We start from the raw sequence: 144,179 nt of genomic DNA on the forward strand, positions 1-144,179 counted from the left end.
AATTGTTATTTGAATATTTTATTAGTACAAGTGGGATATCTGAAAAGAAATGCTAATGTCACCTTCTACTACATTGTTTCTTAGAAAGTAGTCATGATAGGTAGGCAAGTTTTGGGAGGATAACATACAAGGAACAAATAGATGAACTTTAGAAGATGTATGTGGCATGTGGCAGTGCATAAGAGGTAATCATAGCAGCTGTTTCTTAGGAAAATATGTAGTAAGAAGAGCATTAAGAGGGGAAATAAAACATATTGCATTTTAGCGAAATGAAGTAAATAAGAGTTGGACATGGAGGTGCATGATTTTAATCCCAGAACTCAAGAGGGAAGCAAATTTCCGTGAACTCTAGGTAAATATGGTCTACACAGAGAGTTCCAATCAGCCAAGGTTGTAAAGAAAGCACATGTCTCAAAAATTAAACTGAATACTTTTTTTTAGAGAAAGAAAAAGTCCTGCGATGTATGTGGTGGTTGGAAAGAAAATGGCCTCCAAAGGAAGCAGCACTATTAGGAGGTGTGGCCTTGTTAGAGTACCTGTGATTTAGTTGGAGGACCTGTGTCACTGTGGAGGAAGGCTTTGAGGTCGCACACATGCTCAAGCCACGCCCAGCGAGGCAGACCACTTCCAGTTGCCTGTGAGTCAAGATGTAAGAAGTCTCAGCACTTTCTCTAGTACATCTGCCTGCATGCTGCCTTGTTTCCCAACGTGACGATAATGAACTAAATTTTAAGCCCTGAAACTGGAAGCCCCACAACAAAATGTTTTCCTTTATAAAATTGCCATGGATATGGTATCTCTTCATAGCAATGGAACCTTGACTAAGACAATGTATATAAGGTAAAGATCTTCTAAAACTGCATTATTAAAATGTTTGGTTTTTCAACAATCATATTACACATTATTTATTGATCTAAATGCTACCAGTGTTTGGAAACAAAGGAATTATGATCATTGAATCATGGACTCAAGCCATGGATGTGTTCTCTTAGCATGAATTTACTTTCACATCTAGTCATTTATACAATAAAACAGTAAAATCACTCATCCGTGTTCACTGGGATCTGCGGAGGAACATTGTGAGGAGAGTCCAAAGGATGACAAAGCACTGACATGGAATTTGACTACAAACACATAGGAAGCAGTAATCCTAACATTGAAAACATTCTTCAAGTTCAAATCGATGTCCTTTTAAATTGGGCTTATTCTAAACTATCTCAAAATCTCCCAGACTGGAATGAGTTCTGCAAGTTTCATCAGTTAATAATAATTCTAATAATAAGCTCAAGATGAGGAAAATATGCCAATTAATATGAAATAATTACTTCTGTAAAATGTAAAAAGAAAATGTGTTAAAAAAATTAGCTCATTCTACAGCTTAGTTTGATTCACACCATATCCTTTTTAGTTTTGTTTTCCCTTGAAGAAAAAATGGTAAAAGTGAAGAAATGCAAGGCTTTGTCATCACAATTCTATGATACAACTTTTACCCCATATCTTTAAAAAAATTTAATATGCCTGATTAGACAACCATATATAATATATTGCTATAATATAATATTATATATCATATATATATAGTTATTTAAGCTTCTGGTATTATAAATTCAAATAAACTCCTAATAACAGCTTGCAACATTTCCCTATAAGGGCATAGCTTATGTACGTACATCATAAAACAAGCTTTAAGACACATGTGACTTAAGAAGTGATCTCAGTCCTCGGGGGAGGCTTTGCCCTGGACGAGGAGGGAATGGGGGGTGGGCTTGAGGGGAAGGGGAGGAGGGCAGGAGGGGGGAGAACAAGGGAATCTGTGGCTGATATGTAGAACTGAATGGTATTGTAAAATAAAATAAAAGGAAAAAATAAATAAATAAATAAAAAGAAGTGTTCAATAAGGTAAGTCGTTTGACATTTTATTGACTTTATAACATATTCACATAATTTTGGAGGCAAAAATTTAGAAAAAGCATAACTACAACTAATATTATAAATAGTATTAACTTTTTTTATATATCATAATGGTCAGCATCAAAAAAGAACATTTTAGGTATTAGATATAACCTGTATAAGAAACATCATTAGAAAACTCATGGATTCCTGTGATAACAAACAATATATCTATGATAAATATATAGGCACTTTATAAATTCTTGGCAAACTGACTCAAGACACCATTGTCTCCAGAATGGAAATAAATGTCTAATTCTTCAAGCGAATGTACATGTTCCTCTTTGTTTCCTCCAAAGTCCTTTGCCCTGCCTCTGTCTTCTGAACTGTGACTTCAGTATCCATGAAGTTACATTTCTTAGTTTTTCCACTGACTTCTACCTCTTTTGTTCTCTTTCTGCTCTGCTTTACAAGTCTGTTGCATACACACAGGCAACTGCCAGATTCCATTCTCCCTGATGCAGCCATCTTCCTACTTTCCACATGCTCACACAATTTGAATTCTTCCTGTTAAATTGAAGACATCACTTACTCATTTATTCTTTCCTTCTAAGTACTGGCAGGTAGTTAATCTACCAGTGTCTACTTCATTCTCCAAAGAAAACTAATTCTATCCTCCCCATTATTTTTTTTTTTTTTTTTTTTTTTTGGTTTTTCGAGACAGGGTTTCTCTGTGTAGCTTTGCGCCTTTCCTGGAGCTCACTTGATAGCCCAGGCTGGCCTCGAACTCACAGAGATCCACCTGGCTCTGCCTCCCGAGTGCTGGGATTAAAGGCGTGCGCCAAAAATTTTAGTTTTCTACCATATACTTATATGATGTATGATTTTAGCCTCTAATTTCTTCACATCAGTTGTGGCTGAATAATGTATCTCCTTAGATGAATTTGCTTTAAAAATTTCCATCCTGGAATAGCCTAAGTCACTTGACTGGAAATGAATGAATATATTGATGTATTACATTGACTATAGTCCTACTTAATGTCACATAGTTACAGCCATTCAAGCTATCATACCAGTAAATTATCGATTTCTTTTGCTTGTACTGACTCATTTAACACAGTCTGCACACAGTTTCCAAAACAAAACCACAGGCTTTATTTTTCTTCACCCACAAAGTCATGGCAACCCACTTGCCACTAGTGATTAACCAAAGCTGTCATGCCTTTGCTCGCATTAACAAATAGTTTTCTATTTTTTCATGTACTTTTTCCCACTTAACTGTCATGACTGTAAGTAGATTGTATCTTCATTTTTGTTCTATTTATTTATATGAAACTCTGTTCTTTTTAAAATTCTAAGATACAATTGAATTTTGGCTTACACTTTTCTGTGACCACCACTTTCCCTCAACTTTTAGTTTCTAAAGTAACAGCATAATGGTGAGCATATATGCTTAGTTATACCCATTTGACAGGCAATGAGTATGGCAAGGGAAGGAGGGAAGGAGGGAGGAAGGAAAGAAAGGAGAGAGGGAAGAGGAGAGAGGAAAGGAAGGGAGAGGGAAAGGTAAAGATGGATATATCTTAAATTTCTTTCTTAACTGGTAATATCTCAGCATCAGATCAATGTAGCTTAAAATGTACCTTTATCTATAGTACTACCCCCACCATGTTCAGTCTTGCCTCTTAATACACTATTACTCTCATGGCAATAATCTTGTGCTTCATTCTTTCCCATTGGAATGACAAATGCCTTTCATCAGATACCACTGCTTTATTCACTCAATTCTGTACTGTAGTCTAGGATCAAGGAATACAGTGCTGATATATCAGGCTTAACATCAGTTACTTCCCATATAAAACACACAAGATACTAGATGTTACTATTTATTAATAATAATCTGATGGTACGTTCCACTTTTTATTCTAACACTATTAATAATGTTACTCAGACACAGAAATCCATAAATTCAGTTATGGGGACTTTGTCAAGGTAAACATTTAGTTGTTTATAATATAATGCAGGTTAAGGAGATATAAACAAATCCTTCCAAAGAAAAATCTACATAAAATATTCAGAGGTGCAGTCAGTTTGTAGCTGAAGTTTTCTCCAGTCCTGCCTGGTCCACGATCAGGACAAATCTCTTTCATCCACCAGTCCCACAGCCGCTCAGACCCAACTGAGTAAACACACAGACTTATATTACTTATAAACTGTATGGCTGTGGTAGGCTTCTTGCTATCTGTTCTTATATCTTAAATTAACCCATTTCTATTAATCTATATCTTGCCACATGGCTCATGACTTACGAATATCTTTCATTATGCTTCTCTTCATGGCGGCTGGCAGCGTCTCTCTGCCTCAGCCTTCCACTTCCCAGAATTTTCTTTTTTGCTTGTCCTGCCTATACTTCCTGCCTGGCTACTGGGCAATCAGCATTTTATTTATACAGAGCGATATCCACAGCATCCATTTTCAGTACTCTTTAACATATACAAAGTTTAAAATGGATGGCATGTTTAACAGTACACATCATAGAAATTCACACACTAGATTCAGAAACAAATAGACACATGTCAGTCAGTAATTGTGGAATAAGAGCTTTTCTTGTGAATAAAAAAGAGGGAGTTCAATGGCTCAAATGTTTCTTAAAAGCTACCTTTCTTAAGCTTGAAAAAGAATTGTGAAAATGTAAGATTACCTACTGGTACTCTTTTTCCCCATCTCCTTGTGTATGTATAGCTTGGAGAGAACAGATCAATCAATATGTATAACAGAAGCGGAGACCACTAAGTCTAGCTAGAGTACTTGGTATAGCTCAGATTGTGGGACTGCAAACCTGCCTGGAAGCTCAATACTTACAACAACTGAGTCATCCATGCTTCACCAGTTTTCATTACACAACAAAAACAATCAGAGTAGTGGACAGTGTTAGAGGAGTCAGTAGAGGAGTGTTAGAGCCGACCATGGCTGTGCTGAATATGACATTTATATAGTCTTAATGTCTCTAACTTTCTTTCATACTTTATTCTGTTGCTGCTGCTGGAAGGGACTTAGCTCAGAAGATATTGCTGATGCTTGTGAGTGTCAGGATAGGTGCAGGAAATGACTGGATTCTTGTCCACTGGTTCCCATCACATCAGTGATTTCCTTTGCATTACCATGCCAGTCATATAGGAAAGAAAGATTCAATCGTGGACAAATAAAAATAAAAATAAAAAAGACTTTATACATTTAGAACCAGTCTCTACCCCAAAACACCTAAAGGCAGGCCCAGGAATTGAGAGTATTTTAGAGACCTGGTATCAAAAAAGCCTTTCCAGGACTGGTCCTGTCTAGATTCCCAGTGACTAACTGAGCTAGAATTTCTCTTTACTGTCTGCCACCTAGCAGTTTCCACAACCCTGAAGTTCCTATATCACATCTCCTCTCTTAGTGGTTCCTGATTCTAGCTAAGCCCACTACTATCAATTTTATGGTTCTTTGGATAGCTTGTAGTGAGGACTTAGTGTGAACACAGTTGTATGAGCTAGTGCCACAGTCAAAGGTCCTTTGAGTAACTGCTTCATTTTTCTTTAAAACCCTGCAGACTCCTCAGTAGTGAACGTTTGTGCTCCTGGTAGACACTGTAGGTATGTTACAGAGAATCGTATGCAGGCAGAGCTACACTCAAGGCATTGTCACCTTGCAGCTGTTGAAAACTGTGTTTTTTTTTTATCCTCTTAAAAATTGGTAGTTTAAAAGCATGATTTGTGTATGATTTTTCACACAAAAATAAATGTTTTGTGTTTGTCAACTGTCTATTATCTGGCCAAAAATACTATTTGTAGAATATTCTAGGAAGTAATGAAAATATTACAAGGACAGTGCTATTTCTGGTGAATTTTGAGTCATGACTAAGAGTATGATGACACACAGAGATTTGAGTAGGGCCATTGAAAGAGGATAAATATATGGATTGGGACTTGGCTGTGACTAACAACTAAATATTAAGAATTTAGGAGTAAATCTGCAAGCCAGAGAAAACATTGAGATCAGACTGACACTCTAGGTCACACACACACACACACACACACACACACACACACACACACACACGTGCACACACAAGCACACTCACATACACACACAGAGTTCGGCAAGGCAGGTTAGGGGGTCCTGAGTTCATTGGAAGGTTGATTGTATTAAACACAAAGGCTAGGTTTAATTAGCCAAGTCTTTGAATCTGCCTCTGTTACAATAGATTATCAGGTTTAAGGGAAATGTACATGAAAGTTCTTAGGGTATATGGGTGAACATTTAGATTTATCACGATCATCATGCTGAAATAACTTTCATAAAAAGTGGTTTAGAACTCTAATGGATGATATTTGCTAGTTTACAGGTGACAGAACTCAACCTTGGTCTGAGTAACTAAGTAGATGAAGACAGCATTTGTTAAGATAGAGAGTATTAAATGAGAGACAAAAGAAGAGTCATGGAAAGTATTTAGAATTAGGTTGGTGACATTCGCCACATACAGGATTTTGAAGTGAAGAGACTAGTTTTGGCTAAAAAAAAAAAATTATCCTTTAGTAAAAGGCAAGAGACTGCTCATGGAGAATGTGCAGTGTGTGGGGATGGGGGAGAGAATGTTTACCCACATTGAATGCCTTGTACAGTGGACTCTGCAGGTACATGCCTCTCCCTAGGTGCAAAATAAAGTTCAGTGAAAGCTGAATAAATGTCTCTAACCTAAAACGTTTTCTGATCCCAAAGATGGACTTCTGTATCTTAAAAAAGAAATGTAAGTTTGATTTTATTTTCCAATTCAGTGTAGTCTGTCCTAGCCTACCAGTGTTATCTGGCAGTAGCTTGGCTCTCTGCTGTGGCCAATGAATAACATTTTCACTCTTTCAATGTGAATTGGGCTATAGGTATAGGGTTAAGTTTCTGGCAATAGATTTCTCTGGGAATGCCCAATCATTGATAATACATAGTATTAAAACTAATAAGCTTATGATTAATTTATTATTTGAAACTTAGAAATAATTGAATAAATAGATCTATAAAAATCTTTTTCAATTTAGACAATTTAGTGAAGACAGAGTAAGAAATATAAGAAGAAATAATTAAGAACCATGTAAACTAGCGGAATATTAAGTTGAATGAGTTGGAAATAGCAAAGTAGATTAGTCCATTTCACTTAAAAAATATTAATCCCTCTCTTTGAAGGTATTCATATTTTAGTGTTTTGATATCATTATTAAAATAAATGTTTCTTTTGAAGAATTCAGTGTCTCATCACACATTGATTTTAATGACAATTCACATTGCCTATATGTTAAATCTTTTTAAGTGTTGGAAAAATATTAGCTTCTGGAGTCTCAGGAAACATATCAGCTATTGGTTGGCCTTTCTAGGGTAGTCATTTCCTGAGCATGGGACTGAATCTTTTTACCTAATTATGTGATAATGATAAAAGCTTTCTGGGGACAGAATCACTCCATCCCTAAGGCATGACTCAGCAGTGTGCTCTCTCATCACCCGTTGAAGCCAGTTTCCTCTCTGAACTCACCAGTTGAAGATACAAGTCTCTGATGCTCTGAGGTTTATGGTTGATGACATTCTGATGCTCACTGCATTTTCATACATGGCAACCTTTCATCATGTTGAAGCTTCACATGAAGGGACTAGATGGAGAGTATGTTGACCTCAACTGCGTTCTCAACAGTGATCAAAGGAGCCCTCACTGTTAGAATCAGGTCTTGAATTTTCTAATCCGATTGAACAGTATTTCAGCTAGCTGCTAGCTACTGTATGCGACACACTTCCCAATTACCTTTAGATTTGCTAAATGCATCTACAGTCGAGAACTAGCAGTAAGAAAAAATGTGGTATATGAAAAGAAGTGTTTTTCACACTGTCTCTTATTATTATGTTATAGAAACCCAGGCTTAAAATAGATTGAAGTAGATTTATCTTTTAATGAAAATCGCCGGGTGTTTGAAGTCAAACGTTCTTATCTTTTCCTCACGTCTCTGGTGCAGAGTTGACCTTGCAGTACCATCCTAGTGAGAACTACCGTGGTTTTTGTGGACTGACTTGGTTCACAAGCTACACTTGAAAGAGAAACTGAAGCCAGCATGACTCCTTTAAGGCTGCATTGTCTGGAGTCGTGTGTGTCGGCTTTTCCAGATGGCAGAGAGCAGAAAAGTTCAGGGGCATTGAGAAGAAAAAAAAAAAGTTCTCAGGACGCTGTTAGGTGATTGGCCTGACATGCTCACAGGTCCATCTGAAGCACTTTCGTGGGTCCTTAGCAGGTATTCTCACCTCCAGGTACTCGCTGAAATCTACAGATTAGGTTGGTGTATGCCCCTGACTTCATTATTCTCACTGCCTAAATATAGCCAAGTAGTGATGCAGCGGAATCCACAGAATGATTCCTCAGCGTGCAAGCCTTGCAGAGACCTTTTTGTTGTTGTTGTTGTTGTCATAGCAGGCTTCACACACCTGAGCTGAACTCTCAGAACCTGGAAATGACACAAGTGAATTCAAAACCAAAACCAGTTCTCAGTTTAGTTTCTTTTTTTTTTTTTTTTAAACACTTGAAAAACCAGTGGGGAAATGATGTTTGCACATTTCTTTTCCTTTGTTTTTGGTTCAGACTTGTATGTATTTCAGAACCTGTGAAAGAGAACAGAGCTGAGGCTGGAATGGAGGAATGTGGTAGCTATAAGCAAAAGCAGAGAAAAGGGAAAACAATTAAGGAAATATTATATGCAGCTAGCATTTTATAAATATACGTTAAAAAAACCACACAGGGAAAATACAGTAATGAGAATTTAATGTCAAAATGATTATAATTTTATGCCTAAATAGACTCAACATGACCAAGAAATATGTTCTCTTAATTAAAAACAGAGAGGCATTTTAGTAGCTTTCTCCAAAATTTCATAGACCCTGGAACTAATTCCTTCCTAAGAACAGTATTTGAATAAGCATGACTACCAAATCAGCACTAATGCTCTTTGAAGCATGGGACTAAGGTTCCCTTGAATCCTTACCTCTCCACACTGGTAGCAAATATAAAATCCAGTAGTCATTGTATATTGCAAGGATATTATACAGTTCTTGCTATAACTAAGTAATATAACTGGCTAAGTAAGTCAATTGTCTTTACTTTAGGTAAGTACTTTTTATGTTTACTCAAGTGAAAGTCTTACTGAAATTGTGAGCTGCCTAGTCTTTTAAAGATTTTGTGAAACAGTGAAGGAAACTGTGGTGGTTTGAATGGGAAATGTCCCCCATAGTCTCAGGCATGTGAACACTCAGTCCCTAGGTAGTGGTGCTGTTCGAGGAGTTGGGGCCTTGTTGAAGAAAGTATGCCACTAGAAGCAGACTTGGAGAGTTTAAAAACTCTGGCCATTTTCAATTCTCTCTCTCTCTGCTCTGTGCTTGCAGCTGAAGATGTGAGCTCTCATCTTCTTGTTGCAGCTACCGTACTGGCCACTTGCTGTTTAATATTGTGGACTCTGACCCTCTGGGACCATAAATCCAAATAAACTCGGAGTGTTTTATCACAGCAACAGAAAAGTGGCTAATACAGAAACAGCCTTATGCAGGACTTGCTTATGGTCGTAAGGGCTTCTCACTATCACTATTTCCTGCATTAGTTTTTTCAGTGATTTACAAAAAAAGTTAGCAGCCGTGGGATTCTGCTGAAGCTACATAGTGCTATAAGTAGATGGACCTCAAAAATATTGTAATAGTCATAGGTACATATAATGTGTTTTGATCAACCCCACTCTGTTCCTTCCCTTTCAGTTGCTAGAATCTTGGGTAGTTTTAACCATAAGAATTCCTCCAATCTACTTGCTTGTTGTGTAGACTTTTCTTTTCAGCTGCATATGATAATTGCCATCTTCAATACAAGCAGCTATAATCATTCACCAGAGATGTCACCATTAATATTCCTCCACACAGGGAGAAGTGTCTTATGAGGCTTATGTGACTCATGGGTCTTTTGAGGCTCACTAAACTCAAGTTTGTCATAAGGCTTTATAAAATCTTTATGAAGCGACTCTGCTCCCCTTTTGCCTACCCATAAAAAATAAATAGAAGATAGACTGGGGATTAGGGCTCTTACGCTGGTATTGTCTAGGGCATCTTAGGAAATGGCGTGGCTTCTCAGTCATACACATGATACTATAAGCAACCTCAATAAGTCCATTATTCGCCATGCAATACTTGAATAGGATGTTTTCTTTGGTCTTTGGGGTGATCTCCCTTTTCAGGGTGAATTGAACTTTGTTTCCTCAGGAAAAGCCACTTTTGTTTATTTGTGCTCTCTTCTGTTTTTGTTGTTATTTTGTTTCCTCTTTTTTTTTTTTTTTTAAGTTTTTGAGACAAAGTCTCACAATAGTCCAAGCTGGTTTCAAATTTGCTTGGTATTAGAGATGGGACTTGAACTCCTGATGCCCCATTTCCTTAAGATTATCAAATTTGGTAGCACATAATATTTTATAGTCACTTATTTTTAGAGTCATTTCTTAAGAATTCTTATCTCTAAAAATATCTGCTGTAGTGTCTACACTGTCATTTACAATTAGAAATATTGATACTATTTCAGTCATTTTTAGTGTGACTAAAATTGTTGATTTTCTTAACTTTCTAAAGGAACTCTATTGATTTTTCAATTTTTTATTGATTTATGTATATTCTGATTCACGTTATTTCCTTTCCTTCTCTTAACTCTGTTTAATTTCTTTTTCTTTCTAGGATTGTGAGACACAGTTAAGGTATCATTGATAAGATCTATTTTATTATAGACATTCATTGCTATGACTTTTCCTTTAGGGAACTGAATTTTTCCACATCTTACAGGTTTTGTTTTTAATGATTTTTAAAATTCATTCTTTGAGAATTTCATACAGTGGAATTTGCTCCTATTTATTCCTCCCTTCCAACTCTTCTTAAACCTGCCTCCACTTCCAACTTTATCTTTGGCCATTCTCCTACAGAAGGATGTGTATTCAGATGTTATTCTAAAGAACATTTTGTATATATGACATCTATTTAGTCTAAAATCAGATTTATTTCTAGAAATTATTCCCTAGTACTCTGCTCGTTTGATGTGTATATTGTTTAAAGGGAGCACTGAAGAGTTCTGTTACTGCATTGTTACATATTTATATTAATTAATATTTACTTTATATGTTTAGATGCTTTGATGTTGGATACATATATATTTCTAAATGATGGATTAAACTTTTATAGAGCAGAGATATTTATCCAAAACAAAATGTTTTGGTACTGATGTTGATGTTATTTTTAATTCAACATTACATTTATAACATATTACCTTGCTGTCTATGATTCATAGACTCATGCATGCCTTTTGATATATAATACATGAATTTTTGTTGATGCAAGTGCAAAGAGGCATTTCCTAAGTTTTCTCTTATTAGTTTCTACAGTGATTGAAAATCCACTTAAAACACACCAGTGAAGAATGCACAGATGAGCAGAAGATTAGATTTCTTTTGATGCTTGCTGAAATTTGTGTTTGCTTTAAAATTTTTTAAATGTATAGTTTTGTTATTTTTAACTATGTGTTTGCATGTGTTGTTTTGTGAGGATCTTTGCAGGTGAGTGAGGGTACCCAAGGAAGCCAGAGGCATTAGATCTCTGAGACTGGGAACCAAACTCAGGTCCTCTGAAAGAGTACTGTGAACTCTTAATCACTGAGTCATATCTTCAGGTTGAGAGTATTTTATCATAAAATAATGATCACATTTGTCTCTCGTGGAAAATTTCCACCTGATACTTATTGTACTTGATGTAAGAATAACATCCTTGCTCTCATCTGCAATTTTCACAGAAAAATGTCATCCACCCCTTTACTTTCAGCCTACAGGTGTCCTTGAGATTGTGCCCGACACATTGTGGACATTCTAAAGTTGGATTTTGTATTTTGTTTCGTATTTCTGCCTAACCACTGTGTATCTTTTCATATGAAAATATAATCAGTTTTTATTAATAGAATTATTGAACAAGATTTACTAGTTTATTGCTTTCTGACTGTTGTTACTTACTACTTATACGTCTTCCTCTTTTTATATCTTTGCAATTACTTTATTTCCTGTAGTGATATTTTGATTCATTGCTCTTTATAATCCGAGTATCATTTACTTTATAGCAAACATGAACTTCACTTGAAAATATATTCCAAAATAAAGGACTTTTAAATGATAACAAACCAACTTAGTTTTAAAAAATCTCTAATCTTCCAGACTCTCCATCATAAATTATATTCTATATATTATTGCATTTTATAGTAAAAATTTCTCTAATACCTTATAACTTTGATGGTTTTTACTTTTTGATATTTTGCTATCATGTTGGGAACATATATGATGTCATAAAAATGTATGTCACACACAGTGTTTGAAATACAAAGTATGATTAAATGAATAATTACGGAGTCTTCTGGATTTGACTGTGTGCTTGGTAGTAAATACCATGTTTCTGAATGCTTTCATGTAAGTAATTATTGTCCTTTTGTTTCTTTTTCAGAATCCCCTTAACATTGCTTGTAACGTGAATTTAGTAGTAATAAATATTGATTATCCAAGACATCATTGTCACTTAAATTCTGGTATATCATGAGATTGTATTTATAACTAGTCCTGTTTGAAATGTTTCATTTTACTCATATTGGTCAAATGGAGTCCTTTCATGATACGTGTTTGAAACCTAAAATGATCAAATTAAAGCTCAAAAATATATCAACCTGCACACACACACACACACACACACGCACACACACACACACACACACACACACACACACACACACACACACGTACATATGCCTGCACTGGTAATTTTGTACCTATACACCTGCAGAATCATATATTATCCTGATCAAATTGAATTTACCTCTGGTCTTCCCCTCAGAAGACCTAGCAAAGGATTCCTTCTATGCTGGGGATGCTGTGAATATGTTGCTCTGATTGATTGATAAATAATATGCTGATTGGCCAGTAGCCAGTCAGGAAGTCTAGCATAGGCAGGATAAGGAGAGAGGAGAATTCTGGGAGGTAGTAGGCTGAAGGAGGGAGACACTGCCAGCCACCATGAGGAAAAGCACAAGCCATGTGGCAAGGTATAGATTCATAGAAATGGATTAATTTAAGATAGAAGAACAGATAGCAAGAAGCCTGCCATGGCTATACAGTTTATAAGTAATATAAGTCTCTATGTGTTTACTTGGGAGATGCAAGTGGGAGAGATTTGTCCCTACTGCCAGCAGGCTGGGACACAGGAAAACTTCAGCTACACTTCTATATGTTATATGTGTAATATTAGGAAAGAAGAGAGAATAGAGATGAATAAATGGCAGAATTGTGACTGATGAGAAGAATATCTTGGAAGCTAGGGTGTTGCAGTGGAATAAAGGATAATATGTGAGTGGCTCAGAGTGGTCTAGGTCTGGCATAGCTTTGGTTAGGACTGACACCGTGTATAAGTGACTTGAGAAATAACCCAATCCATGAATCTGTAGATTTCATTTTATGTCACAGTAGCTCATTGGAGAGATTTACTTTTCAACATGAACTCAAGCAAAGGCAAATCCTGGAACTTCGGTTTACTTATTGAACAGTGAAGAAGAGTATAAAGTTGTATTTTGTCATCAAACTATCTATATTGCTAAAACATGTGCAGCAAATTAAAAAAACACAATGGATTGAAAGCACTGTAGTTGAGTTCTAAATTATTCTAGAATATCTAGATGTGATTTCCATCATGAAACATCTCTCAAGAAGCTTACTGTGCAGAAGGATAATAAATACAATGGAAGTCAGAGTGTGGGAGCCCTATGCCATATCAACAGACCTTTATCTCAGAGACAGGTCTAGAGTTGATTACTGGAGTATTACTCTTTAGGAAAACCTACAGACCATTGGATAAAATGCCCCTTGACAGTAAGAACTCAGAACAAGTAACCCAGTCCTTCCTGTCCACTATGCTTTGCGAGTGTGTATCTCAGGACAATGCACCATGTCTCATTGCTGCTAAAAATAGACTTTGGCTTCAATATAAGTCCATATGTTCTGAATCTTTGTAGGCTAGTAAGATTCCATGTGCATATAAATACATGCATAAATGCACACTAAAAATTAAAGTAGTAGTTTAAAATACACTGTGAAATGGTGTGTTCCTTTCAACATTGCCTGATTATCATGGCCAGAGCCTTATTACTTAGGACAATTCTTTATGGTATTTAGTAATTGAGTCTTTAAGTGAATAAACACATCATAGAGACTTTATTTCAATTATTTTACTATAGCATAGTATTTCCAGCTTTGATTATATGTGAGAGAAAATAATATTTACTGATAAGGTCTCTAGGAAATTGAAAATACAGCTTACTAAAATTAGCTTGATTTCCTGTCTCAAGATGCAAGATTTCCTGGTTATATTTGCTAATAATTCATGTTATCAATCTATTTCTATAACTTTGATTAATTTGATACTATTGGAAGGCAGACTGAATGAAATAGTCATTATTTGTTTCAGAATAAAGATGGGGTAGAGACATTTTCACCAATACTACTTCATGACTAATAATCAATACATTTTCACACTATTATTAAATATAAAATAAAATAGACAATACATAATTCCAAACTTAAAACATTCATTATCATTTACTGTCATTTAAGACTCTCTATCACTTTTAGGCAAAATCAAGAAAAATAAAAAATTCCAATTACTGTGTTATTATCAATGTTAAGCAGCACTCTCATTTCAGAGATGTATAATTGCTAAAATATGTGTGCTTTGGAGTTGATGAATGAAATAATTAATAATTCATTGACATAGTAGTATCAAGCATTCACCTTATTCTACATGTTTTTTAACTGACATTTTAGTAACAAAAAGTTGAACTTATGAAACATAATTTGTATCTCTAAACTATGCACAGAGACAGAAAAATAACTGATAAAAATAGAGTTTGGAAAACATGATGACAGAGGAAAAGAGGTTGCTCCTGGAACTAAGACACGATTGTCATTGTATGTTAGTTAGGTAATGTGCTGGGAGTAGGTATCTGGAAGGGTATTTTAACTTAAAGAAATTAACCAGAGGCAATAAAAAATTGTGACACACTAAAGAATTTAAAATAGTGAACTATGGCCAGTACATAATTCTCAGATGTGATGAAATTCAGAATATGTTACTGTGGAGCACTGAGAAAATATCAGAAGGAAGGTCCCTTACTTTCCCTTGAAACAGATTATAAACCTTTAAGAATGCCGTATATTGTTTCTCTAGAAGCAGGCCATGAGATCCTCATTCAAAGGGATCTTCCCTGTTCTTAGAAGAAAGAAACATCTTATCTTTCAAAATATTATGATGAATAAAATAATCTGAAAAAATAGGCTAGACTAAGTTTCTCCTGGGCTCTCTATAATTACTTGTCAAGGCTTCTCCAGAGCTGATCACTCTCACTGGTCACCAAACCTAAGCATGAAATTCATTTCTTTATTTCTCTGAGTCTGCACTTCTAAAGGCTACTATGTCACATGACACGTATATTAAATATACTTAAGCATTTTCCCTTCTTAACCTGACTTTTGTCGCAAGGTTCTCAGTTATGAACATACTTACTGGTAGCAAAAAGAAATCTATTCCTTTATAGCTCATAAAGTTTAAGCACCAAGAAACACAATTAAAGAGACCCAAGAAGTTTCTGAATTGTGATGGGCACAGAGTAACATAAAACTACATTTAGATCTATAATAGCTATCATTTAATACAGTCTGAGTCCTTGTCACCCTGCATGCATTTTCCCCTTGAGATAGCCAGTTTCCTTTGGAGCAAATAGATTTAAATGCCTGCAGTGAGAAAAATGCTTACATAGAGTTTCAACCTATAATTAACAGAACTTTTTTACTTGAGATGTGCAGGTGTGCATATGGAGCCCATTTTGACCCATGCAGAGAGGCGGGTGTTGCATCTGGAAAACTGGTAGCAAGATGTCACCAGAGAAGCATTCTTTAGTTTGAGTATTCCAACAGAAACATGTTTTGAAAATGTTCATTCATGGACTATAATATCAAATAACAATTTAAAAATTTAAGTGTTTGCAGGAATACCACCCAGAAGTAAAATTATAAGAGAAACATCCAATAGTATATTATGAGTTATAGTTCTGTTTTTTTTCATTGTAAAAAACATGCAAAGTAAACCACATATAATTGAAAAAATACAAATATGCTGTAAATTACCAAGGAAAATTAAGTGCTCTAAATTCTACCATGTTTTAATTACATGTTAATATTTCTATATTCTGTAGGCTTTGAGAAGCTAGCTCTTCTTTACATTTTTATATCTAGTACTCTCAGTGCACTATAAAACTTTTCTCAACAATAATATTATATTTTGTTATTAAATCTTGGCCATGTCAAATATTAGAGTCTGTGATAATATTACAACTTTCTGCAGTTAATGGATGAAGCAGTTTGAGTAAGGAGTTTTCCCCACAGGTTCATGCATTTGAACACTTGGTCTCAATTAGTGCTCTTGCTTATTTGGTCTAGAACCTATATCTCTGAGTCTTGATATTCTATCCTCTATTTGATCCATTTTACTCATGAGACTCATCTTTGAATTTTCTATTTAAGTTGTTGAATATTTAATTCCATCTTCATTTCAATAGCAGTTCCCTTCAATGTTTCTATCTCTTCACCAAATCCCATACTCAAGCCCTGGATTATCTTTGTTATTTCTATCCACCTTAAGTTTGTATTGTTTTGGGCATCACTCAGACAATCATTCTTCTTAAATTCTTTCTTCTTGATTTCATTGAGTTGTTTCTTTGTGTTTTCTTAAAACTCCTTGATTTTTTTATGGAGTTTATGGTTGTTCTTTTCAATTTCTTGTGCTGGGATTCATGTAGTGGATTTTCATTGGCAAACATTTCTATAGGACTGGCATGTTTTGGAAAGAAGATGCTGGTATCATTCATACTGTTTGTATTTTTGACATGAGATGTTAACATGTGGACTTCTTTTATTAGTTCTAAGTGTGATAAGGATGGAGCATGTTGGGGCAGAAAATAGCATGTGCAGGTAATTTGAGAGCAGAATTTGTAAATGGCATGAGTGGAATGAAGTCAGGTAGATAGAAGGAACTGGGCTGATATACAGGGTGTGTTCCTTTGTCCAAGCCTAGAGAATGGGAGTAGATTTGACTGGGTGCAAAGTCTGGAAGTGTCATAAGGTAGGGGACTGTCTGTTGGGTACAGACAGTGCATGTCCTTGTACAAGCTTAGATATTGCTTGCTGGGCAGACAGGTGGCCAGATTAGGTCTAGGCATTGTATATGGTACTGAAGTTACATATGGCCGATGAGGGAGGGGGAGTGGAGGAGAGCTCAGGCAGACTCACCTGGTTTGACCTAAGAGGATGTACAGGATCTGGATGGGCAGAGAGGTTGGATATGGTATGGGAGGGGCTTGTTTGTCTCTTCAGGCATGGTGAGTTCTGGTGGAAGTGTAGAAGTTATTTGCAGAGCAGGTAGGAGTGACTACTAGGCAGAGAACACTGGATGTGGGACCCATGCTGGATCTGGTAAGTTGAGGAAGGTGGATTGGGGGTGGGTGGGGAGGGTCAGGTGAACTCACCAGACTAATTCCTGCAGAGTAAGTACAGAAATTGGCCACATGGGGAGGTTGAGTAGGGCATCACAGGAGCCTATGTATGAAACTTTTTAACAACTCAATTCCAGTTTGTGCCCAGAGATAGTTTCTCTTCCTACTAAGAGCAATGACATCAAGCCTCTTTCCTGCTAGTTAACATTTTTAAAATTTTATTTTTTATCTATCTACAGCACCAAACATAATCTAGAGTCTCTTGAAGCAGGTACTGCCATAGAACTTGATGTCAGTTTGATTAGGCAATGATGCCAATGAACTATAAGGGGAAGAAGAATGACTAGACAGAAAGGAATACCACATTCTAATGGAGTTTCTAGCTAATCTCATGAAGACATATAGGAGCTCAAAATGTGTGGAGTCTATTTTAATTATCTTATACTGACACTGATGTTGTGATTCCATGTTCGTGTCTTAGGTTGTCACTGAGTATGGGAGGTCCCGATATTTGGTAAGACATCTCTTTTCAGGCGAGGCAAGCCTTAAACCACTGACAACTGTATCCGTCCTCTACCATGTCAGTTAAATGGTCCTATTTTCCTCCTAAGGTTCATGCTCACATTTCCAACCGTCATCTTAATTTCATCCTCCCAAAGGCTCACTGCAAAGTTGAATCATCAATCATCATCCATTCACCTCTCTCACAATTACATCAAAATTTCTATCAAAAGCAATTGACGCTAAAGTTCTGAGAATGTGTGTCCAGTATCTACCCCATCTCTCCTCCGTTACCAACAGCACTAACTTCTGTGTCATTATTATGTCTTGACTGGAGTGAGTAAAATAGTTTTCAAGAGTTCTCACTGGTTTCAAATTTGCTCAATATTGCCTGACCTCCTTATTTGTGACGGCTAAATTTGACATGTGTGGAAAGAGGGCACCTCGATTGAAGAATTGCCCTCATCATATTGGCTTTGTAGGCACGAGTGTGTTACATTTTCTTGATTTCTATTTTCTGTAGGAGTTCAAAGTCCATTTTGGGCAGTACTATCCCTAGGTGGATGGACCTGAGCTGTATAACAAAGTAGATGAACATGATTTTGAGAGCAAGCCAGTAAGCAATGTTTCTCTATGATTTCTGCGTTCATATATTGCTTGAGTTCTTGCCTTGGTTTTTCTTGAGGATGAACTGTTACTTGAAAATATGTGGTTAAATAAGCCTTTTCATCTCCAAGCTGCTTTTGATCATGGTGTTTTATCATAGCAGCAGGGCACAGATGATAACAACACAAGGGTCAATTTCATTAATAAGTATATATTAATATTTATATTAATTAAATAATTTATTTGCTTTACAAGAAATTTAAAAAAGGAAGAAAGGAAAGAAGGAAAAAAAGAGACAAATAGGTCTCCCAGTAGAACCTAATTATTTTTATGTCTGATCAGGTAAAATCAACTTTGTCCTGTTGGTCCCACCTACTTGTACTTTTCCTGTCATTCACCCTTCTCTCTCCAGTTATCTGATTGTCAGCTACTCATATTATTGCAGTAACTACTAAGGTCAGGTTGGAACATTTTCACTGATAGTTTTGTTTTCCCAATTAACAGTCTTCCTCTTCCTTTGCTCTGTCTTCATAAAGTATGAACAAAGTTTTCTTGATCTTAATGGAATGAAGTCTTAACTGCTCAGCAGAAGGAGAGGTCATGGTCAAAACCTTATGCATGTTTATAAGGATGTGCTTTTCAGTTTAGGCATTAAACAAATAGCCTCAATATCTAATTTCAGTCCTACAAACACCTTCATAAGAGTATCATTTACTACCTTCTTATTACTTTTGGCAATTCATTTCTGGAAGTTTGTTTCTTGTCTTCATAACTCAAACTCTATTAGATTAGATGTTCTGATTTTTTCAAGGCACACAATAAATATCTCACTGAAGTTAAATCTAAGATCACAGCTTCATTAAGCTGGGTTTCTTCATGACAGCTAGTCATTAGTCAAGGAAAAAGAGTTCTCATTCTGGCAGAGGTAATCGGCACTTCTTGATGGTAACAAGAACGTAGTTTACATTGTGGAATTTATAGAAAGGAGAGTAAGTATGAAACCCAGAAGATTCATTCAGTATCTCTTGTGGATTCATTCCAGAAATAAATCTGAGGTCACAATTGTGGCATTTGATGTCTAGCAAATAAAAATCCAGTAAATGCTCAGACTCTTGAAGAAATGTGAGGTCTCCAATGAGTGAGAAAACAATAATGTGAATAGCAACAAACTTGAATTGGTTTGTAGATAAGGGGGTTATAATATCCAAAGAATCATCTTTGGTATTCTGTTAAATTGACATGCTTGTAACAGATTAGAAAGTTGGTTATTAGATTAGATTTGGTAGAAAGAACAAACCTATTGAAAAACATGCCTTAGATTTATCATTCAGGAACCTGAATACTGTTTCCTTTCCCCTTACTCATCAGAGATTCAGAAACTGTCTTAACAAACATAAAAGAGTAGATGGTACCTCTTAAAATTTGCACTTGCAAAACATCAAGTGAGATATTTAAGGAATTATAAAAGATACCACCCAATGGAGGGTGAGGTCTAACAATTTATTATTTTATTCCTTGAATCAAGATCTTATTACGAAGTTCCTCAAATTATTCAAGTAAGATTGAATCCCAGCATATAGTCTATTTAAAACATGTCTTTATCTCATATCCTGTCAACTTTGCCTGGTGCCTCACTTCATATTCCAAGAAACATTTCCAAATAAGCTATCTTCCTATAAAAACTCTTCATGCTATGTTTTAAGTGGAACCTAGAAATATGAACTTATTTATTTATTTGTACTTTTTTGTACATTTTATCTTGTTTGATTTTACTCTGGGTGTTCTTCACTCTCCTGAACTTTACAAACATTTAGAACTGATAAGATCAGTAAAGGTATACATATAGAAGAAAGGAAAAAAAATAAAGTGAAGTCTTACACACACACATGTTAGAGAACATATGTAAGGAAATCTAAATAAGAGAAAGAAACAGTGGCTACCAAGTCAAAATTAATATTAGCATACGCCTATATTCTGAGAGTTTGTGATGGTAGATTTTCAAGTTATGGATCTTGATAAAATCGCACTAGAATGACTAGAAAATTGTTTAAAATTTTGTTACTTAGAACCAAACAACTTTATTTTATGGTACATTGCTTGAAGTGGGTAACATAAAATATGTACTAAAATGATTATATTGAAATGTGTGTAATGTATAATCAGAAACGTTAATTTCTTTTTATAGTAACTCCTTGTTTTAGATTGAACTTTGATTTTATTTCAATGTAAAATTGAAAAATGAATCTAGGAAACTAATGTGAAAATGGAATATGTAATTTTTATAAGGAGAGACTTAAAGGGATTCCAATTCTCTAGGCTAGCAGCTATTTCTTTCCCATACTCTACCATTTATAATAATGGAAGAGCACCTACTACTTTCCTTTTGTGTTAACAAAATATCTTTTTTCCTAGGTCTAGGATCTTGGTTTCTGCCCTGGCTATCTGAAGCATCAGGGGATGTGCAGTTCATCTTTTCCAGAAACATAGGTCCTGTTCTACTAGTCTTAGATCATTTCTGAAGGTTCATTCTTTTTTGTCCTGTTAAATCAACTGCCATACTATGGATGATCAGCATTCTATGTTTCTTGTCATTCCAACAACTAAAATAAAGTGACACATATAAAACTATTACTATGTTTTTATTGGTGTAATCAGCAGTTAACAAATGCTTGTCAGATTGACTTAATACTCACTGGTTAGGAGATACAGCTAATGCTTAACAGAGTATCTCACAGGATTATTATCTTATACATGCTGAATAAATCTAATCATTTTATAGAATGAAGATTTGCCAATACATACATTGTAACCTAGTTGATAACCTCTTAGAAGAAATATAAGTAGACAGAGTCTGTAGAATAAATTCATGCCCAGAAAATATCTAGCTTTTTGATATTCTAGAAAAAAGCAAAATTTAGAATTATTAATGCAGAGAAGTGTTAGACTATCACAGAAAAACACTAACTTGAATTATACCACTAACATAGAATAATAGAAATTATTTTTTCTTTCAACTAGGATTTATATTTTATTTTTGAAGATATCAGTAGATAAGAATTTAAAGTAAAGATTTATTAAAACAGCATATCAACAAAAGACCTTGACCTCAAGGGACAGCCTTCATACATGTTTCTGCATACTAGTGCCTGACAAATATAAAGTGAATATACCTGCATCAACCCTGTTACTGTTCTAGGCCTAAGAGTCAAAAGATCTATCTGAACAGAATGGACTATGGCAAAGCATGAAGATTAACTATCATAGAAGGCAATGCTGAACAGCTCTGATGGCAGTGATCTTTCCTGGAAAACATCTGCTCCCAGCTGAGTGTGTTTACATCTTGGCAACACTGGCAGATGTGCTTAGATTCAACCCATCTGTGTGGTTTTGGGAGCCTCGGGCTGAGGAAGCAGTGCTGGACAGAAATTGGAGAGTGAGAGTACTGTAAAATACTAACTTGTAGAAAATGCAAATTAACACCTAACAGAAACTTAATCCTTCCCACAATACTGATGCCTTAAGCTATGTGATTTGTGTATAGAAGCTAGCATGAGCAATAGTTGAGCAACACTGCTTAATAGTGAGACTCCTCATAAATGGAGTTGTCAGAATCAGTTGTGGTTTTTTTTTTTTCATTTTTTTCTTTTATTGAAAATAGACTCTTTTCTCATACAATATATCCTGATTACAGTTTCCCTTGCCTCTATTCCTCTCAGTTCTTCCCTAGTTTCCCTACCCTCCAGATCCATGCCCTTTCTGTCTCTCATTAGAAAAGAGCAAACTTCTCAGAGATAACAACCAAACATTGCAAAACAAAATATAGTATGATGAAGCAAAAGAACTATCATATGAAAGTTGGACATGACAATCCAAGGGCAGGAAAAGAGTCCCAAGAGCAGGAACAAGAGTCAGAGACTAACTTGTTCTCTTAGTTGGGAGTCCCATAAAAATACTAAGCTAATAGCTAAACTATATACTCTGAGGACCTGGTGTAGACCCATATAGGACCCATGTTTTCTTTTTCTGTCTCTGAGATCTCACATGCACCTTGCTTAGTTGATTCAGAAGACCTTCTTCTCCTGGTGTCCTCCATCCTCTCTAGCTCTTCCAACCTTTCTGCCTCCTTTTCCATGGGATTCCTTGAGCTCTGAGGGGAGGAATTTGATGGAGACCTCTCACTTATACTATCTTTCTGCAAATATCTGGTTGTGGGTCTCTGTATCTGTTCCCACCTTCTGCCTGAAGAAGCCATTCTGATGATGATTGGATAAGGCACTGATCTATGAGAATAGCAGGATATCCATAGGAGTCATTTTATTGTCTTTATTGTCATTTTATTGATATATATTTTACCAGTAGTTTTTGGTTTACTCTAGATCTCTTGGGCTATCTGGTCTCTGGTTCTTGATTACTCAAGCATTGTTAGTCTTGGGTCATGGATTCCCTCGTGTGCAGTGGTTCTTAAATCAAATCAGACATAGAATGGCTAGTCCCACAAGTTTGATGCCACCCTTGCCCTAGCATACTTTTCAGGCAGGACAGATTCTATGTCAAAGGTTTTGTGTCTTGGTTGTTACCCACAATTCTCTTTCAGTCATCTGCAGAGTACAGGATAAGTTTTTGTTGTTTTGTTTTTTGTCTGTTTGTTTTGTTTTGCTAATGAGAATTGGTCTTAATAAAGTAATTTAGAAAATAAATGAAAACATCATTAAGAAAATGGTTGGTCTTTGAGAAAATAAAACACTAAGTAAAAATAAATTTACTTGTTGCTAGAATGATAGTTTAGAGCATAAAGTGTTTGCTAAAGAAGTATGAGAAATCTGTAATCTGGGAGCAAATGAATAGTTGGCTGTGCTTTTACTGGTATTCAATTCTCACTAAATTTTGCTATTGGAATTTCAGATATTGAATGTTTAACTATTATCTTATTTCTAAAATGTGAAAATAGCCTTGATGTCTACCAACTGATGAATGGAAAATTCAAACTTCATATTTGCAAAATTCAATATTATTGAAGTGATAATAAAAAATAAAATTATGAAGTCCAGAGTCAAAGGGATGGAACTGTAAAAAATGATTCTGAGTCAGGTCACCCAGACCCAGAAAGATGCATAGTTATTTCTCATTTGTTGATGTTAGCTTTGAATCTTCAGATATGTGTTTTTCATTTGAAATACCAATAGATATCAGGGAATTAGTGAGGAATCACGGAAGCAAAGAGTTTTTAAGGAATAGAAGATAGAATATGAATAAAACAAAGGAAGAAGTGAAGAAGGATGGTTCAATTGGGTTCAGGGAAGGAAGGCCAGTTTAGAAGATGAATACAGGGAGAGGCAAATAACACTAAGGATCTTTCCAAAAATCCTGGGCTAATCTACAGCTGTAGAGTTTCCAAATATATTTATCTGAGGGCGGTGTTAGTTCCCTTCATTAAGGGTGACTATGACCCCATGAAATACTCTAAGCTAACAGATAAAAACATCAATGCTCATAAAAGTCTCAGTCCTTGAATGGGTTACCTCTTTGGGGGTTGTTATCCATTGATCCCATAGACTCCAAGCATCATAGATTATAGATATTTGGTCAAGTTATCAGAACTTAACAGTAAGACCATACTGCTAAAACAACTAATATTTGAGTCAAAGAACATGGAAAAACCAACCTTGTACTGATGTGGGTACTTCATGTCAACCCTCTACTTGCCTATCCATAAAACTTAATGTGCTTTTATTCTCAATCATCAAGTCCAGTTTGGCTGTTAATATATTCTTGGAGGCTTTTCACTGGAGCATGCACAACTTATTAGGAACTAGACTTAATAAAGAAAACTTACTCTATCTTACCCAGAAGTTACCAGTCAATAGTTGCTTGTCTAGAAGTGGGACTTCAGGGTGACATTGATTCTGAATACTGACTTTGGTCTAGTTTGAACTTGAATAGGCCTTACATTTGTTGTCACAACTACTAAGAGTTAATATGAGCAACTGCCATGCTGTGTCAGAAGAAACTGTTTTCTTGTAGTCATACACTGCTTTGGGATTTAAGAATCCATCTGCTTCCTCTACTGCCAGGATCCCTATGCTTTCAGATAAAGGACTGTGACACAGATGTACCATTTATGGCTGAACATTCTGTAGCCTCTTCCTCTCAGCACATTGATCAGTTATGGGTCTCTGTATTGATCACCATCTATCGCAGAGACATTTTCCAACATTTCCAAAGGATTTCACTGCTATTCATGAAGAAGCATCACTGAGAAGAGGAGAGGACCAAGAGTCAAAAGATATAGAGTGGATCAAGGATTCGGTGAGTTCAAGTCCTGATTTTCTTACTTTTGAGTCATATGTCCTAGAAAACATCTCATAATTTTTTAAATACTATGTGTCGAATTTGAATATTTGCAGTACCTATGTCTTACATTGTTTATTCAAATTCAGTCAGTTAATATGTATAAACTAGTTGGAACACTATTTGGTCCAAAGAGTGGACAATTAAAGTATTGTTAATATAAGACAGGCGAAACGTGAATTAGCCTAATAAATCTTGAGGTACTATAAGAATTCGTTCAGTTTAAACATAATCTTTTGTAAATTAGTTTAGTTTTTGCTTTAGCTTCCTTGTTCCTCAGAGTCTGTGTCATATTATAATGCTTTATTTTCTCCTGTGTGTATACTCGAACTGTGTAAGTGCATGCTTTAGTCCCTTTCAAAGCATGTTTAATAGCATACTAAATAGAATGATGATAGGAAATCTAATCACAATTTCAGACACCCAAATCTGTTTTAAATTAAAGCACACATTAATATTTGACTGTAAAAGTAGTATTTTCTTCAGTATGAATGTATTATGACCATACTTCAGAACACATAGAATACATAGAATGTACATTATTTAGGGATACTAGAAAAATAAATGTAAGTACACAAGCTTAAAGAACAAATAAAAATGACATCTAAGCTTATCAACCACCTATCATGATTCCTTGATTCCAGCAATGATTTAAAATTGTAGAATGTTAAAAGGGAACTTATAAAACTGCTTTTAAAGTGTTTTCCAGAAAGGAGAGGCTATGTCTAAAAACACAGATTTGTAAGTTATTGAAAGGTGTGGGAAATGATTTGAGTCCAAATCACCCTCAGGAAGGCAAAAAGCAAATGTCAGCGATTTGCAGATGAAATCACAAGTCAACAGGTAGCCCAAAGAACTGTTGTGTGTAAAAAGTCAGCATCACATTAGCCATGGAGATTAAATGACTCAGCTATATTAGTTAGTGGGAGTACAAACTAGAAATAAATTGCAGTGACCTATGTAAGTGAAATGTTCCAGACTCAAAACCACAGACAAAATATTCCATCCCCAAATTGTTAAGGACTTTCTGATTTCCATCTTGGTATTGTAATTACTCATATATCTATGAACACATTTAAAATAAATGTTTAAGCCAAAATTTTCAGTCAGTGAGGCTTAAATGTAGAAGGACCAAACAGTAGTAAACACTTCATAAGAGCACTCACCTAATATTGGCATATGGAGGGAAATAAAAGGCGTAAGTATCAAAGATTAGAGAAAAATTGGAAAAAACGTAATTTAATTTATTTTACAATTATACAAATGATAAATCAAGAATATCTAATTACTATACACAAGTGACAGGGAACAGTGTTGAACAGAATGAACCTACAGAAAAAGCTTCTTTTCCCATTCCACGGATGGTATAAGAAAGACTCAGTAGCAATTATCCTATGCAGCGGAGCTATCTGTAAACTCTTTTTTTTTTCCTTCCTGCTATATACATTTAAAACACTTGTGCTTTTACATACACAAAGAAACAGTATTTTTTAAAAGGTGCTACATAAAGGAGAAACACACGGCCTAGACCCACAATCAGAAAATCGCGATTTAAATACATTGCCAGCTTGAAGATATTTTTTCCCTTTACTTTTGTTTGAAAAGATTTGAACATACTAGTCTCTTACTATTACTCTAGGAAAGAACATATAATTCAGCAATAAAGTAGGTCTTTCTTAAAGCAGAGTAGTAAGTGAAGTCTCAAAAGAACTTCTGTTTTTAAAGTGGTCATGATCTCCAGGGAACTTCACAGTGCAGACCCTGAAGATACCAGTATAACACACATCTAGTTGTGCACATATTACAGACTCAGTGTGTACACACAGATATACATATATAACATGGTATATATGCATCACACATGTCTATTTGTACTATATAGATATATTTATAGCACATATATAAATAAAATATCTATTTCTAGATGGGTTGTATTTGGAGTTTGTTTTTCAAATACAATTACCTTTACCTGTTTTTATTAAAACCTTGGTATATTGGTAACATTTAACGGGGAAACTTTCAAGCTTGTAGAGATAACAGCTAACTATACACAACGTTTCCCATCCCCCTTCCACAACAATAGATAGTTCTTACAATAGTCACATGAAACAACTCTGTGAACCAAATATCACATAATATGTATTATGACTAACTGGCACAACTAGAAATAAATCACTTTGCTCACCCTTCTTGAGTAGTAGCTGAGTAATTTGTTGGTATGTACACTACCCTTAGCACTTCTTAAATAAAGCATTTCTGTAAGCATATATGTAGAGATTTCCATTAACAATCAATATACAGTTCATATGATACACAACACATGAAGACATTCGAATGCCCAGCACCTTCTCCCAGTGAGAAAAACTTCCACAGTAGTTTCATTATTCCTGTGGGCTGAATCATTAGATTTGCCATGAAAATCTGTTACTGATTCACATTTTCTTTCAGCAACTTACTATTAAGTATAGATCATGCTGAGTAACAATGAGAATATTTCCATGGTCTAGTCACATCCACAGCACAGTAGCAACCATGTTACCACAATGACTGGGATATATCACAGTCAGCTGCCTGGGCATTCCCAGGTACATGAGTAAATCATGAAAAAGGAAATAAAACAATAAAGCTGTGAGCATATCATATTAAGGAAAACACAGATACTTCAAGTATATACTTATAATTTGATTTTGTTATGATCCCTTATGCCATCATGTATGTTAAATTATAACTCTTTTCCTCACTCGAACTGCTGGCCTTCATCGCTCTCTACGACTTTTCCCTGTAAGAAGGCCATGATGGGATGAAGTGTGAGGGCAAATGTAAAGGTATATGTTAGAGAATGAAATGGTCTCACACAGTATCTCTTCTTTGAGCACTAAATACCTTGAATTCATTCTTACGTATTGAAAGTTCCCTGAGATGAACAAACATCGTTTTCTTTCAAATCTGAAGCCCTTGTGATGCTGAACATTTTCCTAACTGGGCAAGCATTTAGAGAACACAAAGCGGGGAGTGAAGTGTCAATGTGAAGACGTTAAAAAGGCACTACCCGATGTGTCTAAGAGAAAAACACCAAATGCATGGAACAGAGGATGCCTGAAGTGTGCTTGCTGTGGCCTAAATGCTGTTTAAAAACTTTTTTTTTTCTCTTTTTGAAAATGCAGTCAAAATGATATGTTGCTGCTTTCAAATACATACTTTGAATAAGTGCCAAGATAGTATTTACTTGTTAAAATTTACTCGTGACTTCTGTATTTCTATGGAATTCATGTTAGGTGCTTCGGGAACATTTATATGCACAGAGTTCAAAATAAATTTTATACATTACCCACTTTTCATTTGTAGAGTAAATTAGACTTTCAATTTAACATTCATATCACATGTAGCTAATGCTTTCAAATTTTCAAATAGATGAGGATTTTAATGACAAAAGTATATTGAGATTATTCATGTTAGTTCTGGAACTCCCATGTGCACTCTATTTTGTTTTCTGATAGATACATGATTCTCAGAAAAATGCTCTTTTTATCCTGAGATTCTGCTAACTTTGAAAAACAATGACAACTCCTATTAAAAATATTGGTAACTGCAGTACAGTGGTTATTCTTTTTTCATAATATGAATACATATATTATATATAACATATATGTACACGTTAACCACACTCTTCATTCATTTTCAGTTTGCCTGTCCTAAGAAAAACAAAATAGTCACAGTTTTCATGCTATTTCTGCTTTCTTCAGACTGCTTTCCCCAAGAAACGAGAAGTCATATTAAGTTGCTATGGGCCAAAGCAGAAGTGAGAATTCAGAGCTTCTGCTTTCAAAAGAAACAGAACACCAGCCCACTAGTCAGTTTAGTCACGTATCTAATCATTCTAAGTCACTCTATGAATAACTTCATGTTTCTTTCAAAAAGGAGTAATAATGGAACTGGACTTAACTGCAGAAAAATTCTTGTTAGTTTAATTCTCTTCAAATGCACAATGTTGATATATTATTGTCAAACTGCTTTGAATTAATCATCTGTTTTAAAAACAAGTCTCAATTCATTATGTTATTTTGTAGGGAGAAGTTTTTAAAATGATATTAAGTGGTGCATGTTTATCTTTGCATCTGAATACCCAGGATAATATTATAGAACTAGGAGTTACATCTCAGCTACATCAACCCAGTATTTATTCTACAGGGCAACATGTTCCCACAAAATTATTATGAAATGTCATGGGTATAAATTTAAAACAATGTTTGAGTTTGAAATTTTTAAGATATTTAGATCCAAGTATCATAGTAAAAGCATATTGATGTGTTCATGTTAATAATATATTTTTTAATGAAAGAGAAATGGTTTACTGTGTAGGAACATGATATAATCTTTGGTACCAAGAGCAATTTCACCATTTTTAAAGTATCACTCTTTTACAACAGTTTATTATTACTGAGTGGTATAGTTTGGCTGGTACCTGCTACACCATTGATACATATTCCAGAGATTTAGAGCTGTGCAGAACAAAACAAAAAGAGAAAAGTTTGGTGTGACTGTTGTTTAAAAATTAGAATTTTAGAAAGGACTGCTTGATGTTTATTTTTCTCATTCATATATATTTCCCATTTCTGTACCTCAAATGATATTCTAAGCACTCCCATGCCCAAACCAAAACAAGTTTCAAAAGACAAATGAAACACAAGTAAAACATAAACACGATCATTCTCAGTGTTGTGACTGAAGGCATTTTCTCAAGTTGCTTCATCTCATGGATTTCACCGCTGGAACTCTTATCTTCTTCAGCTCTGCGGATAAGGATGTTTTAATTTCCCAAGAGCCGAGCTGTGCTCCTGGGTTCCTCTTCCAGTGTGCTTGGCATTACAGTGGCTGCCCCACAGTGATGAACATATTTGCTTTGCTAATTAACGATGAGTGCACTGTTGGATCTTGTAAACACTACTGATAATACATTCAAACTGTATTCTTCGTGGAAGTGGCACTTACTAGGACCCTTGAAGTCAGAATGTTTTATAGTTAGAGCACTTAGCAGGTGTTTCATCAGCTGGTGGTGGATTCACACGGACTTCCATTTCAGCTATTCAGTCAATTGGTGGATGCTGAAACCCAGCCTCGTTTTGGATCCTGTTTCTAAATCTCCAGAAGCATCTTTAGAAAAAGTGTGTATCCAGTTTTTATCCTTCAAAATGTGCTTTATTGCTTCATGCACTTTCCTGTGGTCAGTTTTAGAGCTCCTCGATTGTGTAGCACATTCAGTGTTTTGAATTCTAATGGCATTCTGTGAGGACTTGCGTTGGAAAAGTATCTATATTTTAAGTCATCATAGTAATGGTATTTGACAGCTTTTCCATTCAAATCCTTGGGGAATGGCCAGAATCCATACAGGTGAATTTCATCACAGAACCTGGTGGCAAGTGTATACATGAGGAGACCTGTGCTGGGTCTTTTGATAGGAACTTTGTTGGTCAGCCAGTAACTAGGAGAAACAAAAAGAAAAGTAAAACAGAAGAAAATTTATAGTCATATATAGCTCATACTATAGAAACTATACCATGTAGCAAACATAATGCACAATTACAAATAAACTTTTCAGAGGATACTGATAATAGTGTTTATGTACTTAGAAACATTTGTGCTTCCGAGTTTTCTTTGATGTTTATTATCTTACAGATTCTTGAGTCCATAAAAGCATCCAGAAGACTAAAAGCATAGGTTAATTCTGATCTATACTATCTAATTCCAGATTAATTAGGGGCAAACGTTTATGCAATATTCAGAGTGGAATCTTCCCAGAAAGGTGTAAATATCAATGAACATGCACAGCATTAATGACCCCGCTTTGATTGTCAGCAGTCACAAAAGGCCTGGAACGGTGTCATAGACAGACTGATCTGGAACCTCATGGTCACCTTGCCCATCCTAATTGGTGAGCCTCATGGCCCTAGAGTCCAGAGAGAGACTTGTCTCAAGAAAAGAAGGAAGGGAAGGATGGAGAGATGGATAAACACTGATGGACAGATACACACACACACACACACACAGAGAAAGAGAGAGAGAGAGAGAGAGAGAGAGAGAGAGAGAGAGAGAGAGAGAGAGAGAGAGAGAGAGAAATTTTTAAGTAGTAGCTCCCAAAACTGACCTCCAGCCTCAAGCATACACACGAACAGCCTCAAACACACAAAAAGAGCCAAATGAATGCTTAACTTGAATTATGTCGACTGATTTTTTTCAACTCACATCTTAAAACCTTATTTTAATGACAGAAATTTCATTACCTCAGCAAACACAAGAAGCTATAACAAAACAAATAAATCTAATTTTATAATAAATTAAGAGTTCATTCTTTATACAATTTGACATTTAAAAGATTTGTATTGATAAAATAAATGTTCCCTGGCAACTTCATATCCCTCCTGTTTACTCTTACCCCACCCTTTTACCTCCCGCCCCCCACCTCTGTCACCTATTAATCCTCCCAAAGGTCCTTTTCCCACATTCCTATCTTTTTATTTTGTTTTGTAACCTCTTGGTTTTTAACCAGGACCATCTGCGAGGCCCTACGTTCCCTTTTTAAATAGGTAAAATGAATTTTTATGTTGAAAAACATTTCCGAATATTAACTTGTAACAACAATACAATGCTTCAGAATGTTCAGGTCTGTTGTTGTTGTCAACTGGGCTGGCCCGAATAGCAAGCAAATCCATGTTCATCACCACCTTGAGAAGGCAGAGAGTTTCCCGCTCTTCTGGGCACACTCATTTCCCTAAAGAAAATGGTGTCATGTGGAAACAGCTGAAAGGTAAAGAGTGTGAGTTTCCTGTTATTTTAAACTGGTGTTGTTTGAAAACAGAATACTTAATATATGTGTTTTTTAAATGATTATTTTCACTATCATTTCAAACTTCTAGAAACATTCTTGCTTTGCAAATATGAAGTGATAATCTTAGGTACTGTTCATGGCTTCACCAAAAGAAACTGAATGCAAAGAAATTTTACTGCAAAAGCTTATAAACATAATTGTCTTCAAAGATGAACCAAAGCATGCTAAATAGGGAAAGTATAATCAACCTTCTTAGTCTCCAGACTTTCCTACATTTTCCTATCAGTTCCAACTAACGGCGTTTGAAATCTCTGAGGACACTGCTCCAGTCCTTTGTGGTCTGATTGTGAGAATTTCTGGAGGGGGTTTCCTTAATACGGAGGACCCACACCTCAGTTGGTTGGTACTCTGCCATGGGCTAGCAAACCTTGAGAACCAATGGGGAAAGGAAGGAATCAGCAAAGCACAAGCTTTCCCCTTTCTCTGCTACCTGGTGCCTCAAGCCGTGAACTGATTTGCCAAGCCCCCCCTACCATGATGAACCCCTGACTCTGTAAACCAAATGAACATCCCCTTCTTTAACGTGTTAGGTATTTCTGTCATGATGACTGAAAAGCTGATGTACTTAATCTTACACTTGCTGCTATTTCTCTGGTAGTGATAATTAACTCAGAGCCTTACATGTGGCAGGAGTATATTCTAGCACAACACCCAGCCCATAGGCATATATATTTTCTAATTTTCTTTGTCTGATGAATGCCAACTCTAAATATTGAGACATGTAAAAATGTGTTGTACAGCTTATATCATTGCAATTGTGTGTTGCTGTTTTCAAAATATATGATTTATAAGTATTTTTTTAAAGCAGACTATCTGGAGCCTCTTTTGATCAAAAGGTAGATAACCAAGTAGAACTCCTAGGCTATGTGTTGTTAAATTCACCCAGGAAACAGAGTGAATCTCCTTTTAAACTCTAATGTGACACATTTGAGAAGTCTAACTGTCATGAGTCTCTGTGTGTTCTAGTAGAGCTGATGTTTGTAAAATGATATGATTATCACAGGAAAGTTTGTATGGTCTGAGTATAGTCACAGTGGTCAGGAGGTAAGATCAGGATTTTAAAAAGATGCATGTGTTAATCTTTTTGACAACTGTCAAAAGCTAAGCTTAGCAAAGCCAATACAAAGTCCTTCTGAGCAATGACTATTCCCATCAATGGTACTGACTGAAAATATTGGGCAGTAATAAAAGTTATACTGAATTATTTCTAAAATGAGACTCATGTTACCAACAAGAAATAGTGTAGTACTTTTTTGAGAATTCATGTCCTTATCAATAAATATGCTCTATTTTTAATTAATGAGAAATGTCTAGAAATTCTTGTAACTATAATTAGACATAAACATATGGCAACACAACACTTAAAATCCACTCGATTATTATGTACAATGCCAACAAGAAATGCTGACAGAAAATTATTTACCTAATGGTTCTAAATGGGGTCAGAGGTGTAAGAACATCCAAGAATTTTTGGGTCAAAAGTTTCTTAGTGGGATACTACAAAAAAATAATTGACATTGTAACAAAGAGTTCTAAAAATGTGTTCTATTTGGAAGTATAGACTATTGGAAACTTGTAATCCAAATAAATAGATTGATGTAGTTAATAGTACAGACTAAATAATTTAACATTAGCAATGTTTGCAGAGAAGCAACATCATTAGCGAGGTTTGGCTTATATCACTTTAGATTAAAAAAAAAAAACCCTAAGTACCCACTTGTCTAGTCATGTTTATATAAACAATGCAAAAAGAAAGCTTCTTATTTATTTTTAAAAATCACTGAGAATGTAGAAGGTAATAAATGGCATTAAAATGTAAAAGAAGTTTACAAAGAATTTAAACTAAATCAAGCTGTTTTGCCTTCCTTGAAAGCCTCTTACCAAAGTCTAACCTGTGTGGGTATTCTAAATGAAACACACAGATCTAAAGATTCAAAGCTGGAATCCACAAATCAGAGAAAACATATTTATCTTTCTGAGTCCAGGTTATGTTATAGAATGATTGTTTATAGATGCATCCAATCATTTGTGATTTTTATAACTTTATTTTTCTTAACAAGTAAATGGTATTTTATTGTCTAAATATACCATGTTTTCATTGCCCATTCATCACTGATGAAAGTGTAGTTGTTTCCATTTCCTATTAATTATAAATAGAGCAGCAATGAACATGGATGAGCAGGTATTTATAAAGCAGGACATATAATCCTTTGGCTATATGCCCAAAAGTGGTGCAGCAGGATCATGTAGTAGTTCTATTTCTAGGTTCTTGAGCAACCTTCCTACTGGAGTCTATAGTTGCTGTAACAGTTTTCACTGGCATTGAATGACTGTTCCTCTTTCTCCACGTCCATGGCAACTTCTGTCCTCATTTGGGTTTTGTTTCATAAATTTTCATCTTAGTCATTGGTGCAAGATGAATTTTCAAAGTGTTTTTAGTTTGTATTTTTGTGAAGACTAAGGATTTTGAACATTTTTCTTAGCAATTAATATTTCATCTTTTAAAATTCTCTGTTTAGTTCCATGCCCTATTTGTAAATCAATTGTTTCTTTTTTTGATGTTTAGTTCTTTATAGTCCAAATGCTAATCTTCTGTCAGATGCATAAATGGCAATTCTGTAGGCTGCTCTTCACTCAAATGATGGTGTCCAGAGAGAATTAATGGAGCAGGAAGGGTCAAAGTGTGTGTGGAATGGGAGGACAGGGTAGAGAAAGAAATGTGGGATGGATAAACTAACACCAAAGGCTTATTTTAGTGATATGAAAATCTAATGTTACGAAAGCTTCCTATAATGCATACAGAAAAACACAAGGGCAAGGAGCAAGGGGAAATCAGCCTTCAATGTTGCTGGACACAACAGGCTAAGAAGTAAAACGCCCAACTGCAAGGGATGGGTGACATTCTGGAATTGCTGGCTGACGTCCTCCATCGACCCCCAACATTACAGGTTATTGCCATTTTTCTCAATGACCCTCCATAACTTTACAGTAAAACACAATTTCTGAAGACCGCTGATGGAATATGAAGACATAAAGCTGTTGTTACCTTGAAACGTATCTCTGCTGACTAGCTTTCATAGCACTGAAACGTACTCCACTCACTTCCAGAGGAGAAGAGTAATTATCCACATTACTAAGCTGTAAACCCTGTGAGTTACATTAACAACCATCCTGGAAAGGCACGCCCAACAAGGCAATATTGACACAATTGTCGTGAGAGTATCCAATCACTTCTTTCTAATTGGATTTCATGCCTGCTTCACAAGATAAAAATCCATACATGGCACCATTATTGGGGCCCCAAGCCAGTGACTAGGTAAGTCAGAGGCCCTAAGGAGGAACTTACTATTATTATTCTGCTATATAAACACAGTATTAAACTAATTCATAATGACTTATTGCTATACCCATAGATAAGTACACCTCTCAAAAACTGCATGAGAGATTTTGTTGTTGTTTTATTTTCGTGTGTGTTTTTGTTCTTTTATTTATTTTATTTATTTATTTTTACAGTGGATGAAACAAAAAGACCCACAATTAGTCATTGTAGACTAATAGAAACTGTAGAAAGTGCATCCCTAAACAAATTAACTATATCCTATTACCTCATCCCAAGGTTCCGGGTTCATTTGCCAAAGAGGGGGCAAGCAGATTATAAGAGCCAGGTGTGTGTGGTAGATGACTACAAGTAAAGAATGTTTTCCAAACACAGCAGAACAGCTGAACACAGGAACACAGTGATTGTGACCATATGTCTAAGACCTGTGCAGTCTCAAGCCAGATAAAATTCCAGCATAGTGGGAGGGAGGTTGGCAAAAATTCATACACCCAAATGAGAAACTATTGGCAGCTGGTAGCACAAATTGGACTCAATTGTGTTTTTGTTTGTTTGTTTGTTTCTGTTTTGGTTTTTGTTTATGTTTGTTTGTTTTTAAATAAGGGCAAAATGTGGATGGGTATGAAAAAGGGGTGACTAGGCTCAGAATGCAAAGTATGACATTCTCCAAGACTTACTAAAATTTGTTTAATTTTTAAATGCAGAACACACATTTAGATGATACTGGGATACATGCTTGTTAAGAATATGAAAATCAGAAGATTCCCACCAACCAATTACAACAATGGTTTCAGGAATCTTTCAAAACTAACGTTCTTTCTTTTCCCGTCACAAATGTTAGTATGGTGTCTGTCCCTTTAAGACAGTAGTCACTCCTGCTGTACAGATCTAGAAACAGGAAGAAATCAGCCCCTTTCCTCCCCAGCTCTCATTCTGGGCAGAGTTAAATGGCTATTTATGCTGTTGTTTTATATTCCCTAACTTATAGTCCTACTCAGTATCTGGCTCCTCCATGCTTTTGTCACACAGGTGATCCTTTAGGCTAAATCATGTTGTGTGGTGTTTCCCAGTATATTCTAAATAGATTTAAAGGCCATATTTTATTTTGGTGGCTTTTTTAAAGCTCTCCTCTGGACCACTGTAGCCATTCACTCCATGATGGCTGCCTCTCTCACTTTTACAGTTCCCTATCTCTCCTGACAAAGCTTTTCTCCAGGTTTTAAGGGATGTTACTCCAGTCTTTTAAGGCATCATTCATGGCTCTGATGTAAGGGAGTGTGGCTTTCTAATGATCTCCTACCTCAAAGCTGTGTATAGTGCAATATTATCCCCGAAGGGTGATCTTGTGACAGCACCAACATGTTGCTCTGCTGTTTCTTTATTCGGTATGGGAATAGTGGGATCATTTATACTTGCATATGTACTTTGCACTTTGTGTAGAAGAGTGGGCAATGGGCTACTTCCTTTCTGTAATATTTATTCATGTCCTGAAAATGCAATATTCTTGTTTTTTAAAAATTAAAATATTGTTGCTGAAAAGACATATATTTTAAATTGACTATTAATTGAATTTTATTGTTGTGCATTTCTATATAAATATCAACCTTATCAAGCCTATCAAGGACCCCAATACTTGTAGCAATTCTGATTACAAAACTATCAAAATAAATAATGAGGTGTAAGGTAACACAAGTCTGAAATCCAAAAAAAATTAGAATCTTAGATAAATACATCTAGTAAGTACTATAGAGTTCTAATGTAGCCGAAGTTTTCCTGTGTCCTACCTGGCCTGCGCTCAGGACAAATCTCTCTCACCCACTGGTCCTGCAGCCATTCGGACCCATGTAAACACACCGAGGCTTATATTTATTATAACTGCATGGCTATTAGTTCAGGCTTAATATTGACTAGTTCTTACACTTAAACTCAGTCCATTTCTGTTCATCTATATGTCGCCATGTTTTCCATGGCTTTACCTGTGTGCCATTTACATGCTGCTCCCTGAACAGCGGTTGGCATCTCCTAACTCGACCTTCCTCTTCCCAGAATTCTCTTTGTCGGATTATCTTGCCTATACTTCCTACCTGGCTACTGGCCAATCAGCGTTTTACTTATCAACCAATCCGAGCAACACATATTCACAGCATACAGAATATGCCACAGCACTCTAACTGCATGCTTAAAATTGTACAGACCAATCTGAATCACTGTTTTGTTACTTCACCAGAAGTTAATTCTGTTCCAAAAAGAATAATGTGGGATAGTCTTCAGTTCTGCTTGCATAATCAACTAGATAACATCTGTCAACTTTGCAATCCACACTGCAAGGTCAGCTTTTAAAATCACTGCAAGGAGGTGATAGTGCATGGCTTTAATCCCAGCACTCCGGAGGCAGAGACAGGTAGATCTGTCTGAATTCTAGACCAGATCGATCTATAGAGAGAGTTACAGGACAACCAAGGCTACATAGAGAAGCCCTGTGTTGAAAAAAACAAAATGAACAAAGAAAAATAAATAAATAAAATCACCCCTGAATTTATCCACACATACACATGCTGACTTCTAAGAGCAACTTCCTTCCTTCCTTCCTTTTTCTGTCTGTTTCTTCGCTTCCACTTAAATATTACAATGTAAAGCAAATATGCCTTAGTGTTGCTCTCTTCAAAAATTTACTTAGAAAGTTAAGTATAATTTATCTATTATTTCTAAGTAGAAACAACTTACAGGTCCCATATAATCCATATAAATAGGTCCCATCACTGCTCCATACACATCACTTCTACCTCACCCAACAGCTTATTACTCTTCCTCCAATACAGTGCCCACATTCTTCAAGCAACCCAAATCTGAAATGCTATAGAAGGCCATATTTATAATGGTAAAATCCAATTCCATCAATCCAGGAAGAAGCCACTTCACCTGTCTGGAACCCAGTTAATAATATTTAGCATAGCTTAATGTTATGATGATGTAAAGAAATGGTAAGCATGCATGAATACAGCATGGAGATGGACACATAATGAACAATATTTGTTGACTCTCAACTTGTCATGAAGGAAGCTATTCTTCAATTATCCTGTGTACAAAACTTCTTGCTTAGAAATTATGTCTTAGAAATACATATTGACCAAACAATTGTGATGGTGTTGTCTCATTTGAATGCACAAGTTAGTTCATTTGAGGATCATAAACATTTGGTTTTGTGTCTTTGGTTTAATTCCATTGTAGATTAAAATATTTCTTTTCATGAAATTGTGACAAATACTCTAAACATGCTTCCATCTAACCATTCAGTTGTTAGTTACCTTTTTTGAGATATAAACATCACAAGTAAATGTGTATGACTGATGAATTATTTTTATTTTAAAATGAGTACTCTTAGATTTTTATGTGGTAATTATATCAAATAATAATCACCTGATAAATCAAAATATCTGATGACTTCAAAGAACTACAATTTCAAGAAAGAAAACAAAAATACACTGTTCAATTTTACTTTTTAGTACTTGCCTTCAGGAAATTGGCAGGTTATGAGTAACAATTTGATTTTTATATTTAAATAAAGAATTTTAGCATTTTGATGTAATAGAGAAGCACATAAATTTCAGTATCATTTTGAAACTGTTAGTGCTAAGCTCACAGTACCTTTCAGGATTATGAGATGGCTTGAGTTGCCACAAAAAGTACAGTTGATAATAAATCCCTTAAAGAAAAGAAACAAATGTCCCTGCATTGTCCCTATGAGAACAAGGAAGTCTATTGTGGGTTAATCATTCTCTTCACCTATGTAGCAGGAATTCATAGATCCCAAAGCTGCTTCTACTGTGAGGAAACAAGGGGATGGAAAGGGGAATTTCACATGATTTACAAAGCTAAGAAAATATTAGAGGAACCAAAATACTAATCTGCTGAGTGTTTATAAAAGAAGAGAAACTCAGTTACACTCTCCACACAGGAGTTTCTGAAATTCTAAACAGCTTTTATTTCACAGAAGAGGTCACTAGGGTTTAGGGAATAGGGAAGATTAAATAGGCAGTTTAAACTCCTGTAGAATAAACGTGGTAGAAACTGAATTTTCTTTGCATTTACAATGATTTCAATTTCAAATGATAAGGACTTGGATTCCCCAGATTCTCTAGATCATTCAACTTGGAATAGAATTAATGGAGAAAAATGAAATATGGCATTATGGTGATTATCAGGCCAATGTCAGCAGTGCTGTTGTTTATGCATGGGGCTTTTGTAACTTACTTGAATAGTATATAGAGCCCAGCTTTATCACTGTGCACTCTAATGCTAAAAGGTGAGTTTCTGGCTTAAGTATGCTAATATTTTTAACCACACTGAAAATATCAAAAAGACTGGCATTGTACCAGGGCGTAAGAATTTCACAGTGGATCAAATTCTTCTTAAATACTTTCAGATTGTCATTAAAATGACAGTACAAATTTATAATCCCTAGAGATCATGTATTAGTGCAATTTTTCTTGTGTCCTTTCTATTCAAGTTCTTTATTAAGAAGGAGATTTTTTTTAAATGAAATCTTTTTATATAGAAGCCCTTCACATAACATAGAAAAATAATTGATCAAACTTTAGATGATTAATTCATTACAAGTTAGGGCACTCATGGAAGGAGAAAACATGATGATATGCTTGAATCTCAAAAATCTCTATCCAGTCTTCAAGTAGAGTAAAGTAGAATAATGATGCTACAAAACAATGTATCCTATGGAATAATCTCTCTACTGTATTCCATGTGGTCTAAGTATATAATTAGTCTGAATTTAAAAGCAGTGTTAAGAAATTCTAGATCAGATTATACAGTGTTGTGTTTTATATTGTGCCTCGTATTTTATTAATGAACTATTACTCTAACTATTGGAATTTCATTTCATACTCACAGATTCCAACTACTACCTGATATTCATAATATCTCATGGTGAATTCTACTGTATGAAAGACTAACATGAGAGATTAAATTCATGGATCCAGAAGAAAATATATCCTGCCTGATTTGCTCAGTTGACAAGCTGCCTATTTGTATTCTGTTGAAGATCTAGGAGTAGTCATTTGAAAGGGAAGAAGAAGTTATTGCTCTCTTGCATGTTGTCAGAGCCTGTGGTAGAAATATTCTTTGGATTATTTACATCAAGCTAATATCCTGATATCAATGAATATTTAACTGAGAACACATGGTACAATCAGCTCTCAAAACAATACAATCCATTTTCAATATATATTTGCAGTAAAAGAGAGACAAAAAATATTTCTCCATACACACAGTACTATTAAGCTTAAAAACTACATTTCAATATTAATTAAACATTGCATAAAACTTCTAAAAATAAAACTATTTTCCTTACTTCTCAAGAAAGGAAATGGATGAAGAGTATGTTTTATGTTTCTAAAGGAGAACTAACTATTGCTACTTTCCTAAACAAGTATAATTCCTAACTTCATTCTAAATACTTATCCTTATACCCACAATTAGTGTAGCTTTCATCTCTCATATAAGAAGCTTCTTTTCACATCATACAGAGACCATTACAGAAATTCACAACTAGAAAATGCAGAGAACAACTGACTTGGGTGTGCCCAGTCCAAATGTTATACCCACAACACAACAGCTACATCTAATGCTCAGTTAACATCACAGAAGGAGGGTAGTAAAAGTATAAGAGCCAGAGGATCAAGACACTTGCTGTAAAATTATGTCTTCTATAAACGACAGGGAAATCTCAACAACACGGCCTTATAAACAAGACCTGAATGTCGGCACCAGTTTATGTGACAGCATGGGTGGGAGGAATTTCACGGGGCCCCAGCCATAGATGAGTATTTATAGACAATTAACAGCTGGTGTGATGGGGGGAATTAGTCTTCACCAGAAATCAGGAATGAGACCTCTTGGTTATCAATAACCAAATGGTCAGTCCTAAAAACATATGCAGACATGCAACTCTAAACAAACTTAGCAGATTTTATACACACACACATACACACACTCACACACACACAAACATAAATATAATATATATATATATATATTAACAATATATACACACATATATAACAGAGGGCATTGACTTGATAAAGAGTGGTTGGAAGGGAGTGATGAGAGAGGTAATGATATAAAGGTACATATATATGAGACTTTAAACATTAATAACCTAACTTATACAGTAATATCGTGCTGAGAAGCAAAAGAAATTAAACAAAAATATTCAAAAAAATTATCTATGCATCAAAATACTGAAATGAATAAAAATGAACTTATCCAAAGCAACATGAGTGACTCAGATCATTACATCTTGGACAGAAAGAGGTCAATGAAGGAGTTTTTTCATTTTAAAAACCAATCATCTTTAGACAGTTTCTAGTTGTACTTAGAAGCTTTTAGGGCATTTTAAAAATAATATTTAAAATTTGAAACTAGCCAGTGGAATCTATAGCAATATTTAGAAAGATGTCATACCATACCACAAGTTGTGTGATCCTTTTACTTTAACCAAATTTACATCTGGAAAAAATTGAGTACGTAATTGAAACTGTACAATGAGGAAGTACTGACATACAAAAAGTGAAATACTGGTTACAGAAATTGGTCCACCATTTGAACCACGAGGAAAGAGAAAAATGAGGTTATTGCTAAAGTCTCACCTCAATGGCATTTATGGGATCACTTTTGATATATAAAAATCACAAAAGTCTTGCATTTTCCTACCAAGGCTGAAGGAAGTAAAATGCAACAACTTATAGAGACATAAAATGCTAAAAGGAAAGGGATTTGTCAGGAGTTAAGCCACCCAAAGATTTAGTACCATTAGGTTGGGTAGTGGAAAATGGGGGAAAAAAATGCTTATCCATGCAAATGTTTCCTGAACATGAAAGTTTATTCCAAGAAGCAACTCTGAGACCACATTTCCAGCCATCAGAAGTAGACTTTCCCAACAAGAGTCAATTTTACTATGAAAAAAATGTGTAAACAACTATTAATGGCTTGTGGTTTCATTTTGACTGGACTGGACTGTTTATAAATGAGTGAACACTGTAAGTTAGGTGACATTAAGTCAGGTGACATTAACTCCTCTACAGGAGCTAGGCTGAAACTTATTTCAAAGGTAACAAGGGCCAACAAATGTGATCCTTCTTCCTTTCAGGCTTTCGAAGTTCTGAAAGGGCTAAATGTCGGTCAAATTCTCTATTTTTATACTTTCTGCAAAGGATTATAAGATGACAAAAATGCTCACTTAGACAACTGTGCTGTCCTTTGCATTAGTTTGTCATTCAATAAAAGACTATCTATGAATATATAAATGGGGAAAACGGTTCTAGTGGAGAGAAAAATCCCATGAAGGAGTAACGGTGTGGCAATGGCAGGGGTGCAGGCCTTGACATTGATGTACATTTCAAAGATATGTACATCTCTGGGAATGCTACCTCTGCACCTTCTACTCCACAAAATGCATGAAGGTAATCAAGCAACAGTATTTTACAACTGAAATTTTGCTGGATTATAAAACAGCATATAAAAGTTTTTGTTATATCACATGTTAATTGAAGTACTTCTTCATGTCACTTGCAAATCTTCAGTGCTGAGATGCCAGCCTCATGGACTCAACCCTCCCTTCCACATTGCTTTTCACTCTTTTAGGTTGAGTCACTTCATATACAAGCCACATCTACAAAATGGCTCATGAATAGTCAAACCTTACCATATAGAATTTTTAAAACATTGTTCCTGTGAAGAAAAGAAACCATAAGAATTGTAGCTGAAAAGATAATTGCAGTATAGCATATGCTGCTTTTTTGTGAGGGAAAACTACAAAGTAAAAATAGTACTATAAAATCAGGCACTTCTATGATGAACTATTTACTTGACACACTCTCATTGTGAGGTTCATTGTAACAGTTGGCTGGAGCATATTGTTGAAAGGCAAAAGGCGAATGCTTTTACCACTGTATAAAGAAAATTAAATGACTCATAGACTAAAGTTTAAGATTTCAAACACTGAAACATTTCATATTTATTTTTAAATGTTTTATTATGTGTATATTTGTGTGTGTGTGTGTGTGTGTGTGAGAGAGAGAGAGAGAGAGAGAGAGAGAGAGAGAGAGAGAGAGAGAGAGAGAGACAGCAGGTGAGTACAGGTATCAATGGAGGTCATAAAAGACACTTGATCAAGAAAAAAGATAAATTTAAAAACCTCACAAAATGGGGGGGGGAAGCTAAAGCACACATCTGGTGACAGACTTGTATCTAAAATACTAAAATATTATCAACAACTCAATAATGAAATATGACACAAATTAAAAAATGAATAAGGTCCACATAGGTAATTTTCAAAGGGAGATCTACAAATGGCCAATATGTGCATGAAAACGTTTCATATCCTTACTCATCAAGGAGATGCTAGTGGAAACCTAAAGGAGATAGTGTGTCTTAGCAAGTAATCATGATGAAGGCAACCAAGTACTGACGATGATGGAGTGGAACTGAAGCCTTTGTACATCAGTGGTGGAAAAGTAAATTGGCCAAGTTCTTTGGAAAACAGTTTAGAAGTTTCTGAAAAGGTTAAACTGCATTGCTATACTAAGTAACAACTGCACTCCAAAGTATAGGATTACCGAAATTCATTCCTTAACTGTTGCTAGGCTCCCATAAGCCCTCTTCTGACGTAAGTCCTGTTTCAGATTCAGCGTCCATCCTCACAGATTCCAGTTCCAGTACCTATCCCAACAAACCAACATCGTATCCCCTTAGAAATGTTTCATTCTTCAATCTGCTCCTTTGCTATGAATTACCATTTGTTCTTTGCTGTATTCAGAAGTCAGCTTAATTATGTTTGAATTTATTTTTCATCTATTTTAAAACACACTGAAAAAAGTTCTATTTACTGTTATTTTTAATCTTCTCTTGCAAGACTACAAGAACTAAAAAACGATGTGTCCAAAAAAAACGTATACTTTAATGGCCCCAAAACAGAAGCAATTCACATTTCAGGAAAAGTGTAGCATATACCGTAAGAGAACATTATCTGCCATTTAAAATGAAATGCTGATCCATGATGTGACACAAACCAATCTTTGAAAAGTATAGTGAGTGAAAGACGGCAGTTACAACAAAAGTACACAACATATGATTCCATTTAAATGAAATGTACAGGGTGCTGTAGTTCCCTGAAACAAAAAGTAATTACAGATGGCCGCCAACTGGAGTGGGAGGCACAGAGGATTGTGGGAAATGGCTGTGATGCTTGCAGACTTTCTTTCAGATGATGAAAACATCCTAAAATTGATTGTAGTGATGGTGAGGTAATCATCAAAATAAAAACCATCTGATTATATAGTTTAAATGTGTAAGTAAAATAAATCCAGGAAAAGCTGTTATAATAAAAAGGTGCCACTGAGTGGTCATACCTGAAGTTTCTGTATCAAGCATGGTACTTTCTCATACCATCACAAAATGGTCTGCAGTACTCAAGAACTGCATGAGTGGGAAATATATTTCTAAAGATACAGAGCAGTAACATTTTTATAATGGAGGTTGTATACCTACCCATCAGTTGGTCTATGTACTTGTATATAAATTGTAACCACAGTTCTATGAGTCATGTTTTTCAGAGTGAGAGTTAAAAACAAATACTTCAAAAAGCAAGAATGAAGTTTAGTATGGTGGCACATAACTGGCATTCCAGTACTTGGGATGTGAAGGTGAGAGAGGATCTTAAGTTCAAGGCCAGGAAGACATAGGAAGACCTTGTAACTAGTACCTAGGGAGGGGGGAATGGTGAAGAAAAAAATACCCATTTTCTTGAATAAACAGGAAACTTTTGTTTTGTGTTGCTTTACTAGTGGGGTCTCATCATGTATCCCTGGCTAGCTTGGAACTTGAGATCCTCCTCTCTCCCTACTCCTGGTATGAGAAGTCAGATTCACATTCAACTTTGGCAGCTTGGTTGCAATGAAAATCAACCTAAGTCAGCCCTAAAAGTGAGGTCCGTAATACTGGGTTTCAGATTCCTGACTCTATCAGGGGTAAATATCTTACTTCAGAAATGCAGAAGGAACTGAACCCTAAAATACAAATAATAGTCCACTGAATTATGAACTTACAGACAAGTGAAATTCAATTCGCAATATTGCTACAACTACATTGTGAAGGTTCAATCACATTATTAAGTGCATGCACACATGACACCTAACTGTGAGTCTGAGTGGAGCTTATCTCTTGTTTATGTTTAGAATATTTGATGAATTCTTGTCTATATTGTACAACTAGAGCTTGGAATTTATCTGGCAAAACAAAACAAAATAAATGGGCAAACAAAAAAAAAATCTAATGTTTGCTACTTTGAAAATTGGGAAATTTTAAAAAGCCGGAAAAACAGTCATGAGATAGCCACCCATGTTCACTGTGAACTATACAATTCAACTTAATATACCAATCATGAAATTCATGGGAATTTAAAGCACTAAGAAAATCACAATCTTCATAGAATTTGATTCCTTTTAGCTATACAGAGTAAAAATTCAGCAACGAGAGTCACAAACTTCTTTTCAACAGACACTTGGAATAAGAATATAAGCTGATGGAGAAAATTAGTTCAGATTTCATAACAATAAAAACTTGAAAAGGGTGAAACAAAGCTCTCTTCACAAAGACAATGTGATTGAAATGGCTTTTTGTTGTGATTACTCAAGAGGAATATTTCCATGATAAAGCATCTCTAATCCTTTGTTTAAAATTGGTTTTACATGGGGAAAAGAATCTGAAGACAGGCAATATGGAGGTGCTGCCTTACAAAGAATATGTACAGTGTTTTGGACCATCTTTCTCTCTGTTTCAGGGAATATTTGTTTTGTATGCTGTCTCAAATTCCTTGATTAGAATCCCATAATGCACACAATATGTGTCATATACAGAAAACTATAGATGAATCTCAGTTGCAAAAGGACTCAGAAAATGGTATTGACTACCACTTAAATATTAAAGAAGTGAAAAGTTTAAAATATTGATAAGGCACATATTGAAGCTTTAATACTGTTAGTTAACTCTTATATCTGAAATGCTTCAATGGTTATTATAAGATCCATTCACTGATGTAGCAGGAATCTTAAAAGTTCTTATTAATAAAATCAAACCTGAGGCCGTTTATTGGGGTGAATACTGGAAGGTCAGAGAGACAGAACAAGCCACAGCTATCTCACCTTGCCAGTTCCTCAGCTGGTCCTGTTTCCTCAGACTGGAAGCCTCTGAGTCCTCCTCCAGAGTGAATCTCAGCTGAACTGTGTTGCTCCAAAGCCTGAAAGCTTAACCAGCCAAATGCTTAACCAGCCAAATGCCTCTAGTTTCTGGTCCTCACGCCTTATATATCTTTGTGTTTTCTACCACCACTCCCTGGGATTAAAGGCTGGCTTTCTGGGATTAAAGGCGTGTCACCATGCTTGGCTATTTCCAATGTGGCCTTGAACTCACAGAGATCCAGAGGGATTTCTATCTCTGGAATGCTAGGATTAAAGGTGTGAGTGCCACCATTTTCCAGCCTTTGTACCTAGTGGCTGTCTGTTCTCTGACCCCAGATAAATTTATTAGAGTACACAATATTTTGGGGAACACAATACCACCACACACTGACATAAATGATAAATGATTCAGCACTAATGAAAATTCTTAAAAATTTGTGGGAACTCCAAGAGTTATCCAGAGTCCTTCAGTTATGAAGCTATAACAAAAAAAATGGCTCTGGTTAAACTCAGTGGGTCACAGTGTAAATAAATATGATATGAATAAAAGTATAGAGAGGAGACTGGCAGGAAAGAAAGATAGGGAAGAAGGTAAGAGAGGATGGGATAAAGAGTAATCAAAGTCATAATATACATGTACGAAATCTCGAAAAAATAAATGTAATCATTTCAAATGTGTTTTCCATTTCCGTTATAACAACTGTGGATTAGAGCAAACTCAAGAACCCAGCTTGAATTCTACGTTTAAGCTGTATAAATAAACAGAAGCCAAGACATAAAAAAAAACCATGAGATGAACAATCATTTCTTTGTCTGAATTAAATTGGAAAACACACAGAAAGTGTTTCTTTTTTTTTTTTAAGATAAGGAAGGATATTTTTTTAAATTTAATTTTATTTTATTTTACAATATAATTTAATTCTACATATCAACAACGGATTCCCTTGTTCTCCCCCCTCCCGCCCCCCTCCCCTTCTCCCCAGCCAGCCCCTCATTCCCACCTCCTCCAGGGCAAAGCCTCCCCTAAGATTGAGATCAACCTGGTAGACTCAGTCCAGGCAGGTCCAGTCCCCTCCTCCAAGGCTGAGCCCCAGGTTTCAAACAGCCAACTCAAGGACTGAGCACAGGACCCAGTCCCACTGCCTGGGTGCCTCCCAAACAGAACAAGCCAATCAACTGTCTCACCTATTCAGAGGGCCTGATCCAGTTGGGGGCCCTCAGCCATTGGTTCATGGTTCATGTGTTTCCATTCATTTGGCTATTTCTCCCTGTGCTTTATCCAACCTTGGTCTCAACAATTCTTGCTCATATAAACCCTCCTCTTTCTCGCTAATTGGACTCCTGGAGATCCACCTGGGGCCAGGCCATGGATCTCTGCATCCAGTTCCCTCGGTCATTGGATGGGGTTTCTAGCATGACAATTAGGGTGTTTGGCCATCCTGTCACCAGAGTAGGTCAGTTCGGGCTGTCTCTCGACCATTGTCAGCAGTTTATTGTGGGGGTATCTTTGTGGATTTCTGTGGGCCTCTCTAGCACTTTGCTTCTTCCTATTCTCATGTGGTCTTCATTTACCATGGTCTCCTATTCCTTGTTCTCCCTCTCTGTTCTTGATCCAGCTGGGATCTCCCGCTCCCACAAGCTCTCTTTCCCTCGACTGGGCGGTGGTGGCACACGCCTTTAATCCCAGCACTCGGGAGGCGGATCTTTGTGAGTTTGACACCAGCCTGGTCTACAGAGAAAGTGTTTCTTAACATGGCTGTGTTCACAAGAGAGCTGGGGCCTGGGCATGTATTATTGAAGTACAGAGCATGCCCCAACTGTTCAAGACCCTGGGCTCAACCCTTAGGCCCACAAACAAAAGGCACCTAAGTGATCCCATAACATACTATTATTTCTCTGTTACCATGTCATCAAAACTGCTTGTATTTTCAGAACTGTGGTGTATCTGAAGGCATTCTGGCTAGAAAGAAACAAATTTGGAATTTTGGTGGGTTTAGAAATTCTAAAATTTGTATATATGCTTTATATAAACTGAAGAATGTGAGACCACACTGCAACACTACATGATATTCTAGAAACTGGCTGCAGTCTGGCAATCTCCTTTCTTTCTTTCTTTCTTCTTTCTTTCTTTCTTTTTTTTTTTTTTTTTGACTCTGTTATGCATTTAAGAACTGACTATACATCCCAGTGTTGGAAAACATTACTGACCTACAAATAAGAGCTATACATAAGTTTCAATCTCTAGTTGATTCATCAAGACAAAGCTGGTATAGAAAGAGAAAAAATTAGTTGCTTACATCTGTTCAACATAAAATATTATTCATGATTTCCCAAGGTTGACAGCTAAGTCTTCCTCTGGATATGATACAAGTTCAAAGTCAGTCACTGTGCAGTAAAGAAATGGTAGGTGAAGTTCTAAGGTTATTTCAGAGTAGGATGGAAGTTTTCACCTATTTTCGAGATACACAATTCTATACTGATACATACAAGCTATAAATAAGCACTTATCATTGAACAATTGTCCATGGCAAAGTTGAAAATGCTGGTAAATGAATTAACCAATCATTGACTTCAAGAGTTTCAGAGATGAATGTGTAAAATGAATCTTTATAAGCTAACGTAACGGGACATGCCATTCAAATTAATAAAACGAGTAAAGGTAAAATATATATTTTAAGCAGTGTCTTCCAGAGGCAACAGGACTGACGGACATGTGGACTCATAGAGACTGTGACATTGTGCACAGGGCATGCACAGGTTCAAGCCATTTAGGGTTCTAGCACTGAGAAGGGAAGTGGACACAGTTCGCATCTCTAACAAAGGAGGTATTTCAAATTGATAACTGCTCACAAAGTGAAAACCAGCTTCCTCTAATGGAAACTCACTAGAGAGAACTCAGCAGCTAAAAGCACAGGTTGCTCTTCCTGAGGTTCTAAGTATGAATCCCAGCACTCACATGGTGTTTCACAGTCATCCATAACCTTAGTCCCAAAGAATCCAGTACCCTCTCTTGACCTCCATGGGAACTGTATCCACACATAGGATTTTTTTTTAAAGTTTAAAATAGTAAATCCAAACAGTGAAAAGCTCTTTTTCAGACATTCCACTGAAATGCGTCAGAAGTTCTGTAACTATTTTGCGTAGGTTGTTGAAAAAAACCACGTCAACTTCAGAACTTAAATATGCACAACATCCAAAGGTTCCCCCTCCCTCCCAAATGCGGACTAAGACAAATCTGCTTCCACAAAGTGTTTGGCAATCCATGAGCAGAAAAAGCCGAGGGGTCAGCTCCACTCATCTGCATGTCTAATAAACAGCATCCTGTAGGAAAAAAAAATGTCACAGTCCAATTATCTTCCTCCGCGCAGTTGTATTCATGCCACGGTGGAAACGGTTTGAGTGTTTTTCTCTGGAGACTTATGCATCTCTGTGACAGCTGCACTGTCACAATATGCTGAAGAGGCTCAAGTTGACAGGTCACATCCTGGATCTCACATTCTGAATGGCAGCTGGGAGATGCCAGAAGGTTTTCTCACAGTGGGTCTGCTCGGCATCTAGTATACATCTATTATAGCTCTCTTGGCCTTTGAGACAAAATGTGCTTGTCCACAGGACTGTAAGCAGCCCAGGTCATATCCTTATCACTCTAGTTCTGCTCTGAGCAGCAGTGACATTCTAGGAAAGCATAGCTATGGCTCTGCAGGAACAGCACTGTGACTTTGAGGATCACCATGTCCTGTGCTTTTATTGTGACCCCTGTTTACTGATGCCAGATATAGTGTTAGCACTATGAACACAACAGATAGGGTGGATAAATGCTGGTTAGGAGCACGGCTTCAGACAGAAATCTCTATACACAGTTAAGAATGCGTGTTTGTATGTGTGTGTTTGGGTGAGTGCATGGTGCATGTGTGTTTGTGTGTGTATGTAGGTATGTGGGTGCATGTAGGTATGTGTGTGTATATGTGTGTGTGTGTGTACTTATGTGCATTTAAAATTAAGACACTTCAATTTATAGTTCTAAAATACCACAGAGGCTACACCTAAAAATCATGAGCCCATATCCACCAGTAGAAAGTAATTCCCCATCTTGGTCATGTGTCTCCTGTCTAACACCAAATGGGGACACATAAGCCAACCACCTTAAAAACTGTAAATGGCCAATGGGTGATACGTCGGTATGTGCTAACTAATACATGGGCCATTTCTCTCAGCTCTTCAGAGTTACTCCTTTGTGCCAGGCATCCAGCCTTTTAGGCTGTTCACTCAGAACACCTGCAAGAAAAAAACCTCTACTGTTCTTCACTGTCAGTGTGATCTTCGCAGGGTCCATGACCCTGCTTTTCTTTAAATGGGACCTTACAAAACAGTATTTCTTTGATGATATCTCTAAAAGATGTTCAAACCAAATGTTTTGCTGTTAGTTGTAAAAAGATGATAAGTTTAGATTTCCAAGCAGACATTGGGGAAAAAAAAGTTCCCTGAGGCAAGAGGCCTGGATTGGGTCCTAGATTTTATCATTTGCAGGATTCTAGAGATCTGGAGCCATTTCACATGGATAATCATGAACTTGGTCTCTTGAGAATTTAAGTACAAAGGTTACAGAATTCTCCAGGTAGACAACAGATCACAAAATGCATGGCAGATTCTTAAAGAACAGGCATAGATTCAGATCTAAAGAAGTCTGACTGTACTGTTGATGGACAAAAGTGTCATACCAGAGGTACAGCTTCCAGTGAGAATTCATCCTCAGGAAATTGTGAAAACTTTTAATTAACTTAATTGGAATAAGAAAAGAATCAAGCCCTGTTTTAGATCCTAAACCTAACACATTTAACCACAAAGCAGTTGGATAACTTTGAAAACAATTGTAGGCAATTGTAGGTTCAGGGATGCTTCCAAGCTAACATGTGACCAAAATCCTCCACATAGGATGTCCCCTAGGTGCTTAACCTCATTCCATCACTATGTTCTGACCTCTGGCCAATCACTCAAAAGGTGTTGAGTACCAGTAGAGCCAATGAATAACTTCATGAACCAGGAGCTGTTCCTCAGACTTCCTCCTTCTCATTCAAAACACTTCTCTTTGCTCTTGCTAGTCTATTCTTTGCATTGTCCCCCATACAGATTATAAACACAAACTCAATCATTTTCCTATTATAAACACATATATCTTTTTTATCGCTCCTTCCCTTAGCTCCTTCCAACTAAATGCTTTAAGATTTCTGTTTATCAGATACCCCTTTGTTGAATTCGATTTTAGCAGAGTAGTGAAAAGGCAGAAAACCAAAGACTGTTAATAGTGAAACATCTATAATAGAAGAATGGAAAGTTGTAGGTGAATAAGAAAGTAGATATCATTCTTTAAGCCTTAAAGGACTGGACATTTCTAGTGCATCCTTCAGAATGGCCACATTTCTGCCTCGCAGCATGTCCTTCACAGAGATCTGATATGTCTAAAGCATAGTTTGAAAAAATAAAACTATAGAAATTTTTATTTATTTTTCACCTAATATTACTGAGAGTATAGTCATGGCATTTTTGATGGGTTGTTGGTCACAGATATGTATCGATGAAGTTAAAATGTTTATGTGGTCCAGCTTTGAAATTTTTCTACCATTCCTAAAATTATTATAATGAAACCATTCTCAGAGGCAAACAAGTCAAAGGTGTTAGAATTTAGCCTGGCCTACAGTTTTGCAACAGTTATGAGTACTATCAGGTTGATGGGTGGACAGTGCAGACATGTATATTGTGTGAGATTTTACAAGATAACTAAGTTGATCCTTTATTACATTATCATTGTAATTAGAATGATATGTATCTTATAAATTGTTATGGAGATTAAATTTACAATCTGTATAGTGTTTTTAATACTACTTGGAACAGTATGTAGCTGGGTATATTTGCTCATACTTGTAATACCAACGTCAAAGAGCCCGAGGCAAGAGAAAAGGAAGTTTGAAATCAACCTGCACTACATAGTGAGATCCTTGATAAAAGAAACCAAAAATATGGCACAGCAACTTAGTATTGCAATATTCAGACAGATGTCCTTAAAATGTCTGTGTTCCATGTGTCTCTAGTATACAAGGATATGCATAAATACTCAGACAGAGAAGACACATCCATAGGCAGGCATAAAATAAATAACTTGAAAAGAACTAATCAGATTATTTCTACAGAAAATTCAACACATTATCATACCTAAATTTGCTGAATTTTACATTTTCTATGGCAAATATTGTTGATTTTGTTACTGAGGTCATAACTATATGAAGTGTTTTAAAAACAGCTTGTAAAAGTTAGGTCTGATGATAGTTTATGCCTTAAAACTTAAATTTCTAATTTTCAAAATAAATCTATGTATAGATGTTTGACTTGTATTTAATATCCACTGATAATTTTCACTGTAAGCATTCATTAAAATTAAGATTGCTGAATTAGCCCTGATAAGGTACTCAGTAGTTAAAGGTGCTTTCTCACGAGCCTGTCAACCTGAGTTCATGGATCAGAGCCCATGTTAAGATGAAAGGAGAGACACCTAGTTGTCCTCTGACCTCTACATGTGTGCTATGGACATACATACAACAATAATAAATATATTTCTTTGTTTATTTTGAAAAAGATTGCTGATTTACTACAGGACAAGTAATAACAATATCATTTTATTTTATCTATATAAATTTATTTTGGAATTACTTTTATTTTCACTTATATATGGAGCCATCTATGAATCGCTTAGAATTGAGGATCTGTATTTGACAAGTACTCTTCTGCCATGTAAACAAAGAACCGGACAGAGTTCATACCCACTGCTATGTCATCAGTGAGATTTCTGTAACCTGTTGGGCATATACAGAGAAAAGACTGTGTGGAGTGTTTGTATGTGTCAATCACAACACACTCCAGGATGTAGCTAGAAACTTTAGGATTACAGCTTAAGAAATAAAGCACTTTTCCATATTATCCACTTCCTGACTTGCGTTTTCATCTGCTTCCTCCTGATTTCTGGGCCTCAATTCTTCTCCTCTTAATAGGAGACTCTTAATCCCAATGGCTATAACAGTTATATAATATATATAAAAACAAGTGTATGGTCTATGTGACTTGATAGGGTCAAAGCCCTATTGATGCAGTCAGATTACTTCACCATTTCTAATCGTCTTCATCCTATGCCATCATTTATATTTATTTCATTCTCCCCCATGTTTTCTTTCTCCAATCTTTAATGTTCCATTGTGGCTACACTCCAGCCTAGCTCAATTGGCCCTAGAAATTCATGTCTGATTAAGACTCAGGGAATCCAAATAAAAGGTTGTATATAAAGAATTTGCTCCATGCAACTCTTGGTCTAAATTGTCCACCATCACCACCCCGGCCCCCGCTCCCTTTTTTTAAAGCAATTAGAAATGTATGAACAGGTGACAGAAAATTAGGAAGTACAGGGTTGGTAAGGGTGGGAGAAGGATAAAAGAAAAGGTGGAGGTATAAGTGTAACTAGAGTATAATACAATCATGTGTAGAATTATCAAAAATAAATTAATGTAATTAAAATTGCAAAAATATAGACAAGTCATCATTATATCACTTTTAAAGAAAATAAGGTCTGCATTTTTTCCTTAATCATATTTTACATGATTGCCAGTGACAGAGGTCTGCTTGACAAAATGTTGTATAAACTGGACATGCAGGACCCACAGGAGGGGGACCACTGAACTTTGCAAATTGAAATGGTCCTTCAGATTCCTGCTTCACAGAGGAAACTGCCAAATATTCTACAGGACACAGGAAGAAGGAACTAAAAGACTCTAAGCCTAGTGGCTGAAGATGAATGCCCTAATGTTACAGAGGAACTTTGGATGACTATCCAGGCAGACAGCTATCTCTGTCATTCTAGATTTTTGGAAGCTGCTTACAATGCATTTCCTGTTTACTTAGGTAATATATCCTCTGGGGTCTTTGATGTAGTTGAAGCTAGATAGTTATAATTTCCTTAGTCATGATAAAAGATAAATTAGATATGAAACTTTAGACTCACAAACATAGGATGGATAACTGAACATTTTTTAAATTTTGCCAAATATAAATAAACTAGATATTATAACTATAATTCTTGCTTGATAACTGTTTCATTATATGTAATTTTACTATGTTAAAGTTAAAACCTTCCTTTTTGATTAGACAGAAAAAGGGAATGTTGTGGGATAATACACTTTTACACTGGTTTAATAAAATGCTGATTGGCCAGTAGCCAGGCAGGAAGTATGGGTGGGGTGAGCAGATGAGGGGAATTCTGGGAAGAGGAAGGGCTGAGTCAGGAGTTGCTAACCAGACACAGAAGAAGCAAGATGACAAGGCAGAACTGAGAAAAGGTACCAAGCTACATGGCTAAATATAGATACGAAGTATGGATTAAATTACGTGTAAGAGCTAGTCAGTAATAAGCCCAAGCTAATGGCCAACAGTTATAATTAATATAGGCATCTGTAAGCTTACTTGGGGGATGCGATTGGGAGAGATTTGTTCGAACTGCCTGCCAGCAGGGACACAGGAAAACTTCTGACTACACAGGAGCTTTGAGAAAAATCAGTCCACATCTTAGGTTTCATCTATTTTCCCATTAATTCTCTATGAACCAGTCATTCTTTATAGGGGCTGGTAGGACACCACAGTCTTGGCAATTATCACTGAAATATAAAGCAGTGTATCTGGGGCATATGCCTGAGGGAAGCCTTCCCAAAAATGTACAAAAAAAAAAAGATTGAAGATATTTCAGTATCACAGATGCTTCCTATTGAAGATATTTCTGTATCACAGATGTTTCATTTTCAAACATGCTTTAGACAACAGAAACTGAAATAAAAATTAGGAAGATTTCCTGTCTCCATCAATAACACGAAGGAAGGAAATTGTTCTTATTTTCAGAGTGATCTTTTTCAGTTTTGTAAGTTTTGCACTAAAATGTGTTCTGAAATTCTAACTACTCCACATACCCTTAACCAAATTCCACTCCCAATCTTTTCCTTGTATTTATGTTTTTGTTGGTCAAATCTAGATCATCAATGAATTGTACAACGTTAAACAAATCACCCAATAAGTATTTTATAGTCTCTGGTTATCCATTAAAATGGGGAATTTTTTAAAAATACAGCTTTGATCTTGTAACTTCTAGCTCAAAATCTCTAATAATTGATTCTCCATATTTTTCAATTTTTACTAATTTTTATTTTATTAGTACATATTTATTGCACCAAATATTGGCTCTCATTATGAGATTTTTAGATATATACATATGTAATTCTCCATTTTTTAAAAGGAATAATGTTCCCTGATTAGTAAGTGGAAATCTTACAGTAGACAAACTTACAGGATGTTCTCATTGTTCTTGTTCCAATCTCTAAATGTTCTGATGTTTTCATTTATCTTCCTCCACATGTCAAGGCTTATTCATACTATCATCCTGTGTTAGGGAATTACAACCTGCTCGCCAGGTTCTTAAGTGTCACTTTTTTAATGAAAAACTATTGATTTGCCCTAATGAAACTAATTCTTCCCTTTATACCATTTTGTGGTATTTACCTATGCACCTCATTCTTAAGCAGGTTTTAGATTTGTACTACAAATTCAAGATGACAGAGATGAAGTCTTTCCTTTCTTATCACATGCATGCATCAAATTGTCTGTTTTCTGTAAGTGTTATTATTATTAGCCATGTACATAGCATTGAGTATAAAATTGGTCAGCAAGTTGAAGGGAGAGTTGAAAGCAATATATCTTTAGATCTTTGGTCTCTAGCACAAAACCTTGTATACAGAAGAAAATGTTGCTAAAGTCAACTAAATTCCTAACTGTGTTTTTGATTTCTGATTCATGATGAATTACATGTAAGATTTTATTTATTTGTTTTTTGATGATTAAATTATTTCATCCATTAAAAGCTCGTATCTATTATAATTTTAATTATTGTATTGAAAACCTGTCATAATGAATTTATTTTGTATTTTAGTGTCTTTCTAGCATGTTCATACTGAAAATTGTGGCAGATAGTAACAAATGGCTGTAATCCAGTATTATGTTACAAAATTATCTCAGGTGTCCTATGTCTCATTTTTCCCTGCCTAGACATATAAAGTTCACAGTTACTAATTATAACATGCTAATAAGTTCATATATATTAGTAGACAGAATTTTATAAATGGTAAAAACATTATTTTTCCTTAGATTATCATGTGTTGTTAGCCACTTGCTCATAGAACTATGAGGTATTATCACAGTCAAATACCATTAGATATTTATTTTGGAAAAGCAATTGTCATTTTTTTCAAACATAAATAAATCACGTTATACTTATATAAATATAGTCCAATGAGCAGGAATACGCACCAGAAAAGCTATTACTATTTTAATATTCAAATGAATATGGTCATTTATTTGAAATTTAAAAACATTCAATTCTGTAAAAGATAAATATTGAGGAACCAGGTTTTTGTAGTATAGTGTTATTAGTGGAAGTTTAGATTAGATTTTCTCTAATTCACTTTAAATTATGGCAAATCTCATCCAAAATTGTGTCTATCACTCATGAAAAATGTTTAAGTTGAATTTCAAGATGGAATTAAGCCATAATTGATACAGTGATTGACAATTAGTATTTCAGAAATAACCTATGGAGAGGCAGTCATGGCTCATCAACACATCATGTAGTCATTGCATCTGCCAAATTTAAAATGGATGCATTCCTTTGGGAAATATATTAGGCCAATTTATCTATTATTAACATTAACCAGAGGTGAAAGATAAACATCAATTGCATGTATTCAGACCAAATTGAGAGAGATACAAAAGTAAAATGGAAAACAAACACAGACATCCACATTTCTTTCTTAAATCAAGGCAGCACAAAAGGTATGCTCACTAGGTCTTTCAATCAGAATTCTTTATATTTATTTCAAGACACTTTGCTAGAAATAAACAATGAATGTACTGAATCTACTTCAATGGCATTTTAATTTCTGCCAAGGGTTTTTTTTTTTTTTTTTAGCAGTCATTATATCCTACAAATTCTTCCAAGTAACTTTATATATACCTCGGATGCTGATCTCTGCAAGCCCTTTGCTATAGGGATTCTTAATAACTACATATTAGAAATCTGAAGAATAACAAAAATAAGTAACAGGCTTTCAGTCATAGAACTGCTAAAATGTGAACTGAAAATTACAGTCTGTGCCCTAAACAACTGTAGAGCTGGATCTTTCTGCATTAATATTAATATAACCACATTGTTTTCCGTGCATTATATTATTTCAAAATCAAATATTCAATTCTTAAAATGTAAGGTGTAATGAATTCTAATTGCAGCATTTTGGTGTATTCTGAGATTACTTATGAAATACATTGTCCTTACTGATAAAATAAAGATAGGAGTAGATATGCTTCTAAACCTAAAGCAATAAAGTAGTTTCAAAACCAAATGTAGTAAAGGTTAAGTAAATAGTTTTTCTTACTAAGTGTAGCCTGGACTTTATTAAATTTCACATTTCTGTGATAAGTGTCAAATCTGATATTTACATACTAAAATTGCAAAATCAAAGATCTTATTTTGAATCTTCAAGAGGAACAACTAATACTTAGAAATAAAAATAATTTAACCTATTGATTTAAAATATGTATAATTAGAAAAACATTTAAGAAAGTGACATCATTCCAGTGTAGATTTTTACTTAGTTTTGACAGAGTATGCATCTACTCTGAAACGAATAAAATCCATCAGAGAAAATTGCTACTGTTTCATGCTGACATTACAGGGAAAGCTTTTGAGACTCACTTTACAGTTTAGAGCTAAAAATACTCCCATGTCACTAGTTATCAATATTGACTTTACTTATAGAAGTTCTAAAGAAAATCTTGGGAATTTTCTTATTAGTAATCACACACACACACACACACACACACACACACACACACACACACACACACACCTTTCATTTTGCAAGTATTTTCATTGACAATGTGTAAAATAAATCGAGATTCTACTATGAGTCTTTTTAACAGTGGCAAACTCTTACTATCGTTTGCATATCTGTCAACAAGCCTTACCTTTTATTACTTCTCCTAAATCAAATGATGTATTTTGAAATTCAACATGGCTTATTTTCTACAGACAGTGGATTAATGGAACAAATGATGGATATCATCTATCTGCAACATCTAAGATTTCAGCAACAGAAGGTAAATCTTCTAATTAAAGGGTGATATACTTTAGATGTAAGAGTGTGGTGGACCAGTATTACACAAATGTGAGGATGAGTTTAATAGATTTCAGGTGAAACAGCCAACATTATTATTAGCACAGTCCTGGAAAATCATATTTTGGACAAAACCAACTGATCACATTTTTTATTTTAAGATTCGTACTAACAAATTAATAAAGGGTGGGGGACACCACTGCAGGAGTTATAGGACTGAGAGAGGAGAGAAGAAATTAAGTGATACAGTGTATTAATGAACTAAATCCCCACAAAATATTAAATTGAACAGATGAGAAAGTAGGGATAATGATGAAAGAAAATAGAGTTATGGTGAGCTATGTTTGATTTTAAATATTAAAGAAAACAATATGGTCCTAGTTCACCACCTTTGTGAATAATTTCATTGTGGAATGAGGAAAAATGCTACTTAACACACAACTTAAAGGATCCCTGAGCATATGAGAGCTGAAATTAAACACCACAGTGAAGCTATTAACTATTTTCTCCTAAAATTGTTTAGCATCTGTATTGGACACAAATATCACTTCCTTCTGGAAATGAATTTTATTATAAAATTATCATTAGAGTTCTTGAATTAGAAATAGTGTTAGAAGTGTATTAACTAACATATATACTAATTATAAATCATAGACATGAAGAAATAGATGTGTGTATTTGTGCAAACTACACTATATATTATGCTGTTGATATCTGGTCATATTAATGTGCATTATTACTAATTGAAACATATTTCCTTGTATGGCATTTTATCACAAGTTATTTTCCTTCCAATATACTTAGGTGCAAGTAAAGAAAGTGATATTTTATTTTCTCTTGTAATCTGGAGCCATATTTACTACTATATTTCATTTTATGCTAAGTCCTGAAGAATTTAAAATTTTCAAATTATGTAAATAAATTTACATATTGTGTAAGTTAATTATGTCACAACAATGATGTTTTGAGAGTAAAATAAAAAACATATTCAAAAAATCATCTAAAATATTTAAAATAGAATATTTATAATCTTAACTCTGTGTTTAAGGATGACTATGTATCATAAGATTTTATACCTTATAAAAGATTTAGTTATAGACAATAGGACTAGAATAAATATCAATTTTTAGCAAACACTGTAAGTTTTGAAAGCTATTCAAAAGCATGTACCTAGGACAAGCTCAGTAGCAGAAAGAACAATTTAAGTACCTTTTCTTTAGCCAATAACACTTAAAGACTCCTCTCTAAGGATTATTATATAAAAATTCCATTATGCATACTTATATTTAATAGTCATAATAAACTAAAAGACAGGCATTAAGTAAAAGTGACTGAATTTCATTCCCAGACATTAGTTGGCCAGTGCTTTTGTGGTAGCCAATCTAAAGTATGATTACGGACATAATAAAAAGAAAATATTCTACTCAATGAAATAGATATTTCCAAAAGAGTGCCCAGGATTAGAAATATTTCATTTAGTAACAAGACACATTAGTGGCTCTCCAATTTGGCTTCTCCAACACCACTCAGACTCTCCTTGACATGGACATCTACTCTGGTCCTGCTGCTTGCCCTCAATTGTTCACAAAGCAGCTGTCAAATTTTCTAGAAATTTGGAAACTGTTTAGTATTTTGTAGTTAATGTGCAATCAGACATGCTGGGAGCATTTGAAGTATGAAGATGAGCAAATTTATAAATCTAAATATTTCTCTTTCCCCAGAGAGCTCATTGTTAAGCAATCACTGTCATATATCGCTTGAAAGAAAATGCCATTGATAAACTGATGCTGCCTAACTTTCTGTAACCCATCTGACATCGTGCTTCCTGGAGTTGTGTCAAAATAGATATACTGTAGACAAAGCTTCCTCGGTATTTGTATTCTTAAGAAGACACTCACTATCCTAAGGACAACTAGATAGCATTTTTAAAAAACCTAATCACAGTAAGTGCCAAGTCTCCTTTCCTCCTAAGATTGTATGAATCAGATATTATATATATTTATAACTCATTCTACCTCTAAAACACAGAAAGATCGGATGCATGGTTAAAGAACAGAGAAAAGCCAGAAACTTGAATGAATGACTCAGCGGGTATCATGATGGGCCAGGAAGTTGTGTGCACCAACACCTAAAACTCAGGGAAATTTGTCATTTAACTCTGCTCCCCTGGTGTCATGAAAATATTCTGATTTTGTTAGAGTAACGAAAAACTGACATTTCTATTTAAAAGTACAAGATTCACTAATGTTGTCAATAAGTTCATTTTAAAATATCTTTGCTATTAAATATGCCTGTAGATTGGAATTAAATTGTTAATGATTAATATGTTACTCTTGTTCTACAAATAGAAAAAGGAACAGAAATGTCAATAGAAAGTTACTATGGAATCAGTCAGGGAGATTATGTCTTAAACTGCTATCAACTAGATATATGAAGAGTAGACATTGAATAATAACATATTTTTAAAGTCTTGATCAGGAATAATACCTACTGGCTTGTTCCTCATGGCTTACTCAGCTTGTTTTCTATAGAACCCAGGACCACCAGCCCAGGGGTATACCCATCTACAGTGGAATAGACCCTCCCCACACTGGTCAGTAATTAAGAACATGTCTCACAGGATGATCTGCTTATGGCCCTATCACAGGATGATCTGCTTATGGCCCTATCATCTGGAACATATTCTCAAATGAGGTCCCCTCCTCTCTGATGACTATAGAGTGTGTCAAGTTGACATAAAGCCAGCCAGCATAACTCCTACATGAAAGTTTATCGAGACCATCTGGTAGAAAGATCTGGGAAACACTGTCAACTTTCCATAGACCCACCATAATGAGCAGAAGACTGAGCACATGAGAGATTAAACTGATCACTCAGGAATCACTGTATCTATTAATGAAACGAGTTCTGCTCTCTCATCTCTTGTATCCTAACAGCATTTAAAAAGCCAAGCAAACTGAGGAGTCAGCACTTTTCTCCTCCATCTGAGAAACAAGGATGCAGGGCAAACTGCTACAGACGGTTGCATTTTACCAGAACCCAGACCTCCTGGCAGAAGCTGCAGGAAATAGAAAGGCCTGAGGAACTAGAGCTGGTTAAGCTTTTAGGCTTTTGAGCAGCACACTTCAGCTGAGATTCATTCTGAATGAGGACTCAGAGGCTTCCAGTCTGAGGAAACATGATCAGATGAGGAACTGGCAAGGTAAGGAAGCTGTGGCTTGTTCTACTTCTCTGATCTTTCAGCGTTCACCACCCCTCCACACACACACAAAAAAAGGAATAATACCTACACCATAATTCAATCATTCAAGTCCAAACACTGCTTTCTTATATAAATGTATTACTGGTGAAAACAAAGTATTCAAATTAAGCACTAAACTAAAAACCACATCACTACAAGTATTTCCTTACAAAAATGAACTTAGTTTAATACAAATTTAATATTCAAATTATAGGTATGTACAATACTTTCTCTATACCATCATGCATATTTGCTTTGGACAGATTACTATATATTTGCAAGAGAAAACAAAATTGCCACTATGCCATTTCAACAAATCAAATAACGGTGATATTTTTCTTACCCTATTGCAGTGGATCAATCCTTCTGAAGACTGTGAATATGTAGTACTATCATTGGTTAATAAAGAACTGACTGGCCTACAGCTGGGCAGAAAGAGATTGGGCAGGAGAGCCAGACTAGGAGAATGTTGGGAAGTAGGAGGGCAGAGTGTGAACTAGCAAGCAGACACAGAGAGAAGCAAGATGGGCATGCCATACTGAGAAAAGGTACCAAGTTATGTGACAACCTTAGGTAAGAAAAATGAGATAATTTGAAATATGAGAGTTAGCTAGTAACAAGCCTGAGCTTTTGCCTGAATACTTATAATTAATCTTAAGCCTCTGTGCGGTATTTGGGAGTGGCTGGTGGGCCAGAAACTTCCATCTACACACTATGTCATAATTATTAAACTTTCTGGAAAAAATCATTCAACAAGAAAATCATCTAAATCATGTTAAGGAGTACCCCACAAACAGAAAATTTTTATATATTCTGATAAATCTTGACTGACTTTACAAAGTATAAGAATTGCTATTTAGTTATTATATAGAATTGGTTTGTTTTCTGGCCAAATACACACTGTAAACTTCCTTACTTTATTTTAAATTTCATTTACAGGAAAATATTTCAAATGTGGATGATGGGTTGAGCTTTGCAAATATCATAAAACACCATCCATCAGTTCTCTAAAAGAGCTTGATTTTGCTCTGCAGACGTCAGCTGAAAGTCTGAGTAGATAAATGAACTTGGATTTAATGAAATGCTTCGGAATGCAGTGATCAAAATTGTGCTATTTCTTTTACAGTTGAAAAAATAACCATTCAAATTCTATTTTAAAATTATTTGAAAGCTTGGGCTTGGAGTTTGGGTTATAAATCCTTTGCGAGGAAGATAGCTCATTTAGTTATTTTTTTCTTGTCTGTAAAAAAAAAATGACTTCTTTGTATCTTTGTCTAAGAAAAAACACAAGCCAGAAACAGATCAAGATGTAGTATAACTCATACAAATAGAGATGCATTCCCTTTTTTAATATTATTTTGCCATGATACAAAGGTTTTTGAATCAATGGTATTATATGTAAAACTTAAAGAGGAATGATATCATCAACAAAGGCTATCATGCTAATATGAAGCAATATTGTTCTTTAAAGGGCTTGGTAGATATAGACCTACTCCTTAAATCAGAAACTTTGGGCATGCCACTAAATAAGGATTTGTTGATGGTCAGTCAGGCTTCAAAATTGGATATTTGAAATAAGAGATTTAATTAGATTAGCTCAGACCTTATTTTTTAAAATTTCCATATACATTTATTAGCTATGCAAATGATATTGATATTCTTATAAAGAAAGTATATATTTTAATATTTTCAACACATCTGTAATTTTACAACTACCCATTTCTATCCTGAACATTTATATTGTTATCATTTTGTATTCATTCTTAGCAATGAATAACTCGTTTAATACCTAAAATAAAATATGGCCTTTGAGTGTGCTCAGATATTTCAAGCAGCTATAAATTTTCTCTCACCTGATTTAATATTTAAAGACATTTTATACATGTTTTGTGGAGAACAGTGCTTACTACAGGGCTCTTATAAAAACTGTGTCTGAAGTAAAGAGCATGATTTTCTGACTACCCACCCACACCCACATATGTGATCAATCCTTGAGTTTTCTTAGGATAAATGATGGGGGAATTCGAAAGGTTACAAAACTAGTTTCAAATGGATGGTTATAATAAATAACAAGCTATGGAAATGTTCCTTAATATCATCAACAGTCAGCTTATACACATGTATATATACAAGTGCATATATGCATACAACACCATTGATGAAAACAGAGGCTATGGCTTTGGAGGAGGGCAGAGAAGGGGATATGGGATGTTTTGAAGTTGGGGAAAGGGAACGGAAACATGATTAAAGTACAATCCTAAAACCAAAGACAGAAGTGTTGTTATAATGACTGACGAACTAGAATTGACTAAACAGACTCTGCTCCAACAAATTCTTAATTATTTTGTGACATTATCACTTTACACCTTTATGCTCTGCAAAAGAGGGAATGGATCTTTGTGTAGATGTCAGCTGTACAGTGATGATGAAGAGCAGTATATCTCTACAGGAGTGTGCTTCAAGCAGCACAGTCTGCTTTCATTATAAAAACAATCTGACCTTGACAATGAAAGCCTATACTGTATGAAACAAAAGCAGTGTACACTTCATAAGAACTGACTAACAAGCGAGGTACAGTCAGCCTAGACCTTACATCATAGTCCATTGGAGTCACCCACATAGTCATTCTGGGACAATTTGGAGAATAGAGGCAGAAGTGTGGCAGAACTCGGGCTTTGTACTTGGCAGTTTAGGTCACTGGCATTTGACTGATACCCTCATCAAAAATAAGATTCTTAACAAGGGAATATAACTAATCAATGCTATGGCTGTGTCGAAACCTCCTGTGAAAACACAATACAGCAAGTGTTTGCTCATTTTCTCAGAACAGAGTGGTGATTTATCACCTATGTGCTCTTGAAACTGAGTCCCACTATGATGCCTTTGACGCAGTTCTGTGAAGGTGGACAGTGTCGGAGTTCTAGTAGGGAGTGGGAAGCTGAAATGCTGGTACCTCCATGTACCGTCAACTTCTTACACCCCAAGTCACACAAACACACCCACATAGCCTTTTCAATTATTTTCCTTTTACTCCAACAACTTAATTACCCTCCTCTAAGGACGATTTATAAGCTATTTACATTTCTCTATATAAAGAACCTGTTTTCCTCTATCGCTCATATATTGGAAGGTTAGGTACTAATTTTATAATTGACACTAAAAGCCTTTCAATTTATATACAAGTAAAATATTTTTGGGGATTGGAAAAATCATTTCATATAAAAAATTCTACCATGTTATACAATATTTATCTACAAATACTCACAAGGTGATATCAGAAGATAAATTTTTATTATTTTTCTTCTCTGTGTTTTAAGATGCCTGTTTGTTTTCTAATATGAAAAAGGAAAGGGTGCGGGTTTGGGTGGGCAGGGAGATTGGGCGGATCTGGAGGGAGTTGGAGGAGTGGAAACCATAATCAGAATATAAGGTATGAAAAATATTTTTTAATGAAAATAATTAAAAATTACCAAAAAATCCACACCAAGACAAAAATCACATAATTATAGTGGAGATCTAGCTCTGTGTCAGAGCACTCACCCACACTTAAGGGCCTGGGTTTGATCCTGTTGAGGTGAGGGTGTGGGTGAGGTTGAAATAATAAAACCAAATGGAATTCTCAAAGGACCATAAGAACATTTTATTGCCAAACCCTAAAGCTTCTTTTCCTACAGCATATTTTCTTGCCTTTGTAACATGATTCTGAGGTAAGATTTTGTAGAGTAGGGGAAGCAAGAAAGATGAATTCTCTGGACATCGCTCACCTTGATCACTCATGCTATGCTCTCAAATGTTCTCAGAAACAAACAGAATCTATCAGAAATCCATTTCCGACATGGCTAATCTCATGGTCAAGAGCCCTCAATTTTTTTTTATTTTTACTATTATTACTGATATTATAGAGCTTGCATTGCCAATAACTGTCTCTGTAATTTTCAATGTATGGCTTGACATTCTGACCATGTGATAAACCACATTAAGGGCTCGGTGAGCTGATTGATTTTGATCAGTCTCCCAGGAAAGCCTCTAAAAACTACTGTTTTTAAACTCATCTACAGGTAATCTACTTTAGAAACAGGACAAACTACAACTTTGTCTTGGTATTAAAGGATAAACCAGGGCCTTGCACATGGGAGGCAAAGACCCCGTCACTGAGACCCCTGCCAAACTGACACTTCTAAAAGACTTATCAGATGTCTGATTCAATAATCTTTTTTAATAAACTTAGGCAGTGTGAACTTATACTCTGTATATAAGCTCATACATTTGCTGTTTGCTTGAAGCCCATAACTGATTATTTAATGTACATTGTGAATGATCCAAATAAACTAAACACTCATTTCTTTATATATAAATTAGACTAGCTTATGCAGATTAATTCAATTTCAATATGCACATTATTGTTCCTCTTTCGTCCTGAAAGTTCAGAGAAGCAAGGGAGTTTCTGGAGATAGTTGCAAACTTGGTACCATCACTAGAAGAGTGGATTTTATAAGTAGAAAGATAGATTTGTTAGCTTTCTAAAGAGAGAGATAAAGAACGAGCTTGGAGTTAGATGAGGAGGATCTGGGAGGAGTAGGGGGATGGGAAATCATGATTGCTACATATTTGATTTTTTTTATTTAAAAAAGAAAAAAAATAAGCAAAAATGCAAAAAGACAGAATAAAAGCCAAAATCATGTAATAAGTATAACTTATAAAAAAAATGCATCCATTTCCTCTAGCTCTTTATATTTATATAAACTCCTGTGATTACTAAATTGCAGCCATGGAATTCAAAAAATTATTAAAATCAAAAGTTTTTCCCCCAAGGCTAAAATGTTTATAGCAATTCTGGAAACTATCACAATCACATAATACCATTCTAAATTATTAAATTAAAAATTAATAGATTAAATAAATTGCTTAAAAATAAACAAATATTGGCAGAAAATATGCAAAATAAACTAAGTTACTAAATTATATTGCTCTGTTGCTTTTCTCAGACCATAAGGCAAATTTGTAATTGTTAGTCTTGATATCCCAATTAATATAATACAATTACTATTTTTAAAATATATCTATTAGTTTTTGAAACTACAATATAATTACATTTTTCCACTTTCTTTACTACCTTTAAACTCTTGCTTCTATGCCTCTTGCTCTCTTGCAAATTCATGACCTCTTTTTCTATGATTATTGCTGTGTGTGTGTGTGTGTGTGTGTGTGTGTGTGTGTGTGTGTGTGAGTGTGTGTGGTATGTGTGTACAGGTGCATGCATTTGGGCATTCCTCAACACATAAATGCAACGTACTCTATCTGTGATGTTCTGCTTGTATGTATGTTTTCAGGCCTGATTCTTTAGTATTGGATAACCAATCATGCTATTCACTGAGAAAGACTATATTTCCCTCTCTCGCTCTACCTTAGACATCTGTAGTTATTCGTCTAGGATTTAGGACTTAGGATTATTGTGGAGCCGACTCCCACTTGATATGTCCAGTTACTTTTTAATCACGGTTTGCTCTTAAATTTTATCACTCTACTACCATAGAAGGTATGGTAGTATCCATACCTTAGTAGATACCATAGTATCAGCTTTACAACTTAGTAGATACTGGAAATAAACGGATACATATCGGCTTTATTAATTATTTATTGACAAAGGATAGGTCATAAGGCTCTGCTCTCGTTATTTGGATTTAAGCCTTTGAGGGGAAGGTTTACTATTTATAACTCTCCAAAGAGAACATAATTTCTAATTCATAAATAATTCCCTCACTTTTATTATTTTCATTGTTTCCTTAATTGCTTTACAGACAACTCCCAGCCAACTTCAAAGTGCTGCTTGTGTATATATTTGGTCTTTTTCAAGACAGCATCTTCTTCTCTGCTCACATGTGCCAATATCCAACAAAACATGTATAGAGAACTAGTGTTTCCTATTTAATATGTAGAGGTGTGAATACATTGATCCTTGCTCTGATGAAAAGTAGGAACATATTTTAATGACTCACAATAGAGACATGTACAACTTGTGTGAAGATTGTAGAGAAACAAAACTCTTGGAAAAGGAAACAGAGACAGAAATCTGTGTGCAACAGGAACTTTTAAACTGAGATTACGAAAGAAAACAATCCTTCAGGTAAATTTTCCGAAGACAGCCCAGACTGGTGCTGTCTTTTTTATGGAACAGACCCTGTTCCTTAACTGAAATCTTCAACAGATTTTCACTGATTCCGGGAGGACACACAAAATCTTCAAACAGACACTGCCAGTTCACAGACATGGCCAAGGATTTCAACTTCCTTTATAAACAGTACTCGCCTATTTGTAATCATAAGGACTGTCCTCTTGTTCCCAGGAACAGCACAATGGAACTGGTAGGTCTCGCCACAGTATGAAATCACAGGGAAAATGCACATCCAGGAAGTAACCTAGGATATGCTCATGACAAAAATGTACGTTGAAGGTTTCTCTTTCTAAAATAAAATTTATAAATAAATTTCTTTTTCTCCAAATAAAATTTGAAAAACCTATTAGTCCCAATGGGAAATGGCCACAAATTTTAAAAATGTGTCATTAGCATTTTGATCACATTGAATGTCTCTTCAGATATAAGCCATCTACACTGTCATATTTCCTAGTATAATGTCAATAATGGAAGCTGCAAAGGAAATAATATTGTGACTAAAGATTAATTCATTGGGAAAATAATGCTGCCTCAGGTATTCACATCTGAATATTCTCAGAGAAATAGAAATATTCTTTCATAAAAAATTTGCCTTTAGTTTAAAACAATTACTATGCATTGTCTTGCTAATCAAAAAGATTAAACTAGAGCACATGTTTTATGGAGAAATATTACAGCTGCGTTGCACATAGGTCAAAAATGAAGCCATATGGGAATGTTTTAGGGCAAGCTAAAATGAAAACAAATAAGCCATTTTCAGAAATTACTTGCAGTGAATATTTTCCTTTTCCAAGTCTTTTCATTTTGCCTTTTCTTTAGGTGACTTTGAGTTGATTCAAAACTCCAGAACAATTTGCTTGAATGGCTACAACAGACTCCATTTTCTCAAGTGTCCCTAGGAGATATTTCTGCTTATGTTTGATTGGACACTCTGCTGGGATCTGGCCCGACTCGTGCTTCTGAAGACTAGTAATGCACACGCACAATTTCCCCGAGAGAAATGCCTTACATTCACCCAGCATTTTATCTATCTTTGCACATGTTTAAGTGGGCAGATTTCCACATCGGAATGACAAACTCAATGACTGAAATTTGAAATTGGTATCATGTCATTAGTAAAATTGAAAGAAATGGCTGATTCTATAAGGCATGAAGATTTTTTTTATTAAGACCTATAACTGTCGCAGACTCTCACACACTGAGTACTGTATAGTTTTCTTTCCTTTAATTGAAAAATTTCCCTTACAAAGTAATAGTCTGCCACACAAGGATATCTCTTCCAGAGAGGTGGGGGCAGAGTGGTCCTTTTTTAGTTTCTTCTAACTTATTGTCTCTCTCCTACCTTAGTGAGGAATTATGTTCCTGTGAACATAATTTGTAAAGTGTTAATACAGGCACTTTTAAGAGTAGATGACAAGAGACTATTCCAATTACTCAGCAAATTCCTTGAAATTTTAGTTCAAAACTTATCTTCTTCAACATAATTTTATTTGATGAGACATGTAAAACAAGAAACAATGATGCTATCTGCACAATTGTAAATGAGTTAGAATATTATGTTCCATGTGAATGAGAGAAATGATGAAAAATTTAGTCACTTGAAGAAACTAATGCAAAAGAATATGTTTTTGACACAAGATGAAATTACTAGAAATAAGTTCAAGAAAACACATCAAATAACAACATGATTATGAAGAAGGGAAATTTTGTTAGGTATCTGACATTGACAAAATGAATTTCTGGGAACTGCAAAAGATTCCAGGTTGCATTTAAGTCAACAATGTGTCATGACTAAGGGAATTCACTGTATATCGACACTGCCGTTTGTGTGCATATTTGTTTAGGTAGCATCTCATTTTGTATCCAGTACAGCCTTATTGTGTAGCACAATCTTTCCTCAAACTGAAGATCCTTCTACCTCAGCTTTCCCAGTGGTGTGATTACAGGCCATATTAACTCCTGTCACTCTGTTTTACATGCACATAGACACCAAAACAACATGAATGGAGTAATTACTGTTCTGTTATATAAAGTACAATTAGTATATGAAATATTAGCATATTATGTGCCCTTGTTAGCATATGTGCATATAATTACTAGCATACCAAGTAAGCAATGTCAAGAATATATATGTTCTCCACGTATATATATACACACACACTATAATATAAAGTATGTACACATTTATGTTTTTGCCATTTTATCACTTACCTGTACATTCCTTTTGAGATCATTATATTTATTTTAAATGTTATGTGTTTTTCCAAATATAAGATTAGTTTCTGTATTTTCCACAAAAATTAAGGAAAAAATCAAAAGTAATTCTGAAATATATTACTTGGTATAATGTGTTACCAAAGCTATACTAGTATACAAGATCTCCATACAAACATACACACACACATACATATATATAAAGATAAAGGAGTGTATATTTAGTATATATGCATGTCTATTGCAATTTAATATCTATGTAAGCAACAAATAGAATATGGTTCATGATTTTTTCATAAATTTATATTTATTAAAAGATATATGTAGTTTTAAAAAGTTTATTTTTATGGAAGTACACAGAAGGACTCAATTCGGGGGCAACATATCTATCTATCCATCTATTATCTATCTCTATCTATCCATCTATCATCTATCTCTATCTATCTATCTATCTATCTATCTATCTATCTATCTATCTATCTATCTATCTAGATATATCTGTATATATCTATATGTATATTTATCTATATATAGATATATTATGTATCTACCTATCTATTCATCCATCTATCTATATGTTAACCTTTATATGTGTACAAATGTACAACTTTGTATACGTGTGTGTGCATAAATGCATCTCGTTAACTGTGGGGAAGAAACATTTAGCTGAGCAGTAATTATTTTGAAGTGTATAGACATTATTTTTATTTAAAAATATACTTTAAAAGGGAATATTTATGAAAGTTGTGTGTCTGCTTTCATAGTAAACAAAAGAAAAAGCTCAGCCTTTTAAGAGGCTGCAGACAAGGAATACCTGAGAATATTAAAAAAAAAAAAACTTAGCACAGAAGTGAGCATGGCATTACAGTTTTTCAGATCCTGGGTAGACAGGTTAGAGTTTAGAATCAGTAAAATTCAGAGGGCAAAGAAATGCAATTGTTATTAATGTCTTAATGTCAATATTTATAGTTTGATGGTTATAAATCTGAGACTTAAAGCTGAAAATAGTTCTATTCCAAATCAGCAGAGCTACATTGCAAATTCCTTACTAATAAAATTTCTCAAAAATTGTAAAATAGTCCCTAAAGAAGAGGGTCAGAGGAACCAGAGGGAATAGGACCATCATGAGGACAAGGCCCACAGAATCAACTGAATAGGACTCATGGGAGCTCACAGATATCAGGGAACCTGTAGGGGCCCAATCTAGATCCTCGACATGTATGCTGTGGCTAAGTATACAGCTGAGTCTCTTGGTGTTCTTGTGTGATTCCAAACGGTGGAATTAGAGGCTGACTGTGACTCGTTTGCCTGCTTGAGGGATTCTTTTCCTCCTACTGGGCTCCCTTGTTCCAGCCTTTGATATGATGGTGTATGCCTGGTATTATTGCAGCATATTATGCCGTGTACATTGATGTCCCTGGGAGGGCTTGCTCTTTTCTGAGAGGAGACACGTCGGGGGGGGAGGGGGGGCGCTGCGAAGGGAGAGGGGAAGGGGAGTGGACTCGAGGGAGAGGGGAGGTGGACAGGAGAAACTGGTGGTGGGGAATTAGGGGAAATTGTGGTGCAAATGAAATATATGTGGGAAGAATAAAAAAATACAAAATAAAAAATACTGTACAATGACTTTAAACAAATGTTATCTCACTCTTCAGCATGTATATATGAACTTCTATCTATAAAACACTATGTCTCCCAGGTAGTGACAATGAGGGAAAGCAGAAAGGCTGATCAATCCAGCTACCACCAGGCCCAGAACTAGAGTTGGCCAACCCCAACATCCACTGAATGTATGAATTGTTCAAGCATGTGAAAGGGAAGAAGTTACAGATCCAAAACAGCAGGGTGTCCATGACACAGATTATCTAAGAGGAGCCACAGTGAGAGCTCATTATCAGTGGTGTAGCAGAAGCCGGCCACCTCAAGCCAGACCAATGCCTCAAGAACAAGATGAGCTGCAAGAAAAATGAATGGACTAAAGGGTGTGTGCCTCAACAGCTTCGACGACAAGATTCTTCTTTTTTTTTTTTGTTGTTGTTTCTTTATATTTCTTTTAAATTTACTTTTGAATTTTTTGGGGTGGTGGTGGGGGAGGTTGCAAGTGCAGATTTGAAGGGACAGGGAGATAAATGGGATCAGAATGCATGATGTGCAATCCACAAAGGATCTATAAAGTTAGGGTAAAAAGTGAGATAATCATGAAGCATATATTTTGTACTACTTCCTAGGGCTTTCAAAAATTAAAAAAAAAAAACAATGAAAGTTGATAAATGATGATTAAACCTTTAAAATGAAAATTCTGAATTCAGTGAAATGTGAGCAATTATATAGTCAATTTTTCTTATTATTGCTCAGTATTCTGATAGTCATTAGATTTTAATTCCAAAGATTCATTCATCTCTTAGATCACTCTTTCACTTTTTTCAGGACTGCTATAGTTTTCCTCTGATTTCAAAAATGATTGTACATTATAATACAATCTAAGACTATTCTGAGTTTGGTGGATGCTAGCTTCTTTATTAGTGCTAAAAACAAAACTAAAATGAAGAGTTTAAAGTTAGTAGTTTCATTATTCTCAGAGGACAAAGTTAAAATAGTGAAGTCTGCTTATATGATAACTTAAAATTTACTCTTATATTCAGGAACCTTGATTTCCATTACCACCTAAATATTCTATCTTTAATTGCAACACTCAGAAAAACCATCACACGTCAGTCAGCATCATAGTCATGCTCTATCTAAATGATGTGTTCTGGTCCCTTAACCTTTTATCAGTCAGTCAAATCCAGTAATCAATAGAGGACCTGAAACTATTTTCTTAAACTGTTATACCACAGTTTTTCAGATGAATAAGTCAGTAGTACTTACTTCTCTGAAATAAGTAAAACTTAACAGGTCTTTTAGGTTTTAATCTTGTTAATTTCAGATGAACCTTCTTGCTTTATCATTGTTTTTTAATCTTGTTTTACCAGTGTTCACAGTTTATTATTCTATTCAGAATTCTAACTACACAAAACATGTTGAAATGATACATTGCCAGTAATGTTATTTTTATGATTCCATAAATGAATTTGCTTTTTGATACACCATGTATGCCCATTTCCATCTCATTTGAAAGGTGATTGGGTACCCCAAAACTATTTTATGTTTATGCCATTGTTCAGGATTCCATCTCTTTACCTTACAGGAAGGTATGCAGTTACATGAGTAAGAACAAAGTGTCACACCTTCTAGAAAAGTCAAGAATCACTCTGGTCAAAACTACATAAAACATGGTAACCACGATTTTACACATCGTACATTGTGGCTATAAGATTTATCATAAAGCATTTTGGATTACAGCACTTACTAGTTATTGAAATAGTTTTCAAAAATATGTGAGAAAAGTAAATAAGATGAAACATAAAATATTGATCACTGAAGTAAAAGTAATTGATATTTTAACATGTAAACATTTGTGCAAGGTGAAATAAATATGCCTATTGACTTAGTTACTAGAAAGGCAAGGCAGGAGTTTCGCTTGGTTGACCCAGGAGTTAGTAGCCACCCTGGGAGGTAGCAGATGGTTTCAAGAACAAAAAGAAAAACAAAGTAAGTAACACATAAAAACACCCATAAATACTTCCATTAATATTTTGTTAAGTACAAGTGTTTCCAACTGTGACTACAGTTGAATTTTCGATTTCACAATCTGCTTTTGGTATCGAATTGAGAAATATTAGCCAGAATCTAGGGCCATATTTTAGTTGACACAATAAGTTTGCTTTATGTTCTCTCTAATCAGGAGTTGAGTATATGCTTTCTAGCCCTAATCATCTATCACTGGAGAATATGTCTAAAATTAGAAAGAAATCTATTTTTTCAGAATAATATGATACTCAGCACTGATGAGAAATATACTCAGCACAGAAATGAGTTTTAAAATAACACATCTTAATTGTAAACTTTGTTGAGAATATATCAATCTTTTCAGTCAAATTTTAAAATAAAATAGTATTTACTCATTTAGAAATAAATGTTAGTTTAGTTATAATCTAAGTGCACATATATATTACATAATATATATATATATCAAACTTCTCACCATAGTAATGAGTATTGAATATCCAATTATAACAAATTTAATTGTGAACAAGATAGTTCCTTGTAAGAAACTCCAAAGGCTTAAATGGAAAATGGTAAACCTTTTTCAGGGAAATATTTTAATAATAAAACAAAACAAAAAATTGACCATAGTTTCTATTACACAAAGAAATTATTTTAATTCTAGAATTAGATTTTTTTCTTTTAGGGATTCTATCCCTGCATTTATTTGTTCTCCTCAACGTGTCTTTTTGTCCACATCTACCATGTCTAGCCTATATCTTGATTTTCCTATGAGTAAATTAATTAAAATATTTGTTCAATTGCAAGATGCACCATTCCAGATTCAGAAATATCATTGTACTTCAAGCATAATAAAAGGGACTCCCTCCCAGCCAACTCCCAAATTACTTTCCCAGTCTGTGTTTCATTATTCACAATTGCTCTGTGTACACTCAGTTTTCATTTTACTTTCTTAGTGCTTCTCTCTCTCTCTCTCTCTCTCTCTCTCTCTCTCTCTCTCTCTCTCTCTCTCTCTCTCTCTCTCTCTCCTCCCTCCCTCCAAACCCTATTTCTCTCCCCCTCCAAACCCACATTATTTGTCTTTCCACTCTGTCTTTTGTCCACCTTCCCCCATCCCTCCTTTTATTAATCTTTACAATTGTTATTCTGTTTTCAAACCTAGTCAAATAGTAAGTCTACATTTGGAGCTTTGCTAACTTGAGGAAGAAATTATGCACCCCTGCCATTATGCTTTGTGATGTCACTGGAGTGTCATTGAGCCTCTGCATTTGTTAAGGTCTTCTTCCTGTTTGTATTTACAGTATTTGATACTTAAGATACATTCATAAACATACAAAAGTATTTACCATTGATCTATTTACTGAACATACTGTGTGCATGATAACCCCTGACCCTTTTGTCATTACTTATATTTAAGTAATAGATTAGTCCTTCTATAATTTTAGTTATGAACTTGTTTTCTTAAATGGGAAATGGTACCTTAATTTGTAAATGGCAAGTGTCACACTGGTATGAAGCATGAAGGTGCATAATCTCAGCTAGACTCCTGTCTTATTAGTTGGCCTCATAGCTGTAGATCGACCTCAATTGCCCCTTTAACAATTCTAGCATTTATGTGTCCATCAGACGGCCTACTAGACAGTCAGCACTCTGTTGCAGCCTGTCATTTAAAAGTCATCAGTTTTACTGCAAAGTATTATTATCCTCAGTCACAGGAAGAAATTAAAAGCAGTACTTTGTTCACGAGCAGGCATCAATGTCAAATTCAACAATTTGATTTTCCAAGGTGGGTGAGTAAAAAGACTAAGCATGCAAATAAAATACATATTTGAAAACATAGAAAGCATTATAAAATCATGAATATGTGTTTATTTTTGGAGGTTTGACTGATGTTCCTTTGTGTCTAGAGAAAATCTTTAGTTACGTGTTCCATTGTGCCAAGGACAGCCCGGTAGTTTCCAGCCACTTACCCTCTGACAGCATGAATAAGTCTCAGTGATGGATAGGCAGTCCGCACTTTCAGCTTATTCTTAAGGATTAACGCGTTAACCCATTCCACGTGCTTCTCTCCTCCTTTGACCATGAAAGCGGGGATCCAAAGGACACTGTCATTCAGCATGGAAAGTCTATGCACAAATTTTTCTCTGTCACTCTCATTCCGAAAGCCTCCAAACGCTCTTTGCACCACTGATGGGTTCATGGTAATAAAATCTGACTTGGTCCCCACATCCGCAGCAAACTCCACCACAGGAGCTAGATTACACCTAAGGAAAAATTAATAGAAAAAAAGGGAAAAATAAATATGAAAACTTCACTCATAAAATGGTGTGAATGAAAAGAATGAGGAGCCAGCATGTTTTCATCAGTAAGCATAACAAAACAAAACAAAAAAATCTCCCCAAAATAGTCTACCTGGCAAAATTACACATTCGATAAATTGGCAAAATATTAAAAATATTACTTTCAATGAAGATGTTAACTCTCAGTAGGGGTCCAGTTTAGCCAATCTGTTACATGTTTTTTTGTCTTCACAAATCTATATAATAAGATTTCATAATAAATGAATTTATAATGGTAAATCTGCAGGGCTTTGTGGTTACACTGCAGGAAATCTAAACTATATGTTAAGTGAAGAAAACACAATGTACGTGCTGGTCAGATCTGACCTGTTCATCAGGGATGGAGTCTTTTCAACACGTTTATAAATATCACTAAATAAGTTTGACTTTTTAATGCTCTGAGATATGGGAGCCTATACCATTTTGTATAGTACTGTCCATAAACATATTTACAATTGCCTTCTATGGGCCTATATATTGAATAAAGTAATAAAATAAAATTATCTTGTTTGGCCTGACTTTCTGAGATTTGAGTACATAGAAGAAATAACCTCTCTACTTCAGAGGCGATGATGTAGGCTCCTGCATTCCAGGGCCTTCTGTATCCCTGGGTTCATATGGAGGAAAGGCACAGGATATGCATTTCTGATATTTACCATGGAATCGTGATGCTTTAAAAAGAGCCTACACCTAATATTATTTATGCAACATAATTTGATCCTTGTATTGAAAGACAACTTCGGAAAGCACCTGGAATATATGCCCAATGGATTTGTGATGCTGTATTCTTAAGTCAAGGATCCATTAGCCTTAAATACCCTCATTTTAGCTTGTTGGAATGCATGTTTCAATTAGTTTGCAAAAGAACATTTAGATTTGATAAGTGGAAAAAAGGGACACAAGGTTGGAAGGTCCTGAAGGAGGAGGAGTAGATCCAGGAGGAGAGGAGATGGGGGTCTGAATGATCAAACTTCTTGTTCAAAATTCTCAAAGGTCTAATAAATAATAAAAATTAAATTTTTAACCGAAACTTAAAAATCAGAAGAGTTAAAAAAATATTCACCAATTAGAGTTCAGTACTAAATGAGAACATTTTCTACTTTGGAAGCAAAAAGAAGCCTAATAAAGCTTTTGTTTGTTTGTTAGAAAGTAAGATAGAGAAAACAACAACAACATATTTAATGCAACTAAATAAAGTTAAATGTGGACGATGATGACTTATAATATCAAAAATAAAATAAAAAAGAACAACTGGAATGGGGGAATAAATAAAATCACACGTAGTATTTTGACAACTTGAGCATAGCTCAGTCAGGCTTCAAGAAGTATGGTAGTAAATATACCAAAAATAAGAAGACAAAAAAGATACATCATAAAATGTAGCCTATGCTGGCTATAAAAGGCCAATTTGACACTCCTCTGTGAGTGAGTAGCAGGTTTTTTTCCACTGGAAATAAGGACTAGAACAATGTCTACATGTAACTGGCAAATTACTATGTGGATAAATTGGATAGCTAGTCATAGAATTAGCTGAACTGCACATGTTCAAATAAAATATTAAGTAAGCTACCATAATAAAGCAGTGGTGCTTCTCTGCAGCAGTTGAGTCAACTAGCTAACCTCAATGATGTAATCAGTAATATTGCTGATAAAGCATGACTATAACTGATTCTCAATGAAACATTTCAGTCTTTCTTAATATCTTCTTTGAAACTGAAGCATTCAGAATTAAACAGAGTGTGACTCAAAAATTTATGAAGCGCTGTGTTGTTACTCAGTTATTAACATTATAAGACAGAGGTGGCCAATTTCAGAATGACACATTTTTTAAGCCAAACTACTGTGCAGGTGTGAGCAGCTAATAGCCATGAGTTCCTTTGTCTTTAACCAAATCAATTTCTTGTACTTCCAAATTATTCTTGGCAAATAAAAAGGTAAGAAAAATATACACAAACTTGGATGCCTTGGCAAGCTTACTTTTAACTCATAAATTCCCTGTTGGTGCTGATTCTACATTATTGATACAGTATTTGACAGAATAAGGATGGCTCCAACTTCACTCTAAGTATATGAATTTCCTTCTGTGATTCCATACTATAAATGATTGTTTTTCTGTATGCCTCATGTGAAGTGAAAATGCTTCAATTTTTCAAAGCTATATAAGTTACCTTATAATCCATGATCACATATAAGCACATATATCTGCAAGAAAATACATAACAGCAAAATACCAAACTCTTAGAATGGTATTCCTAGAAAGTAAGCAACACCTAAAATATTCTTTAATAAAGTTGACTTCCTGTGATGCTTGTGTTTTCTAATTCAGGGCTGTCTTTTTCTTCCTGCTTCTACTCTCATGTCTTCTGTTTGTGGAACACTGCTAGAAACCAACTCTGAGTAACTTAGATGAGGAGTTCTTTCTTGAAAGAATGGTAAAATTGCCATAGCTACCTTAAATCTATTAAGTGTCCAGTGGTATCCTCATCCATTCTCTACTGCCAGAGCACTCCTAGACATTTGGGAATCTCACTGTCTTCAAGACTTCCTCTCATTGTTTAAGGGTAGGAATAGGAATTTCTCTTTGGTTCACTTTTGATCCCATTGCCCCTCCCTTCCTGCCAAGCATACAATTAAAGTAACTGCTTTGTTTTTGTTTTGCAGTTGAAAACAGGCCCTTGACTATGTGAGTGGAATTATCCCAGATAACAAGACTGGTAAGTCAGACTTGAAGGAGTTCCAGAGAGCAACAAATGTCCAATTTCTCACTTAGCATCAATTTGCAGCTGCTGCCATTTTCTAGAGATTCAGTACCAGGCATCCTCATTGTCAGCAGTATATGTCTTGCTGCTTGTGTGAGCTGAATGATGAGTCCTAGCCCTTCAATTAGCACAGTGAGAAAAATCTCCACCCATGATGATCCCTTCTGACATGAGCTCCAGTCAGCGACTGAACTCTTCTTGTGATGTCTCTGAACCCTTTCTGGTAAGCAGGTACACAGGAAAACACTGTCCGTGGAGTCCTCTAAGCTCTTCTGAGTTATTTCCTGTTTCCTAACACTGCAGCTGTCACCTCTGATGCCCCCACAATAGGAACATCTGAGAGACTTCTTGAACTCCTCCCCCTTTTTACTCCCTTTGCCTCTGATGATGCTCTCTACCTCACATTCTTCCATACCCTTCCTTTTTACTCAACACTGTTCCACCTCAGCTACATGTTGCCTAGGCTTTTTCCATAACTCTAGTGAGTTTGTAATGTCTAATCTCATATTCCTCTAATCTGTTATTAACATATGCTACTTGTGAGCATTCTTGTTCACAAGTCCTCAAATAAGTGAGACTTAAGTCCGTATATTCTAGAATTTATCTCAGATTTCTTTATAAATGACAAACTGATTAGGTAAGATTGAGCATTCATTGACAAGAGTGGATTTTAGAAGTAAGTCTCAAATCCTAGATTAAGTAAATTATCAAACTTTGACCAGGAGCTGTCTTGCTTTCATTTGAGAAAATGGTTACAGCCTCCCTCTCCCTCTCTCTCTCTCTCTCTCTCTCTCTCTCTCTCTCTCTCTCTCTCTCTCTCTCTCTCTCTATCATTGTTATCTCCCTGTGTACTATGTCAGTGTTAGCATTAGATTGTGCATTCCTCATGCCATAGCTAATTTGATCTTTGTGTCACTCATGCCTACCAGGTCAAAGTCCAACACATACTAGTAATGAGGTAAATAATTTGCTAAAAAGGATGGGTAGTTCAACTACTTGCCTTGGAAGTGTGAGAGTCTGAGTTTCATTCCGAAACTCACATAAAAATACAAAGTGTAATAGTACACATATATCACTGCAGGATATAAAGACAGAAATGTAGGATCTCTGGGACTTGCAAGCCACCCAATCTAGCCAATTCAATGTGTCTAAGACCAACGAAAAAAAACCTGTCTTAAAAAAAAGTGATGGGGCCGGGCAGTGGTGGCACATGCCTTTGATCCCAGCACTCAGAGGCAGAGCCAGGCGGATCTCTGTGAGTTCGAGGCCAGCCTGGTCTACAGAGCGACATCCAGGACAGGCACCAAAACTACATGGAGAAACTCTATCTCAAAGAGCCAAAAAAAAAAAAAATGTGATGGTATTTTTGAGGATGACATCTCAAATGTTTGTGCTCTGATATTCATACACATATGCACACACACATACACACACAAATGTGCACACATTTACACATACTCATATAAGCATATTTGTCTAAACAGATGGAAATATTTTGTATTCATGGATACTAAAAAATCATTGTATACACACAAAAATAAGAACACACATTCACAAAACTATAAACATTAATTTTCTCATCAACTCAATGAAGTGCTGAAGTAGCATGGTCATTAACACACTTCACTGGTGAATAACCTGAGGCACACAGGGAGTTTGAGTGGCCCTCCATTATATATCTTAAAGCCAGAGCAACAGAGCTGTCTAACTACAGAATCGATGCTGAAATATGTTTAAAATTTGAAATAAATAATTAATTAAATACATATATTGAAAATATACATTTCAGTTTTAATATTCAGTTTTATACTCCTCCTTATCATTGTAGAAATCTACCTTTATGCTAATTAACTGTCACACGTGTTCAATATGACCTTTATATTCTACCATTTGTCATAGAGCTCTAAAATCTGACATGACTAACTTTTGTTTTTCAAAAATGTGAACACAGATTATATATATATATATATATATATATATATATATATATATATTATATATAATGTATATATATATATACCTAAAGCCAGCTTTTACTTGAATCATTGTAAATATCATGTTCTCTGAAATTGCATACAGTCTTAAAACCATGTATATCTGCTAAACTCATCCTATTTAATTAAAATGATCATTGTGTTTGTTTCATGAAGAGTGTTAGAGAAAATTCTATTAGTTCACTGTCTTTGCCTTAAAAAGTCATAGTTAGTATAGAGTAGAACATTGCACATGGACTTCTCAAACTCTGGGACCCCTGCAGGTATGTAAGCTAAACAACTAAAGGTCACCTCAACTCCCCCACACTGAGATGTCTTTAAAATGGCATGAATGCATGGCTTTCTTCCATATTTCATTCAGCCCTCTCCTTACATGTTATCATATCCTATCTATACATTCATTTTACACAGATATTTACACATATGTAAAATATATATTTATTTAAAAAATAAACAGCTAGGGTATTCATGAGTGGTGTACAACTGTAACTCTTTTTACCTGATAAAGAACAAACTTATAACAGTTTGGATCTTTTGAAGTTGTGGTTGCTGTATTTCACACTTGGGAACTAGCTAGGATTTCTCAGAAAATGATACTTGCATTATGGCCATTATTATCTGGGAACTGTAGTCCTCCACTGATCATGGCTGCTGGAAGGTTACTACTCTTTCATAGAAGGGAGGTCTGGTTAAGCATGGAATTTATGCCATTAGAAAATATGTTCTATACTAAACGGAGAAAAAGAGTGTTCATGAAATATTTCATTTGCTATTCTAATCACCCATGCTAGAAAACCCATAATTTTTCCTTTTGCAATTTAGTGTTAATAAACTATGTCCCATGAGGTCAATAGAGGGCTTTTAGAAGGTGTATCTCTGAGTTCTCTGCTTTTAGTAAATATAAAATAAAACTGGTCACAATCACACTACTTTGACATTTAAGTTACTTAGTTAAGAAAACTTTAAAATTGAAAACTCTTTTGATCTGTCATTTTTAAAAACATACCTTTCCATCTGTGTGTGTGAGCATTTGCAACTGTGTGTCTTTCTGTATGTACGTGTGTGTGTGTGTGTGTGTGTGTGTGTGTGTGTGTGTGTGTGTGTGTGTGTGTTGGAAAATGTGTTCTGACATGCCATATATATATATATGATTTCTTTAACACTGAGTCCTGGAAAGGCAGTATAATTCTCAGAAGATTCAGACATTCTCATACTATCTAAGCTTCCAGGACACTCTCAGGTCATTGGTGTGTAAGCACAGACATTTCAGTTTCTAATGTCACCAGCAGGACACAACCACTTCAGATCCATTACATCATTTTTATTCCAATAGCAGGTGGTGTAGGCATTGTAAACAGTCACACGTTAACATGGCTGAAAGGCCTTTATCCCTCCCTATATTGTTCTTACTTGCCCTATCTCATTCCTTTCAAACTTCTGGAAATTCCTTGCAACAAATTTCCCTGAATACATTCTGTCTTCCCTAGTCCTACCGGCATTTTCTTGGGTGAGGTACTACCACACTTCTTTGAACTATTATTGCAATTAGTTTCTAATTAATTTTGTTAAATTAACTAGATCCATTGGTGGGTCATGAATTAATTTGGGGTCACGAATGAGCAAGTTTGGAAAATTGAAGAATACAGTCAATTAGAATAGAAAATGACAGTATTCCCTTCACATACTTTGTGAAAATTTGGTGTAATCATTTTAATTACTGTACGTGTGTCCAGACACAGTAATCACGGTAGTGGGGATGACAGCTGGGGTAGATAACGATGTAAAATACATTATTTATTATTCACCGTTTTCAAAAAATATTCAAAGTCGTTTCTCTCAAGGACTTCCTGCCTTATGTATTCTGTTTTCAGCAGTGACATTCTGCTGGTAAAATGCACATTTTTATCATGTTGTTCTCATAACTCAAAATTGTCAGTGGCTGCAGACAAGATTAATGATGTCTTTCATTACAGACCTCATATTTTCCAGAGTTTTCTTTTATATGCACTTTCCATATGTGATATTCCAATAGCATTAGCCTGATCCATGTGCTATACACTTTGTATCACCCTATGTATGTCAATACCTGTGTTATCCATTTCATGTTAACATTAAAATGCCCTGTATTTTTCAAAATAAGGGTTAATATCTGTTTTATTGATTGTGATGCTTTAGAGAAACCTGATAGCATTAACTTATTGGCCTACACTAAAGTATTTATTTATACCTTTATTTCTATATGAAAATAATCAATATAGTAAATTATTTACAAGAAATATATTTAATGAATTAAGAAAATGATGACCATCATCCAATTTGTTTTGTATATGGCTATGTTCATTGATGGCTATGTTCATTGAACAACTCACAAACACTCCTCTAGAATTTTCAGAGGCACTATCTATGTTCAAAGCCATATCTGGCCTCATGTTGAGACTCACCAAAGGAAAAGAATGCTAACATCTTGTTGGGCTTCCTAGAATTTCATTTTACAAACCCTGAAGCAGATCTTCTCACTGGACCCAAAATCGCATCACATTTTAAAGATGATTTTTATTATTTTAAATTACATGTAGGTGTATATTTTTGCATGTGGTTATAGGCAAATGAGTGCCGGGGTCCGCAGAGATCCGGCAGCTCAGAGTTCCTGGATCCACAGCTAGGATGGCAGTGAGCAACTTGATGTGGGTGCTGTTATATGAACTCAGATCCACCAGAAGAGAAGCAACTGCTGTTCAGCACAAAGCCATCTCTCAAGCCTGTGCTTCAGGCTTCATTTTGTTTCCAGTGTGTATTTCTGTTGTGCAGTTGGAGCCAAGGAAAGCACAAAGTGATGAGCAGACCGCTTTACTCTGAGGAGTAGCTCTTAATGGTCTCAGAAGTAGTGTTAAAATAGACCAACATGCTTTTAAAAGAACCTTGCAGCTGGAAATGTTTAATGTAAAACAAGAAATACAGTCTGGCACGCCACTGTGCTTATTTTAAGTAACTGGTTGTTTCCATAGGTATGTGCAAGATCATTTAAAGCAAGTTGGGGAACTGGACAGATACTGAGGGTAAATGAAGGCTTTCCCTCAAACCAAAACCAAAACCCAAACAAAACAAAAACAAAAACAAAGTAAAACAAAATAGAAACTCTACATCAAAATTCAGTTGTAAGAAAAGTTGGCCTCCAGTATTACTAAACACTGTCTAGGTGTGATGATAAGTAGAAAATAAATTGTAGTGTTTAAAGTAAGTCTAATTTTCAGGATTCCCATTTAATTAAATTGTAACAGTTAAAATTTGTTCTTTTTAAATGTGAAAGTGCAAGTTCTAACTTACTCAATAAAGCCCTGTGCTGTGTCAAAGACCACAGGTAATCTTGAGATATTGTAAAAAGTCTATTATATAGAAATTGCTCAAGACAGAAATCTTCTTGGCATATAATTAAAGAGGTGAGAAACAGCTTCAAAATAAAGGCCACCAAATTAAGCACTCCAAATAGGGACAGTTTTCCTAAGTTGCATATAAAGAATTGTAACTGAAGGGTCTAAGAAAAGAAAGAGATCAAAGCATGTATTTGCAAAGTTAAAACTGCAACAGTTTTGTGATGTTAATGATTTTAATAATCAAGACTGAAAACATTAAAAACTGTATGTACTTGTGCATTACTTCATCAACATGGCATGTATGAAGCACAGCAAGCAAGAGAAACTGTTAGCTTGTAAAATTAATGTCATTAATTAAAAAATAAAAGCAAGGAGATTGTGAATTATAAGATTTTGTGTAAATGCCATTTATTTTTCCCTTTTCTATCAGAATCACCATCAGATCCCGAACTCTCATTTTTATAATGGATTCCTCTGTCTCATTTCCAATAATCTTCTATTCCTATTTCAATTACTTCTGTCATGGTATTCTTTTGTTATTCCTCTATACATATCTGATTTCTCCTTTAAACTTTAACCTCCAAATACAACACACCTTTGTCTTTGTATCTGTAATACTTGTAAAGTGCTCTAGAACTGGATACCTAGAAGATGTTAGGTAATAGTTGATTGAATTTGCATAAAACACTAGCTGAATAAATGTAACAAATTAATGAAATAATTGCTTATATTTAAAACTCAAGTATTTTAATATGATAGCAATACTGAAAAATAGTTATGAAATTCAAATTTTGTATTTTTATTGAATCATTTGTGAATCTTTGTACAAAATTTAACTTCTGTCATTTATAAAATACCCATGTTTTTTACTCAGCCCTTCATTGCTTAGTACGAATACTTGTGGAAATCACCAAACATAAGAGCATTAGCTACTACCTCATACCAGATGGCAAATGTGTGAATTATCCAGGTCTTAAAATCACAAATACAATGAAGAATTCATAGACACGTGTTACTAATGAGAAAAGGTGTCCCATTGATTTTCAAATCTTAGAAACTGGCTTAAGATATGTACAGAATCAAAAGCATTGAAGCCAATACTTATCTCACAACTACAATTTTCAATGGTTTTCAGTACTTTAATAATATATTCTACTTCACAAAACAAAAACAATCAATGCAGTATCCACAGAAGTGCTACAACTCAAAGATGAATACATAAAATTATAGTTCATGAAATCTCAAAAGTTCAATATTTAATTAAAAAGAAGTTTTTTGGGCTGGATAGATGGCTCAGCAATTAAGAACTTTGCTATTATTGGCAAGGTCCCAAGTTCAGTTTCAAGCACCCATGCTAGGTGGCTCTATATGCTAGGTGGCACCTATAACTCTAACTCCAGGAGGACCCAATGCTTCTGACCTCTGCTGGCATCCCCCTCCACACACACATATCCCCCACTCTCACATAAAGACACATTTAAATTTAAAAATAACTCTTAGAAAAAAAACTCAATCTCTCTGTGTAAAAGTGCAAATATAATCTCATTTCTCCTTACTCTTCATATATGTACAGTGTGCCTATGCACACTGTTCATATTTTTAATTGAACCTTTCAATTAAAACTAGTATGGTACAATTTTTTAAATGAAGCCATATTCACTGCATGGAGGTCTATGTATTAATTTTACATACATGTACACACACACACACACACACACACACACACACACACACACAAACACACACACACACACACAAACACGTACACATAAGGCCATGAAAACATTGAAATCATTCTACCCAAACAGAAGGAAATGTTTTCAAAAATATAATTCTTGTAAGTCCTCTTAAAAATAATTACTGATAATATTTGGCATCATGCTGACTATTAATTCATACTTTTATGTTTCTAGTAACAGATGAGTTGATTGGTATTTCAATATTTCGTTCTGTAATTCCAGGAATTTTGATGGTTGCCAGTAAAGTGGCAGATACAGGAACTAGGTTCTATCCTCAGAAATGTGTCAAGGTCTTTTCCCTAGAGCCATCCTGAGTGATGATGATGTAGAACTACTTCTCTTTCTTTGAGTAATTCTACCAGTTATTTCGTTCTTCTTTACACCTTTCCTATAATCTATGAAATCCCGAGACCCTGATCTCATCACACTTACAGTCCTCTCAGTGAGTCATTGAATGTCACACTTGTTTTTCTTCAGCTAAACAGACTTGCTCATCTCTTGATTTTACATCTTAGCCAGCTGACCGGCATTTATCAGAAGGAATGCAACAATTCTGAACCAAATGAAATGAAAACCAGACCAGAGAGCACAGCAATATGTGTTAGTACCACAACTTCACTGATGAAATTTTGTGGTGATATATTATATACCCTAATAAACTTGCCTGAGGATCAGAGGACAGAGCTAGCCACAAGATTAGACATAAAGCCAGGCAGTGGTGGCATACAACTTTAATCCCAGCACTTGAGATCTCATGCCTTTGCTTGGGAATCACACAAGCCTTATATACCTTTCTTGCCCTGCCATATTACTTCCTGGTATTGCTGTGGGATATCTGTATGCTGTGAATATGTGTTGCTCTGATTGGTTGATAAATAAAGCTGCATTGGTCCATGGAAGACTTCTTGCTAGCTAGCTCTTTCATCTTAAATTAACCCATTTTCATTAATCTATGTATTGCCACGCATTCTTTGGCTTCACCTGTGTCCCATTACATGTTGCTCCTTGGATGGCAGTCTGTCATCTCCCCCCGCTCTCCTTTCTCCTCTCACTATCTCTCTTGGGTTTTCCTGCCTGGCTCCATCCTCCCCTGCCATAGGCCAATGCAGCTTTATTTATCAACCAGTCAGAGCAACACATTCACAGTGTACAGAAAGATATCTCACAGCAGAATTCCATCTATAAACTATGGTAACTAGAAGATAAAAATTCCAAACAATGTCAGCCACTCACTGGCCTTGTTCCAAAGACATCCTGTGAATCATAGGGAAAACAGTCACAACGTATGAGAGTCAGAAAGGCGTGCAAGAGACCATTGAGTTCAATTTCTTCGTTAGGCAAATCAGCTGGAGAAAATGGACCCCAAGGTGTATTGTTTCATTTGCTTGAAGTTACACTGCATTTAACTGCTATGTCAGCAGTGGAATCCAGAGTTGCTTATTGTCAAATGACTGTCCTTTCAACTGTTATTTCCTGAGAGTGGGCATCTGAGACAGCCCAAAGGAACACTTAACTACAAATGCTGACATTTTCTGTGTGCATAAGCCATAGTTAGGATGGTCACAATACAAATGTACTACTTATCAATCCTGAATCATTGGAAGGATATTAAATATCTATTGTATAACTGTGCTTAATAGACACTTTGTGCTATATTTGTACTAGAAATCTTTGTTTTGCTTCTAAATACAGACAAGAGTTATTAGACACTAATTATTTCTTCAAAGTATTTGAAAACGTCTGTGGTTTGGTTTGAATACATGTTAAAGAGGTAGTACATAAATACTTGATTTAAAATTTTGTATAATTTTGATTAAGATGCTAAGGCTTTTAAGTAGAAGCTCATGGGTTTCCTGGTTACCTGCCTTAAAGATATTCAAACGTATCTTTTGTTCATGGTAAGAACTTAATGGAAAGAAGTTCTTATGTTATAGACCGTAGACTATAACAAAAAAAACTATTGAATCATACAAATTTCAGCTTGGTGGTTTTTACTTTGGATTGTATTGATTAAAAAAAAACATATTTTATAGTCTTAGTCTACACTTTGAGAACTCCTGGTGCCGTTGGAAAATATCAAACATTAAAATGGGATTCTCCCTTCTGTCCTTCAGAGTGTCCCTGAAAGTTAGAATACAATTTAGAGTCCTTAGTTTCACAGTAAATATTCAGTTAATGCTTGTCAACCTGGAACAACCCTGTCTTATCTTTACCAATGAAAGTTTTAAGTGCTTTTATTCTGCATAAGAAATATTGTTGGAATTTGAGTTGGAAAGAAAGCTGTGTCGTTGTTTTGTCCACTGGCTGAGTATCTGCAAGGAAGCCCTAAGCTTCTTGTTCTCTGAAGAAATGTACAAGATGGATGTATGTATGAAGCACCTTAGTGAGAATGAATTTGAATTCTCCAAGGTTGAGTTTAATATACCATAAAAAACATCTAACCTTTTCTTAGAGTTGTATACTCATCTTTCCATTTGTATTTTTCTCATTATGTAAATTCACAGTATTGCTGCATTACTGATTTTTTTTTTTTGCTTGTCCTCAATTTCTCATTCCCACATCTGTCTCTCAGTTCTTCTCTCATTTTGGTAAGTTTCAGAGTGTGTTCAGCATTACAGTTTGAACATCCCTCATGTGAAAATACAAAGCCAAAGTGCTCTCATATCTGGAAGCTTTTTGACATTATCATGATGTTGCAAATGATGAGTCATTGTCAAAATGCCATGCTCTATTAATTCACTGAAAATACCTTCAGGCAACACCTAAAAAGTGTATGTGAGACATAAGTGTCTATCTCAGACAAGGATTCAACCCCAAAAACATCTCATTGTATATGCTCAAATATCCTCATATTTGAGAAAAAACTGAATGCAATTTTTTGCAATCTCAGTCTTAATCATTATTGTATAATAATTCATACTCATCCTGAATCAATTTTATTTCATTTGCATTACTCTATTGGCTGAAACATCTTAATGAGCCTCACATTTTATCCTACAACTCCTTTGTTGAATGTCTTCCCAGAACATGTGCAAAATTAATTTCAATCTTCTTAGGCCCTTTCAATTTGTGTGTCTCATCTCCCTATTCAGTCTTTCTTGCACTCATTAATCAATGCATTCTTGCATTAACACACACTAAAACTGTTCTCCATGAGCATTGAAAAAGACCACAGCATTATGCTTGTTCCACTTCTGTATTTACCTGCTGCCTCTCTACAGTTACTCAGACATACCCAACTTTGATAGACTTTTCCCAGCTGGACAGTTACACCTCTTCTACTTCCCATCACTGTTGTGTTCTGTGAGTGCCCTTTTAGACAGCAACCCGCACACTGTGACTTCATGAGTTTATACCCTGCCCTACACTCTGGAAACTTCAAAAGTAGAGCTTTCTGCTCTGAACTACTTCAGCATAACTCTTCATACCTAGGTGACTAATGGAAAGAAAATTATTTTTAAAAAATCCTAAGCCGGGCGGTGGTGGCGCACGCCTTTAATCCCAGCACTCGGGAGGCAGAGCCAGGCGGATCGCTGTGAGTTCGAGGCCAGCCTGGGCTACCAAGTGAGCTCCAGGAAAGGCGCAAAACTACGCAGAGAAACCCTGTCTCGAAAAACCAAAAAAAAAAAAAGAATCCAAAGCTGTTATGTACTGAAAATTTTGTGTTTGACTTTGGATCAAAAAAATTAAATATAGCATCCATGTACAAAGGCTTAAAAGGTAAATCTTTAACTTTAAATAAAAACTGAAACTATATTTTAAATCTATGGAAAAACTAATAAACTGGGCATTTTGTAGCACTTTATGTCAGAGGAGAAACTCTGTGCCATGTTGAATCATGCCGCCCCAGTACAATATTTTCTCTTCTTTTCTACTCTGATCTCAAATTCAGACTTGCTTCCTCTAGACACCCATATTGGGAGGCTGTTTTTTCCATAACCACTTTTTATAGTGTTTTCATTCCATTTATAGACACATATCTCTAGAATTCTGAATCTATTCCATTTTGTTTATAGCAATTGCAAATCAAATAAAATTAAATAAACCAAAACTCCAAAGAACTATAAGGCTATTTCTTGAGATATTCAAAATGTCATGAAAATAATCAATATCACATGATTATTCTTAATATCTACTTCCAAATTTGGCTTTTCTTTTCCATGTATTTTCATTGTGAACCCAAAATGAAAGCAACCCCAAATTCATATGTTATCTTACAGCCCTGGAAACACTTGTGTTTTGTAATTTTGGGTTCTTCTACCTCATACTTTTGTCTCCACCTGGAGAATTTTCACTCATATAAATGTCCAGTGATTTCTTAGTTGTTTTCTGTGCACTGTAACAATGCTTTCGTGGTTGAGCAATTGCTTCCACTTGACAGAATTTCTACAACTGAAAAATGACATGTATATGGATATAAATATTTTAAGGCTCTTACAGGACATCATGAACTTGATTTTGGGGGAAGTTCTATGCATTTACATATCTGACTGTGTTTCACTGAGATATGGATATCAGTGAAGATTTTCACTACATACTAATTTTTAACATCACCATATTTATATATAAATATATATATAATCTTTATTTTTAGGAATTAGAAAATATGCTTTAAATTAATTTTAGTATTATTGTTTCCATTTTCATTACTATTTCTTATTAACATGTCCTTTTGTCTTAGGACCAACATAATTACAAAAACTAATCATTGCATAGCATGCAGCAATTCCCAATAACCTTCCTATTTAACATTGTTAATTTTTAAAATGATTAATCAAAATAAAATTAAATCATGAGTTGTACTTAAAACATGGGTTTTATAATTAAACTCAGTAGACAAAACATGCAAAGACAATTATTTTAAAGCTGTAAAATTCTATTAAGCAAAAATTATGAAAATGTATTAAGGAAAATTGTAAAATAGAATGGCAAAAGTTATTCAAGACGTGGTCCTTTCTCTGAAACACAAATTTTTCTTTGAATTCACACAAATATGAAGCATCCTCTTCATTCTCTGGAGCTGTCTTTCTGTCAAAAACTTCTCTTTACTATTTGCCATTAAGAAACATGTGTGCATGTGTGAAAGGATTAAAGGTATGCTTTGCAATTATAAGCAAATGTTGCTTTGTTTCTGCTAACCAATAGTCTGTTAGTTAAATTTTATTTTTATAAATGGTAGCATGCAGTGAATGTCATCTTGTGATTTAAAGTTTGTCATAAACTACACATCACTGAAGAATCTATATGGTTTTATTCTCTAAGGTATCTGATTCTTCCATTCTCCACCCCTTTCTTTGGTGAAACATCCCTCTTCTTAGAAAGATGGGCCATCTTTGCCACATTACTTCATATTCCCCAGGACATAGATACCTTCATTACAATCTATTTTTACATATTCACATTCTATAGATACTTCTGTCTTCTGAATTGGTGTTCCTTTGCTCCCTTAGATCAGATTCTCTCACAGCTTACTCAGTTTTGCTTAGATTCTGTTATCCAGTGTCAACTTTATACATACCTGATAAATTTGGATAAAGCATGTGTCATTTATATTGGACAATAGTAATAAAAACAGCTTGGGATTGGCATAAAAACCTACTTGTACACCAATGAAATCTAATCGAAAACCCTGACATTAACCCACACACCTATGAACACCAGATTTTTGACAAAGAAGCCAAAACTTTACAATGGAAAAAAGAAAGTATCTTCAACAAATGGTGCTGGCATAACTGGATGTCAACATGTAGAAGATTGCAAATAGATCCATATCTATCACCATGCACAAAACTCAAGTCCAAGTGGATCAAAGACCTCGATATAAAACCAGTTACACTGAACCTGATAGGAGAGAAAGTAGGAAATAGTCTGAAACACATTGGCACAGAAAACCATTTCCTAAATATCCAGGAGCACAGACACTGAGAGCAACAATTAATAAATGGGACCTCATGAAACTGAGAAACTTCTGTAAGGCAAAGGACACAGTAAATAAGTCAAAACAACTGGCTACAGAATGGGAAAAGATCTTCACCAACCCCACATCTGACAGAAGGCTGATCTCCAAAGTATATAAAGAACTCAAGAAACTAGACATCAAAATAACAAACAACCCAATTAAAAAAGGGCTATAGAGATAAACAGAGAATTTTCAAAGGAAGAATTTCAAATGGATGAAAGACATTTAAGGAATTTCTCAACACCCTTACTTATCAGGGAGATGCAAATCAAAAGGACTCTGAGACACCATCTTATGCCTGTCAGAATAGCTAAGATCAAAAATACTGATGACAGCTTATGTTGGAGAAGATGTGGAGGAAGGGGAACACTCATCCACTGTTGATGGAAGTGCAAACTAATATAGCCACTTTGGAGAAACTCAGAAAATTGGGAATCAATCTACCTCAAGACCCAAAGAATGTTCAAAGGACATATGCTCAACTATGTTCATAGCAGCATTATTCATAATAGTCAGAACCTAGAAACAACCTAGATGCCCCTCAACTAAAGAATGGATAAAGAAAATGTGGTGCATATACACAATGGAGTACTACTCAGCAGAGAAAAACAATGACATCCTGAAATTTGCAGGCAAATGTATGGAACTAGAAATAATCATTCTGAGTGAGGTAACCCAGACTCAGAAGGACAAACATGGTATGTACCCACTCATAAGTGGATACGAGATATAAAGCAAAGGATAACCAGACAAAAACCCACAACTCCAGAGAAGTTAGCTAACAAGGAAGACCCAAAGAGGGATGCATGGATTGTCCTGGGGAAGGGAAAATAGATGAATAAACTGGGAATGAGGGGTAGGCAATGGAGGGTAGTGAATAGGGAGTGAGAACATAAGAATGAGATGGTTGAGCTGGAACAGGGATGGAGTGGGAAAGCAATAAAATAGATACCATGATAGAGGGAGATATGATGGGGATAGAGAGTAACCTGGTGCTAGGGACGTTGCCAGGAATCCCCAAGGATGACCCCAACTTGGACTACTATAAATAGTGGAGAGGTTGCCTGAACTGAACTGGCTTACCCCAGTGATCAGACTGGTGAATACCCTAACTGTCATCACAGAGCTTTTCTCCAGTGACTGATGGAAAGCAGATGCAGCGATCCACAGCCAGTCACCAGACAGAGCTCCAGGAGTCCAGTCAAAGAAAGAAAGGAGGGATTCTATGAGTAAGTGCATCAGGATTATGATGGAGAAACATGCAGAGAGCGCCAAACCAACTCATGAAAGTTGAATCAATGACTGTGGAGCCTTCACAGGACTAGACTAGGCCCTCTGCATGGCGAGACAGTTGTGTAGTTTGATCTGCTTTGGGGGCCCCCTGGGGGGTAGGATCAGAATCCATCCTTGGTATATGAGTGAACTTTTTAGAGCCCACTACCTACGATGAATGGGACACCGTGTGCAGCCTTGAGGCAGTGGGAAGTGCTTGGACTTGCCTCTCCTGGATGTACCTCCCCATGGGAAGCCCTTGCCTTCTTGTGGGGGAGAGTGGGGGGTAGGTTGGGAGGGGAGGCTGGGGGTACTGGAGGAGGGAAGAAGGGGATATTTGATTGGTGTATAAAATAAATGAAAAAATGTTCTTAATAGAAAAAAAGGAGTGCTAAACAAAAAAAAGAGTTTGTATTTCTAGTCATTGAGCTTCCATGTTGGGCAAGGTAACTGCAACTTCATTTTATATAAATTTATACTATATATATATATATATATATATATATATATATATATATATCAGGCTAGAGAGATAAGAGCATTACTCAGAGAATAAGAGCATTACTGGGTGCTCTTCCAGGGGACCCATGTTTGATCCTCAGCACTCACATAGCAGCTCACAGAAAACTGTAACCCAGTTCTAGGTTATCTGAAGCCCTGTTCTGACCTTGAGTTGCACCAAGTACAAACGATATACAGATATATATATATATATATATATATATATATATATATATGCAGGCAAAACACACATAGACGTAAAAAATAATAACATACTAAAAATTATGTATATATATGTTACTTTCCTATTCATCATTTTTACTTGACTTTAGAACTCATGATTCTTTTACTAAATATTATATATAATAATATAGAAAGGCACTCTTACTAATTTTGAAACTCAATATTGCAAAAATTGTACATAAACAGATTTTTTAAAGTTAAATTTGATCACATTTATATTTTTTAATTACTGATCTATTTAGTCATGTAAACAATGTATAATTCAATGGACCATTCTTGTTACTGGACCCTAAACGCACAGGCCAGAGAAGTTAGATAGGATGTTTAGCTCCAGCTTTCCTACAGCATACTGAGAGTCAATCTCCAACCCCCCTGAACATGTAATAATACACACATTCTGACTCAGCAGGCCTGGCTCAAGTTCTGCGATTTCATATTTGTAACGAGCCTCAAGTTGGCACTGGAATCCTGAACTGCAATCTAAGATCAAATATCTTGTTGCATCTCTGAGTCTTCCTTCTTTTTCAAAGTAAACTGTTCCTGACAACGCAATTCAAAGCCTGTGGTGAGGGCAGGGATGACCAAAGGGAGAATGAGTACGTACAGAGAAAACGATGAAGACAAAAGAAAGAAAAAAAAGGTAGGATGGATAAAAGGAAGATTAGTAAGGAAGACATTAACAACGTCAAACAAAAATCCACACTAATTACACAGAAGCCATAGAAAGTGTGTTTCCGCATGAAGCTAACGATTTCTTCTGGTCTCGCACTGGGGACACCACATTGGTAGCATTTTTATATTACAATCCACTTTTGTGGCTTTACATAAAGTGGTAAAGTACCTAACTTTAACTTTAGAAAAATTCAAATCACTTTAAAGACTTTGATTTTTTTTTAATGAAAACCCCAAGATAACTTTCACCACTTAATCTGCTTGAATGTATGAAGAACGTGGTTAGGAAGTTGGGGAGGGGGAATTGAAATGGTACTATAAACATATGGCAAGAGTTCATGTCTAACCCTTTTTTACATACAGTGAAAAAATAAGTGGACTTTTCTGCTACACATTAAATTGAAAAAATTTCATAGAATTTATTTACGTACATAAGTATTCAGAGTGACGTAAACAGCATTTTTGTTAGGGTTGGGGAGGGAGAGATAATTCTATGATTCTCTAATCCCTATGCCTAGTAGAGGTGCAGCATTCTCCATAGACAGAAGGAATCTCGGGCTCTGAAGTAGGAAACTGAGGTCCATGAAGGCTGAAAACTGGTCTGAGTGTATTACCAGCATCTATAATCCCAACACTTAGGCCCTGGAGGAAGGGGGATCAGATCAATGATTTCCTCAGCTGCAGAATATGCCTGAGGCCAGCCTAGCTATACCAGATCTTGTTTCCCGAAGACAAAAACTAGAAATGAATGATTAGGTACTTTATTCAGTATCACCGAGAATAAACTTTGATTGCACTCTAGGATTCATTATATGTACCTATAATATCTTAAAAATTAGATAACACTAATATTAAAATAGCTTTATGTTTTAACTTAATGAAGGCTTCTGTTACCATTAGTTGTGTGTGTGGTGCCAAAAGTACATTCATTTGAATTAGATTTGACTCTGAAACACTAAATCTACATCAAAATTTATAGAGAGGGGATAAAAGTATGCTCCCCTGTTATACTTTGACCATAGCCGAAACTACGCTATTTGGATTTAGTTAAATAGTGTACATCACTTTGCAAAGGTGAATGTTTCCTAGTAGTGTGACTAATTCTGTTCAGTGTATGCTGGTTAGTTTGACCTAGGTCAGTTCATGGCACTCTGGTAATACTGAACATTATCAGTGATTATCAAAAGTACATGATTAGGATATCTAATGTCTGTTCATCTATCTAGCCTTCAAAACCTATCCTGTAGTACCTAGTAGACTAGGTAAAATTCTGAGGTTGAATAACTGTATTCAATAATAGAATCACACCTATTTACCTAGAACATTTTATAAGCCTTTCTCCATTCTTTGACATAATAGAGATAGACATGGAAAAATACTTCAAATTTGCCATGTATCTTCAAAGATTTTATTTCAGTGACTATTCCTGACCTATGCAGCCTCTGTCTCCTGCAAAAAGGATTCATAGATACTCAGTTCTGTAATCAGATCTGCTTTTGACTGGGCCCTGGTATCACATATCAAGTATTATTTTGTGATTATGTAATACATGATTTATTAGTATTTTGCTAAAGTAAACTAATGTTTTCCTATTTAACAGATTATTTTGAATAGCTACAAGAATAATATAAAATTGATTTGTTCTAGTCAACATAATTTTAAGTAATGGGAGGAATGGTTTAACTCAAATTTTATAAAATTATTTCTAACTGCCAAGTGCGGTGGCACACACATTTGGGAGGAGCTCACATTTATGAGTTCAAGGCTAGCTTAGCCTACAGTGAAATTTCCAGTACAGCTAGGACTGTTACACAGAGAAATCCTGTCTTGTAAAACCCAAAAAAAGTTATTTCTAGCCATGTTAAATATATTGATATGGCAAATATTAACAGAAAGAAATATTTCAGTATTTTGCAATTTTAATTTTACATATTCCTTCTTTCTGTTTGCAGACAGTGCTACTATTGAATCTAACACTGTAGGTAGCCTCAGAAAAGTCAATATTTGTGATGTTTCTTTTTATTAGTTAATTAAAAAGGCCTCAAATTAAACCTTGCTGTACTTAACAATATCAGAGACACAAATGCTTCTTGAACAATAGAAGTACTTATCCTCAAGAGGAAAAGAAAATATTGGATGTGAAGTCATACCTAGAGCTGAATTCTTTTGTATAGATCATGGTCTGTGCCTACAACACCAGTACAGAATCCGATAGACAGAAATCATAGCTTCCTGTAGTTTTAATACAGTACATCTGAAGTAAGGAAAATTTCTATGAATTTTTCAAGAATTATATCAGAAATATAGCTGAAATAATATTTCATCTTACGCTTTTACTGCTCATATCATCAAGCAGGTAGGAGGAGGATTCAGTCCATAACTGGCATATGAGTGCCAGATTAAAATCATCAGTTTTTTCCTCCTGCCCAACATGACAGAGGAGTTGATGTCAAAGGGCCCTCACAATTTCATCAGCCATCTCTCTACCAGAGGAGATGGCAGGCCAAGATATTTTCTTTATTATTATTATTATTATTATTATTATTATTAAGAGATTTTCTATTCATTTAACATATCAACCACAGATTCCCCTGTCCTCCCTCCTCCTGCCCCCCTAGCCTTCCCCCACAACCCCCCCCCATTCCCAGCTCCTCTAAGGTAAGGTCTCCCATGGGGAGTCAGCGGAGCCTGGGACATTCAGCTGAGGTAGGTCTAAGCCCCTCCTCCCTGTACCAAGGCTGCGCAAAGTGTCTCACCATAGGCAGTAGGCTCCAAAAAGCCAGCTCATGCACTAGGGACAGGTCCCGATCCCACTGCCTGGGGGCCCCCTAAACAGTTCAAGCTAAACAACTGTCTTGCCTATCCAGAGGGCCTAGCCCAGCTTCATGGGGGCTCCTCAGCTATTGGTCTACAGTTCATGCATTTCCACTAGTTTGGCTAGTTGTCTCTGTACTTTTTCCCATCTTGGCCTCGATGTCCCTTGCTCATAGAATTCCTCCTCTCTTTCATCGATTGGGCTCCTGGAGCTCGGCCTGGCACCTTCAATTTGAAGCAGAGACTCACTTTTTTTGTCTTAAGATTTCTTTGATGAAACTTAAGATATATTTACTTAGTAATCATGGGCCAGGTATCAGGAGGTATGTGCATTAAGAAACATTAATCATAGTTTGCCTGACTGTATTGTTTGATTTATGGTTTTAGAAATGCTTATTAAATATTTTCTCTTTCCTTTTTATGTAAATACATATAGTATGAAACTTTTAGTATAGAAATTGATGAATATTTAGTCACTCAATGAGAATAAAACAATTATATTGGGTTAAGAATCTCTTGCTAGACATGTTGCAAGCACTAAGAGTACCACAAATATTATGCTACTAAATATAGTATTAAACTGAATCCTAATGAATTATTGTACTCATAGATCCATAGATCCACACATCTCTCAACTCTCATCTGAGACATTTCTACTTGCAGTAGACAGTGATTAATACAGTTACCTACAACTGGACTAGGTGCTAAGAGTGAGAGACTAGAATGCTCAGTCCCAAAGGGAACATATGTAACACCCCACGCCACCAAGACTTGGGAATCATTGTGGACGAGGAAGTATAAAGACTGTAAAAGCCAGAGTGGTGAAGGAATCCAGTGAAACATTGTCTTCTGTATACATCAGGGAAGCTGTACATATGAATTCACTGTGGTTGTGGAAGCATGCAAAAGACTGGTTTAAGTCCAAGCTAGAAAAATTCCAGGATGGAAAGGAAAGTTGGACTCATAATTCCACCCCTACCTGTAAAGCTATTGGCAATGATTAGATGCTAGGAGAGGGAGAGGCAGTTTTCTCTAAGAGTGTAGTCTCTGTTAAGTCAATGTGCTGATAGAAGGGCACACATCCAAGAATATTTGAGCAGGACAAATTAGTCCTAAAGGAATTTTAAAAAGGCACAAAAGTTTGGTGGGTCAGAGAAGAGGTAGGGAGTTTGAATATGGATGGTCAAAACTTAAAGGACACTCTCAATAGGTTTTCCTACTCTTATGTTTTAATTTTTGTTTTTATACCTCAAGCATCATGTATTGATACGATCCTATTTGCCTTTGTCCAATATCTACCTGATACAATAATACAATTGATTGATTAATTGTACAAATCCATACAGAGTGTCCTTTTCAGAATAAAATATCATGTTTCAATGTGTTCTATGCTTATAAAATGAGTTGGTCATTTTCTTGTGCGTATCTTAAAATTTATGGGAATATTAAGATTCGTAGTCCTCATAAGTAAGCAGCAAAGACAAGACACATATACCATTTACATTTCCCCATCCCCTCTCCCAGAAGGAAGCTACTTGGAGCAAAATATAGTATTAAACTATATTAAATGACAAAAGATTGTCATTTGTGTGCACAATAGTGCATAGCTAAGATGTAGGTCAACTTATTTCTTAATATAACAGTACAAAAATAATAAAAATGTCATTGATGCTGAATAAAGATCCATCTTTAAAAAGTTTTGTTGTCTTTAAAGTCAAAGGTCAAGTTAAGCATAATACTTAGACAAATTCAATCTTGAGAGTTCACTAAACTAATTAATGCCCTATGAAAGTCGACCAGACACAATTCATCTCCCTCAACAAAGCCATTATCCACTAGGGCAGGTGGGAAACAAACTCACTGGAAACATAGGTGACTCAAGAAACCATTCAAACACCTCTTTGTACATCTTTGCAGGTGCACAATGAATCTCCAAGTGGGTCAGATATCTGAAACGTTCTGTATGTCCTACCCAGCTCAAAATAAATAGGGAAGTATTCCAAAGAAGAATGGAATTTTCAATAAACTCTGAACAAACATTTTTCTGGACCTTTAATAGAAAGAATGTAACTATTGCACAAAGATACAATAACAGAAGTTCACAGGTATTTGTGAAAGAAAAAGCAGATTGTGCACCTAAAGAAGATTTTAAGGAGCGGGGCTGGAGAGAAGGCTCAGTGGTTAAGAACACTGACTGCTCTTTCAGTGGTCCTGAGTTCAATTCCCAGCAACCACGTGGTGGCTTATAACCACCTGTAATGAGATCTGGTGCTCTCTTCTGGCCTGCAAGAATACATGCAGACAGAACATTGTATGTATAATAAATAAATAAATCTTTAAAAAAATATTTTAAGGAGAATAAGAACTTTGGGGCAGTATTCCAGAGATTAGTACACATTGTTATCAAGTGATTTGTTGGAATTCAAGAATCAAATTAGAATTAAATTTTCCAATGATTTTTACCAGCATCAGGACATCTAAAAGTTACCAAAATATGACTTGAAAAAGAAAGTAAATATACTAGGTGAAAGATAGAAATGCAAAAAATAAATATGTGTATTTATAAATAAAAAGGCTGAACTCTTTCAAAAGTGTAGAGTAGTTCCTTTTATTACTAAAATTGTCATCCATCTTTGGCCTGTGTACCATGCTGTGTATTTAAAGTACTCGGGTCCACATCTTTAACCTATCTACCACAAATTGGTATCTTTGGGGTTATTTCAAATTATTTTCATCTTCCAGGGGGCAAAATGGTTACATTTGGTCACTTTACTTCTGACATTGTTCCTTATTTTCATTTCCGTAGGTATTTTGAAATAATCAACAAAGAACTAGTGTAGAAACCAGGAGAACCCACTTCTTCATCCAGAAGACCAGACACAACAGAAATGCATGAGTTCAAATGATATTGCACGCATAAGAGTTCTTCTCATTTATAATATTCAAGACTTAGCATCATATACCCGTTGGGGCAGTCTTTCTTCACAGGTGACAACGATTTTTTTCTTCTCATATATTGTTGTTACTTGCTTTTCTCTTCTTTGTGCAGTTTTCTTTTATTTTTATCAGGTTCAAAATTTTGGATTTTAACTGATAAGTGAACTTTGGCAAAACCAAGTGTATTTAATAGTAAAAAAAAAAAAGACTAATGTCTTGTTCATTGTTTCATTCAGTAAATGATAATTTTCTTTCCCTGAGTATTTAAAACAAGTTCCATATATGTCCATTCAAATATGCTGTACAGTAGTAAATGGTTACCCCACAAATGGCTAATAAATTAACAACCAAAGGAATAAACTGAGCTGGTATTAAATAAAATGCCTCCCTTCAATTACAGCAGATACATCCTAAAATGGACATATTTAAATTGCACCTTGAAAAATAAGGTGTTTTATTTTCTCCTGGGAAAACAGAAAATCCTGACAACATTTTCATACTATACACTGAATTAAAGCACATCAACTTCTAGTTTTTTAAAATAAAGAAAATGTGCAAAAAGGGAGGAAATGGTCATTAACATGTTTCTTTCACTTCCTTTTTAAATGTGTCTTGTTTCCTACATATCACAAATAAAAGCTTTTATAGCTTATCATTGTTAAATTCTTATTAAGCACTAAATAACAATAGCTCAAAAAAGTATAGAGAGGCTTCTAAAGTTCTAGAGCTAAGGGCCTTGACCAACTTCAAATGCCCAAGGAGCAGTCAATTACTGCTATGTTAAAAGCTTGTTTAAAACCTTTGTTCAACGTTAACCTAATATATAGCTGACTTGTACATCCCAGTAGATTTGGCCCAGTTTTATTACCATCTTTAAAAAATTTGTGACCTTGAGGGAATAATATATCAGAGATGAGAGCAACTTAAAAAAATAAATTAGCTATGAAAAGACTCCAAATATTCACATACACATAGCCTCTTGCCTCTAGACTTGCTCTAGGCTGGAGAACACTAAATTTATGTAAATTCAACTTTACAAAAATTGATTCAAATGTCACATTTTATAAATTTTGAATGAGTAATTATTTTGTTATAAATTTAAAAATGTTATGAAGAGAAGGAAGAGTCAGTCAACAGAGATTTTCATGTATTTCTTTGTGAATAAGCAAGTTGATATGGCAAGAGATAAAAGTTCTATGATCTTTTACCCTAGAAAGATATAATTTATATAGACAGATGTTCTCTCTTGAATGTGGAATATAAAGCAATGAATAAAGGGGTAAATTTGCTTGATAGTGGGGTTTTTTGGGGTGGTGGTCTATGGCTCTTATAGGGACTATTGATAGAGCTTCATTTAAGTTTATATTCATATTTCTATGTATACATCCACACACACACACACATACACACACACACACACACCTTGTCTTTGGATTGTCTCTCAGTGGTTGAAGGAACCTACTGCTCTTGACACCCCAGACTTAGGACATGAGACTCAGAAGATTTGGCTGGATATAACCTGAATGCCTCCTTCCTGCAGTCCAGCTTTCTTAGTACTAAATAGTGCTATGCAAGTTTTCAAGGAAGGCAAACAATGGATAGACCTACCCATATGAATCAAAATCATGATCATCATGACAAGACATCCCTAAAAGTGCGGTAGTGATACTCATATGTTGGTGATAACCAACAGCTGTCTGATCATGCCTGAAATTAGAAACTTAGCCAGTAACCTGGGGCTAGTGAATTCATGGATCTCAAAAGAAAACCTATAGCATCACCTTGTCAGACCAGCAGAATTTCTTACTGCAGTATAAAATATATCTTTATACCCATATAAAATTGTAGCTCTCATCCCTCATAAAACAAGACCATTACAGAAAACCACAACTGATTTTTTTATATCACAGATAAAAATCTCTGATATCACAAAGATCAGTGGGTTGTGGGGAGCCCAGCTCCAATGGATACATCTACAGCATGGGGACAGAAAGAATGTGAGAGTCAGAGGACTAAAAGGCTATTGTTATTTTGTCTACTAAAAATGACAGGGATGCTACACCTGTGGCTAATTACATAAGACCTGAACATTGACAATATTAATCAACATGCTAACATAAAAAAGAGAAATCCTACTGGGTCCCATCCCTAGAAAAAGACTAATGGCTACTGGAGGAGAGAATTAGCCTTTTCCAAGTATGAGCTTCATAACTGGTTATCCAAAACAAACTGGTCAACCCTAAAAACACATGCACACAAGCAAAAAAATAGACTCTGCTGGTGGTATTTATATATTTATGCTTATATGAGTAACAATAATAGCAAGAGGCCATCAATTTCAGAGAGAGTGGGGAGGCATGGAAAGAGATGGAAAGAGACGACATTGTAGAGCTTAGAGGAGGGAAGTGGACTGTAGAAGTGATGTAATTATATTTAATTAAAAAATTAAAAAGCTGAGCATAACAACACACATGCCTTTAATCCCAGAACTTGGTAGGTAAAAGCAGGCAGATCTCTGAGTTTGAAGCTAGCAGGGCTTACAGAATGAGTTCCAGGAGAACAAGGGCTACACAGAGAAATCCTGTCTTGAAAAACAGACAAACAAAGATGCGAACAAAAATCGAAACAACAACAAAAATTAAAATTTAAAAAGAATAAATAAGTAACATAAAATGTAAAGTTAACAAAAAAGACATAAATATATATACAAATATACATTTAAATTGGTTTTAAAGTTGAATGAAAAGATACAAAGACTGATTAGAATAGCAATATTGTTTCAGACGCTGCAGTTAAGGTGGGGTCTAACAAAGAAGACAGCATGCAACTAGGGAAACCAGTTAAGGACTAAGTTCTAATCAAGAGAGGATGTTTGTGGGGAGACAATGCCAAATCTTTCAATTTGAAGATATTATTTAGGGAAATTGCTGATATGCTGACAGTTTAGTCCACAGGACAGTGAAGGAACAGGCTACTTTATGATAACTATAATTTTTCCCATGTACATTTGCCATGAAAGGGAATTTAATGCTTGCTTTGTGTGTGTGTGTGTGTGTGTGTGTGTGTGTGTGTGTGTGTGTGTGTGTGTAAAACATATAATTGATACTACAGTAACTTTCTGTGGTACATATTTACATATAGTAATTTGTAATTAGTCCATCTAGGTCCTTTCTTTGGGAGAGAAAGCAACTGGAAACCTCCAGGAAGAGAAGCCATTAGTTGGTGAATCAATTCAACCTCATTCTCAACATTTTCAAAGTAGTTTTCTATACTAATTATTATTGTTAGCTACTGAAGTAATGAATGTTGCCTTTTAACCTTTTAGGTGAAGCCAGAACATTTGTGAATTCATAAAATAGACAGAACACGGAGTCATCTGTTGTAGATACAATGTTTCAGGATTAAATATAAGTGGAGTCAAATGGATTCCGACTTAGAAAGTGTAACCATATTCCTCTTAATATTTTTTCTTTCAGGTGAGAGACAACCCTGTCCTAGAACATAAAATGGGTCCTCAAATACACCTGCCAATCACTAGTAAAGCAGATCAAAGATATTGGAGACACAGGCTGCAGGGTTCAAATATGAAAACATTATACTGGATGTTACCAGAATTTGCTTTCCTTAGAAATGATCACAATGTATTTAATGATTACACTGGCAGGTTAGTGATCTGAAACAGAATATATGAATTGTAAGTCTAACCGTTATACACAAAATTAAATACCCAAGTCATTAAAGGGAGAGAAAAGACAACACTGGTCAAACCCCCAGTTCCTCAGCATTTAGCTGGAGGTTAGGCAGGGCAGCAACATGACCTAACTCTACTTCTCCATAGTAGGCCAGTGTGGTTCCTGATAGACTAAGGAAAGAGAATTTTGTCTTTATATAACACAGGCGTTAAAATTCATAGACTGAGAATTGCAATCATTAATGGATCAGATGCTAGGGGTCTGCAAACGTGCAGGCTGTTGCAAGAGAATGGGACCAGAACAACGGTGGACAGTTTCCAGGAAATGAATGCAAGAAAAATGAAAATGAAAGGCTGTGGTTTGTAGCAACGGCAGTTACCAAATGATGAAAGAAGGTAGGGATCTGCTTATTGAAGGAATAACACAGTGTAAGATACCAGTATTTTAATTAGGATAATAATCAAATTTTAAACATAACAGTCAGTATAAGTGGGTAACAAAGCCAGGAAAGAAAGTGACACCAACGAACTGATATAAATGTGCTCAATACTGATGGCATCCTGTGTCACATTGAAAACAATATTCTCATCAGTATCCAAAATAGGGCTGAATCTATCAGCTTAGTCAGCCTGCAATGTTTATGTCCTAAGAAAGGGGATCAAGAAGTGAGTCCTGTTTGGAGCAACTACCTTCAGGATTAACCACATTTTGAAATCTACTTCTTCATGTCACAATCCTTTCTAACACACGCTGATACTTGCACTGCCTTATTTCACCTGCCCCGTGAATGTATGAGTGTAGTAGAGTTGAGAAACCTTACATATTCTTCACAACAGTGCTTCACCTAGACAGCAGTGTTTAAAGCCCACTCTAGACATTCTTTGCCTTCACAATGTGTATATATTTTCCACACATTGGCACATCTGTTTCATTCATTCAGCATGTTTCCTAAGGATCTAACACATAACAAAAACTGTACAGACACTAGAATGGAACTTTAAAAATTGCTTAATATTCTCAGTTATGATCCATTTCTTACTTCTTCAAGTTAATAAAAAGTTAACCAAAGACATGCTTTGTCAGATATGTTGGTCACTAATGAACAGCAAATGAGAATGTTCAATTATGTGAGGAAACTAAACTTATAAACATATAATTCCAATAGCACAAATACAGAATAATAAAGGCAATTTTACCCAATATAGTAGATACAAACTCACTAACTTAGATTTTTGTTTCTACAGCTCCTAGGTAATTAGTAATAAAACAGTAAAATTAATTTATGTATGAGATGGCACTACATAATAATCTTCATTGTACAAATTAAGTTATATGAAAACAATGACTAAAAGACGAGGTCTAAGAAACTATTGTTTGTCCCCGTATGTACTAATATAATTAACATAGTCATTTCCCCATCTTTAAAATCTGTTGTGAAATGCAACTACAAGGAAATCAACTTTTCTTCCAATGATATAGTAATTAAATTTCTAATCCAAAATAAAAGGTTGTTTGTATACAGCCTTGCAAAGGATACCACACAAAAATGGTAGAGTTATCAATAATTCCTAAAGTTAATATGAATCTCAAACATTTCTTACAATATTCTAAGTAAAGTGTTGTTGACATATTCACAGTCTCAAAAAGGCAAAAGCAAAAGGATGCTCACCTTATTACAAAATTGTGACTGTCAATCTCCTTGCCACACTCACTGTCTAGCAGAATGCCGGAATTTCCAACAACGGCACAGGTCTTAAACCTGCGGTTTTTCATTGGTGAAACCTCAGGCAGAAGGCTATGCAGATCATGTGAAATATTTAGTGTTCGGCGTCTGTCCAGCACATAGTGTATGACATCACCAGGCTTAAAACTGCTCTTGACCACAGAGACATCACGTTCCGCATCTAAGAAACGGAGAATGTTCTTCCTGTATTTGGAATGCAAGCAAAGTTTTATATTAAGAACCACATATCTAAGAACTGATGGGGTCATTTATACATGGCATGCACAATATAAACTAGTAACTACTACTCTTAAAATTTCAGATGGTATTTAAATCAAGTAAATGTTATATGAAATCATATTTTAAAATCCTGTGTAAGGGGCTTAGAATAATTTTGTAAGTAGATATAGTATTTACATATATATCATTTAAAGTAAGGAAATCACTCCATTGGTCAAAATATACTTAAATATAATTTCTTAGATAAGTACAGTTGATACAGATCAGCTTTGTACTAGTAGATACTTAGTTAGTGTTTGTAATTTTCTAGAGCCATTGCTTTTATTTAATATTGTCCAGTGAGATGAATAGTAATAATTTGAAGTTATTTTGAATTAGACCATAGGAAGAAATACTAAATTATTGAGAATTCCCCTAAAATACATTTACTCAAATGATACATTAAATCTGTCTGTAAGTTTCTATTTACACTTAAGAGTCTAAGAAGTAAGATGGTTTAGAAAGTCCTGTACAGACAGAACATTAATTTTATATGGGAATTGTGTGCGTGTGTGTGTGCGCGCACACGTGCGCACATGTGCACGCGCTGTTGATCTTTTCAAATTGGATGTGAATGCATCTTATGTATGATTGTAGGAAAAAAACATAATTCTAACTCAGCTCATCACTGCATTTTAAAGCCTATATTTTTATTTTTAAAACTTATCCCATTCTAAGCCGGGCGGTGGTGGCGCACGCCTTTAATCCCAGCACTCGAGAGGCAGAGCCAGGCAGATCTCTGTGAGTTCGAGGCCAGCCTGGGCTACCAAGTGAGTTCCAGGAAAAGCGCAAAGCTACACAGAGAAACCCTGTCTCGAAAAACCAAAAAACAAACAAAAAAAAAAAAAACCCACAACTTATCCCATTCTATAGCTATTGTACAAGTTAATCATAAGATATAAGATGATGTGCAAATACAAATATGTGCATATTCTAAATAGATGACAGAAGTTGTGAAAATAGACATAACCAGCGAGAGGGCAGGTGAGATGTGGCCTCCTAAGAGAAAATGCACCTCCACTGTAGACGACTGGCAATGGTAGAGAGAGTGCCCGAGCTGACCTGCTCTGGTGATTAGATGGCCAAACACCCTAACTGTTGTGATAGAACCCTCATCCAGTGACTGATGGAAGCAGATGCAGAGATCCAAAGCCAAACCCCCGATGGAGCTCCAGGAGTCCAAATGGCAAGAGGAAGGATTATATGAGCAAGAGATGTTGAGACCATGATTGGAAAAAGCACAGGGACAAATAACCAAACTAATGGAAACTCATGAACTGTGAACTAATAGCTGAAGAGCCCCCCATGGAACTGAACCAGGCCCTTTGGATAAGTGAGACAGTTGACTAGCTTGAACTGTGTAGGGGGCCCCGAGGAAGTGGGACCGGACCTGTCCTTAGTGCATGAGCTGACTTTTTGGAGCCTGGGGCCTATGCTGAGACACTTTGCTCAGCCTTGGTGTAGGGAGGAGGAGATTGGACTTGCCTCAACTGAATCTATTAGGCTGGGCTGACTCCCCAGGAGAGACCTTGCCTTGGAAGAGGTGGGAATGGGGTGGATTGGGGGTAAGACTAGGGGGTGGAAGGAGGGAGGACAGGGGAATCCTTGGCCGATATGTAAAATTAAATTAATTATAAAATAAAACTTTTTATAAAAAATAAATAAATAAAATTAAAATTAAAAAAAGAAAGAAAATGCACCTGATCAAGTGGTTGCTCTTTCAAACTTCAGAAGCTGAATATTGTACACAATAAATTGATTTCTCATGGGAAACTGGTTTAAAAGTATTCAACTGTTGTTTTTTAAAATGTAAAATAGAAGAATCAGACATGAAATAACCAGGTGGCAAGCAGTGAGGCAAAGGAATCTACATCTAAAAAGTCGTTTTTACTGCACCCTGATCGGTAAGGGATGTGAGTATAAATCATAGCTGTCCACACAAGAGTGGTAAAATTATCTTTCTGTATAAATCTATAGATTTTAATGATCTAAAGAGGTATCTGTGATCAAGTTATAGGATGGAGAGCTAGGTTAGAATAATTTTTAAAGCATAAAAAGGAATCTTTGGAATGAATCATTCATGTTTGTAACTAACATCCAGGAAATATGCCAGGATCTACTAGCCTTGGAAAAAAATTATATTGACAAAAACTTAGGAATGTGGCCTACAAAAATCCAAGATTATTTAATCCCACAGCCACCAATCACAAAGCAGCAAAAACCAATCTGTGAAAACCATAGTAAAAGGCTGAAAAGCAGAAGTTATTTACCAATGTGCTCTTCTTAATGCAAGCTTCTATCTTCACAGGGATAAAAGTCAGTGCCTGGTAGTAATATGTATGATAAAGACATGTATTTTCCTTTTGTGATAATATTGTCACTGCTGTGTGACATTGAGTAAGTTTCATTATTAAGAACAAAACATTATAAGGATCTGGCTATTCTCCACAAAAGATAAACCCCTACTATCCAAAGTGGCACCACAAATACCTTCCATATACACTTACTAACTAGCACTTGATTACCTGGGAAGAGATAGCAAGGACTTGATATCTAGATTTTAACACAGCTTCTCATTAGCTGTGAAGACGACAAGGTTGTCTTGGAAATAAAACTGCACTGCACGGATGTGGTTAAATCACTGAAGTGGGTGATGTTGCCATTTCCCTTTGAAGAGAACTGAAATGGGCCGCTGTAGAGGCATTTGAAGATTGTGCTCAAAAGTAGTACCATGTTTGGCAGCTTCAGAGGAGAAGATCAGGTTATCTGATCTCGCAAGTAAGAAAAGTTTCTGTAGCTTAGAAATCCAAAAGGGAAACTCCCTTTCACACCATCAAAATGTTACACTTACGTGCATATGAAATGACAAGAGGGACTTTCCAAAAGTAGCGCCTTTTCTCGCTAATAGAAAATTAGAAGCAAAATCATTTCAAAATGTGTTATCTGACGCCCAAGTAAGCAGAACACTTGTACTTTAACCACTTTAAGGGGAAAAGTTTAAAAGGAGTTTGAAAAGTTTAACAAAATTTACTGATACATAGCCTGGCAAACTTTCGGGAGAAAATAGTAGTCAATGACATGAATAGATCTTAAGTACAGTAGAATACTGATTAATGTTACGTGTCCTTCTAATGCTGGGTTGTAGGCTTAGCAGTCATATATTTTTATAAAGCAGAAGTATAAAAAAAGCAAAATACCTTTCAAAGCAATAAAAATTCCAAGTCATATAGACTAATGAAACTTAATAATAGAAGAAGCTTTTAGATAAGATTTAAAACATTTTTAAAAGTAGAGTTGCTATTTCAAACTAGAAAGTTAAGAGGAAAAGGATTTGCATGGCTTTAAATGATTTTTGAATGTCTTATTTCATATATTTATTCAAACATTTCATTCCTATCTTAGGGCTAAAATTTATGCATGGAAAGTTATTGGAGATAAGATTGTTGGTAGAAGTGTATAACATGCTGACAATAATTATTATGAATGAATAATATTGACTTAGAAGCACAAAGCTTCTTTGGAACCAGTGAGGAATGATTAGATTCTTCTCACTTTAGAAGGCTAAAAAATATTAGATTAAAGATGTAATGGCTATAAGAAATTCCATGGATTTCCTAAATATTTTTGTCACTTAGACATACATATATAAGGAAGAAAAAATGGCAATTAAATATAATTAGCTGAATGTCACTGAAAACAGGCAATGTGCTTCTTAGAGTAAATTGAAAAACCTTTAAGTTTCATCAGAAAGATATAATCGGTCTGCTTTAGAACATAATATGAATTTAATTTTGTTCAACTGCAGAGTAAGCAAAATTGCTTCAAAAATAAAAGGAAACCCAGCTTAACATCTAAGCTTACACACTCACAAATCAGCAAAAACTTATTTTGTACACAAGCTGTAACTTTGCAAGCTTTCTTGATATGTAGTCAAGCCACCAACAGATATTCAAATTCAAGGACTGTGTCTGACTTCAAAGATTATCCATATCTCTAACTGTCACTTGTTCATTCTAACACAGACCCTCAAACATCTTCAGTTAAGCCAACACCTACTTACAGTGACTGTTTTAATAGTAACTGGAAAAAAACTGAAAACATGTTTCATCTTCAGTGAGACTGAAAATCTTAGTCAGAAAAAAACTCCCCCCCCCCCCCCCCGCCCGAGACAAAGTTGACTTGAACCAAAAGGTTAGTGAACTGTTAAACTGACAGGAAGGACGCTACACAGAAACTTCTCAACTGAAGGTTCAACCAGAACTTCCCTTCCAACACCGCCCATCAGTTGAAACAGCAGCTGCAGTGGTCCAGTGGGTTAATTTACTACATATTGTTTTCACTTGTGAAATGTTAAATATAGCTAACCCACTGTCACATGCCATTCTTTCTTCTCTGTTCTGGGATCAACAATATATGTGTTGTGGCAACTGAAATTCCACTGAAGGTGCATCTGTCCCACCAGAAAGCACTAACACATCTTACAGCAGGAATACGTTAAAAGTTAAAAATGAAATTAGGTTGTGTGTGTGTGTATGTATGTATATATATATATATATATATATATATATATATGAAATTAATTTGAATTTATTACAGTAAATAGAAAAGATAAAGGAGAGAATCAGTGTTTGCAAACTTGGTGTTTAAAACAAAAATCACATTGACTGACAATGACGGTTTACTAAAATGGAAAAGAAAAAACTTTGAAATTGCTGAGTGCATTATTTTGCTTATAAAATGAAAGAAAATCCCTACAGGATTTTTTGTCTGAAAATTTATCTTCTGGAGCATTTTGCCTCAAAGGCCTAAAAGAACAAAGTCTTTTTTTATTACTTAGTATTTCAGGACTGAGGAACATGTTACAGGAAAGAGATTTTAGCATCAAAAAGAAAATACTAAATAATCACACCAAATGAAAACTGAAATTTTTCCAACATATGTGAAGAACACTGTTTTTACAGTTCAGCATTTCACATTTGGCTATAAATTTGGTAAAACTGGATGATAACAACTTATAACTTTTTCACTTTACATCAAATAAATATATATTTTGCATCAAATAAATATCATGCACTCCTTAAAGGGGCCCTCCATATTTAGTACTAAAATATCATCTTCTACAACTTGTTCCATTAAAAGACTGGCTAAACAAAACACTGAATGGGAATGTTGACTCTTTGGCAAAATAAGCTTCTTAGGCCACAATTAACATTATTGTCCCTTGGTAATCACAGTAAATATAAGACAGTGTAGAATTGTATGTTGTGTTTTCTAGAAAATAAATCTATAAATGTAACAACCAATTCTTTTACACAACTAAACAGAAATGTGCACTTATGTTTAGTTAAGCAGTCTTATATGTTTAAGAAAGATGACAGATTGAAACAGTTGACTAATTATTGGCTAGGCTGTTTGGGGAGAGTAGCTGAGTTCACACATTTCCATATCCTTATTTGACATTTGTACTTCTTAGGGTTTTCTTTTTTAATATATGAAAACTGAGAAAAGAAAAAAAAAACAAAATATGGAAAGTAGGTCAAGAGACAGATGCTGGATAGAAACTGACAATATTCACAGACTTATTCACAAGGAAAGTAGCTGACAAGTGCATTTCTGAAGAAAACAATATAAACAAGCTACTGTCAATACAGCATAGCCTCAGAACAAGGCAATCACTTTGTGAATTTACTTGTAAGGTGCATTAACTCGTTAAACCCTGAGTCTTCAGAGCACAATGAACACAAATCTCCTTAGACAATTCTCCATCATACAAGCTTAGCAAGTCAACACCTGATATGTCTATGAAAGCTGCAGGCCAATGGACTGAAGGGCTGAACACTAGAAACAAAATTCACATTGAAAAAAATAAGGAAAGGATCCTATACAACTATTACATATGTCAACGTAAATTAACAAATAATTCATTAGAAATATCATCAGCTCACTATAAATATAATGGTAATTTTAAAAAAAAAACTAGAAAACCTTAAAGTACAATTCAACTATTAAAAAAAATTATAAGTAATGGCCCAATAAAAGCATTCAAAGTATAATTTTTGAAAAACTTGAACAGCATCCAGCCACCCCCTTATAGACATGGTTATTAACAATAGACTTGTAAAACCAAAGCCAAACAACAAGATGTTTTAATATCCTAAATCTTTTTTTACAGGTGCCAAACTGATTAATACTCAGTAGTCATTGCTGCTAGAAGCAATTGTAATTTTTATGAACTGTTTGCACATTGTGCAATAATGAACTTACAAATTATTCTTTTCTTACAAATGACAACTTTGCATGTATTATTCAATATTTGTTCACTCTTGCATTGTTTACCGCTTTTTCTGTCAAGGGGAGCAATATAAACATAGCTAGTACTAACATTTCATTCATATTAACAGCTATTACCTGAAAAAGCGCACCTTCAAAACCACAACTGCAGCCTTCATTAGTTTGTAAAGTTCCAACAGAAGACTCACTTGAGTCAGTTTATATTAAACACCCTTAGACTGGCTACCTTAGTAAAAAGCAAAATTGTAAATTTAAAGTCTCGTGAATATATAGAGTATTCATTTTTGAAAAGATGTCAGGAATGCATGAACTGATGTATAAATTATGGAGGTATATTATTCATTTAATACACTTTTTAGATTTTCACATACATAACACATTTTAAGCATGGCTAGGTATGCTAATTAAACTATTATGATATTGTTTTGTATAACTCTCTACTGCTTTCTTTTGCATCATCCATGCAGCCTCATCTAAACAACTCCTTTCTTGCCAGATCATTTTTTTTCCCGAAGTCAGGATTGTAAATAACTTCTTTTCTTTCTAATCACTTTTTCCACTCTTTTCTCTTTCAGTCAACTTCTGAGATCTAATGCCCCTCTACCACCTCATTCTTAAGAATTAATTCATTGTTAACTTATTTTAGATTCAAATTTGGAACTAGTTATGGGAGACACAGAGGAAGATACTCTATAGGTATCACAAGAGGACAAAAATGTCAAGCTGACAAATAGATGAGACCCTCAACTTTTTAGTCAGTCCGCTACTATTACAAAATTTCAATGTCAATATCTCATGAATGAATAACTAACATTTTGAAAAAAAACACAAAAAAGGCAAGGATTTTATATCTATATGTATAGGATATGTTCTCTCAAACTTCTTGAGTTCTGAATTGCCATCATGTTCTAATTTAGGCATACGAACCAAAGCAATGGTGTAATGAAATAAAAGAAATATGAGATCCTTGCTTCCTCCATGCTTAGGAATGTAGAGCCCACTTTTCTCATTAACTTTAGGACTGAAGTAGAAGAGAGTGTTGTGGTGGATATAAGGAGTCATTGGATTTTACTTCAATAATTCATCCCAGCTTAAAATATCTGTCCAGCAAAGAATAAGCCAGACTTTTAGAAAGTTTATTTTCTGACTTTGTATTCACTTTTTTATATGAGCTTATACAGGCATAACCTGTATGGACTAAATCAAACCAATCTATACTTGAAACAAAAGGAATCAATCAAGGAACCCCTGTTCTATGCACTTAAGTGACAGATCAAAATGAAGTCTCAATAAGGAAGAATTAAGGAAATGACTCCTAAGGTGAATGTTCATCCTGAACAATGGAGTAAAAATATGCTAAAGGTTAGTACTTAGCTCAGTATTTTATTCCACTGATAATAAGATAGTATATTCAAAATTCCATCATCCTTAAATATTTGACTGTGCAATGACTTTATTTCTTGGTTCCACGTTCTTCCAAGAGGAACATCAAATACAGCTGATTCAATTTTTCATTAAGCTTTCACACTTAAGCCATAAATCAAGTGTTTAATAGAAAGTGGCTGAACCCAACACATTTAATAACACGATGTGAAAGTGGGGGGCTTATTAAAGGAACTCACCTTATCTCCAGGACTAAAGAAGAGTTGATTTTCCAGCCTTGTACAGAGTGTTGGAAGATGGTTGAACCAGCTTTCCGGATGATTTTATCAGAGCTGTTGACAAGCGACCTGCTCAAACACAATTCACCATCTCTGTAAGAAAAGAAACAGGCCAGCTTTGTGAAAAGCAGAAGCACTTGGCATAAGTGTCATCATACACAATTATATTTACATTAGTGATTGAAAGTTGGATAGTATTTTCACAAGTTATAAGAAAAGAGAAGCATGATGGGATGCACTCTAGGAGTTAAGTGATGGATATTATCACAACAAACATCTGCATACCTTTTTTAGAACATAATCTTTCCTTCATATAAGACAAACCTCAGGATATTTAAAGAAAAATAACTCTCATCAAAGCTACAATGCCAACTAGTGCTGCCCCCACTGCTTACAGAATAAGCAGTATGATGTTTGGTCAGTTATTCTGTAAGCCTATAACTTTGGCCACCAAGGTTAATTTTGTTTCAGAGAAGGCATATAAAAGTACTGAAAATAATTTTTGCTGAGGTCTACTAAGAAAGTCTTGTGTATAGCAGCTCTGTAGATGTTATCAATTTTATGGTGTGTTTGCTCTCTATTCTTGGGCACTACTTCACTGTGTTCTTACCTTAGCCTTGACAAACAGCAATAACATTATTTAATATGCAATGACTGCGAAGATTATGGGTTTTCTGTATAACAAAGTAATTTTTCAAGCATTGTTGAAGTGCCAGTTTAAAAAGAATTTTTCACTAACATCATTAGAATGAGATTCCCAGGAGACAGAGAAGAAAATTCCTTCAATTCACATGTCCAGTGCTTTTATATTGTTTTAAAAGCAACTACCTCTTTCAATCAATATTCTCTAGTATATAGTATACCATGTAAACTGGTAATTTTAGGGGTTCGGTGGTGTTATCATGGTGATAGACTTTTTTTTTTTTTCATTTAAACCATGAGGACCTGTAGAGCTAAGCAGTTCACTACTGAATAGATGTTTGTCTTTCTGATTTCTGGTAAAAGATTCAGAGAATTAGAAGGCCATTCACTTCTAATAAGGAAGAAAAAGCTTAGCTCTTCCAATATTTGTACTGGTTATTTACATGTAAGCTTTACATTTTTTGCTTCTCAAAAGCATTGCTAAAAAGCAACATGATTGTTCAAAATCACAAAGTCTGAATGTGTGTGTATTACCTAGAAATTTTTTTCTACCAATAAAAACATTGCCTTTTAACAGCTGCTGGAGGATTCTAAAACTGGAGGCTGATTTTTTGGTTCTTGCTTTACACTATTTTTTTAATATGTAGTTTTAATTTGAAGCAGCTCCCTGTGCTGCTTATGAAATCATAGGAAAGCCACCTCCTGCAAAATTTGGAACTCTATGAAAATTAATGTTTTACATGGTTCTACTGATGAAAATGACACATTTGCATGCCTGTGCAAGGCTAATAATAATCATTTTCCAGAGGTCATTTAGGATGTTAGGAAACAGAGTACATTTTGCTAAGCAGTGATCCAGTCATCAATTTTCATATTATACTTTTAATGATAATAATTACATGTGAGTGAAAATGTGGATGTGCACAAAAGTTAACCTTCACATTTTAGTGTGCACCTCCCAGCAGGCATAAATTATCACTATTTTCATGGGAAGAGGCAAGGATCTTTCCAATCTTCACTCCATTAACAGCTGCCAGTATCTTTTCCTTCTACCACAGACTGCAAAGATTAGAATAATAACTTTTACAACCAATATATTTTCATAGGAGCAAAATTATGCATCAGATCGAATTTTTAAAACTTTTATAGTATTGTAGCACTTAATCATGGGTGTAGTTCTACCTGTACAATGGATTTTATAATGATATACTTAGTTCAATTGGAGCCTTATCAGAACCTCTAAAATTAAAATTCAAAAAGTCATTTTTAAAAAGTACAAATCCATTTTTTTGTGAACACTATGCCAACACAGTACTTCACCACCATTTGAACCGCTTCTGTTAAATTGGTGATTGGCCACATGTCAGGCTTTTGTCATTGGAAAGAACTTTAAATGGAAGTGGGTGGGTACAAGTAGTCAGAGTTCTCTTTCACACTCAAAGGAGTCATCTGAGCCTCGAGAGCATGCTTTTTTTTTTCCTGCAAAGTTAAACAGGGATATTTTTGCACATGATCTAGGTTTCACTCTGTCATAACAAAGATTCCCTTCCCATGAACTCAAAGCATGAAGGATATTTCCACCCACCGCTTGTTTCTCATTCTAGTTTGGACTTGACATCTGAACAGCTGCACTGAAAACATTTTTTTTTTGCATAAAGATATCTACAAAACATCAGCATGCAATTTTAAAAGGGAAGAGTCTGAAGACATCAAAGAAATCACTCAGCACTAAAGAATGCAATTTTCCAATATTCCTGCTTATATAGTGCTGTGAAAAATTCAACAAAGATGATAATATAAAACATTCACTGTCAGGGAATATTCTTACTTTTATCACTTAATATCTACAAATCTCTTGTTGGTGTTTTCTCTTTGACATGCGTTTCTAGTCTTTGTGAAAATTTGTTTCATCAGTTCTGATATACATAGCAAAGGTGATTAAATACACTTTTGGATATCAGGTCTCAACAGCCAGGTCTACCCCACTGAAGCTCTGAACGACTAATTAGCTTTAGAATGAAGTTGACCAGATTAAGCTTCCTCATTAACTTAAACTTTTAAAAATCCTATCAACAAAAGAACTTGAAACAAACTGAGTTTGAACCCAAGCAGGGGACAATTCCATATTCTATTCCCAAAGTGTCAAACAAATAAAGATGTGATACAGTGTAGTGTAATTATAAAGATAATCTATGAAGTGGAAACCGCGGAATGCTGTTTTCCAAAACCATCCTCCACCTTTAAACAAATTGAAACTAGCTTGTCCTAGCCATAGTCCAAGCACCAGTGTTTAGCTTTACTGTCAACTTTATGAATGCCAGAACTCATAAGTGTTGGTCATTTAGTAACATAATGTAAGCAGCCTTGAGGGGAGAAAAAAAGACATGTATAAGTCAAGTGTATTTAAGTCTCATTTTAGTCTGCCAAGCTAGTTTCAGGGAATCTAATCAAAACAGACATCGTATACATCATCTTTTTTTGTCACACTTGCAACTTCTTTCCTTGTTAAATAGGCATGTTCATGTATTGTGTGCAGGAATCTTAAAGCCCATTTCCAGTATACTCTCACCAACATAGAAAAAGTGGAAAGGTGGGACAAATGTGAAGCACATGCAAAAAAACAAAAGTCAAAAATGACCCACTTAATACTACCGATCATCGGGGTAAATTTGTTAATAAAGTCATTCTAACAATCAACACCATTTATCAAAGAGAACGTGGCAGTTTCAGGTGGTCACTGATGACTGCTCGAACTGTTGGGAATGGTCCCTTAACTCTCATTGCACACACCGCTGATGCTACTCTGCTAGGAGAAGGTGGATGCTGGACAGGAAAAGTTCCTCCGCTACTGTTTTCCTCTCTGCATAGAACAACTGCTCCTTGCTGAAGAGTGATGGGGGGACTCTGCTAAAGGAAGAAGGGTGGGATAGAGACACCACCGCCTATCTGGTGAGAAATGCTCACGGGAGCGGCAGGGACGTTGACTGTGAACCCAGAAGAATGTAAGAGGAGAGCACTAGGTTGAAACTACCGCCCACCTGCAAGGCTCGCAGTGCCCCCCAAAGGCTATGGACTGCCTCTGTTACTTCACTTTTAAATGAAGCTTGGGTCTGGGCTCCAGAGCCTCTTTCCTCTTTTAGTCGCCTCAAAACAAGGCTTCTCCACATAAGCTCACACGGAGAAGAGATGAGTTAGCTGAGGAGCCAACTGCTCCACCAGAGGCACTAGTGGGGAGTTGAAAGAAAACCATGTGCTCGGGCGACAAGCTTTTCTCCGAAATGTTTCATTCTGGCGGAGGAAAAGGAACGAATGTCCAGAGACAAGAGCTGCCCTGCACTGCTCCTGGCAACGTTGGCTCCACCTTGAGCTGCTGAGTCCGAAGCTCAGGGCAGTCAGAATTCCTCCAGCACGTGTATGGAGACGATCTCCGCAACCAGGTCCCTGTTTTGCCCGAAAGGACTGCAGTTGCGGCTTTTAATTAAAGAGGAGGAGCTTTGAACGCGAATTTATTGTTTGACTGTCAAAATAAAAAGGAGTCATAAAATGTTGACTCCTTTCAGAAACCCTCTACCCCATCTCCTCTTTATCCAGCTCTGGCTGCTCGTTCTCTGAGAGGAAAGGCTAGACACCGGGCATGCCTCTCTTCCTCTTTTGTTAACTCAAGCGACTGCCTCAAGCCTTCTCAAATGAACTGGGACGAAAGAAACTGCCGCTCCGCTGGCAAAGGGTTCAGGCCACAGCTTAGTAGAGCTACCCAGGCACTGCGCGGCTGTTTGCGGTTCCCCACCTCCGTTCCCCACCTCCCAGGGCTGTGCCCACCCTCCAAAGGTTTCCGGAAAAAAAGGCCACAGAAGAAATGTCACTGTGAAACGTGGGGTGTCCTGGATCTGTTATTTCCCCCGTGGCACCAGGGTGCATGCCTCCTCCCTGAAGGCAGTTTACCCAAGCTAGGAAAGGATTCCTTTCCAGTATTTGGAGACCCTGTTCATGGCCACGCCCACTCCTGCTCACCAGGGTCCCAAACCATTGGAGTCCTGTAGAAGCTGGGGCTGCTTTGTCTAGGCTCGGGCTCATCTTCAGAACCCATCAGTTCAGAAGGGAACAAAGAGCCTCTACTCACCAGCCCCAGCCTCCGCCTCTCCCAGGAATTCCCACGCGCGGGTTCACCACCTTCAAGACCCCTTTGTCTGCCTGGCAAAAACAGGTCTGCTGGGGATGCCCACACCCCTCCTAATTTTTTCTTTTCCACCATTGACATGGATTTTCAACCCCCCCCCCACTTCTGTGTAAACGACCTCACATGATTCTTTTATTTATTTATTTTCTTTTCTCTGATAGCGACCTTGAATAGGTTTGTTGAAGCATAAGGACCATTCAGCCCACTCCTTATTAGCTTTCTTTTCTCCTACAGTCCCCTTTGAATGTGGTACTGTTAGGCTAGCTTTGTATAGACTAGCAAGTCCTTCCACGAGGATACACCTGCGTCTTGCTCACTTAAATGCGACTGATTACTCAGAGAGGAGCAGGGATATTAAGAAAAGAGCTGCGTAAAGTTTCACAGTCTGGGTTTTAGCAGCCCCGTGTCCCCGCCCCCATACAAACCTCGCACACAAAAATGGCAAGCATCCTTCTTCGTTTTAAAAATGTCAGAGACAATTTTAAAAACAGAAGGAAATCTCAGCCAGCGCAGTTTCCGACTGCAGAAACCTCCAGGCTTGGAAGGATTTCCGAAACAGGACTTTTAACAGAGTTGACAAGCAGGACCATATCCTCAGGAAAGAAAAAAACAAAAAACAAAAAACAGTTTCCAAGCCTGTCAGAGACACGAAGTTACAAGGAGCTCTGCTCTTGATAGACTTCAAAGGCAGAGAGGCCAGGGAGAGAGGAAGGAAGTGTGGTATTTACAGAACTTAACCGGGCGGAGATTTTGAACCCATCTTGACAAACTCAAGAAAGAGCAATGATATAGTCTGTGAAGGCACAGTTCCCAGGTCCCTTCTAAAACTATTACCATGAAACGCAGGAGTTCTATCCCTGGAGGAGTAAATAAGGAATTGTCCTTATTGGCACTGTAATTTCTAATTGAAAAAAGAAAGAAAGAAAGAAAACAGATCTCACAGGCGCCTCCCACCATCACCAAAATCAAAAACAAACAAACAGGAAAGACTAAAGAAGACCCATTTCCTCCACTGTGAACTTAAACTTCTGCCTTTCGAGAAAGACGCTTGTTAGAGTGTCTATCTAGACTGTCAGGACACAGAAGGAAGGAAAGACAAGGATGTGACGAGTGAAAACATCTCTCGAGTTCTGGTCAAGCATTAAAATGACAAGGGCACACGCTCTTTGTTGACACTTCTGCAGTGACTTTTCTTTGGTGAGCGGCACCCTGTGCCAATACATCTGCTGCTGCTGCCGCCGCCGCCGCTGCCACCACCACCACCACCACCACCACCACCACCACCACCACCACCACCACCGCACAGGGCAAGTTAAACTCATACTGGAAACAGCATGGGAATCCCACACAGACCTCCAAAGAGCCATTGTTATTTAATTCATGGCACTAGCCACCCGCAAGCAAGCTCGAACCAACACACACAGCACTCCAAACGTCACTTATATGCACACTTCACTGTGGCTTGACTTTGTGTCATATCCTGAACATGCATTTACCCGATGAGTTGCGTCTCTTGGTGCTCCTCAGTTCTTGCTATTTCTTTTGTCTTATAAAAGATCAGAAGTAGACTTATAGTGCAGATGGTCCACCGCTTTCTAATGGAGCGCATCTTGGGTGCCCGGGAAAGTCCTGGTTGCCCCAGTTCCGGCACCTTCTCTTGGTATAAAGACTCCGTTTTGGGAAAATAGTCGAGGGGGAGAAATCTGAAAATTGCGATGGGAGCGTGGAGCCGAGATCCCAGAATCAGGTCGCTAGGATGTTCTGCGGTGGAGCTCTCTGGGTTCTCCAGCGCTGCCCGGCGCCCTGCCGCGCAGTTTGCACTCGCCAGGCCAGGGTCGCTCAGTGCCGTCTCCCCGGGGCTCAGGTTTCTTTTCAAATGTGACACCTTGTGCATTGGAGGTGGCGGTCGCTTCTGCAGCTGAGCTCGGGGGCGTCACTGGCCCTTTCCTCGCCGTAGCAGGGAAATGAAAAGCAAGGCCAGCCAATCACCGGGCTGAGGGGGCGGAGGCTGCTGTTGCCTTGCGTTGCTGGCGGCTGCTAGGAGAGTAACGTCGTGGGCACGGTCTGCACTATGCCTGGGGAGGAAGCTCACTGTCGCACGCGCGCGCGTTCTCGCGCACATACTCAAAAAACCAGAGGCACACACAGATACACCCCGACCGTCTCCTAGGACGCCCAAACGTCAAAGCCGCGGATCCGCCAGCGTCCAGACCATCTGACTACATCAATGCAAAGAGTGGATCTGATCTGAGAAAGATGAGAGACTCATCCCACCGTAGGAATGCAGTTGATAGGGTTAGGGGTGGGATGAGAAAGGAACCTGTTATTGAAAGCGTGGTTGCTAAACATGCATGATCGCACTAGCGAATAAACCCGTCCGTTGTAGAGTGACATTCTGCCGGGAAGTGGAAGGAGGACGTTCATTATTCAATGCACAACTCTGTCTGGAAAATACAAATGTTCACAGGAGCCAATGAGCTGGTCTCGGTCAAAATGGGTGGGTAATGAGAATCCCAGCTAGAAGCTTTGCAAGTGAAGTCAGAGGTGGCGTGTGAGGGTTATGGATATTTATGTGACCCTCTCGTTGTCATTTGGAAACTCCTCATGAAGAAGTGAAGTCCACTGCCTTTTAAACTTAACTGCAGAGAGCCAGGATTCTGAGAAAAAGAAGCTACCTCGGGACTGGACTCGGGCACACCCACAAACACACAGTCTAAGGGAAGAAGAAAGCAAGGGTTGAAAACAGAACAGGCAGGCCCTTCTGGAAAATCTCACTCAAGTGATTTTCACCCCTCCTCCAACCTAGCATTCTCCTTACTCCTATTGTGTTGTGCAGCTGGCGCGCTTTCTGAGTTCTGTGTGTGAGCACCTCTCCGTTCTGAGCTTCCGGCATCTCCAAGAGAGCTGACTGCAGGGGCTTATCACACCTAACATCTGGACGCTTCCAGCATGAGACAGAGCCTGGAAGCCAGACTCCTTCCTATCTGCGTGCCTTAGCCCCAAGATCCCTGAGACTCTGACGTCTGCATTCCTGCTCCTTCAGGCTGAGCACTGCCGCTGGAGGTCCATCACTAACCATTTAAGTTCACACTTTCCACATCAGGAAATGATGAGGCCCACCACCAGGACTTGGCCATCCTTGGACTAGAGGAGGAATTCTGAGTAACTCCTGGAACAGCATGAAATGAAAAGACATCACTTTTGCTTAAAACCTGGGCTCCCAGAAGTTCAGGCATAGAGTTTGCCTAGCTGTTGAAATCTCTAAAAATGACACAACAAAGCATAGTGTCCCTTCCTGATGCATGCCAGCCTCTACTCGAGGTTTCCTAAGTTAAAAATCTCCCAAGTTTTGAGAGCCTAATCTCTGCAGCACAGCCAAGCAAAGGGCTGAGTCTAAAATGCACCAAGGAGCAAGTCATTATGATCCTTTATTGACCCTGCAAGTGGCCTGCCGGGAGCCTTTCCAGTTTATTGATGTCTAGGCAAATCCTGCTTGCCTTAATGCATTTTTGTTACACAGACTTCTCAACTAGCAGCAGGGAGAGAATAAAACAGTATCTTATTTGAGTTTAAGGGAAGTGGCATTTGTGGGGGTGTGCCTATGTATCAATACAAAAGAAATACAGTAACTATAAAACAAAAAAATGCTGTTTATTGCAAGGCAAATCATTTTTACATGTAGAATATGTAATTTAATTTTTTCCTACATTAATTCATTTTTCTTCACATAAAGACATATTTAAAATCTATTTTTTTGTTTTTTACATGTTGCCCTTTTGCTGTTTCCATACATAACCAAATATAATGTGCCCAATCAAGAAAGACCTTGACTTTAGTTAGAATGCACAGTCATAAATTTAGTGTAATTTCTCACAAATCGGCAAAAAACTATCATCACTATTCTCAAATCTTCATAATTGTTTGGCTTGGGTAATTTACATTCACATTCTTTTGCATAGATTGCCATGGTTTATGGCCAAGCATGAATGTTTACAATGGATTAACACAAACACTTTCAAGTAAGTAATCTTCAATTTGTAATATCTAATTTGAATGTCCTATGAGAGGTATCTTTGAATGTGTGCTACTCAGAAACACCTCTGTTTTTAAGAGTCATTTTACTTGCTTAAGGTACACATTTTAATTGTCTATATACCTTTGTTTCAGCCTTGGAGATCTGGGGTTCCAGTTCTTATCATTTCTTATTCCACAGCACTTTGAAATAGTAAAACGACACAGGAGCACTACCTCATCCATGCTTTGCTACTCTATTACCTAGGTTTTTCTTTTTTATGTTGCCTTTTGGTGTGTTTCTCTGATCCAACATGATGACTGATCCTGCCTGGTAGGAAGAGAGTGTCAGACCAATTTTCTTCAACCCAACTTTCTTTCTGAATAATGGAAGCTCACTGAGTGATTGTCTGAGTCACTACCACTAAGGAGAATATTATTAATGGTTGTAATTTCTTCATCATGGCTTTTCAGTTTTCTTTCTTGGTTCTGGGCTAGTCTTTTTGTTTCTTCTCTTATGAGCTTTTCCCCTCACGTTTCAGTTTCTGTCAACTGAATGACAGAATTATCTTCTTATATATCTCCTCTCCATATTATTCTCAATACATCATATTAAACTCAAAAGAAGAAATTATAAAATTTCAAGGCCACAAGAACTGTTTGTGTACATCTGTTTCTTTTGAAATCACATATATATTCACACACACATATAATTTGACTGCTTTTAACAATTTGAATATACTGACTCAAAGTATATATCATGTAAAATTACATGTCAGTGTTCTTTATAAGTTAAATTTTGTAAGCAAAAAGACATTTTAAGTGATTTTACAATATTATTTGTATACCCTAAAAAATAATACTATGCTTATTATTGGCTAACATGCTGTTGGTGAATATAGCATGCAAAAGACTTGCTGTGCTGAAAAGTGTGTTGAAATTAAATATATACACTCACACACATGCACACAGACACACATACACACACACATAAGTGCACACATTGCATTCCCAATAATAGTTTTTTCGTCAAAAATATGCTAAGAAAATCAAAAGCCAGACTCAGGCCAGTAAGAAGACTCAGGTGGTAAAGGTGCTCACCACCAGTCCCCAACAGAGGAACTGTATCCTCAGGATCCACACAGTAGAATCACAGGATGAACTTCTGCCGGTAGTCCTCTGACTTCCACAATGGCATGTGCGTGTGTGTGTGTGTGTGTGTGTGTGTGTGTGTGTGCGCGCGTGCGCGCGCGCGAGCGCGCGCACACACACACACACATACACACACACTCACAAAACACAGTTACAATGCAGTGAAACCAGATTCTCCTATTCTTAGAGGGACAATTTTGTGGCATTGAGCAGCAACTGTCTTGCCTCATGTTGTTGTGACTTTGATTAATTACAGAATGTTTATTTCCCACTTTTATCTACTTGAGGATGGATCAGTTAGCATTTAAATGTATAAAGCAAACAATTCTGTTGGAGATAACAGACTTTATGCTTTTCTTGTTACATAAGATTATGAAAGCATCAATTTTTGAAAAGTAAGTAGTTGGACAAATTAAAAATAGCTTTCTTATAAAAGAAGTTTCAATTTCAAGCATATAAATGCCTAATTCATCAATAAGGGAATACTACTGTGGAAGATGGATCAATAGACACTTATTGGAGGGAATATTCCTTTGGGAATAAGAGAAAAATAATGACTCCATTACACATTTGACCTGTAACTCCCCTATATAAAATAAATAATTGATCTTTCCTCTCTATTACCACAATCATAATTCCCTATATCCCACTTGAAAATCTGTCAATACCTATAGATACCATGTGCATCGTGGTTAAGCACATCATTCTCACATCCATCTTATATGCAATTGTGGTGATTTATATTAGCTGCAATTGCAATCCAATTATTAAACAAAAATGGAATCACTATACAAGGAGAATAAAAAAAAATAGCAGGGTTTTTAAGGTCTCTTTTATGACCTAAATGTAGAATTATTTATTTCTTCAAAACATGCTTTAGAATATAGAGTGGATTTATCCACTTTCTATTTTCTTGACAAGAGATTACTTCTACAGTGAATTCTCAGAAAAGGATGCTTACTGTAACATTATATGTAAAATACTATAGAAGTTGCCCCAGAATTGATGATTTCAGAGTGTGAATGCTCAGTGTCATGGAACCTCTGGGTTTGCCCCATGGTGTTTTGCAAATAGGACATTGAAGGTGTGGAAAGGCTGTAGAAATTCCAGAAGGCTGCACAACTGATCATTAGGGAGAGTCAGGACACAAACCATGAGGTTTCACAAGTGGTATGTATTCATCAGGAGAAAACTGGCAATGCTCAGGAAGCAAGGAAATCAGGGGTGAGACCAAAACTTTGGGCTCCAGTTACACAATCATCTAGGACCAAGTGTGCAAACTTACTTAATACATGCTGAAATCTCTTTGAAGATGAAATCAGTGTTAGGAGTATCAGTAAGCTGCTTTCCAGACAATATTATAAGCTAGAATAAACATAGCATTCTGTATAAAAAGGGGATTTGATAAGAAGCAAATTCCTGAGATATTCTTGTAAACCCGAGAAAATAAAATTTAATTAAGACATGTAGCATTACTTTTATCTTTGGAGCCTAATCTTGATTTTAAAAAGAGCTCCCACTATGGGTATATGAACACAGCATTCATTATAACAGGTTGGTATATATACAAAAATAATATATATCCTTGTGATTAAGCAATGTTGATACTACCAGCTAACTTGGAAAAGAGAGTGACTATGTTTCTTAAAGTACAATAAAGCTCTTAATAGTAAACTACCAAGTTAAAGGTAGGAAAATGGAAGAATGAGAACGTGATTCATAAAATTAAAAAGTCAGTGGAGTAAGGCCTCAATTTTAACAGGAGACAAGAAAAATTAAGAGCACAAATGCAACCTGGATCTCAGAGGTGTAAGACCAAATGGGAAGATAAATTGAAGTGAAATCAAATTTGCTACAGGTGAGAAACTAAAGCAGCACGGAGATATTTCAGGCCACCAGAAATGAGGACAGGAGCAGCTGCAGACAGCACAAAGGACAGTTAGTTACCAAGAGTAAATGGGTAAGTAGGCGACACTGGGAGAGGTGGGGGAGGGGAACACCTCTAGTGGCACTGCCATTGAAAACCAAGGATGCTTTTTCTATGCCTAATACACCAGCAAAGTCAGACTTGAGGGCCTGCTGGAGAAGGAAGGAATTCTTCAAATGAATGTTGACAGAACTAGCTGCTTGGTCTTTAATATCACAAAGGGGCAAAGATATTCATTTAATAACCATGGATTGAAGAGTATGGCTTCTTTAACTTGCATCATTAGTAACCTTGGGTTGTAGATTATTGCTTCCTTAACTTGTATTACTGTAAAAATTTAAATTATTTTATGTATTTACTTTTGTGTGTTTATGTAACATAGTCATCACCCAACACCTCAGTTCAAGATTAATTCAAACTTGCCATTTGTCTTTGGTGTTAAAATACTTAATTTTGATTATTTTCTAAGCTAGCAGATGAGCTTCATTTAGTTGGTTTTGATTTCACAGAAAATCCCCCAACCGTGCAGGTAACAACATTTACGAATTTCTTCTTCGTGACCTGTCACCAGCTCTTTTCAGTGGCCCTGCCTTGCTTGTCTTCTCATTCCAGAGTCCAGCCATGAGGAGGAGCACTCTGTCTGCGGCCTCAGCAAAAGTCATCACAGAAGACCTTATGCCGCCCTCAGTTTGGTTTCTCCTCAGATATGTCTGTATGTTATGTTCCCTAGCACAGGGTTACCAAAGTTTGTCATGTGGTCAAGCTCAGCGTCAGTAAGATAATTAAACGGTGGCTCCTTCAGGAGTTTCTTGGCTTACTACATATCAGTAAATGAGTCAGGAAAAAAAGAGGAAAAAAAGGAAGGGGGAAAGAAGAAAAAAGAAAACCCAGATTTAAGCCTGAAAAGTATAATATAATAACTTTGCCACATTAGATAGAAATATAGATTCAAAAATAAAAAGCCACGGTGAAATAAAAGCATGGTAAGTGATATTTGCCAGAGAAGAAGGGTCAAAGACCCAGTCTACAGCATCCATTGAGATACAGCATTTAAGAGGACAAAACTAGTTTGTAAATTCTTTAGAAAATATAAAAAAGCAAACAGAGTGGGAACATCACTGTTGGAAAGGAAGATCAGCTGTTTTGTGTGTTTAACCTCCCCTGTCCAGAACACCAAACAGATAAAAACAATGGCAAATTCTCATAATCTAGTGTCTCATCAGCATATCCATGGACTCAGTTATACCATGTTATCATTATTTACAAGTATTTTACATACCCAAGGAGAAGCTTGCGTTACTTAACACATACAGTGAGTAGCTTTTCTTATTCACCTCAGCATGTGGGTACATATGGAAGGCACATCATCTGCTTGAGAGCTAAGATCCCTTTTCATAAAGAGAGCCTGATGGCGAGCAAACTAAATTGTTCTTTGTTCTAAAGCAGTGGTTTTCAACCTTCCTAATGCTGCTACAGTTTAACACAGTTCCTCATGTGGTAGTGACCACCACCCCTCAACTGTTGATATGTTCGTTGTTACTTCATAATTGTCATTTTACTACTGTTATGAATCATAATGTAAATAAGTGATATGCAGGATATCTGAGATGTGACCCCCAAAAGAGTCATAATCCAAAGACTGAGAATTGATGCTCCAGAGTTTCTGTTTTAATTTTAATCCTTCCTCATTAGTACATTTATTCTTTAGAATGATCTAGGTGTACCGTTTCTTTGTAACTACCTTGACTTGTTCCTATATCTTGGTGTTTTTTGCTCTTATTTCTCAAGTGTTTATTTGAGGAAACAACCATTACTGGCACTGCTTTCTAAATGGAGTGTTTCCTTCCTAGGACTTTCAGAGAACAAAAACAGCACAGAGGCAGTCCTTGAGTCTTTTACTTAGTCACATATCCTCATTAAATTAGTAACATTTTTTTTTGTTTGGGAAATATTCTTCAGAAGTTTTCAGCATCAAACCAAGGACCCCAAATATCTCACTGATCAAATAGAAAAACTTAAACAGAGAGAAATTAGCTGTGAGCCCTCAGGTGTCCAAAAGCCAGAAGAACCAACTTATTCTCACTGTCTACTCAGAAAAGTAACTAATAACTTGTACTTTCATTTATGTAACTAACATTTAGTGGATATTTGCAATACATTCATCTTTAAGTATGTTTGGAGACTTAAATAACATATATAATGTATATTTCCTTGCTGGGAAGAGGTGTGTCACTCTGGGCAGGCTGCGGGGTTATAAGATATTCAAACACGTCTAATGCTCTCTTTCTGTCTCGTGGTTGTAGATCAAGATGTGAGTTCTCAATTAGTCCTTCACTCAGCCCTTGTGAACTCTGTAACCATAAGCCGAATTTAACATTTTCTTTTATAAGATGCCTTGGTCATGGTGATAGTAATTCTAACCACGCCCCCACGACCGAGCATGCCCTGGGGAGACACCTAGTCATTTCTGGGCTGTACATCCTAGTAATCCGTGTGCTGCATGGTCACGTAATTTGGGCTCAGCATGTTCGCTGAATCGATGTGCATGGCTGGTGTAGCCATGTGGGCCCATATGCGCATTCACGGGGAGAATATGTGCATGTGCATGCACAGGGGTAGTCCATAAAACCCACTTTCATAGTGGGTTTTGTTGTGCCTCCTGACTTTTCCTCGCAGCGTAAAAGCATAAAACCAGCACATGGTGTTTTATTTACCACAGCAACAGAAGAGCAACCAACACAGAAGTGTATTTATTTATGTGTATCAGTGTTTTCTTTGTTTGTATGTGCATTACCTGAATGCCTGGTACATGCACGGGACAGCAGAAGGTAACAGAGCTCCTGGAACTACAACAAACACGTACTACTACTACGTGTGCAAACCATACTTGGCAATATTTGGCTGGTTTTTATTTTACGCATATGATTTTGAAAAAAACATTTTTTAAATTTTGTCTTTCCTGAAATATTTGTCAATATTGTTTTGATATTGGACTTAAGTAAAATCATAAAAATAAGTTTCAAAATAACCTCTCTGATTTTAAAGAAAATAATTTAATAAAGGTATTTTTTGTATATATTGAATATCATTCACCATTTTACTCGTAGAAACATTTGAAACTAATCATTTTATGGAGCCACTAATGATAATATGGAGCTACAGCCAAAATTTGTAGATTTTTGAATCTATTTTATTTTGCAAAGAATTTGTTAATTTCATATGTAGAGTCACATTGCCACAAAGTTGTATTTATTATGTTCTTACTACCTACCTGCCTTTTTTGGCATCCTATTTAATTTATTGGCTAATTGTAGAATGTAAGTATCCAAAGCTTTAAATTTCTTTTTATGCATTGCATTGTGCATATGACATGTTTTTATGTGTAATTTTCTTTTGGTTTTACTTAACTTGGTTTATTTTTTAGATAAAATCTTGTTATGTAATCCAAGCTGGATGTATAGATGTTCAATTACAAACATTTATCACAATATCTAGCTGATGTTTTGTTTTGATTCCAGTTTTGCTAGTAATGCAATCATAGGCATACAGTTCTACCTACACTATATTAATCTTTATACATATTATGAGACTTGGATAATGTCAGTGTTTTGTGTGACATGATAAATGTTTAATCATGTACTTGAAAAAGTTGTGCACCATTTAGTTATATGAAACTGTGTATGTTTTTTGTACCATGTAGGTTAAGTAAATAGTTTGCATTGATCTGTTTCTTCTGTTGGTTTTGTTCTACAGTTTCTGACATGGATCTGGAACTGGCCTAGACACCTATAAAGCCAGGACTTAACTGACTGAAGCCAGAGGATTATAATTTGAATGCTGCGTGGGATACATAGTAAGACCTTTTCTAAATCAATCCATCCATCAATAAACCAGCCAATCAATCAAATAGGTTAATGTTAACAGAGACAATCATTACTGCTAACTTGCTACCTGTTCCTCTACACTCTTATGTATTATTTTTTCCTACACATACTTTAAAGTCTAATATAGAAGGCATGAGAATCTTTATTTTTCTGTTCTCATTAGGTATCTCATTATTACTGTGACTTCCTTTCAGCCCTGATAATACCTCCTCCTTTAAAGGTTATTCATTTTTATTTTATGTGTATAAGAGTTTTCCTAGCAGGTATGTGTGTTCAGAAGACAGGAGTGAGTTCCGGATCTGGATCTGGAACAGAAGCTACAGATTTCTTTTAATCCATCATGTAGGTGCTAAGTCTTGAGCTCTCGTCCCCTGGAAGATGGTAAATGCTCTTAACTACGGAGCAACATTTATAGTTCCACCACATCCCCTTCTGTGATGTCTGATCTGTGATAGAGGTTTACAATGCCACGGTTTCAAAATTTTTTCTTCTTTTACTTTCAACTTACCTTGCTTTTATGTTTAAGGTACAATATTTTGACAGCATATTATTGAATCTTGTTTTGTTAAAAATCACTTTTTGTATGTTTTTTCTTTTTGATCATACCATTTAATAAAGCTTACTTTACAAATTTCATTTTTCTTACAAGTTGCATGTTGCTTATTTTCTTTGAGAATAAGACACCAAGAGAGGGTTAGGCACAGAAAAGGTATTAGATGAAATGACAGTGAGAAACAATAATAGGCAACCAGTGGAAGCAGAAGAACCATCTGAGGCCCAAGTCTTACGGCTGTGAATGTCAAGGAAGGCAAGTGTAGAAATTGTAATCTCAACCTTGGGTATAATATCAATGAGTGTTTAAGTCAAGCACACAGAAAATTTTAAAATGAAGTTGCCCATTAGATAGGATAAGTATTCAAGTCATGACCAGTAATAGCTGATAGCATCCCACATGAAGTATGACACAAATGGTACCACGGATTCAGAGAATAACCTTGGGCCTTCCTGTCATGAATACTTTCCACAACAGGCATCTGAGTGGACTGTATCTTGCCCTGGACATTTGTGCCTTTCAGGAAGATCTACACTGTTACATATTCAAAGAAGCAGCTCTTCTAATAGTCTCCTGGTCCTTGATGTATGAGGGGAAACTTAGAGACTAGTTTGTTGATTAAAAAAATATTCTGCCTGTCACATCTTCATTCCTATGAGCTCATATCTTATAGTCATCTTTTTCTCTTTCTTAATTTCATATTATCATATTTATTGGCCTTAGTGGCATACCTTGCACTAGACTCAAATCTTTATTTATGGATTATGACCCCTTAGTAGTCATTCATCTGAGGAGGGTAAATGCATATGTCTCTTTATAAGTAGATTAGAGGAAATGAATAAAAGGAAATGTCCAAATGTGTCACAAGAATGGGCATGTAAACTTCCCCATCTCTAGTATCTTTATTCAAGTGTACCATTATAATTATTATTTTAAAATATTCTTTTCTACTGTATAATATTTAGGAGTTGGACCTTACCTTGACCCAAGGTCCTACATTCTGTTCAGGTACATCCTCTTTGCTGATTTTATATTTAAATATTAGTTCTAAATATTGATCTTGGTATCTTTTAATTTAGGCAAATGTTAGTGCCATTTAAATTACTTCACATTATCTAAAAGGTAGATAGCAAAGCAAGATTAGACCTTAAAATTAGATATTGGAGAAAAGTTTTCGTGACAAAGGCAGAAAGAAAAACAGGCAGGAGAGATGAGAGATCCCTATAATGAATTAAGGAAAGATGGAAGATGTAGAAAAATGGGATTCAGGCGAAGTTGTTCTGATGAGGTTTAATTTATATCTCAAGGACTGTTTGAGTCACTGTTGGCTTCTATGTCTTTTGCCTTACTGTGAATGTCTAGTCATTTCCTGGCAAAAGGTTATCAGGAGGATGGTCTCAGCATGAACTGAGCATTGGACTCTGCCCACAACATCCAGGGCTGTCAATCATTCATAGTCTTGAAGCAAGGTATCTGATGGCTACTGCAGTAATATTTACCTGTTTGTAATGTCTGAATACAATTGTTTGACATGTTTTGTTAAATTTTATTATTATGAATTTGGAATAGGGAGTTTGGTACTTCTTTAGTTATGGCTGGAAATTACAATCTGCAAGTGTTTGTGGGTTTGTTTGGTTTTTTTTTCTCATGACTTTGAATACAAGTGTCCATCATGTCATGTCATGATTTTGAGAACTCATCATTACAATGAACATAGTGGGGAACTAATGTATTTTTGCAGTGAATCACAGACTTACTTTTCTCTCTATCCTTCTAGAATCTGAGCTAGGAATCAAGGTATTTCTTTTTCATAGGAGCCTTAGTGAAGCCAGAAAGGTTGTACATTTCCCTTTGACTAATTTTGCTGTTGTTGTTTTCCTTTTATTATTACTGTTACTTTTATTCCCTCCTGGCCCCTCTTCTTCATCTTCCTTCTTATCCACTGGCCCTCTCTTTTTCTCTCTCCTTTTAGACCCCGTCTCCTTATGCAATTCTGGCTGGCCTGGGACTCACTATGTAAACCAGGATTGCCTGGATCTCACAGAAAGCTATTTGCCTCTGCCTCCCAGGTGCTAGGATTAAAAGTATGTACCATCATAGGCCATTAGTTTTCTTTTAATTGCTGATTTTTTTACTGATACGTATTTTCTGATAATTACTTCATTCATCTAATTATTTTTATTCTTTATTAAGAAATTTTTTTATTCATTTTACATACTAACCACAGATCCCCCTCTTCCTTCCTCCCATTCCTCCTAGCCTTTTTCCCCAACCCATCCCCCCTTCCCTCCTCAGAAAATGTAAGGCATCACATGGGGAGTCAACAGAGCCTGGTACATTCAGCTGAGGCAGGTCCAAGCCCCTCCCCCTGCATCAAGGATGTGCAAAGTGTCCCACAATAGGTATTGGGCTCAAAAAGTCTGCTTATGCACCAGGGAGGGATCCTGATCCCACTGCCAGGGGGCTTCTTAAACAGATCAAACTACACGACTGTCTTACTTATTCAGAGGGCCTAGTCCAGTCCCATGGATTATCTATTGCCATGCATAAAACTCAAGTCCAAGTAGATCAAAGACCTCAACAAAAATCCAGTTACACCGAACCTGATAGAAGAGAAATTAGGAAGTAGCCTTGAATGCATTGGCACAGGAGATCACTTCCTAAATATAATACCAGGAGCACAGAAACTGAGAGCAAAAATGGGACCTCCTGAAACTGAGAAGCTTCTGTAAGGCAAAGGACACAGTTCATAAGACAAAATGACAGCCTACAGAATAGGAAAAGATCTTTACCAACCCCACATCTGACAGGCTGATCTCCAAAATATATAAAAAAAAAAAGCTCAAGGAACTAGACATTAAAATACCAAACAATCCAATTTAAAAATGGGCTACAGAACTAAACAGAGAATTATTAACAGAAGAATCTCAAATGACTGAATGTATTTAAGAAATTACTCAACATCCTTAGTCATCAGGGAAATGCAAATCAAAATGAATCTGAGATATCATCTTATACCTGTCAAAATGAATAAGATCAGAACAGTGATGAAACTTATGTTGGAGAGAATGTGGAGTAAGGGGAACACTCATCCACTGTTGGTGGGAGTGCAAATTTGTACAACCACTTAGGAACTCAGTATGACAGTTATTCAGAAAATTTGGAATCAATCTACTTCAAAACCCAATGATACCATTCAGGCATATACTCAAGGAATGTTCAATCAAGCACAGGGGCACATGCTCAACTATATTCACAGCAGCATTATTCATAATATTCAGAACCTGGAAACAACCTAGATGCCCTCAACTGAAGAATGGATAAATAAAATGTGGTATGTATACACATATACAATAGAGTACTACTCAGCAGTAAAAAACAATGACATCATGAAATTTGCAGGCAAATGAATGTAACTAGAAAATATCCTGAGTGAGATTACCCAGACTCAGAAAGACAAACATGGTATGTACTCACTCACAAGTGGATACTAGATGAACACAAAGGATAACCAGACTAAAACCAATAGCTCCAGAGAATCTAGCTAACATGGAAGCCCCAAAGAATGATGCATGGATTGTCCTGGGAAGGGTAAATAGATGAGATCTCCATAAATAAACTGGGGATGAGGGGGGCAAAAGAGGGTAAAGGTTGGGGATGAGAACATAAGGGAACAGGATGGTCGAGCTGGAATAGTGAGTGGGAGTGGAAGAACAATGAAAGAGATACGTTGATAGAGGGAGAGACATCATGGGAACAGGGAGAAACCTGGTGCTAGGGAAGTTCCCAGGAATCCACAAGGATGACCCCAGCTTAGACTATTAGCAATAGTGGAGAGGGTGCCTGAAATGGCTTACCCCAGTAATCAGACAGATTCACACCTTGACTGTTATCATAGAGCCTACATCCAGTAACTGATGGAAGCAGATGCAGAGATCCATAGCCAAATACCAGGTCGAGCTCCATGAGTCCAGTCAAAGAGAGGGAAAAAGGATTCTATGAGCAAGGGGCATGAAGATCATGAAAGGGAATCATACAGAAATAAGCCAAACTAGTGGGAACTCATGAACTTTATCATCCATCTAATCTTATCATGATATCTTCCTCCAAGACAGTGTAATAATGAGATGGTACCACTTTAACCCATCATGGAAGTGACAAGCACAAGAATAGTCTACCTCGTCACAATCCATGATGAAATCTGGAATTGGAAGGATTTTAATTGAAGTCATTCTATGACATTAATGTGCATGCACCTCTTCAACAACACCCTGATCTTCACATATAAAAATTTAATCTGGGATTATGGTAATGTTCGAGATTATAGCCTTTGGAAGCAAGGGTATCAGTATCCTAGGAGCAAGCCTCTCCTACTGTTCGTGCCTTATAAGAACACAGGAGAAGGTCTGACCTGCATGAAGTAATCAGTGTGTCCTCACTGGACATGATTTTGCCAGTGCCTTGATCTTGAAATCTCCAAGCACCAGAACTTTGAGAAATAAATATTTGTTATTTATTCCATGGCCTTTTTCTTAGAATAACACAACAGATTAAGATACTTAAAATGGGTGCATGTTCCAGAAAAATTATTAGTGCATGATTGATATTGGTGAAAATATGTTACCTGATGTGATACTGAAAGAAAAATGACACACTCTGGAATTATAAATGTTTACCAGATCTTGAGATTATAATATAATAACATCATCTTTCTCCTTTACTTTCCTTCATTTAATTCTGCCCACGTATCTTTCAAATTCATGACCACTTTTTCTTTAATTATGGTCTGTGACACTGGGCATGGTTTGAACATATATCAGACCTCAAAGGCCCCCTCCATAGTGACACACTTCCTCAAACAAGGCCACACCCACTCCAACACCTCACTTCTAATAGTGCTACTCCCTTTGGGGACCATTTTTTCAACCACCATATTCCACTCCCTGGCCCCCAAACACTTGTAGTCATGTCATAGTACAAAAATGCACTCAGTCCAACCTCAAAAGTCCCCATATTCTATCACAGTCTCAAACTTGCTTAAAAGTCTAAACTTCAAAGTCTCTTCTGAGATTCATGCAATCTCTTAACTGTAATTCCCTATAAAATAAAAATAAAAAGACAGATCACATACTTCCAACATATAATGGCACAGAATATACATTAACATTCTAAAATGTAGGGAGGGGAGCATAGTGAGGAAATATTAGACCAAAGCAAGACCAAAAACCAGCAAGGCAAACTCTGCATCTCCATGTCTGATGTCCAAGCACTTCTTTCAGCTTTGTTGACTATGACACACTTTCTTTCTCTTGGGCTGGTTCCATTCATATTAGCAGCTTTTCTTGGCAGGTATCCCATGGCTCTGTCATCTCCAACATCTTGGGGTCACCAAGGCAATCCAGGCTTCATAGCTTCGCACAATGGACTCTTTAGATCTCCATTCCTGGATGCCCTGATACAAGTCTTGCCTCAGTGGCTTTCCTTATTTGAAGGGGCAAATTCCATAGCCTTTTCTTATTCTTAACCATTGGCTGAAGCTGTCAAGTTCTGCTGTTTGCCGGGGTTGGGTATGGCCCCCTCATTCAATTACATCTTCACCAACATTCTGTTTTCAATGGTTTCCTCCACTGCCTAAGATTTGCTGTTTAGAGACTTGCTCTGTAGACCAGTCTGGCCTCAAGCTCAGAGTTCTGTCTGCCTCTGTCTTCCCAGTTCTGGTATTAAAGGCATGCACAATCACACCTGGCCCTAAGCTCTCCTTTACTTCTTTTGCACAAGTTGGAAACTTAGCTGGGTGCTGTCTTGCCCTGTGGTCATCACTTCCTTTATGCTATTTCTTAATCTGTTTATCTCCTTAAACATAGGATTTAGCTCCATTTCACTTCCTGGTGTTCCTTTTCTCCTCAAATTATATATTTTGTAATTTATCCTGCTTAGCTTGCTCCTTTTCTTTATGAATCTTCATTGGAGTTACCACTAATAACCACACAACAGAGTTTATACTAGGCTGTTTTGAGATTTCCTCTACCAATGGAATTAATCCAAAATGCTTTATGTTAGCCTCAGGCAGACACTTCAGACAAAGGCAAAAGGCAGGCACTTTTTTCACCAAAATATCACAAGAATAATCTCTAGGCCACATATTCTTCTCCTCTGAATCTCCTTGAGCCAGTTGCCCACAGTTCAAACCATACTCAGCACCATTGTCTTCCATGTTCCTACTAGTTTGGCCCATTAAGCAGCTCTTAAAGTGTTAATTGCTTTTCTAATTCACAGTCCAAAGGTCCATATTCATTGAAAAACGGCATGATCCAGTAGCCAATCACAACAATACCCCAGTCCCTGGTACCAACTTCTGTTTTATTTAGGGTTTCTGTTGATGTGAAGACATGCCATGATCATGGTAACTACTATAAAGGAAAACATTTAATTGGAGGCTTATATTTTCAGAGGTTCAGTCCACGATCATCATGGTGGGACATGGCAATGACATTCAGGTAAACATGGTGCTGGAGAGATAGCTGAGGGTTCTACATCTCGTGGAGGCAACAGGTAGTGAACTGTCTTACTGGTTGTGGCTTGAACATATATGAGACCTCAAAGCCAGCCTCCAAAGTGACACATTTGTTGTTGTTTTGCTTTGTTTTTGTTTTTGTTTTTGTTTTTGAAGGTTTTTCTTGAAAGCATTTATTCCTGTAACACAGAAGTTGAGGCATCTAACATCTTACTTAGAGAGTTTTTCTTTATTATGAATTGGTTCATGTAAGAGAAAGCAAGCTTGGAGGGCTGAAGTCAGAGAAATCAACCCTTTTAGGTTTGTGCTATCATTTGGGGAGAGTTAGGAAATGCTGCCAACTGGAAGAGCTATGCAAAGTGACACATTTTCTCTAACTAGACCACACCTACACCCACAAGGCCACACTTCCCATTAGTGCCACTCCTTTTGAGCATCATTTTCTCTCAATCCACCACATCAACCTTCTCTAGAAACTGATCCCTGTACTAGAAACTCCCTTTTCCTTGGAATTTTAGTTCACGGACATTGTAAGATACCATAGATGCTTTTTCAATTTTTTACTTTAGCTCCATTGATGATTAATTGAATATACTTTTTTAATGATTATCTCTGATGTTACTCAGTAGTAATATATAATTTGATTCCCATTAGCCCCTAAAAGATAGAGAGAATATGTATTTGGCATTCATTCACTTGTACAAGCATACCATCCCAACTCCAAACAAGTGATAGTGTTAATAACTGCCCTCCTATAAATCCAGTTTTTTACTGTCTGCTAATTATGGCATTTTCCTTGTCAACAAACCATCCTTTCGATTTCATAGAAAAACCTGCTAACTTTGACACTCATACCAACTCAAATTCATCAATTCTTTTCACTGGAGACTTCGTGATTGGAAGAATGTGTATCAGTACTTTCAATACCAACATTGTTAGATCTTAATTCCTAGACTAGAGAAATATAAAAAGCTTAATCTTAAAGCAGTCACAAAGATGGCTCCTCCAGTTGCAATGCAAGTGTTGCGAAATCATCTCTCTTGTCTTAAGACAGACAAGAAAGCTATACCAGTAAACTCCAATTCAGAAAATGAGTAGGCTTTCATAATTTGAGGGACTTTGATTCAAATATTGATGATCTTTTAAGGTCAAGAAAATATCAAGACAGGGACTGAACTCCTGACAGTTCCTGAGGGCAGGCAGAAGAGTTTCTCACTGGGAGAAGGTTGGTTTGTATACCATATTATCCATCCTATAGAGTTATTGTCTATAACACAATATTGCTTATGCCTCAGAATCATGCTTATAACAACTTTAGGGTCTTTTATTTCATATTCTCCACACAACTGTCTGAGGGATGTGGACTGAGCTGTTCCTTATACTGCTCTCCACTGTCATTAATGGAGACACATATGATGGATATTTTCAGACAATATAGGATTCCGTTATTTTCATTTCTTTGAGAGGTACATTATTTTAAGAAATCTGCAACTCCATGACAAAAAGAATTTCAGTCGTGCTTCTAGCACCTAACTTCAGGATATTGAACATCACTGAAGTCTTTAGGAAAATAAGTGTGCTGAAGTGATTCTTGTAGGCTTATAGGAAAATAAATGAACTAGAAGAATCATAAAAATCACTAGGAATTTTTATTGAAAAAAATTATTTTTATACAATATAGTCTGATCACAGTTTCCCCTACCCCAACCCCCTGATCCTCTGTGCCTCCCTACCTATAGAGCTACATACTCTTACTTTTTCTCTCTCTTTAAAAAAATAAACAAACAGGAAAACAAAAAACAAACAAACCAGAATAAACACTGGGGAAAAACACAAAGCAAATGCATGCATGTACACACATATATCATAGAAATACAAAATTGGAAAAAATACTATACAAAAAACATATCAGTTAGACTAAAAATGCCCAAACAGAGCAATATAAAATCAAAAATAAGTATGCAAAAGTACTATTGAGTTCATTTTGTGCTAGCCATCTACTGATGGGCATAGGGCCTACCCTTAAATGTGGTTAATATACCTTGTGAAACTCCATTGGGAAAAACCTAATTTTTCCTTTATAAGCAGATGTCAGTTGGAGATAGCTTCTTGGCTAGGAATGGGAGCTGGTGCCCACTTCCCCCTCTCAGGGGGACAACATCTGGCTTGAACTTCGGCAAGCCTTAGGCATGCTGTCATAGTCCCTCTGAGTTCATATGTGTGTCAGTCCAGTTTTGTCTGGAAGACATTGTTTCCTTGGTGTCATCCATCACCTCCGGATCTTACAATATTTCTACCTCCTCCTGCATATAGTTTCTTGAACTCTGAAGGGTGGTGTTTGCTGGAGACATACCATTTATGACTGAATGTCCCAGGGTCTCTTACTTTCTCTACATTGTCCAGCTGTGGGTCTCTGTGTTAGCTCCAATCTGCTGTGGGAGGAAGTTTCTTTCATTATGGCCGAGTGAGGCAATCTATAGGTATAGTAGAATGTCATTGATGATCATTTTGTATCTATGTTCTTTTAGCAGAACAATATGATTTGTTTTTCCCCTAGATAGGTCCATGGCCTATCTAATCATAGGTTCTTGGTTACCCAAGAAGTATCAGACATGTGTTCCTTCTCATGGTGTAGGCTTTAGATCCACTCAGAGAATGATTGCTTACTCCCAGAATGCTTGTGCCTGCATTTCATCAGCATATCATGCAGGAAGGCCATCATTGTAGATCACAGAATTTGAAGCTGGGTTGATGGTCACCTTTCTCCTCTGATAGCCTGCAGAGTAGCTTCCAATCCTGTGAACCTGATTCCATAGGACTCTAGGTATGAACCAGCTGAACTTTTCTACATTCAGTTAGTTCCATAAGTGTTGTCTTCAGCAGTGGAGCCTTACATCAGTTTGTGGAGAGCAAACTATAGCCTGAAATGTCCAGAAGTTTCCATGAGGCCCCTTTATCCAATGAATCAACTGCATGTAACCCATTTCTGGCACTGGAGGTTTCACTTGGTGTTGAAAGATGTCCTATTTGGGAATGATCTTCTGAACTATTTGGTGACTCCATTTAGATTTCCTTCATATATGTATATATTTAAGAGGCTTCTACAGTAGAGGTTTTCATATGACTACTCAAATGACCTTTAGTGTTAGTTGTCCCTCCAAGTATTCCCTACATATTCCCATCTTCCATCTGCCTCCCCATTTAATCCTCCTGCTCCAGTCTTCCCCATGTCTCTCCATAACTCTAGATTTTATTTCTCGTGTCCTTGGAGATCCTCCCCTGCCCGCTATGCCCTTACTCTTTACATAACCTCTGTAGCTATATAGATTATAAGCTTGCCCATTGAAGGCTTGGAACCTAACATCCACATAAAAGAGGATACATATTAAATTTGATTTTGGGGGGTCTTGATAACCTCACTTGGTATGATTTTTTTTTCTAACTCCAATAACTTACCTACAAATTTCATGATTCCATTTTTAAACAGCAGGATAACATTTCATTGTATAAATTCACCACATTTTTCTTATCTCTTGATGATATCTAGTCTGTTTCCAATTTCTGGCTATTATGAAGAAAACTGCAGTGAACATGGATAAGCAAACATCCCTATAGAAGGATCCAGAGTCTGTAGGATACATGCCCAAGGATTGAATAGCTAGATCTTGAACTAGATCTACTCCCAGCTTCCTGAGGAAATGTCACACTGATTGACATAGTTGCTGTAAAAGTTTGTACTACCTCCAGCAATGAATGAGTGTTCCTCTTTTCCCATATCCTTGTCAATGTGTGCTATCATTTGCTTTATTGATCTTGGCCATTCTGACTGGAGTAAGATGAAATCTCAAACTAGTTTAAATTTGCATTTCCCTGCTGACTAAGAGTGTTGAATATTTCTTTAAGTGTTTCTCATCCATTTGTGTTTCATCTTTTGAGATCTCTCTGCTTAATTCTGTACCATATTTTTAATTGGGTTTTTACTTTTTTTGATGTTGTTTTTTAGTTCTTTATATATTTTGGATATTAACCCTCTATAAGATGTATAATTTTCTAGATCATTTTCCATTCTGTAGCCTGCCTGAATGATGGTCCTTTGCCATATGTAAATTTTTAGTTCCATAAGGTCCTAGTTATTAATAGTTGTTTTAGTGCATGTGCTATTGATGTCCTAGTCAGAAAGTTTTCCCCATGCCTGTTAATTAAAGACTACTTACTCTCTACTTTCTGTTTTTATCAGACTCAGGGTATCTGGCCTTATATTGAGGTCCTTGATCCATCAGATTCCAGTGTTGTGGAGGGTCATAAATATAGATCTAATTGCATTCTTCTACACGCAGTCATCCTGTTTCACAAGCACTTTGTTGAAAATGCTGTTTTATCCAGTTTGTAGTCGGAAAGTTTCTCTGGTCCCACCAAGCCCCAGCAGTCCTAAGGCCCACCTATAAAATAATCACTCAAAAGCTTATTTAATTATAACTGCATGGCCATTAGCTCAGGCTTATTACTGTCTAACTCTTACACTTAAATTAACCCATAATTCTTATCTATGTTTAGCCATGTGGCTTGGTACCTTTTCTCAGTTCTGCCTTGACATCTTGCTTCCTCTGTGTCTGGCTGGAGACTCCTCACTCAGCCCTCCCTCTTCCCCAAATTCTTCTCATCTGCTCACCCTCCCTATACTTCCTGCCTGGCTACTGGCTAATCAGCATTATACTTATCAACCAATCAGAGCAACACATATTCACAGCATACAAAATGACATCCCTCAGCACCAGTTTGTAGTTTTGACTTCTTTATTAAAAAAAGTGATGTCAGGTGTGTTGAATTATATTAATGTCTTTAACTCAACAATTAATCAACTCTTTCCATTCTGTAGCCTGCCTGAATGATGGTGTCCTTTGCCATATGTAAATTTTTAGTTCCATAAGGTCCTAGTTATTAATAGTTGTTTTAGTGCATGTGCTATTGATTAATATGACTGATTTATGTCAATACCATGATGTTTTATTACTGTGGCTTGCCAGTACAACTTGGAAGTGGGATGGTGGTACCTCCAGCAATTCATTTATTATTCAAGATTATTTTAGCTATCTTTCAATAGCAATTTTAAGTGAAATTTTGTTTATCTTTGTCAGAAACATGTCTCTGTTCATTTGGACTCGTTATGGAATTTAACTTTAAGATCTCCTTGAATGTCAGTGATATTTGCTGTCTGGATGGAACAATCCAAGTAAAAATATTTGTCTTCATAGCAAGCATCCCTGTTCTACTAATTTCTATGCAATGGGTAATAAAGCCCAGCTCCACTTACCAGTATGTAAGAGCATCACATGGCTTATAGCACACTATCCTGAAGATGATGTGCAGAATCACACAGTAATAGGAATATTTAATAGCTCCATAGTAAGTTAATGTATAACATTATGATTGGAAAAAGGAATACTTTTAGTGAGAGATTGCACAAGGAGACATATTGAATGTTCAATATGGCATTTATTTGCATGAGCAATGAGGAATTCATATAAATGTTCACAAATGATCACATGGCTGCACATAATAGCATTCAGTGGCACTTACCTGAATGTTCCCACATTGCTCTGAGACATTCATACAGCAAGCCTGAAAGCACATATTAGAATATAAGAGAAATGTAAATAGGTCCTGTTTATAGTATTCCAGGATCATCTACCAGTGTAATTTTGTGTGAGACTCTCTATTGTCTTTAAAAAACACAAAATGTGAAATGAGAGCTTTAAGACTATTTCACAGGTCTTTCCTGAAGATTTATGAAACAAAAACACAAAGGACTCAGCAGTCATTTTAGTATTTTTCATAGTTTAATGAACTATAATAATAGACTTTTATTTAATGTTTTAGAAATTTGTGGAAACAGATATGACTCATTTACCTTGAAGTATCTGGAGAGTGCCAGTTATGTGCTGTGCTTGGCATGAAGCACAAGTTCTGATTCTCCGTTCCCTCTGTTCCACCCATGCAGCCTCCTCCTTGGGACAAACTACTCCTGTCACCGATTGCAACCCTCGGGTGCTATGTGGAGGATAGCTGTAACCAAGGGAGTACAGAATTTCCTGAAAAGAACCCTGCTGAGAAAAGAGAGTTCCTCAAAAAATAACAAAACAAACAACAAAAGAAAAAACACTTTACTTTGTTTTTTTTTCAGCTTTATTCATTATTTAAGTCTGTAATTTATCAAGTAAACATGTTTATCATCTCATATGTTTATTATTTGTGTGTGTGTGTGTGTGTGTGTGTGTGTGAAAAACACTTAAAACAATCATTTTTAACAAATTTCAAGTGTAAAATACAGTCAACTATCAGTAAAAGGCTCTTCTAAATTTTACCCCAGGATACATTCTTTTGCAGCTAAAACCTTGTCCCTCTTAACCACAACTACCCCTCAACTCATTGCCTCTATGAATTTGTATATTTGAGATTTCACATAGATTTGGAATTATGCAGTTTTCTATGTCTACTTTATTTTTTTAGTACAATGCTTTCCAAGTTCATACAAATAGTTGCTTGACAACTTCTAAAGCTGAGCAATGCTTCACTGTACACACCCAGGCATTCATACACACTTAAACTTATTCCACACATCACATTTTCTTTATATTCAATTATCAATAAACAGGCAGATTATTCTGTATCTTGAAAATTATGAATGATTTTGTACTCTGTGACTCTTTACATACCTCTTTGGCATGCTGTTTTTGTCCTCTTTAGATATGTAGGTTTCTAAATCACCTGCACATATAAGATACCCTCATTTTTTTTCCTTTATGAGTGGTGTCAATTTATATATCCATCCACAGCATACAAAAATTCCTTTTTGTCTGTGTCTTCACCAACATTCGTTATCTTTCACCTGTTTTGAATACAAAATCATTCTTAAAAGTGCGAGATGATATCTTACCTGGCATTAACTTTCATTTCTCTGACGATACTGATCACTTTTCCATGCACTCGGTCAATTGTATGTTTCTTCTTCTGTTCAGGTTTCTTGCCCATGCCACCACATTCCATGATGCCAAAATATAATCACAGCAGCAAAGTGTTATCAATTCAAACAGACACAAAGTGCTGGAAAGTTGAGTCAACAGTGAAGAGCACTTGATAC

The 144,179-nt window shown here is 36.0% G+C and overlaps 1 protein-coding gene across 1 annotated transcript; it reads right to left on the reverse strand.

Moving 5' to 3' along the window:
• Positions 1-28,142: 28,142 nt before the first annotated feature.
• St8sia4 (ST8 alpha-N-acetyl-neuraminide alpha-2,8-sialyltransferase 4) lies at positions 28,143-120,945 on the reverse strand. The gene is made up of 5 exons (XM_006985740.3): positions 120,497-120,945; positions 114,143-114,274; positions 105,897-106,154; positions 75,906-76,199; positions 28,143-30,467 (listed from the first exon to the last, which is right to left on the reverse strand). Exons 1-5 carry the CDS (start codon positions 120,892-120,894, stop codon positions 30,185-30,187), a joined length of 1,365 nt encoding a protein of 454 aa, XP_006985802.1. The 5' UTR covers positions 120,895-120,945; the 3' UTR covers positions 28,143-30,184.
• Between the last annotated feature and the right edge of the window lie 23,234 nt (positions 120,946-144,179).

The sequence above is a fragment of the Peromyscus maniculatus genome, chromosome 13, assembly GCF_049852395.1.
Source record: "Peromyscus maniculatus bairdii isolate BWxNUB_F1_BW_parent chromosome 13, HU_Pman_BW_mat_3.1, whole genome shotgun sequence".
In the NCBI taxonomy this organism is placed as follows: domain Eukaryota; kingdom Metazoa; phylum Chordata; class Mammalia; order Rodentia; family Cricetidae; genus Peromyscus; species Peromyscus maniculatus.

Excerpts from the sequence above, each read along its gene's own strand:
- St8sia4 (XM_006985740.3), bottom strand. The coding sequence starts at position 120,894 with ATGCACAAGGTGTCACATTTGAAAAGAAACCTGAGCCCCGGGGAGACG. Across the intron at positions 106,155-114,142 it reads TCTTTAGTCCTGGAGATAAG|GAAGAACATTCTCCGTTTCT; the intron begins GTGAGTTCCTTT and ends TTCCAAATACAG. Across the intron at positions 30,468-75,905 it reads CTTATTCATGCTGTCAGAGG|TTACTGGCTGACCAACAAAG; the intron begins GTAAGTGGCTGG and ends TGTTTCTCCTAG.